General features: G+C 41.6%; 5 protein-coding genes and 1 long non-coding RNA gene across 13 annotated transcripts; 4 read left to right on the forward strand and 2 right to left on the reverse strand.

Moving 5' to 3' along the window:
* Positions 1 to 8,976: 8,976 nt before the first annotated feature.
* On the forward strand, positions 8,977 to 32,172 carry AP1S2 (adaptor related protein complex 1 subunit sigma 2). Of its 7 annotated transcripts, none has more exons than XM_028727624.2 (6): positions 9,342 to 9,490; positions 12,676 to 12,854; positions 14,670 to 14,778; positions 15,983 to 16,120; positions 16,561 to 16,590; positions 30,265 to 32,172. In XM_028727624.2, the coding sequence occupies exons 1-5, from the start codon at positions 9,479 to 9,481 to the stop codon at positions 16,579 to 16,581; spliced, it is 459 nt and encodes a 152-aa protein (XP_028583457.1). In that variant the 5' UTR covers positions 9,342 to 9,478; the 3' UTR covers positions 16,582 to 16,590; positions 30,265 to 32,172. The 7 variants fall into 7 exon arrangements, with proteins under 7 accessions (XP_077783616.1, XP_028583457.1, XP_028583452.2 ...); XM_028727619.2 differs by lacking the exon at positions 16,561 to 16,590 and adding an exon at positions 22,837 to 22,929; XM_028727623.2 differs by lacking the exon at positions 30,265 to 32,172 and adding an exon at positions 27,353 to 28,434.
* A 4,784-nt stretch (positions 32,173 to 36,956) lies between these two features.
* On the reverse strand, positions 36,957 to 49,826 carry ZRSR2 (zinc finger CCCH-type, RNA binding motif and serine/arginine rich 2). Its single transcript, XM_028727615.2, has 11 exons — positions 49,712 to 49,826; positions 47,830 to 47,909; positions 47,394 to 47,478; positions 46,498 to 46,606; positions 45,768 to 45,854; positions 43,139 to 43,177; positions 42,100 to 42,215; positions 40,387 to 40,600; positions 38,825 to 38,880; positions 38,525 to 38,634; positions 36,957 to 37,526 (listed from the first exon to the last, which is right to left on the reverse strand). The coding sequence occupies exons 1-11, from the start codon at positions 49,765 to 49,767 to the stop codon at positions 37,078 to 37,080; spliced, it is 1,401 nt and encodes a 466-aa protein (XP_028583448.2). The 5' UTR covers positions 49,768 to 49,826; the 3' UTR covers positions 36,957 to 37,077.
* Positions 49,790 to 53,558, forward strand: LOC114596261 (uncharacterized). Its single transcript, XR_003706486.2, has 3 exons — positions 49,790 to 50,516; positions 51,846 to 52,004; positions 52,539 to 53,558. It is a non-coding gene; the product is annotated as an uncharacterized LOC114596261 (long non-coding RNA).
* A 3,277-nt stretch (positions 53,559 to 56,835) lies between these two features.
* Positions 56,836 to 71,875, forward strand: CLTRN (collectrin, amino acid transport regulator). Its single transcript, XM_028727626.2, has 6 exons — positions 56,836 to 58,011; positions 58,890 to 58,948; positions 63,600 to 63,685; positions 66,183 to 66,302; positions 67,707 to 67,901; positions 70,456 to 71,875. Exons 1-6 carry the CDS (start codon positions 57,945 to 57,947, stop codon positions 70,613 to 70,615), a joined length of 687 nt encoding a protein of 228 aa, XP_028583459.2. The 5' UTR covers positions 56,836 to 57,944; the 3' UTR covers positions 70,616 to 71,875.
* A 4,268-nt stretch (positions 71,876 to 76,143) lies between these two features.
* On the forward strand, positions 76,144 to 98,852 carry LOC114596267 (angiotensin-converting enzyme 2). Its single transcript, XM_077927491.1, has 18 exons — positions 76,144 to 76,458; positions 79,652 to 79,810; positions 81,103 to 81,196; positions 82,571 to 82,714; positions 84,176 to 84,288; positions 84,637 to 84,745; positions 84,870 to 84,967; positions 85,914 to 86,083; positions 86,963 to 87,189; positions 88,023 to 88,167; positions 88,752 to 88,850; positions 90,451 to 90,573; positions 91,750 to 91,922; positions 92,783 to 92,841; positions 94,056 to 94,156; positions 95,669 to 95,794; positions 96,430 to 96,624; positions 97,283 to 98,852. Exons 1-18 carry the CDS (start codon positions 76,276 to 76,278, stop codon positions 97,380 to 97,382), a joined length of 2,418 nt encoding a protein of 805 aa, XP_077783617.1. The 5' UTR covers positions 76,144 to 76,275; the 3' UTR covers positions 97,383 to 98,852.
* A 72-nt stretch (positions 98,853 to 98,924) lies between these two features.
* BMX (BMX non-receptor tyrosine kinase) lies at positions 98,925 to 121,592 on the reverse strand. 2 transcript variants are annotated; one of them, XM_028727627.2, is made up of 19 exons: positions 120,541 to 121,591; positions 119,840 to 119,996; positions 119,593 to 119,697; positions 118,078 to 118,159; positions 115,109 to 115,228; positions 112,953 to 113,014; positions 111,075 to 111,256; positions 110,302 to 110,364; positions 109,994 to 110,056; positions 109,062 to 109,116; positions 108,068 to 108,147; positions 107,024 to 107,151; positions 105,256 to 105,330; positions 104,943 to 105,111; positions 103,289 to 103,505; positions 103,071 to 103,135; positions 101,959 to 102,077; positions 100,493 to 100,650; positions 98,925 to 99,056 (listed from the first exon to the last, which is right to left on the reverse strand). In XM_028727627.2, the coding sequence occupies exons 2-19, from the start codon at positions 119,984 to 119,986 to the stop codon at positions 98,982 to 98,984; spliced, it is 1,965 nt and encodes a 654-aa protein (XP_028583460.2). In that variant the 5' UTR covers positions 119,987 to 119,996; positions 120,541 to 121,591; the 3' UTR covers positions 98,925 to 98,981. The 2 variants fall into 2 exon arrangements, with proteins under 2 accessions (XP_028583460.2, XP_077783618.1); XM_077927492.1 differs by lacking the exon at positions 105,256 to 105,330 and having other exon boundaries at positions 120,541 to 121,592.
* Between the last annotated feature and the right edge of the window lie 304 nt (positions 121,593 to 121,896).

Consider the following 121,896-nt stretch of genomic DNA (forward strand, 5'->3'; position numbering starts at 1 on the left):
ACTCATTTAATTGCCATTATTGTAGATTTTGGTTTTCGCCTTATTTTATGTGTAGGCTTTGTTGTTGTTGTTGGCATGCATCTGTCTTGAGATGCAATGGAGTCTGCCCCCAGGGGTGAAGTCAAACCACTGCGTTTGCAGCTCCAGAATGACTTCCCTGGAGCATATGTCTGGGCTGTGTGTATGGAGGTCCTGGCTTTTTATTACACGAGACATTTATGTTTTTTATTACTTTTTAGCTTTTGTAAAAGTTACAGATATAAAGGTTTGAAAGCATAGACAAATGCTTCAGATATCTGATAAGGGAATGGAGGAGTAATTGCTTTATGATTCTTTGTAAGTGTTAAAGGAGGGAACCCCATTTTGTAAGCAACTGCAACCCAAGTTGCCTTAGCAGCCAACAAACAGAGTGCTTCGCCAATACACTTTCAAATGCAAAGCTCTGGCAACATCAGCTGAAAAGGCCTTGTCCTGGCTCCCAATCAACCAAGCCTCTCGTGGCAATGGGATGTAAAACAAGGCATCTGAGATGCTTCCACTGTGTTTGGGCACTGGCAGGAACGCGAGAGAGAAGGTAGGGCTTCAAATAGCCTAATCCCAAACCACTGAGTGAAATCCAATGGTGTCTGTCCAGTAACAGAATAGACACAATCGGAGGAATGAATTTCTTCTCCTGTATACCTTCAAAATGTGCTTCAGAGAGTTAGGGGCCCTCTGGAGAGGATTTGAAGGGCATAAAAGATGCAGGGGGAGGGAAGGGAGGGAAGGAGACGCCTGCTGATGTGACGATGGATGTTTCTCACAGAAATACTAATACAGTGGTAGCTCGGGTTAAGAACTTAATTCGTTCCGGAGGTCCATTCTTAACCTGAAACTGTTCTTAACCTGAGGTACCACTTTAGCTAATGGGGCCTCCTGCTCCTGCTGCACTGCCGCCACACAATTTCTGTTCTCAACCTGAAGCAAAGTTCTTAGCCCGAGGTACTATTTCTGGGTTAGCGGAGTCTGTCACCTGAAGCGTCTATAACCCGAGGTACCACTGTATGTTTGAGTAAATTTGAATTTACCACATGATATAGGTAACCATTTCAAGGAATGCTAAGCTAAGACCTGATCTGTTTACCCATAACAAAGACACAAAAAATGATCTTCTGGGCCTTGGTTGCTGTTTTTCTCTACTGCTTAATGCTGATCTGCTAAAAGGTGCATTCTAATGACATTCTTATTTTGCACAAATGGCTGGTTGTTCTTGCTTCCACGGGACTGCGATGCTTCCAGACGCTGCCAAAATAAATCAAAATCATTCATTCATGAATCTGTAATAAGGGTCTTAAGTTCAGCTGAGAAAGCTGCCGGAGAGGAAAGGAGGTCCTCACCAAAGGACAAACCCCTGTTAATAGCCTGCTCCACAGCTCTGACGCACTCGCCTCACATGTTTGAGAAAACACTCTGTCTCTCTCCCTGGCTCCATTCCACTAATAATGAGCTGGTCAAGGTCTAGTGACACAGGGAAGATTCATGCTGTTGAATAGGCAATATCGTTTCCTTAATGGGGCTTGCTAGACTACATCATAGATACAAATGAAATAAAAGCCCTGGACTTGGCAAGGGGCGTGTGGGAAAATGGGAGGAACTGCTTAGTACGCGTCAGTCCTTTAAAATTTCCTAATGGCAAGGAAGTCTATACGCATTATGTCTCATCGAGGTTAATTTTTTTACTCTCAGCAAAGATGCAGATCATTTTTAGTACGATGCTTGCCTATACAAAAGAGAATAGGACATTTGTCATACTATGAAAGGGGGTTGTATAATTAGATCATGGGTAGGCAAACTAAGGCCCGGGGGCCGGATCTGGCCCAATCACCTTCTAAATCCAGCCCACGGACGGAATCAGCTTGTTTTTACATGAGCAGAATGCGTGCTTTTATTTAAAATGCATCTCTGGGTTATTTGTGGGGCATAGGAATTCGTTCATGCCCCCCCCAATATAGTCTGGCTCCCCACAAGGTCTAAGGGACAGTGGACCAGCCCCCTGCTGAAAAAGTTTGCTGACCCCTGTATTAGATGAATCGGGGTCCATTCCAAATGTAAAATTATATGGTTCTATGATTTTATTATTCTTGTGCAATGTTATAATATCTCAGGCCCGGCACGACTTGGATCTGTTTCGCTTGGTAGTTTCTGTCTTCATAAAAATGACACGGGTCACATGTCAGAAGCAAACACAAAGTCATATCACATGACTTTGCCAAAGCCAGACCAGCAATCTGCTTCCAGAAGTGACCAACTGAAGCTGCGATCGTATGGTACCAGGGAGGATGGTTTAGATCTGCCTCTCAAAAGCGGAGAGAGGGGAAATTGGGAGGAGAAATTGTGGGTGGCTTTTAAAATGTACGTTCACTTCTCTGTCCCTAATCCACCAATCAGTTTCACTGGGTGACTACATCGTAACCATCCTCTGGCTTCCACACTTTGTGAATCGGCGTGGATCGTTTTGTTAATTAAAATGGCATCATCTACGCACAAGAGGCAGGTATCTCTGTGTCAGAGAAACCCCAAGATGGCAGTACAAAACATCCTACATGGGGGCAAAAAACATAAGGGAAAGAAACACCTCCCCCAAAAAACCCCATCCTAATAGGAACTGAGTGGCCACAAAATGCTGACCAACTATTGATGAGGGAAAAGAAAAACTCGGAAAGGGAAAATGAATTCAGCATTTTGGAAAACGACATGGCTGAAACTCTGACAAAGGATACGGCAATGTTTTGTTTCAGGATCTACTTGTTCCCAATGAAAAACAGAACAAAACACATTTTTTAAAAGCAACCAAACACCCCAGCAACCACATAATGCTATTAGAAATGTCAGAGCTGGCAGCAGAATAATAGTCAAGGTGCCAGGTGTTCTGTTATTAATTGCTACTCTTACATATTAGACAACAGCCACATTTTTCTGCCAGCCTAATGCATGTAATTTCATTTTTAAACTACTGTATTAACATAAGGCAACCCTTTCAGAACAAGCCATTTTGACCTTAATGTGTGTGTTCCCTTTCAGTGCCATTTCTGCTTGCGTCGCAGCAGGTTCAGTCTTGCACGGCAGAAATTCCACATCTCTTTTTCTACCCTCAAAAGTGAAGCACACGTTTAGTGCTGCACCTGTTACGTTATGACAAAAGGCGATGAGGAGAACTAGCTCTTAGTTTGCATTTTAATCTTTAGTGCGTCATTTGTAGACTGCTGGTCAATCTATCCACAAGGCAGAAGTCAAAGTTTGAGAAAGGAGATCATTTGACTGCATGTGGATGGCTTCTAGTTGTTGCAGTTTGTTAATGTAACGAGGCACATATTTGCATCTGCATTACTTACCCAAAATCAGTACGTATTATATGCCCCTTAATTCTGTTCTCCTGGTTCCTAAGGAAGCTTTCATAGAACTCTTTGTTTAACCAGGAGTGGCTTCCTTCAAAACCACAGATGGATTCCAATCAGCACTCCATCTTCTGAAAGCTACTAGGCAATACAATCAGGTCTGATCAGTTCATGACATTTTAACAGCACCAATTACAAAACAGAGCAGTTATTTAAGTTGTTAAAATGGGACTGAAGAGAGCAAAAAGATGATTCTTGATAAAGCCGTCCTTGCTATAATTTTAGATCATCACATCTCCATTGTCGTTACTCGAACACTTTTTGTGCATATAAGGGTGGTGGTGTGTCCACATAGGACAATGCTGAAATGCAGGAACAGAAAATGTAGACAGACCGATTTTCTGTCTACTGTGGAGGTGTAGAATAGATTGAATTTTAGATTATTTCCACCTAAATAGGACGTTCAATGGAATATTTCCATGTGTGCATGAGTAGCAGGAATGGGGGGTGGGGGTAGCACTCCTGCGACGTTTCATCTCAGTTTAATTTCTCAGTGTTTGCTTAATTAATCTTTATGTTCCAAACAAATGCACTTGCCCCACCCTGGAATTGCAGGTTCAGGGTCTTTGATTTTCTTAACAATCGATGAATTTGGGCAATTGCATCTGTGCATCAATACCCACCCACAATAAAGTTGATGTAGTGTGCTGAAGGGGTATGGGGTTGTGAGCCAGGGTTGTGAAGTAGCCAAGGCTCTGAGACAAAATTAGGTAAAGTGTCTGGCAGGAGGAAGCACAAATTTACTTTGGCAGTAAGACTTCTTGACAGGGGAAGAGGTGGGTGAGCAACAGCCAGAAAGAGCAATAATCTGAGACTTTGACACAGGTCAAAAGAAGTATGAGATTCTTCAAAGGAAATCTGGAAGTGGAGCATAAACAGAGGCAGGTTACAGATTATGCTAGGCACTCTGCCTTCTTTTCTCATAAACAGCATGTTAAAATTACTAGTCATACCCAAAGATTATGCCCTCCCCCTGCAAAATGCAAACAAAAAGCTATTAGAGCTACAATTTGAATGGCAAACAAAGGGCAAGGTGCCTCATTACTTGTAGAATAAACGATATTCAAATGCAAGTGTGAATGTACAGTGTCTCTGCAGAACCAAGAACATGGAGTAGTGGTATTCATAATTTGGATTGGCTGGCCCTTCGTTGTTTGCAAGAATAGGTGCTTAAAACTTTGGGCATTTCTTATTTGATCTGTTTTCTCCCTGTTATGTACTGAAGTTCTCACCCTGGGCCAGCAGGGGGATACTGTAGATAGTTATGCAAATGAAGGGTCGAAAAGTGATGTTCAGTGATTGGATAGTTTGTATGCAAATGAAGGATCGAAAAGTAACATTCAGTGATTGGATAGTTTTAGAAAATGGCAACAGTTACATTGTTCTGGAGCTCTATATAAACAGGCTGACTGAGCCCCTCAGTTTAGTTCTGTTCTGACATCTGAATAAAGAAGAGCTGTTTGAAGAATCGCTGTGTCGTCTGCTATGTTGACCCACAACTTAACACTCCCCTCCCCCTTTTAATTGAGCGCAATCAGTTCTGACCACTATCGACTTGGTATGTGTTCTAATCAATGTTCATTAAATCTGCTTGTTAACAGGAAGGTGTGCTGTGCACTTCAATCATAGTCCTCCAACTATCTCTGAGTCCTAAAGTAGCAGCGAATGGGTCAATAATCCCTGGCTGGTGGAGGTGGGGGGAGTGTCAAGAAATGCATATTCAACTGATCACTGTGCTTTGCAGGAGGGCGTCCTACAGATACCATCTTATCAGGATGTCTGTTCCGAACTGTGTCAGAATCAGGCCTTTGGTCTATCAGACAGGCACCATCTCTATTGTCTTTTTAGCACCTGCTAAAGACTATTCTCTTTCAACAAGCCTTCTAAGTGGAAATTTTTATCCCAATTGCTATCTTTATTAGATTTGAAATTGTTTTTATATATGCAATTGTTTTTATATTCAACTTTTTCCATAAATGCAGTTGGTTATATATATATAGTATTGTAAAGTCACTTTGAGATCAAGATGAATCCTGGGAAGCAGTTCATACATGAAACTAATAATAGTAGGTCAGAAACAACTATCAGCACAATCATATACACATTTGCTCAGAAGTAAGCTCAGTTATGCTTATTCCTACATAAGGATATACAGGACTGCAGCCTCAATGGCTGGGTTCTTCACTCTGATTATTTTTCTCTAAAACCTCACAGTGCACTCAAAACACTCCCTACTAACGGTCTACATAGATAGGTGACAGAAAGGGTATTTCTTTGTAATTACCGTAAATGTCTTAAGTCAAATTTCTATTTACCAGTGAACAATTAAAATGTAACTGTGGAAGCTTTATTGAAAATACTTCTAACACACTACTGCATGTTGATTAAGGACTGGGGGGAAACTGCATGCATTCATAAATGAGATTAAATAAGATCCTAAAAAGCACTAGAGATTTTGATTCTTATCTTCCGAAAATTATCTTGTAAAAGACTATAAATATCGGGAGATGAGTAATGTGATTAGAAAAACTGTACAAAATGAGGGTGTTAAGCTTTATGGAGTATAAATTAACTAATATGTGTCTAATGTTCAAGACACCCTTGAGGATCAGATAAATAATTTCAAAAGAAATCTTGATTTTAATGTTCAAATTACTACAGTGGAGCTAATTCCTTTAGCCCTGATGGGAATCAAACTGAGAATGACTTCCCCTCCCTTCTCAAATCGCTCTGGTAGTAGAAATTTGATTCTCCATCCAATCCAGTTCCCAGAGCTGGCCCAAGACAGGTTGGCACCTGAGGCAAACCACAAAATCTACATCAGGAACAAGGGGAGAATAAAGATCTACATCGGGAACAACAGGGGAATAAAGATCTACATGGAGAACAAGGAAGCCAGCAATGCCTCCTATTCGTCAGTAGGAAGTTGTAGAGGTGGCATTAGAGGTGCTGCTGGGGAGGCAGATCCAGCACCACTGTGGCAGTGGCAGTGACAGCAGGCAATGCATTCTTTGTAGGCTGGATCTGCTTTCCCTGTGGATTCTGCCTCCGGAGGCTGTTGCCTCACCTTGCCCTATGTGTGGGCTGGCTCTGCCAGTACTCTTTTCCAAATGCTTGCATTTTTTACAGTTTAGATCAGTAGCGACCAAATGTTCCCTGCCATGGACCACTTGAAAATTGCTGAGGGATTTGTTTAAACAACTTAATTATTTTTCTGCCTGTTGTAGCAATTGTAATGCGCTGTGCTAAATTCAATGTCATGAGCCTGAATAAAGCCTGTGGACCACTGGTGGTCTGCAGACCACACTTTGGGAACCCCTGATTGGATTTATATCCTACCACATCTCCAGAGCTCATTGCAGCTGACAATAAATATTTTAACACACAACACAAAGAGAAACGGTTCTGCAACACAATGCATCCCCCCCCCGAGGTTGTGCATAAGATGGCACCCTTCCTCTGTCCACACCATGTGCACAAGCCAAGTAGACTAGCACTTGAATCTTACTTCAGCAGTGTTGATGGGATGGTGTTCCATCTTCCACTGCATCTGAGGGCAACAGGATTGTGTACAATAGCCAGGACAGACAGTAAAACATATGCAGCTGGGGGATAGCCAAAGGGCTGCCCTTGCTGCTCCCACCATCAGTGTCTGCTGCCCGAAGTGGTCGCTTCCCTTTACCTAATATTAGAGACAACCCTGATTTTAACATTTCCTTTGGGCAATTTGAACCCCCTTTTTGGCAGCTATTTTAGAGTTGCAGTTCCTGCCATGTCAGGCTTCTTCTTTTTCTCTCATTTCCTAAACATGGAAAACCCTGTGGCATGTAGTTCCAGCAACACAGATGAAATGCTGGTTATGCACAGTGGCAGTGGAAGGTGATCATGCTTAGGGGAGAATCGCAATCAACTTAAATTCCATTGATTTCAGTGGGTCAACTCTAAACATGACTAAGTCTGGATTCAACTCACAGTGGTATATAAACTCTTAGGCACAATCCTGTTCAGTTCACAATCTTCCTGACAAGGATTGGATGCAATTTGGCTTAAAATTAGCACATTTTGGCTTGCCTGTGCTGTGGGTATGGCTGGGTAACATATTGCTTATATGTTCTTCAGTACCATTAATCTTAAAATGCCATAAATAGATAATCATGGCATCACATCTGCTTCAATTAAGCTCATTTCCAGAAAACTATATTGCTCTCAAAATTAAAGGCTGTCACAGATCCTAAAACACGATGCACTGCCATTCCTACACGTCCTTTATGGCACTTATGCTAAATTTGAGTATTTATCAATTACATTTATATCCAGCCCTTCCCTGAGCTTAAAGCATTACTTGATTCTACCTCCTGTAATTATCCCCCTGTGAAGCTGAGAATGAAGGCCCCTGGTTACCCAGGAGCTTCAAGACAAAGAATTTGAGCCTAGGTCTCTCCAGTTTTAGTAATCCAATAATCTAACGCAGTCTGTCCTCTGACACAATTGCATGAAGAGTCATTTCCCCTCATTCTGGGGTTCCTGGAGCTTAAGTAAGGTAGTGCACTTCCTTGCGTTTACTAGCGAGGCTCGAGAGTTGTGCAAAGTGACTGGTGGTGAAGAAAAGGCTACACTCAGTACTGCATTACTGTATTGTTACAAGCAACATTTGAATCCTGGGCAGAAGAACCTTTAGAACTTGAGAAAATTCTGATAGTTCACATATAACACAAAATAGAGAAAACCTGAAAGTGAAGCACTAATTGGCTAACTGGAATATCCTGGCATAGATAGTGCTAACACCAGCAGCAAATCCTTCTGAGTGGAGTGGGACTTTTCTCCAAGTGAATGAGTTCTGGACTGCAGCCGTTGCAGAAATGAAAATGCTTCCGTGTCCGCTTTTAGGCTTGCATATTACTCTGTTGCGGGACTAAGCCTGCCCGTTGATGCAGACGATGCTGTGGTCTGACTCAGTGCAAAGCAGCTTCCTATGTTCCTACAGTCTACTCACACGTTACCAGCTTTCTAAGAAGCTTAATAGCAACATACCCAACTAAGCAGCTAGAAGCAATGCAAAAGGGTGTGTTTGTGTGTGTGGAAGACTAGAGGGAGAGTTACAGAGAGAAGACGTAGCTTAACGATGACAAGCTGGAGCACAATTACCGGTGTGAAGTGGGGTGTGTGTGTGTGAACGACCCTGCGCATGTGCACTCGGTGCAATTCTGTCGAGGCTTCATATACCGCCTTGTGTGCCTGGGTGGGCAAGATGAGGGCGTCCGCGTCCCCGTCTGATTGGCTAATCTTCTTTCCCCTTGTGCTTTTGATTGGCGAGATGCGAGGAAAGGCGGGGGAAACACAACGTTGCGTCCACCCGGCTTTCTGATTGGTCCGCCTCGCTCCTGTCACAACCCGCCGTGTCCGGATGGCTGTTGCCTGCGCACCGGTTACTACCCGCTCCCCAACCTTCTGTCGTGCGTCTCGGCCTCAGGGATTGGCTGCCCGGGAAATCCTTCCTCCTCCTTTCACCAACCCCGCCCCGCCGCGCTCCCACGCACACCCCGCCCCTTGGGTACACCCTGGTGTCCGCTGCGAGGGGGCGAATGAAGTTTGGTGGCTGAAGAGAAGAAGTGGGGCCGCCCGCCCGCCCCCTGCGACGAGCTCCTGGCCCCGCCTCCTGGCCCCGCCACAGTTGGCACGGCCTGCTCGCCGTGAGGAGCCCCTCCCTTCCCTCGCTCTGGTGGGGAGCGTGGCGGCGGTTGCTCCCTGCGTAGTTTGAGAGAGCGCTGAGCAGACACCCTCCACACACACACGCACACACTCACGCAGAGACACCGGTGCGCGCGCTTCGAACGCTCCTGACTAACGGTAAGTGATGCGGCGAGCCTGGCCTCGCGCGCGCGCGCGCCCCTGTGCCTCCTTATAACGGTCAGAGGCGTCTCCTCACGGAGCCCCCCTTTTTTTTAATACGCCGACGGGTGGAAGGCGGGGAGGCTGTAAAGACCGGCTGTAAAGACTCTCCCGCTGCCTCTTGTTCTCCGCCGCCGTCGTGTGCATATATAAAAATGTGCGCCCAGGTACAGGAATACACAGCGCGTGCATTTGTATACAAGCCGCGCGGGCTCTACGTGCTCACAAAAAAATGAGTATTTTTCCTCGAGGATTTGGCGGGGTAGATGCGTCGGTCGAGCTGTTCGTGACCCGTCGGTGCAGAATAGGCCCTATTCTGAAGGAGATCATAGGAGTCGGAAGGGAACGCGAGGGTCATCTAGTCCGACCCCATGCAATGCACGACTCGTTTGCCCAACGCGGGGCTCGAACCCACGACCTCGCTGAGATCAAGAGTCTCCTGCCTGGCCCCTTGGCGCTGCCCTCGGTCCTTCTCGTGGCCCCTGATGCCACGCTGGCTTGGCAGGCTGCCTGCCTTCAACAAACACAAACACAACAACACCCCCTGGGAAAAAAGACCCTTCACTTCTTGTAGCATTTTATTGTGGATTTTGCTTCTGGTGGCCGTGGTTGTAGTTGGACCCGTGCGCGATTCCTCATAAATGGGATACTGGAAGGAAGTGGATGTATGAGTGGGGTAACCAGCTCCTAACATGCGCTTCAGCTATTTCTCTCTCTCTTTTTTGAGGAGGGGGATGTAATCCACACGCATTCTGGATGAACAAAGGTGGCTCCCCTCTCCCCTCCATCCCTTCCCAGCACATGCTTACATGCGAATTCCAAGCGCTTAAAGCCTAAAAGCAGAATGGTGTTGGTCCTTAGTGTGGTCTTGCATATGTATGCTGAGAGACCCTGGGAGAAGGAGGGAGAGAGATCATTCTTTGAGCATGAGTGCTTTAGCCTTCTGGACAAATATTGGGGATTGCAGGTGAGCTGCTCTCCACTAAGGAGATTAGCCACTAGAAATGTATTATAAATAAGGTAAGCTTTTTTCCCCTATGGTATTATTGCAGTTTGATTCTCCATACAAATAACCCGTTTAATGACACTTCATAGATCAGATTAGATTATGCCTAATGTTCTGGTATTTGTAAAATAGAACAAATCTATATTGCTCTGAAGTTCTCTGGGAGGACTTCCTTTTGTTTGTTCCTTGCTCCTCTTCCTGTATCTCATGTGATAAAGTGAGAGATACATCATTATATTCAGATTGAGAAATGTGTGGTTTGTGTGGTACTAAATTTCCGTATTTAACTGTCCAGACTGCTCTGGCTCCAGAATACAAATTGCTTTTTAACTTGTATTTTTAAAGAGATGAATGCCTTTAAAGTTCAAAGTAACTCTCTTGTAACTTTCACTGAGGCCTTCTACATAGTGAGGAGAGCTTACAGAAAAACAACTTCTGCAAGCAAGGCTTAGTCAAAATCTTTGGCTTATAGCTACACACCTCATGAACTTGGTATTTTCATGTTCTGACTCCATTTTGAAGATAATACCCTAAGTAGGAATGGACCTGTCATGGCTGCAGCTACTTGTAAGAGGGGCAACCTTTATATTTGTGTGTGGCCAAAAAGGTCTAGGTAGTTCCTTCAAAAAGATTTCAACTCTGAAGTTCACTTGATCTTAAGAAAGAACTGCATGCATATTTGGTGTGTGTGGATATTCTTTAGTACAAATTTACTTGACCACAATATGTATAGTTGGTGATAAGAGCTGTTCATCCCAGATGCACTTTGTTGAACTCAAAATATAGGGTGATGCTACATAATTTTCTTCAGTATTTTCCACCTTCTGAAAACAAAGACCTATCTTCAAGTATGGCTTGCAATATGTGAATCACATCTCATGTTTGAAGCATCAATGTTCCTGCTTTTTCTGGTCTGACTAGATTATATGGAAGACAGGATTTCTATACCTTTAGTAGCTAGATAGAAGGGATCATTTTGGCACATGTAAATTGTCAAATTGAGATCTACAAATGTAGGCAGGGCAGTGTACAAAATTTAATAACAACAACAATTGTAGTGTCAGGATGAGAAGTTGCACCTCTCTCTTCAATGCATCCATGAAAGATATAGGAAGAATACTTAATACCACTTTAAAGATATTTTAATACCATTTAGTGTGGATGCCATCACTTCCTCCTTGACCTGCCTCCCCACCACATATCGTTCAGGCACAGTTATCAAGGCATTTTAAAGTTTATAAGTTGGTTCTTTAGTATATTTTGCTTGTTTTTAGCTGTTTCTCCCGGGTTGTTTTGTTGCATTATAAGTTCTTTTCTTTGCTTTTTAAAAATAAATATTGGAAGCCTGGCCATAATGAACCACAAAACAATACACATTTATCTATTACCTAAATTTACTCACATAAGTAAACCTTCCACAATCTGTATGGTGGATTATGTGTAATGCTTGCATAAATGTTTGCAGGATGATGTCTTTCAAGTTAAGTGTAAAATTTGTTTACAATTTCTGTATAGCTTGCTTGCAGAAAGAAGTAGACATAGATATAGATATAGGAAAAAGGCTTAGGCTAGTCTGACCAACAGCATTATATTTTCAGCATGGTTATTTTATGTCATACCTTTTGGGTACAGTCGCAGTGTCAGTGTAGAAGAGTGGGCTGGGTTTTAATAAAGTATATTGTGCATCTGCAACAGCATAACTAGATCAGTGGTCTTTGGTCCCCAGAAGTTATAGGACTACAACTTCCATCATCCCTGACCATTGCCTAAGCCCTAAAATGGCTGGGGATGGTGGGAGTTGAAATCCAACAATGTCTGGGAACCCAGAGTTGAAGAATACTGACCCAGATAACAAGGATCTTGCTACTAGAGATCTGTTTAATATGAAATTTATAGCTTTTCAGAGTTGAGAATTTCTATTGCTGTGCAATGAGTTCTAGAAACGTTTATCAAAACAGCAACAATTTTAACCTAGGGCATTATGCTACATTTGTCTTCAATGGGAAGATGTTAGTATATTATGATTAACTACTGTGAATATGTTTTGCATTTAAACTTCACTTGTATACAGTTGTATACAATTTAGATGATTTCTAGATAAAACTCACTACTGTGTTTATCTTATCCAGATTTTTCAAAATAATTATTTAAAAATACGAGCCACTGTCTATCTTTTGAGATACCTTCAAGTCCTTGATGTCCTTTCCCACAGGCTGCTTTTAGAGCTTAATTGGAAAGAAAAATGCTGGTGATCTTAATGTTCAAAAGCTTTCTCAAATGTATAGCACACACTATGCAATGGGACTGAAGGATTGACATGAAACTGTGTTTTATTTAACTCAACAGATGCAGTTTATGTTGCTTTTTAGTCGCCAAGGGAAGCTGAGACTTCAGAAATGGTATGTCCCATTATCTGACAAAGAAAAGAAGAAAATCACAAGAGAACTTGTTCAAACAGTCTTGGCCCGTAAACCGAAAATGTGCAGTTTTCTGGAGTGGAGGGACCTGAAGATTGTCTACAAAAGGTGGTTTTCCATCCTTACACTTACAAGTTCTATCCAACAAAATATATATTGAATAGTAGAAATAAGGATTTCTTCTCTTATGTGTGAAAAACATATTCAACTTTCCTCCAATATAATTCAATAGCATTGTAGGAATTATTCATGTCTGCAGTACTTTTTCTGTGTTGTAAAAATGAGATAATTTTACACTTAATAAAATAGTTATGCACTCAGATTTTTCATTAAATGAGGCATACATATTTGAAAACTATGTTTTAAAGGCTATTTAATGTACTTGAATGTTAAAATGTTACATCATTTTATATAAGCTAGGACTTGATTTTGCTCAAATATAGAAAGGTTGCACAATTACACTGTCTTATTCTTCTCGCCTGTTCAACTGTAAATTTAAGAGCTATGGAATGTTGTACTGTCTGCTTAATGCTGTGAAGGAAAATTGTTCTTGCTACTACAGTAGTGAAATTATTTCAATCTTTGTTTGAATAGGTAAACAGATCAAGTACTACCTGTGCTTCAGTGCATTCATAAATCTCTCACAGTTGGGAATGTCATGCCCTGCAAAACTACTTACCAATCTATTTATTTATTTATTTTATTTGCCAATTTTCTACAGCTGAGAAAATGCAATAAAAAAATCTACAGCTGAGAAAATGCAATAAAAATAAAACACTGTTAAACTGATAATACAAATGAGGACTTACTGATCGCATCCCACTGAAACAAGCCACAATGCCACACTTCAAATTAAGGGACAAAGAGAAAAATCTTTGCCTGGCAGATAAAAACAGATAAAGGTTGTTCCAGGCATGCCTCCCTGGAGAGAGCATTCAACAAGTGGGAAGCCATCATTGAAAAGGCTTGATCTTGTGTTGTCACTCTCCAAACCTCCCATGAAAGAGGCCCACATAAAAGTACCTAGGTTGATGATTGTGTTCTAGAGTAGGGTGGGGAACCTTAGGGGCCCCTCTCTTAGCAAAGTCACTTAAATAATGGCAATGTAGGCAGAAATAAAAGAAATCCTGATAACACTGTGCTGAGGAAAATGAACAAAAGCAATGTATAAATAGGCACATGTTGCTTCAGGAAACACCATTTTACCTTTACTGGTTACTAAGCAACTCCTCTACCCTTACTGGCTGGTTGACTTATGGATAGCAAAGGTTACCCTTAAATTACAAACTGCTGTAGCACTTCCAACACCCTTCAGGCCTCTATCTCCATTCAGGCCACACCCTTCACTCTGCATCCGCCTAAAGTGATTTGCCTGGCTGTAATGTGTTCTTAAAATGTATTAATGCACCTTCCTTGCCTGGGTGGAGGATAAAAGGGGTGTGTGTGTGTGTGTGTGTATTTAGAAGCCTCTTGCTTTTATTTGGCAGAATATAGCTTACTGTACAAAGTTAAGTATCTCATTCTACACCCCACTCACTACTGGTATGTGGCCCTTCAGATGGAAAAGATTGCTGGGGGTAGCACTTCCACAGCCATCTTGAAAGTTTGTTTTCATAAAAACGATAACTGCTATTATAATTATTCTTTCCCATAGCTATTGATTGAATAACTGTTGATAACACACTCAAATATGAAACTTGTCCACAAACTGGCAACTACAATGAGGTACTTGGAAAAAGCCATAATAAAGCTATTTTCAAGCCAGTTTGTAAAGTTCGTGAATTCAGGTTAATTTTGAAAGTTAATGCATTACTCTGAGGAAGTTGGCACTGTTAATTTCTGTGAAATATGTAATGGATATGTATAATTCTTAAAACAATAATCTGGCAGTGTTTCATAATTAGAGTAACCTGTTTCTTTCAGATATGCAAGTCTCTACTTTTGCTGTGCCATTGAAGATCAGGATAATGAGCTAATAACCCTGGAAATAATTCACCGTTATGTGGAATTGCTTGATAAATACTTTGGAAGTGTAAGTTATTAATTGGTTTTTCTGGTCTCTGTAGGTGACATCCAAGGATGTCTGCCTGCTTGGGCAGTGGAAATCTACTTGTGTAATGGGATTTGGGTTTCTCTTCTCACCATTTTCTCTCTTCTGCCACACATTCCCAATATCTACTCCAGAATTTCTTCCCAACCTCCAGAACAGATTTGGGGGATACATAGGGGGAGAAGAGAAAGCAGAAGCCTCACTGACTAAGTAGATGCTCACTCAAGCTCCACTGGGTCTCATCCTATATTATAAATTTCTGTAATGAAGTTTTTTATTTATGTAATACACAAATTAAGATGACTTATTTTTCCTGAAGAAAATAAAAAAATGTTTTAATACACATAAGAAATAACACCCTGTGTTGTCTGTACATGAGTGGAACAGATTTCTGAAGAGGGCTTTCTCTTCCTCTCCTCTCCCTGCAGCCCTCAAAATTTACTCATGAGGTTTACCAGATCTAGATTAACAATAGATTTGCCCTGGGAGTGGGGTGGGCATGTTGCAGGGAGAAGGAAAAGAAGAGGAAGCTTCACTGTGGAAGTTTGCTTATGTGACATTAGTTTTCACCCTCACAGTACTTTTGGGGAATTTTAATAGTATTCTGCACTCTGAAAAGTGCTGTAAAAGAATAATAAATTTGGTATTTTGATTTTATATTACAGCATGTATGCATTATTACTGTGAATGAGAATAAAAAAGTTATCTATTGCATTACATTATATAGGTCTGTTTCCTTACTGGGAACTGTTAATGAAGTCTGAAAGTAAAGAATTTGTCAGATATTGCATGTCAAATACCAATACTGTATGTAACAACCAAGAAACTAGTATTTCTTCCATCAGCAACTTCACTGAATCTTCTTTGAAGATATTCAGTAGTGTGCTGCTGCTGTTACAAATGCTATTACATAATTCAGAGAACTATGTGGTATATATATGAGGCCTAGTTGATGAGCTCAAATGATACACTAATTTAAATGCCTGTTCCTTATATTTTAATGTTACTATTTAAATCAGTATTAATATTTTCTCAAAAGTTTGTTCCTTACCAAATCCATGACTTGGCCTTTAGTGATCACACAGAAGATCATGACAATGTGTGTTTCTTTAAAAACCACAGGATCTTAACTTGGCACCTTAAAGAAGGGAATAAATCTCAACATGTTTTTTCCTATGTTTTCTAGGTATGTGAACTTGATATCATCTTCAATTTTGAGAAGGCTTATTTTATTTTGGATGAATTTCTTTTGGGAGGGGAAGTACAGGAGACCTCAAAGAAAAATGTTCTTAAAGCCATTGAACAAGCAGATCTATTACAAGAGGTAAGAAATTTGTTTTTTTGCCAAAGCTCCACCAGCATGCTTTACTCTTTTCTAAGAAAAGCATCTTATTTCTCCAGAAGTTGTTGAAAAAGCTTTTCAGCATGTCTAGCATGTAGCTTCTCCTTAATAGTCTTCTGTACAATATTGCTTTACCCACTTCTTATTCTGTTAGCTAGCATCACTATATTCAGTATATAACCTATAAAGAACAGTAATACTGCTTTATTTTTTTAAGGTTTCCTTTCATAATGTGTTTGGTGTTGTATGTGTTGCTAGACATGCAGCTACTGTCTCCATGTGTTTGTCTTCTTGTCTAGGCATTTCTGTTGTTTTTATTCAATTAATTTATATCCGTTTCTTTTTATTCAATTAACTGAATGATTATAACTAATTTTTGTCATACCTGATGCATGTATGCCTCTTTCATTGCTGAAATCCAGAAGCTAGACTCTCTTCTTTGAGACGCTAAGGTATAGTTAACATTAACTGTTTTAAAAACAAGTAACAGTGCCATAGCTAACTTAAGTAGATGTACACTGTGCATTTAGAAAATAGTTATAACACTAGTCTTAGAACCGTAGCAAATAAAGTAGACTTTTGGGTTGAAACTTTGCACCTCAGCTGCTAACAAAATGCATTTCCTGTATTACATCCCATTTTTACTTCCTGAGAGAAGCCCGAAGAGACTAACAGAAAACAATTCAATTAACACAGCATCAGAATAATCAATATAACAAAGCATAGCATATATCAAAATATGAAATATGTCAAAGCCATAAATCTTTGAAAGACATAAGAATTAATTCAATAGTAAGGGTCCTGCTTCTGGCCTTGTTGTTCCCACCCCATTTCCCTTTACCTAGCTCATTGGTATACAGATAGCAGCTGCATAAATATTAGCGAACTCTGTTGCCTTTAGTGCACTGATTTAGAATTAGGGTTTCAACATAGTAGTTGGAACAACTCATTTTTTGTTAGGCTACATAAAATTCCTAAATCTTGAGGTGATAACATAGAACTGGCACTACAGATGTTTTGAATGATGGTTCAGAGCCATGTTATAAATACAGCAAGTCTGTTTCTACATAAAGGAACATGGATTGAGCCTGCGTGCTTGTACAGTTATGCAAATGTGAACTTTTGTGGCTTTGTATTGCAAACATGGGTGGTGTTTTGAGATGTGTATTTGCTTTGCTTTGATATGTGTTTTGTTGAAGTCCCATCTTTCAGTCCTCCTGTATCCACTCATTCGTGAGACTTTTAAAATAATAAACCATAAATTTATCCTGGTAATTAAGTGGCCATCCCATCCAAATATATATTAACTTCTTGGGTTTTGCCACTTTAGAATATATACACTGGGACTACTTGTTTAAAAGCATTCTTCATTAAAAATTCACTGCCTTTAAAATACTGGTATACTAAGGAGAAGGCTCAACTGAGTAGAAGTTTTCATACGGATGTTGACAGTGTAGTGATTCTGAATTCCCACAAATACTCTGGCTTGTTCATATTATATAAGAAGCTTTAGAAAAAGTTGCAGAAGGAGCAGGTGGCAAATAGAATACTGTGATTAATACAACAGCCATCAAGACTGTTGCGATTGCATACAGTGTCTTTCAGTATATATTTTTCCATTTTCTTAATATGTTTGATTCTTTATTCCTTACATGAGGTGTAACCTGCTCATGCTTGTTTAAAGTGCATGTGTGCAGTGCATGTCTGCAAAGTTGGCCATAGGGGCAACAGTCTGCATTGCTGAAGTGCCTATGAGCCAAGGTGTTGGATGCAGCAAGTCAAGCTTGTACAAATACGGATGATAGGAGATGGCAGAGGAAGGCAGAAAACGGCAATGAGTAGATGGGTGGGCTTTGGTCACTAAACCTCCAAACTTAATCCTTACCTGGGGGTAAACCCTGCTGAATTAAGTAGAATTTACTCCTGAATATACATGGTTAGGCTTGCAACCTCAAACACAGCTGAAATTATTTTTCTCTTTTAACCTATCCACAGGAAGAAAATGTGATATTGGAGATTAGGGAGGAAAGAATATGAATTAAAGGGGTGGAGGAAGAATTTTTTTTTTACAGCTGCAACACTATGCACACTTTTGAGAGCAAGTCTTGCATAGTGTTGTTTCTGAGTAAACACACAAAGGACAAGGCTGCAGAGAGATCTATTTGCTATAGTTGTATGATCTTACTTCATTGTTACTATTGGTTTAGTTTGCTTTGATCTTAATAGTGCACAGTGCTTTGTAGGCTGATAGGAAATTAACAGGTTTGTTTCATAAATATGATTTTACAGAGGTTGGAGTGGAAGGAAGTTGAAGGGAGGAGGATTTCCCTCCCCTAACAGATTTTTAAGTATTATAAAACAGAGGAAATGAGAACAGAAAGATTAGACAGGTGACAGCCGCTTGTACGCACATAGCTATACATACCTCATGGGGTTCTGGGGAGAGAGTTGAGGGCTGCTGCCAGGAAGAAAGGCAAGCAGAAAAGTGGACCCCATAAGAAGAAGAGTTTGGATTTGATATCCCGCTTTATCACTACCCGAAGGAGTCTCAAAGCAGCTAACTTTCTCCTTTCCCTTCCTCCCCCACAACAAACACACTGTGAGGTGAGTGGGGCTGAGAGACTTCAAAGAAGTGTAACTAGCCCAAGGTCACCCAGCAGCTGCATGTGGAGGAGTGGGGAATCGAACCCGGTTCACCAGATTACGAGTCCACCACTCTTAACCACTACACCACACTGGCTCACTGAAGGGTCTGGCAGGGCAGCTCTCCGAGTGCTATGGGGCTGCAAGTCAGACATAGCAATGCCTCTGTGGCCAGGGTAAAAGAGAAAGAAAAAGGGCGAGTCAGGGGTGTGTGTACCTCCTCCTCCTCCTCTTGGTAATGTATTTTTGTTGAGTCTATCCACTCTGTGAACTACTGCATGCCATGGTCTCCTCTAAGGATTCTTCAAAGTGCTGGCTATATGTTAAAGAAAAAGTAATGATACAAAGACAAACCATGTGGCAAATGTCATGTCTAGTTTGGCTCTATTATCTGGCTGGCATTACAGTCCAGAATTTATCTGGCCCCATAGTACTAGTACAAAATATTGGCATACTCTGTTCACGTAATTTTATGGCTGTCCTTGCTATGCAAGCCAAAAATAGTGGTTGCCACGACTTTTCTTAGCCATGTGCTCCAGTGACTCGCTATGCTTCCCTGCAGGACAGAATTGTGGGTAATTCACTGGTTTGACTACTCCAAATCAAGTTGCTATTGGGATTGAAGCAACCAAGGAGGTTTTCTCAGCAGGAAAGTATGGTGAGAAGCTTGGTGAACTATGGCCCCCAGGGCAAAACATTGTCATAGTGGCAAAACAACCCTCAGCTTTGAGAAGGGACGGGATCATTACACAGCTGTTAGAATAATTTGCAGCTAGCGCTATAGCTCCCAAGTTTGGGAGCAAGATTGGCCATTTGTTTTGCTTGACAGAGTGCAGTGGCACACTAGCTGTTGTGAACAAAATTTTGCACGTCTGTTTTACAGAGTAATTCTAACCTGCTTTTCGATTAAAAGTGCCTGAGGTGGCTAATGAACCATAGTAAAAACATATAAAATGCAGTTCCTTTTAGAATCTCTTCAAGAAAAAAAGTCCAATATTAAATTGCAGAACAAAATCCATAGATTTCTCTTCCATACAAATCCCCTTAAAAATCAGAGTTTTGCCAGAACAAATCTTGTTTAAGAAATTGCAAGGGAGGTATAGCTGCCCAACGGAAGTTGTTGAATGTGTGACATCTAAATGTCAAAAGGAAATAAAATAATATTTTCCCCTTATCAGTTTTACTCTTTCCCATCATAATTTAATTCACATAGACTTTCAGGGTTTGTATAATTGATAGTTTATCTTTTCAATAGTGTGTTAGTTATGTACTTTATCTTTTCAGAATTTGTTACTGCAGTGCCTATGTTGGACTTTGTGTTTACATAAAGTTACAAAAACAACATTTTAAAATTGTGTGGAATTTTGTGTTTCCTTTACATTGGTTAGTGTCTTTTTGGAAGTTAACCTATTTGTAATGGGTGATGTGTGTGTCATTCCATTCCGTTCCTTTGCTTTGGTTGGAATCAGTGCTGCCTTATATGTATGTAACAATCTGTTTGATAAAACAAATGTAAACATAATAAGTAGCTTTTCACTTGGGACTCCCTGTACAAAAGCTAGACAAGGAAGAGTCATTTTTCCTGCCTTTGTAGCTAATACCATAATACTTCCTTCATACCCTAACACTGAAGGATTTTAAAAAATCCATTTGACAAGCTAAAGCACAAGGACAAAAGAAGGACAATCAGTCCTTCCAGGACAGATTGCAAATGCTCTTATTCAATTGTGTATTTTAGAATTACTTTATTATCAAGCACTTTATTATCAAGCATGGTGAGGGTTACATTAGTAGTACACTTCCATTATTTTTGGAAATTAAGTACTCTGTTCACTAGAACTGTGATTTGTTAAATTAGTGCATCATTGCTTCAAAGTTCTTTATTTCATGTTCTGTGAGTGGACAATGAGCATGTTCACTTGCAGATAACAAAGAAGATCTCACAAGAATGCATCTACTACTTAAGCTTAAGTTCTGGTGAAAGAAATACTTAAGTGATTGCAGAACTGAGCTCCATGCAACCCATTTAAATCACCCTGGATGTGGCACAAGAAGAAAAGATTTTAAGACCAAGAGATGCCTAATCCAGAATAAAGTGGGAACTTGAGAACAAAGATAATCAGAGCTGAAAAGCCATGGGAGGCAGTGTGATATGGAGTGGGGAAAAATGGGAAGAAATGCTTCACTCTTCAATTGCAAGATGCTTGCCCTCAACCACACTTCATATGCTTATCTCCCCAAGATTTGCAGACACATTTATTATGGCGAAAAGCAGTGAGCAATAGATGTGTTAAGCCCCACATTCCCTGTTATGGCCCAGGTACTGGTAGTGACTCAGATCTGTGCCAGCTGCCAAACATTAGTTCAGCTCCTAAATACAAGGCAGTCAAGATTCTTGCAGTGATAACTTTTGTTTTGTTGTTCAGAGTATTTCCATATGATTTCAAACTTGCAGTCAGCTTGCTGAAGATATGGAGAGGACTTGGGACAGTGTTTACATCTAAAGTGTTCTCCATGTTACGTACTTGGCCCGACTTATAGGTATGGCAGCAGTCCTGTAGCTCTGTCTAGAGCTGCCAGAGGAATGCAAGGCTTTAAAGTTTACATGGGAGGACGAAGATCACATGGAGAAGTGAGGGGATGCCATGGTTAAAGAAGGAATTGTGTACTGTGTGCCTATATGCACATAATCATTCTGTCCCTTCTACATGATTTCTAACTTCTTGTAATATTGGAGTGACATAGGGAAATGACAAACACATTGCACACCTTAGTTATTGGTTTTTTGTAATACTTAGCACTGAAAGAATCAGTACCTATGCTTTGCCTCTGAGAGATGTGTGTTTCTGAACTGCTTGCATAAGTTATAAAGCAAGCACCTTTCTGTGTAATAAAGCTGTTTAATCACCCTTACAGAGCTTGTGCTTTGAATTAGATAACTGTCATCACCCTATTTAAATGTTTGGTACTTTGACCTCAGCACAGAAGTAGTCTTTAAAGTATTCGGTAGAGGCAGGAATATTGAATGAGAACTGTCCCTTGTTCTCTATTGTCTCTTCATCGATGTCTTACATCGTAGTCCTTTGCAGAATGAGGGAATTAATGTATCTTACATACTACTAAATAGTTTGGGAATGGCATAACTCCACTATTGAAAATTAAATGCTAACTTTAAGAAAGGCTTAACTTCAGCTTTTTAGGTTTTATGTTGTACTCTTCAGAAGAAAACTTCAAAGAGGCTAGCATTCTCTGAGATACTGTCTTTTAAAAACCCATTAAAAATAAATCCAATAGTCCAGTTACATCTTGCTAAGAGTTTTCAAAGCTGTTACTAAGGAGGAGATCTGAATTAATGTGATCTATTTGGGGACCAAATCAGACATGGTGGGAACTATAATTTATGTGTCTACCCCACTGTCATATAACGTTGAGGGTCCTTAACAATAAATGGCGTCCATGGGAGACTGACCGACTAACTGACTTTCTCATGTACCTCACCTCCCTGTATTCAGTTGCTTCAGACACTTCCCTATTTCTAGCTCCAGTACCAGAAGTGGATCAGGAATGGAAAAAAATGGTTGGCAAAATGAACTGAGAGGAAATAAGGCACAGGAGGAGGTTAAGGGTGCAGTGTTCTTGCTGCAAGACCTGAGTCCCACCTCCATTTTATATGGGAATGGAGCTGACAAGTAGGAAGTATCGTCTACCATCAAATATAGCTTGACTCTTAACAAATGCTCTCATTGTGTTCAGAATAACTTCCCCAACCTGGAGCTTGATTAGCTGTTGAAAAAGAAACATCTTGTTGTGTTGAGTTCTCATGTTTTTTATGTGGAGTTCATTGGAGTTGTTGTCTTTGTCACATTTTCATTAGCCTTGTCCTTGACAACACTGACTTTTTAAGCAATGCAAAGAAGCCGTTTACCTGAGAGCCTCATATGTACAAGTGTGTGTAATAGTGGATATTTTTTCAGATAGTTCTGCTACATTTTTTTTAAAAAATGTTTAAACTTCAGACTTGCCAAATTTTCAATTGTGCTTGATTTTGTTTGTAGAACCAGAATGAAGACTGGGGAGGTTTGTCTGAGGATATCTTATGATTAAGAGCAGTCTAAAGCCTTAGCGTTTTGATCCCATCCATACGATTGGTAACTACCAAATTTACCGTTTTGGTGGCATGGTTTACATGGGTGCTTTGCAGAGTTTTGCACGTGTAATGGAACTCTTGCCTGATAAGTAAAAGGAGGGACAGAAAAGTGGACAGTGATGAACTTAACCTTGTGCAACACTTGCATGACAGTATTGAAATATGCTTTGGGTGCTCTTGTCTTATTTTCCTTTCATACTAACAGCATCAGTTTGAAGTGTGTGGTGTGTGGTTTTGTTCTGGTGTTGTTAATCTTTAGGTGTTAATAGAAGTTGGAAGGTTCACAAAGTTTTTTGCTAGGTAGGGCCTAATTATGCATTGAAACATTACCTGGAAGGGCCATGAAATTACCATAGGCCTTGCTGCAGAACTATTTATTTATGCTTTACTAGTCAATTTCATAGGACAAGCCTAATTTACATCTATAGTGCATTGCAACATTTTTGTTGAGTATTTTAGAGGAATATGTTACACAAAAAGGTAAGTGTATTTTAAAGAAATCCCAGTGAACATTCAAATGGATAAACTGAAAACTTTCCAGAGCTTTCCAAATTATATACAGAGTAGCAGAAGTACTATCATACCTTGGGATGAATATGCTTCAGGTTGAGCGTTTTCGGGTTGTGCTCCGCGGCGACCCAGAAGTAACGGAACGCGTTACTTCTGGGTTTCGCCGCTTGCACATGTGCAGACGTTCAAAATGACATCACGCGCGGAAACGCTACCTGCAGACGCGTGTTACATTTGCTTCAAGATGTGAACAGGGCTCCGGAATGGATCCCGTTCACATCGAGAGGTACCACTGTAGTTTAAAAGCCTGGTATCATTTTTAAAGAAAAAAGTTAATTACATCTTCCAGGTTTTTTTAAAAAAGCTGAATTTCTTTCAATAGAGTAATGGAATTACATGTAAAACAAGTTAAAACTTAACATACTTATTAATCCTGCCTTTCCCCAGTAAGCTTAGGACAGTACAAATCAGGGTGAATAAATGATCTATATTTAAATAATAATCAAAGACCCATGAAAAAACTTCTGTTTTGTTTTATTTTATTTCTGTTGCATTTATATCTTGCCTTTTCCCCGAAGGAGCTCAGTGTGACATACATGGTTCTCCCCTTCTTTGTTTAATTCCAAGCAGCTGTTAAAAGCAGTTTACTCAATATACCTTTTAGCAAATTAAGTCAGTAAATGAGCATAGAAATATCAATGACTCAGAAGCCTTCTTTTAAAAGTTTTAAATAACTCTGCAGAAGGCCATTAAAGAGGAGGCAAGATGACCCTTCCTTGGGAGGGAATTCTAGAGCTTGAGCACGGGCACTGAGAAGATCTTGTCTCTGTTCCCAGGCATCCTTTCAAAGTTGTTGGGACACACAAGAGTGATCCATTGAAGACTCAGTCATGTGCAGGCATTTACAGAAGGGAGTCCTTCAGAAAACCCTGTCCTAAACTGAATGACTTTTAAAGGTTATCACTAGCTCTTTGAATTGAGCCTGGAAATGAATTGGAAACCTGAACAGTCGTGGTGAATGGACCATAGTTTTGTGATAGAGCATCTGCTTTGTATGCAGGAGATCCAGGTTCAATCCCTGGCATCTCCACGAAGTGTTTAGAATGACCCCTGTTTGAAACCCTGGGGAGCTGCTGCCAGTGAGTGTAGACAATACTAAGTTAGAAAGACCAATTGTCTGCATTTTCCTGTGTTTAATAGGAAAGTCATATGGCCCCCAGTAATCTGCCACATTCTTGACAACTGATAGTTTTGAGACAGTTTTCAAAGGTAGCCCCATTTACAGTACATTGCAGCAATCCAGGCATGGTGTAACTAAGGTATTACATCACCTGACCAGATCTGCAGACTCCAGGAATGGCTGTAGCTGGCACATAAGATTAAGCTGAACAGAAACGCACCTGGCCACAGCCAATAATGAATTGGATGCCCTAGAGTTGTTGCTGATCTGCTTGATAGCTGGTGTGGACCCCTAATGTAGATAGCAGCTGTTGCTAGATCCCACGCCACAGGTGAAGAAACAAGAACATAGGAAGTTGCCTTATTTTGAATCAGACAGTTAGGAAGCTGACTACACTGACTGGCAGTGGTACTCTGGATTTTTCAACAGGATTATCTATTGGGCCCTACACAGAGATGACAGGGATTGAACCTGATTTCTGAGCTATAGCCCTTCCTAAAGATATAAGATGCTCCATACTCTAGGATTCGGTTGTCTCGCCATTTATGTGTGCCACAGCGATTATATAGAATGATTGCTGCGGGCCACTCTCCCCTTGAATAGACTGAACAAAAGATGAAATTGTTCAAAGTTACAATACATTCATCTGTTCTGTGGATTCTTTCCCTGGTTTGAGTGTGATTGTGGAGTAATTTTCCATCTAGTCATGCTGGTACATATCTTCAGCTCTACTTATGGAGGGTACACCATGGCTCAAATAGTAAGTCTTCCCTTCTCTATTCCACTTGGTTGCAAAGTTCCAAACTTTATGAGAGAAGAGACACTTTCGTGTCAACATTACCTACAATGTGATAGAAATTTGCTTAGGACCTGAGCTGCAAAAAATATGTGGCTAGGCTGCAGTGCAGAATATTGTCATCGAGAAGCTAACAGCTTCTTAACTCAGTGTGCCTGCCCTGACCTAATGTTTTAATTACTTTTGTAATGTTTTGAACAAGTTCATTTTTCACTACCTGTCTGAGGTTGGAAAATGTAAAAAATAAAGTGTTTTGTTAAATAATAACAAATCAACTTACTGGTGTTTAGCTATCTTTGCCATTGTCCTACTCAAGAGTGGTTTGCTTAAGTGCTTCTGTGCAAGTTGAATTTAAAAGAAAAAATATACAAAAGCTCAACATTAGTAAATCAAACCAGACCTCCACACCCTTCTGGTAAAACTTCGTTCTTCCTTATATAATATTCTGAATGCAGCAAACTCCTTTAGAAATGCTACACAATGCATGCTCACATGGAGCAAAGTGAAACAGAAGGAGCAAAATCTGATGCGGATGAGAACACTGAGTCTAGGTTATTGACTAGTTATTTTTGTATTTTTAAGAACTTAGTTCAAAGACACTGTAGGAGGGAATGCTAGTCAAGGTTAAAGCTGATGTAGCTCTTGCTCTGTTGCCTGAGAAGTTAACTATTGTTTCTTTGCAATCATATGCAGCATCATGAGTTGTGTGCAAAAATGATCTAACGAGAACAGAACATGTTTAGTAAGCATAGAATACAGACAGTGTTGCAGGGGGACGGAGATTGAAAACTGGAGGGAAACTGGAATGGAGTGGCTGGAAATCTTATCTGAACAGGAGCACTGCACATTAGCTGAGAAAGTTCATTTTCTTCTCATTAAGATATTAAATGTTAACTAAATATAAGACTAACATGGATCCCAGTTGATATTAGAGCAGAATAATTTTTTTTGGGGGGGGGGAGACTTTCCAGTTTAACATTTTCTGGAAAGCCCATATTTTTCATACATAAACACAGTGCTATGGGAATGTCCACAGGCTATTCTTGTGCATGAGAATTTGGGCATTCCTATTTAAATGAGAATTCTCAGAAGGGTCTTTGGATTAGTTTTCTTAGAACTGGTCCTGAAACAGTTATATGAATAGTCTGATTGTACAGAAGCTCTTAGAAGTGTGAGAGAATTTAAGATCCTGTTAAATTAGCCTTGGTTGGCAGGAAATCCCAAAAGCCAAGTCTCCATCTGAGTAGTTGGATTAACGGTTAGCTGGCTTGGAATGTTAATACAAGTGGTTTTAAAAATGGATTAGACAGAATGTGGTCATTGTGCTTAGAGATAATTTGCAAGACTACATTTTATTTTTTTGCTGATGGGGGGATATTCTAACAATCCCTTGCTTGCAAATTGCCATGCTGAAAAACACATCGGGTGGAGCGGGGATAGAATTTGATGTAGTTAGATGCATTATCAGAAACTGAACAATTTGCGTACTTTAATTTCCACACCTCTTTCTGTGCCTCCAATAAAAAGGAAAAATGACAATTCTATTCAGCAGTACGCAGACAAAGTTCTGCCTTCTCTACTTAAATGTAATCATATTCAAACAAATAATGTTTGACTGTAGCCATGCATGGTACAGACGAGTCACCACAAGCTTGTTGTGAAATATGGAAGCACGCATGCACACACACACACAGAGCAACATTTTTTAAACAAATGATTCATTGATGTCTAACTGCATATAGTTTGTTAAACATACTACAGTGATGTGCTTTTCAAACCCTGAATAGCATGTTGTTTAATAATGCATGTGATTGAGAAGATTGGTGTAGAAATAGTGTAATAGCATTAAAAGTAGTGGTAAATAAAAAACCATTTGCATTATTGTATGCATGCAAACTTTTGTACTATTTATAAAGAATGTGCACATTTCTTTTGTAGCCACGTCATGAATACTTTAATGTCCCAGTATACTAAATGACTTCATTCACCATGCATACAGAGACGTGATAGAGCCGATTTACTCATGGCAGAATACTTATCCTCAGCTGGACGAATCCAGTCATCTTGAACAAATTAGTTTATCACATTTGTTTTGCTGTTGTATATTTTCTTTTCTTACCATTTGTGATGTCTGTGTTTTTTCTTTTCATGTGTCTTGTCAGCATGCCATAACTTCCATGTTAAATCTTACCAGTAGCGCTTGTCATAGCATGTAGTATTCAAGCTGGAATACGTTGAGCCCAACATTGCAGTTTAAATACGCAAACACTATGGTGACTGTATTTTTCAAACTAAGTATGAATTGGTATTTGTGCATATATTACAGAAATCCATTGACAGTGAATTATTGTTGGACCCGTTAAATGTCCGTTTAATAGATAATGAGAAAAACTTCATAGGCCATAGAAAAAAATGGTTTATATGACTATACTTCAGTGCACTAATGGAGCTGACCCAAACATTGCCGCAGCAGGCAGAATCTGTGCTTGCAGGTAATCGTACAGAAACATCCATAGATATTCTGAGCCACTCTGCAATTTCTATTCAGAAATGTGAACATTCCAAGTGTGAGCAGTGGTAGACTAATTCTGTTTACATTGCTCAGGAGGCTGCTATAAAATAGTGATTGCAAAAATAGGAAAGAGGCAGGATTAGCCAAATGAACTATAAGTAATAGAAAATTCCAGATATACATGTTTTACTTGAACAAAAATGTCAGTTATAGTTCACAAGTAAGGGGGTTTAACATTCTGAATCTACAACAGTCTGGGATGTATTAGTATCAAATCTTAGGATGTTTTCCCATTACAAAACTTTCCTGTTTTTGTTGTATTGCTTCTGTGAATGTATATGGTAAATGCTGCTTGCATTCTCCTCATGCCTGAATCTTTAAAGTGCTGTGCATGGAGTGCTAATGAGGTGCTGTGTTATGTTATAGCTTTATACGGCTGCATGCTTGTAAATTTCTGTGAATTAGTTTTCATGGCATGTCTATAATAAAGTATTGCATGCACTCTTGACGTGAATGGTTTCTTTTTTCCTCCATCTCTTTGCTATGATATATTTCATGTTTGTGCAGTTGGCCTTTGGTAATTCTAATCTACAGGCATAAAATATGTGAAAACACGTTTGATAAATGATTCAAACTTCAATGCATTAGCATTATTTAAATTGATTCTCAAGCATTACTCAGTTACACATTTTCAAACAGCTGTTAACATTTGTTTGATTGATATTCAGAGCTACTATGTAGTTTAAATGCTCCCAGATTGCATCTGGGATGTTAACTAGTTGAGGGTGTGCTTGCTTCATTTACTCATAAAACGTTGTTAATTAAAGTGCAAATTAACTTTTAATTTTTTACCCAGTATATGAAAATACACACAACAATAGTCTGATAGTATGTGCATATTGCCCAGAGTTTAGAGTCCATAAGCACTACTTCCTTTAGGTCCTGTCCCGATAGGAGAATGTGAACATTTCTGTGGATAGCTCCAACTAGCATGGAAGTCCAGCCTGTGCTTCACATGGCATACAGTGGCGCTAACCTACCTCACAAATCAGTGAAAGGAAGAAGAAAAATACTATCTACTTGATCTGCAGCTTCTGATGGAACGTGCCCATTCCCAAGTAGTTCTTGTGTGGCAAGGAGCTGTAGTCTGCCTCACAAATGGGATCCATTGCCATTCACTGCCAATGGATCTATTTGTCAGGAAGCACCTTCTTTACACAGAGCAGATTAGGCTAAAACTTAACTGCAGTGCTATCTCATATGCTGCCCTTCAGTTCCATACACTAGCATGTCTTTCTATCAATGCAGAATGGTGGCAAGTGATCATGCTGGTGATTGTATGTACCATCTGTGCTAATCTAGAGGTTCTAGGAACATCCCGCACCAGTTGTGATAGTCCAGCTCTTTTATCCTTATATCCATGAATATTTAGAAGCATTGTTCATTCTATGATGTGTAAATGAATAATAAAGGTAAGTTTCTTATGGTTTCAGTCCCCTGACAATAGCCTTTTCAAAATTTCCAGTTTTAAAATCATGAAGTAGAAATTCTTTTTAATGTGTTTGTCTTTAATCAGGTATGACTCATGGCCCATTTCAGTTCCTTTAGTTGAACATCCAGAAATTCAAAATGCATCTTTAACTATATTCTTTCACATTTTCAATGCTGCCTTTTCTGAAAATTGTTGCCTAACTCTGACTCTCTCTTTTTGGTGCTGTGCCTTGTTTAGGATGCTAAAGTAAGTGTAAACTCTCTGTGTTTATACAAAAATTACAAGTTATGCTTTTAACAGGAAAAACAAACATGGTATGCTTTTCTTAAGGTAGTCTTAGAAACATCTGATGTTCAGCTAATAGTACAGTTGCTGTCAAATCACTTCAAGAAGTCCCATACAAACTTCACATATAAAGTATAGAAATCTAACTTTTTAAACCTAGAAATGTTGATTCTAAAAAGTTTTAGTGGTCTCATAGCATTCTTTTATGTCAAATAGGATGGGGAATCTGTGGTCCTCCACTTGTTGTTGGATTACAGCTCCCATCATTCCTGACCACTGGCCATTCCAGCTGGGGTGGTTGGGAGTGGGAATTTTAATAGCAATATCCCCTATCTCTGCTCTGAAAACAGAAAATAATTTGCTTCCTCTGTTTGATGACAAAAGAAAAGGGATGGGTGTGTGTGATGAATACTATTATAAAATGCTTAAACATTGAGAGTGTTCTGCATAACTAGCGACTGCTTGGTGCATATCCTGAATTTCATCAATTCCCTATTAACATAGCACATATGGTTTGACAAGAGCACAAAATCTGTTCATTCTCTAATTTTCCCTCCACAGGAAGCGGAAACCCCTCGTAGTGTACTCGAAGAAATTGGACTGACATAAACTTCCTTCTTTGCTGATGTCTTGTGTGATGTTTCCGCATAACTAAATGTTCACTGCCTTCATTTATTGTTAGCTAATGGTGTTATGATGCTATTTGTCAATATTACTGTTCTGCTGAGCTACATCTTTTAGGCCTACAAGAAAAAATCCATTTACTGTAAAATTTAAAAACAAGGGAATGAAAGATTTAAAAACATTTTTCTGGAAGAAAAGGGATATTACAGTGATTTAAGCCACAGTAATTTACAAGCATTGATGAGTCATAAATGGCAATTTTAGTAAATATATTTTGTAAAATGCCATACATAATGTATCAAGTACTGTACATTATGTCATACACTGAAAAGAAACAATTCCATATGGCAACCAGTCGAAATGTGTTAATTTGGTTTTGTGTAACCAAAGACTTTTACTATAAAGTCAGCATTTGTTATACTCAGTTTAGGTTGTTAGATTGGGGAGAAACAACTGTTTTGCAGCTGTTCATAATACCAAAGAATTCTATTGAGATCTGCAAGTCCAAGATCTGTTGCGAGATGTTGTTTTCTTTCTAGCAACAGGGTTGTAAACAGAACTTGTATCAGAATGAAATTGTACAGTGTGAAATTCAGTCAGAAAACTGAGTTAATGTACAAAGGGAAACCAACTGAGGCTACATGGAATTTTCTGTTAAAAAAACTTATTTTTTACTAGCTCAAATGCTTTCTTGATTGCACATGTAATCCTTTCAAAAGTGTAAAGCAGTATTAAGCCAGAAGTCATTGAGATAGTTGACATAATATCAAAGGGAAAAATGTAAGAAGAGAACGTTACAACACATCTGTCTACCTTTCTCCAAGTATATCAACTATACTTAAACCAGAACTCAAGTAGCTATTTTGATAAGCTGACAATCTGTGGGTTAATCATTGTTTTTCATTTTTCATTCTACTTCGCAAGGATAGGTTTACTCCCTATCTTTGAACACTTCTAGTGTGTTCAAATCTGAACACACTAGAAGCAAACATTACACATTGGCATACCTTACCTCAGCTAGTTTTTCAAAAGGCTGCAAAGCTATGCACACTTTATTTGGCAGTAAGTAATAATAATAATAAAACAACAACAATAATAATTTATTATTTATACCCTGCCTGTCCGGCTGGGTTTCCCCAACCACTCTGGGCAGCTCCCAACAGATTAAAAACAGAATAAAACATTAAGTCCTATTGAACAAAGCAGGGTTTACTAGCATATAAACATGCATAGGACCAGGCAACATGAACTTCACAAAGTCAAACTCTGTTTTACTCTGTCTTGCATTTCCCTGCATGTCCTACACTTCACATAGTGCAGAACCCCAGTACAGAACACCTGCTGTTGAAAGCAGTGTGACTTCCTGCACATTGTGTTTGTGTGTGTTACTGCACGCCTTTCCAATAATATGACTATCAAGTTCCCCTCCTGTGGGTCTATTTGCTGTGATTACTGTGTTCCAAAGCATCCAAATACTTTATAAGCTGTGCCAGGCATTTGAAAGATCATGGCTTCATGCCATAATCACAAAGGAGAAGTTATGAAAATATCATGTTTGCATAAGATACCCAGGAACCCTGTTCTACATTTCACTCACAGAAAATCTGGAATGAGTTTCAAGAGACATTAGAGTGGCCCTCTGTGATGTTGAAGTGATCGAATTACTTGACATTTTAAAAAGTCGAAAGCAATTTTTTTAATGTGTATTCAAACCATGTTTAAGGTTTACAATGTTGCCTTGTATGTGCTTGGTTGGAAGCTTTGTTGTGACTGTGACATAAGCTGTGTGGACACTGTCTTAGTATCACACCAGTTGAGTTGTAATAAATGTTCATTTTTACTCCATTGCTACGTCTGTCTGTTCAGAAACTTGCGGAAATAATTCGTTTCCTTTTACGGTTAATAATTTTAATCTTTTTCTTGACAGTTAAATATAGCACTTGTAATGCAGTAGAGGATTTTTTTAACAGCAAGCATATCATGACAATATACAACATTTTTTTCTAAGAAAAAGTACTTTGTGTTTTTCGGGAGTTTTGTTTGTTTGTTTGTTTAACCAGTTGTCCATGTTTAAAAACATAGACATCCAGTCAGTGGAAGTATTAGAACACAATTTATAGAAACAAAACTTTATTCTGTAGCACATCTTAGTTTATAAGGCGTTTTTCTTTTTCTTTTGTGTTTTTTTCTTTACTTACTTGCAAATCAGTTATAAACAATAGTTCATATACAGCTGGGGTTTTTTGTTTTTCATTTTTACAATCTCATCCCTCACAGACGCACCAAATATCTACTTATTTACCTTTAACAAAAGTCATTTCAGTTTTTAAACAAAGGTATCATCTTTCAGGTCGTATCATCATTCCTCAGGCCACCATGTATTCTTGCAGGCCTATAACAATATTCTATAAAAGGTGTTTATCCGTTTTCCCATCATTTCAGAATTAGTATTGTGGTACTCTATTGCAGGGGTAGCCATTGTGGTGCCTTCCAGATATTGTAAGGACTCCCATTAGCCTCAGCCAACATGGCCAGTGGGCAGGGATGATGGGAGTTGTAGTCCAGCAACATCCGAAGGGCACTGTGTTGGCTACCCCAGCTCTGTTGTAATTCACAGGAGACATAAATTTTAGAGACTTGTTTAAAAGCATCAACAATTTATCTCCTCAGTTACATTTAGGTTTATCTCAATTGCTTAAGAAAATCAGTGTCTAGATGATAACCTTTCCATTCAAAACAAATTTATTGACAGATTATTATTCCTGGTTGTTTTCTGGCCTTTGGAAATGAACATTATCAACTGAAAGTTCATGGGTAGCAGTGTTAGGAACTGAGATATGAAAGATAGGAGCTAAATGGCACCTTATAGCTAGGTTATGGTTGCAACAACGGAATGTCTAGGCACGCTTTTTATAACAATACGAAACTGAAAACAAATGAACCGCAGCTAAGATACTATGTTCATTTCCCACATGCTCTAGTCCTTTCCCTGCCCACCCCCCTAATATTCTCTTCTCCAGTCTTCAGAGAGTAGCTGGAAGTGTGGAGGCAGAAAAAGGTCCTCCTTTCCTTCCACTCTGCAGTTTTAATCTGAAATCTTAGGCTCCCAGAGCTCAGAAACTGCTCACGCTAATGAATTTCCCTGTCACTAATGTGCCGAGAACAATGGGAGTTTCGAACACTGATGGGTAAGTAGCCTGCCAAAATAACTCTTTTTAGAAGTTTAGAGTTTTGTTTTGTTTTTTAAGAACTGCAGGGCTCGAAGTTGACTTTTAAATGTTTCCCAGTGGTATATATTTACCTCCAAAGTCAAAGGTGTGGGTGTTTTGTAAAAACAAAGTCTAGATTGTGAGACGAGAACAAATTATTCCACTGTGTAATTCACTTTTACTACTTTATGCAAATTGTTCATGGAGAGGGAGTTAAGAGCTGAGCAGCTTGTTGAAGCCATATCCCTTACCACAATAAATGTCTAGTTTCTCTGATTTGCAGTCTTCAGCAGGTATAATCCATCCATTAAAGCATAATTGTGTAGCCCTAAGACTACAGCCACACCAAGCTAGCACTCCCTCCGGCACTCCAAAGATGCTGAATGCAGTTGTTGTACCACACCTACAGCTCTGATTACAGCAGAAAATGTTTACCTTATTTGTGATTATTATTTGTTTATTCTCCAAAATAAACTTGCATATAGCTGTTGAGGTTGGGGAACATAGAAAAGCCATCCCCACCCCACCCCGACAATTACTGTAGCTGATTGTACTCTTAGCAGATCCTGTTTTTTGGGGGGAAGAGGGTTGCAAATAGTGTGATTGGATGAGGGAGAAGCTCTTTAAACTGTGTTAGCTCTCAAATGCCTTGACTGAATAATGGCCATTCTCTTCCTTCTCCAGCAACCAGCTCCAATACCCAATCTGCTCTGTATGATCTCTTGTTCGTATTTACTTGTAAAGAAATAGACGTGATTATTTGTACTTCTAGGCGATGTGCATAAAAATAGTTCACAGAAAATGAGTCAGGAAAACAAGAACAATTAACATCATAAAGCCAACACAGTCGTAAAACGACTGATGAAGCAAAAAAAGATTAGATCCGGAGTTCAGCAAGGATCTCGGTTGAATGCAGTTTGTAGTAGTGAGCTGTTCATCTAAGCCACCAAAAGAGACTCCCCCAAAGATCTCAGTGATCAGGCTAGAATATCGGGGTTAAGGATATTGCAAATTAACATAGGAACCTTGACCGTGTCCTAGTAACCGGGGGGCAGCCAGTGAAAACTTTTAAGTGCCAGGTATGTATTTTGTACGAGTTGGAACTTCTGGACTGGGCACATAAGAGCATATTGCAATAATAAAAGTCGAGGTTATCAATGTATAAATCATCGTAGCCAGGTTATCCCTGTCCAAGAAGGGCTGTGATTGGAACACTAACCATAGCAGGTAAAAGGCATTCCTAGCCACTAAGCCTCAGCAGCAAAGATGGATGCAGGAACACCCCCAACCTATGCACCTGTTCTGACAAAAGGAGAGTAACCCCATCCTGGACAGGCAGGATCCAATCCATCTCCTGGAATTGGAACTACACTGGGTTTAAGCTTCGCTTATTACCCATCCATTCCACAAATGCCTCTGGACAGCATTCCAGACTAGGCTCTGCCTTTCCTGACTCATGATATGAAGAAATCCAGAGCTGGGTATCATCAACATAAGACATTTCCCCCCAAGCTGTGAATGACTGCTCCTAACACAGCTATTAAACAGCATTGGCAACATAATTGTTTCCTGCAGCACACCAAAGTACAAGGACCATGGGGCCAAGACACAATCTCTCAATGCTCTTTTCTGGCCACGCTCTTCAGGTGGTGGGGAGACAGTTCTCTTTATGAGACTCTTCTCACACTGTAAAATGGATTTTTCTTACGGCTGTAAGAATTTTTTGGTACAAGTTTATTCTGTACCTATTGAATTTAAGTTTTTTGAGATCAACTCAGAGTAGTTTAATATACTATACCAAAATTGTACTTTTCATAGGTGTGGTGTGTCTACCCTAAATGAATAAAAAATACCAGTAATCCTCATTGGTGATGTAATATACAGAAATAATTATTCTCAGTATGTGCCTCTCCTAGACCCAGAAGCCTATTATACCTTTAAAAAGTGTGATGGCAGCATCACCTTAAAGTGCTCTTCAAATCTATTGTAAACTGTTTGTGGCAGTTCTTGGTTACCTGCTTTGTAGCATTATCCAGCTCACAGTTACACATGGAAATGGAGCAGGATTTCAGTTCCTGGCTCCATCTATACACCTTTCATGTAGTTTGGGTAACTGCTGTATGTGAACTCTGCATACATTTATGTCTGTAACTTGCACAAATAACTTACCTTACAGCAGCTCCCCACTGCCAAATATGATGAGATGGAAGGAGCAGAATCAGGAAGCACATCCCTGCTTTCTGCCCTTTTGGAATTGTAATCACATAAGACAGCTGAATAGGGCTTATGTAAACCCCTTTGGCAGTAAGTTCCAGGCACCAGAAAACCATGAATAATGCTTCTAGGCAAACAGCTTTCAATAACTTTCACATAAGCTCCCCTCAACCTAATCTTTTTTACCCCTGGCTAAACTTCTAGAAACCCGCATTCCAAAAAGAGATTGTATGCTCGCAGCTGATGTTTGCTAAACATCTTGCACTAAAACACCTGAGAGCTACGCTTTTGCACAGTGTTTTAATCTGAATGATATATGACTCGGGATCTGAAGTTTAGAAGAGAGTCCCAGGTGGATCCTGCAAACTACAAGAAATAATTACAGGAATCCATATGGCTAAGAATAGATGTCTGAAGTGGGGCTAAAACTGGGCAACCCACTTCCCAATTCTGATAAACACATATTTTCTTAATAAAGAATTGCAGTAACTTGACTTATATAAGAGGATGCACATTAGTGCTTTAGATCTGTATTCCAATATCAGAACAGCAAACACGTCTTCAGAGGCCAGTAATACTAAACTTTTCCTATACTTACAAGCAAGAAAAAAATACAGTAGAAAACACAGCTTCTTGACTCCACACACAGCAGCTCATTTGTTCCTAGCAATAGCCCCTGAAATAAGAGCTGTATTTTACACTTTGGGGTAGGTTGTGCTGATCCAGAAAGATGGGATTATGTATGCATGTGTTTTATCGTGTGCTCTGTTGCCTTCCAATTGTACTCGGACCAAAACACATTAGCCAAGTTGCTTGTTTTGAACTACTCCCTGAATTGGTATACCAAAACATTTCACATGCAAACAAAGGACGATAGCTACAGAGTAAGAACCATGCCGTGTTAGTTTTGTCCCCACCTTAGCCCTAACAGTTCTAAATAATTTTAAAAAGGGCTTTTTGTATCCTATCCACCAAAAAATTATTTTGGCATTTTAAGAAACAAAATCACGCACTGAATTTATTTACAAATTTCTAAACAAAAAGACAGGTAGAACCTTGGCACAATTGCTTAACTATGGTACATTAGAATGAGGGGGGGGGGGATTTATAAAGAACACCAGACTTTCATGACAGAATAACAAATAATTGGGTAAACAAGTTTTGAAGATTGTGAGATGTATTCCCTTAAATAATCATTGCCAAAAATAAAGATAGCCCACATCAGCTTTATTTCTAGGGCACAGGCAGGTCTCTAGTATGCAACAGCTCTGGTAAGCACCAAATTTTTATATCCACAAGTATCTTGAAAAGTAGTTCAGCAACAAATTCAACTATTTCTGCCTCTGCTGCTGGATCGTTTTCTACCTCGACTTCTCGACCGAGAGGAACTTATGCTACGGCTACGGGTTGGGCTCCTATTGCGACTCCGGCCTCGCCTCTTCTTACTGCGTGACCGTCGCCTTCCACGACTTCGTGACCTCTCAGGAAATTGTCTTTTCTTACGTTTGTGATAACTCTTTTCCCTTTCAGAGTCTCCGTTTCTTTTGCTGTAAGCGTGATCTGGACTTTGACTACTTCTTCTTCTTGACCTGCTGTAATAGTTTTCATGGTATCCCGCTCTATTTCTCCTTTCTGAATATTTACTTGCCTCTTTGGTCCATTCTGAGGTATTGTAAATATCTCTGTTGGCCTCCCAGAACTCATTGTTTGGATTTCTGAACACATGAAGAAAGTTGCAATGCTTCCCTCTTGGACACTTTTGCCTTTCAAACAAACCTGAAAACCAATTTTGAAACTGATTATCAAAGTCTGAAGACAACCGTAATTATAACCTTTGAAAGCTAAGCAGACTCAGTGGGACGCTTCTATGTTTATTTTTATCTGCACAATATTTCTTATCACAGATGTATGGGTGAAAGGGGTGGATCATGTCTCGTTTTAATAACTGTAGGAAATCAATGTTGCATTTGAAGACACAGTTGGATTCTGTGCCCGTTGCAGATTTTAAGGTGGTGCAGGAGAGGAAGAGCAAATCCCATTTGTGCAAGCAGAAGTCTGTTGCCTAAGCTGGAAGTCACAGCTAGATATTGCCCCTTATCTTGATACAACATGGACAAAAAGCAAGTGCTTTGGGTAATAGCAACTTGCCCAACAGAAAGGCAAGTTTGAATCAGAGTCATATATGATCTTGTTCACTTTTAGGTGTATATGTATTCTAGCAACTGCGATATCTGTTTCTGTGTAACCACATGGCAGTCAAGCGGAAGGCCCATCAACTTGTATCAGACAGCTCAGTGTGGCCCAGGCATCCCTACCAGAGGTATCACTGAACCATATTCAGGGCCTGGAAGCCAGCAGCTCTAGCAAATGCACTGACTCAGAAACAGCTGCTACTGCTGGGCCCTGGCATCATCTCTCATAGGTGCTATCTTGTGTCTTGTGTGGTGTAAATATATGCACAAATCCCTGTTTCACAATTGTATTTTTGAATATAGAAAATGCTTGATCCTGTGATGCCAAGGTGTAGCATGGTGGGTTCGAATACACATGATATCTCCTGATGTACTTTAAGCTCTCAAAGGTGTGGAAACGTATTTATTACTTAATGCAGAACGGGGTCTTTCAAATAAGATACTATCCAATGTGTCGATAGGGCCAACACCCCATCAGTTGCATTCACTTTAAAATTATAATTTATGTATAATTCAATTACATGAAAGATATTTAGGCTGAAAGATACCAGCTATTAGAGCTGGAGGTTTTCACTGACTTACCACAAATAGCTGTTTTCCACCTTGTTACTGGAGAAAATTCACATTGAAGCTGCCGACCTGCATACCATCGACCATTGAATAAAGCAAAAGCCTGCTGACATTCTTGTTCTCTTTAAAAATAAAAACGTATTATTAGAACCTCATAAAAGCAATACAATTCAATCAAGTGATATTGCATCAACATGGAGAATTAGCCATCTTTCCTGGGAAAGAGCTCTACCAATATGCCCACCCATACCACATAAACCTTCCTTATGATTTCTCATTCAGTTTACCAACTACTAAATTTTAAATACTTACGTTTGGTACTGAACGTAAACATTTCCTCGAAGATGAGGTTCAAAGTTGCAGCTCACCTATATCAAAAGCAGGTTAAAACTTAAGGAAGCACAGTTTCTTTGTATCCTTACACAGCTGCTTTAGTTGAGTGGTTTACAAGATACCTTATTTAATTATAGCACACAAAATGCACTTTCTTTCATGGTTTGGTGGCCTTTTTTCATGTATTAATAACAATCACAGGACAGACAGATTATCACCCATCCTATGACAGATATGGCTATCATAACATTGATATATGAACATCAAATCGCATCATGGCAACAAGCTGATGATCTTTATCTCCACTGGAGTGGGTAAACAAAACACCTGAACTCCTTCCAATTATTCCAAGTTGCACAACAAAACAAAACTGATAAGCATAATAATTCTTAACGGATTTGTAATCTAACTGTACCACTGAGGGCTAGGGAGGTGGGAGAGCAGAGAATATGGCATGTTTTGTTGTTGTTGTTATGTCTTACTTGTTTTAGTTTCATTTTAAAAAGCGCACACAAGTGCAATCTCTCTTATTGTACCACAAGCTGAGCAAGCGGACTGGGTAACAAATGCACTGGGGGTGGGGGCTATATTCAATTTGGAATGTAGGTAATATTTTCAAGTTCTAGGTATGTCAAATTCAAATGTCAAATTCAATAACTGATACCTAACCCTTCTGCCTAACCAACACACACTTCAGGATTCAGCTGGATTTTTGACATAAATAACTGGCACACAGTGTGGCTAACCCACACTGCATTAGGCCCATCTTCCTGAAGAACAATGTGCTGTGTAAGTGAAATCCATGAACTACGATTGCTATAAATATTTAACATTGTCTGTGATTCGTCAACTGCACATTCCAAAACAGCTCTCACATAACGCAAAGTAAGAAGTGTTACTTTCCCCTTGATTTAATGGGTTATACAGTCATGGGAAAATACAGTACATCCTCTTTGAATTCTGTGGTTTTACATATGGGGATATAATAACAACCATCTGTTCCTTAGCAGGTCTTAAGATTTGGAAAATGCAACCTCAGATGAATAACAACACATGACATATTACACCATGTCATGATTTATTTAACAACAATGAAGCCAAAATGGAAACGCAATGTGTGAAAAACTAAGGAATTAAGAGGGACTTGTTCTGACTCCACGCCCACTGAACACACAGAGTGTTTCATGGTAGAGATCCTGGTCTAACTGCTTCCTCCCCAATTTTTTACCCTCCACATCTGCATACGAAGGGAAATTAGGAATGCCTAGGATGATCTCCAAATGTGGCAGCCCATTCACACAACAGTTATTCCACTAGCATAAGCATTGTTCCGGTGTAGCACAAGAGTTACAGTGAGTGTCTTGTGCTTGCAAAAGCTGTTGTGAGACCCCAAGCACAACCACTATGATACTTGGTGATACCTCAAGCTTGTGGGCTACCACTTGCCCAACATCAGCTCTCAAATTTCTTGCACTAACATTACACTGGATCTCAGCCTGCAATTACTTAAGGGAATAGCAAAACAGTATTTTGCGTTTTACCTTGAACTGAATAACCTTTCCCACATTCCTGAATTCAGGAAGTACATCTTCATAGAAATCTAGGAACTGTTGGTGCATTTCTTCCTCACTGTACTCCAGGCTTGCATCTGTGTCATAGTCATCTCTTTTACACTGCTCCATCCCAAAAGTGAAAAACATACCCCTAATAAGGAGTGTCTGACTAGAGGTTGGATGGTTATGCCTCCGCGAACATCTTAAAGAAAGAAGGAAAGAAAGAAAGAAAGAAAGCACTTATTCCAGCTGCTGAAGCTGCAACCATATATTATGCACTTTAGTATAAATACTTAGTCCCTCATATGCATAGGCAATCCGATAAAAAGTTCTCAAGGTACCTTATAAGGTTTGAATTCAAAAACTTAGGTTAGTATAGACTGAGCATGGGGAGCATTCAGCCCATGCCCGAATTAAGATCCGTTATGTACCATACAAACAGCTCTATAAAAGAAGTGCATAAAAATTGAAATAATGCATTGTATTCTTGCCCAATTCTATTTCATAACGTGCAACTTGTAGGCTCTTGACCCAAGCAATCTGTCTGAAAAAGTTAGAGAAGCAAAGAATTCAGTACAAAGCTGGATGCGTTGTAGACACATTCACCAAAACTAGCTTGCAGTTTTGTTTGATGTCTCAGTTGTGACTTGTGAAAGTAACATTCACATTCCCCATGCTAGTTAGCTAGCTTGGGGACAAGCATTTGGGCTTTCTGGAGTCACCATTTCTGCTGGAGGCGTACTTTGGTGTGAATTACCTAGGTGGATAGATCTCTCTTTTGCCAAAAACTCTATTAATCTGGCCCTGAACGCAGATTCTCAATTTCAGAATCTAGGTTGCATTTGCAATGAAGCTAAAAACACAAGCACCAACATAGATTTTAGTTCTCCAGCAGCTATAATTAACTTCAGACTTTGAAGAGGTTCAATTCTGTACCATCCATCATTTATTCCTTTAGCTATGCCGGTCCTTCTTTCCTAATTTTCATGGGCTTAATATGCAGTGGGGGGAAATTAAAAACTAGAACTTTAATACAAGCAGCAGTAGCAGTTATCGTATTTTTCACCTTATAGGACACACTTTTCCCCCTCCAAAAATGAAGGGGAAATGTGTGTGCGTCCTATGGGGCAAATGCAGGCTTTCGCTGAAGCCTGGAGAGCGAGAGGGGTCGGCCCATCGCTGGGCTCCCGCTGCTTGCGGGGAGTTGCCTGCATGCTGAAGCCTGCACGCGCTGAGCTCAGCGCGTCCAGGCTTCGCGCACCTCTCCGCAAGCAGCGGGAGCCCGGCGCTGGGCTCCCGCTGCTTGCAGAGAGCTGCCTGTTTGTGGGCTGGGGAAGCCTGACAGCCCCACGCCTGGGGGAAAAATAATTTTTTCCCCTTTATTTCGCCCCCTAAAAACTAGGGGCGCCTTATGGGACAGTGCGTCCTATAGGGCGAAAAATACGGTATTTATATCTTCCATTTAAAATGGAACAGTTCAAGAAACAGCGACTTAGATCCTATATTTTCCCCTCCACGAATGGAAGGTGTTTCCATTCACAGGCTTTTGAACATGAAAAAGCAGAAATCTCTTTCCTATCTCTGTGTGAAAATAAGAGCTAAACTGAAGTATTGAAACAGTAATGCACCTATAGATTCCCTGCCCCCAGCAAAATAAAATGCAAGTCATCTTTTTCAAAGGCCCATATAGAACTGAATTACCTGTCTCCAAATTTGCAAGCTCCAGTTTTAATATAGAATGGGCAATTGGCACAATCTTTCTCACGTCCCATATTCTCTGGGGGCTCTGGATTATGCCAGGTGGTTCCATTTTCTACCTGGATTTTTTTTAGAGAAAACAAGAACATTATATATGTTAACAAACTGAATACTGGTCATGGATAAATTCAATTTATCTATGAAAATAGGAGTGATTATAATTGCAAGATGGTGGGGAGAAACAATCTTAGCACTGAAATGGAATGTCACTGAACGGTTTAGGGAAATACCAAAGTCTGCTTGAAATGTTGAAATCTAGACAAAAAAATGACTGGAGAGGTTTAACCCTAAAAACATACACTTTGACTTAGAAGTGTGAAACTTGTACACTGAATATACTGAACAATTTTTGTTATGCATCCCAGTAAGCTTCAACAGGCCTTGTGCATCCCACTAAATTCAACAGGACTTGCTCCCAGGAAAGCGAGCATAGAATTGTAGCCCAACTGCAAGTGCTGTTGAGTGTATGCAGAGTGCTAAAATACTTCTGGGCACTGCACTTATGCACTGCAGAAGGCAACTCTCTTTCCAAAGAGAATAACACCTTTTCTGTAGCATTAGAACCTGTACAATCAATCCCTCTCCTCTGACCTTCAGAGAGACTTTAAAGCACAGGAATCTAATTCAGTCACACCAGCAAATTTATGAGCATCTTCATGGTCCATCAGCTCTTAAAAATTATATATCAGGAGCGCATTGAATCTCTGAATGACTGATACTGAACAGCTCCATGTTGATTTTGAGCACATATTCTTAATAAAAGGCATCTTTTTGGACCAGGATGAGGTCCACACAGTCTAGTTCTTGGCAAAATTCATAGCAAGCTGCAGGGCAAGCCTGAGTCAGGAATGGCATAATCTGTTAAAGAGAGACGTATGGCGCGATCCAAGCTAATTACATAACCCACATGAAAGAACAAGCGGCCATTGTTCTCCAGAAAGAAGAGCAGCTCAGTATCCATTTTCAAGAGCTCTAAACATACCTGACTTTCAGCCTGGTCCAACATCTTCTGCACAGCTTCCTATAAATGGTGCAAACATAGGACTAGTGAAAACCCTGAATGGAGACATCATCTGGTTTCTTCAGTCAAGACCATAATATTCAGGTTTTATATTATGTTCTGTTAGTTTTGTCAAATAAAACTGGAAAAAGCTTCCATGTTATTAAGAATGCCCAAAGAAAAATGTAGAAAACATTCTAGTTACATTTAAACAATTCCTCCAATTATTTGACACAATTCCAAAATTTTGACACAAAGAGCTTAAAGAGCAAACAGAACTGAAGGTTAAAATATATTACCATATTGTTTCACTTTCCAAGTATCTGCAAGTCAAATAAAGACAGCAGCCCAGTCCTGCAAGTGATTTAGCATAGGCATACATCTTTTGAAGACCTTTCTCAACATCTATTTGAGTTGAGTGGCCCAGATTCACCATCCAGTTTCTTATCACATGGAATTTTCTCCTGAAGGATTTGATGCCAAAGACTCTGCTGTGAAGATTGTGCCTAGAACCTGGTTTTGAAACAGTTTACTCAGCGATGTCCAGAAGCTCAAACATACCCAGGTCCACCTGCTGCCACCAATGCAGTGGTGTCTTTGAGAGGGACAGAGTCCCTATCATATCTGTGTAACCAGAGTTCAGTGCCCCAGTATGTATTCAAGCTGGGTACCAGCGTACTGAAAGTTCAGCCTGCAAAAAGGAATCTTCCAATAGAGTAAGGAGAATTATTAAACAGCTTTGGGTTTTCTATTGGACTACCAGAAAGGAGTGCCTTAGGAACCCAATCACCCAAGTTTAGCAATAATATCTTTCCCCTGACATACACACACTTGTTTTGGATTAATTGTCAGCTTGCACTGATTTCCAGTGTACATCTTCCCCCCCCCCTGGCTTCTCAAATGTCTAGATGCCGTAATGGGCTGGATAAGGGCCAATGAACTGAAGCTGAATCCCCATATCAAAGAAAAAGTTTGGGGGCTGATGAATCAGTAAATGAATATCTTTAGAAAGAACATCCCAGCTACAGAACATGCTCCACCTAGAAATCTGGCTGGTGGCAACATTGTTTCGCTACAGGCACCAGCTGAAGACATGTCCTTTTTGTCAGGTTTTTCAATGTAGAGGAACACCTAGATTTTTAAGAAACTGATGGATGGTTTCTAGTTCATGGTAAATTTGTCATTTATGTAGTGACATAAATGACAGGGGTCTTAGGACAAAGAGTGGGATATATAAGTTTTGAAAATCAAATAAAATTATTACTTCCATCAAAGCTAAAAGTGGCAATTTCCCTCAACATCATACTTTTGCTGAAGTAGTAAGGAATGGACCGTTTCCAACAATTTCATCTACTTTCAAAAGATACTAGGAGGAGTACTCAGTCAAGGAGTGCGATCTATACATTACACAAACTGCTGGTCAACTAAAACAGTTTCACAATCTCATTTGATGATTGTTCTGGACCAGTTAAATCCCAACATAATAAGAGGCAAATCATGGGCCTGGATAGCTCCGTTGGTTAGAGCAAGGTACTGATAATGCCAAGGTTGCAGGTTGGATCCCTATGTGGGGCAGCTGTATATTCTTGCATTGCAGGGGGTTGCAGATGATCCTCAGGGTGCCTTCGAACTCTACAATTCCATGATTAAGATCACCATTTGCTCTCTATATGCTGAGCAAGGCATTCAACAAATTAACCTACAAGAAGCCGAAAGCATTATATTATGTTCCTTCCCACACCCAGCAAGCTATAGAAAAAGATACATCTTGATGAATGAGTCAGGTAAAGATGAGCTGTAACATCTTTTGAGTGGAAAAAATGGTTAAGGAATCGCAGCAGTAAAATTACTTGTGAAGTTAAGTTCTAAAAAGAAGTTAGTATACGTATACTTGCTACAGCTTCTTAGAGAGATTACACTACAGTTAAACATAAGAATTCATAGCTTGTGCCCAGAACCTCCCAACAATAATTCTGTGTGTGAGGACTGGCCCAACAGTCACAAGAAACCCTTCCCTCAGCCAGTTGCAGAACTGCAGGGAAGGATAGCCTGGCGGCAGCTACCAACAAATGTATGAATAGCTGCTGATAGTTTTGTGTCCCTTCTCCCTCATGAAGTGTAATCACAATTGCCAGCTGCAGTGAAGCAGGCTGCCAGAGGGCACAAAATATTTGGGAGCACTCATGGAACATTTCAGGGGAGATTCTATTTTGTCATTCTGTTTCCTGTGCCTTTTAAAAACAATGAAAAATAACAAGCATTTGCCCGGAGCCTTAGGAATAAGGCAAGATACTGCAGCAATAATATTAGCAACTTATATGCTGCCCTGAATAACGAAGGGTGCATCTACATTTACACTGCTTTCTTATACGTGTCTACTCGGAAGTAAATCCTTTTGAATTCAATGGGGTTTACTCCCAGTAAGCAGGTATAGCATTGCAGCCTCACTTATTCATAGCATGTTCCATTTACAACGTTATGCAGAAGCACAGAAAGAAAAACTTTTCAACCCTCGTGTTCCTACACTATGTCATTTTGTACTTTTTTTTTAGTCCTATTATTACTGTAAGAGGATATGCACTGTGTTTTATCCTCCTAGAGCAGGAATCACCTCTCTCTCTCTCTTCACTTGTTTTTTCCGGTCCTCCTCCTCTTGTTCTTTCCTTTGCTGTTCCTCCCATTCTTCTTTTATTCTTTGCTTTAAAAAAAAAAACCAGAGACTGGCATTATGCTAAATATCTCCATGAAGGCTGAACAAATAAAATAATTTTAGTTGCTATTTGCTTTAACCAATAAGTGATAAATGTAAGCTAATTTGCCACTTACTTTTTTTGAGATACTGAAGAAAGCAACATAGGTCATTAGGTGTGTGTAAACTTCTTCCCGCCCTCCTTCATTGCAGATTACAGTTAACACAGAACTGAACGAGCCTTAAAAGTCCAACTTTGCCCTCATCATTTAAAATCAGCCTCCCAACAATTGATGAAAACTTTCCCAGAAATAAGCCAGCCTTAAGCACTATACTTTAGTGCTGTGTTTTCCAAAATTAGTCAAAGGTAAAATGAAGGTGTGAAATCTAACACTGTCCATCTGCCAGTGGAAAAGTCACCTCTGACAGAATTGGTTCTCATTTCCCCCCTGCAGTTCCTCCAGCAACCCTGCTCCAGCAGGTTGCAGGGTTTTCCAGCAGAGACAGATGGAGGTGATGGGTGGCTGGAGAGAGAAGTCCTCTCACACAACCATTGCTTTTTGGTGTTGTTGTTTTTTTAATAAAGACCTCAGTAATTATTTTTATGTTTAGAATGTCTGCTCCAAAAAGGTAGTCAAAGCATATACTGCACCTCTTCCTCTTCTTGACGTTTTCTTGCTGCCTCTTCTTTTGCTTTCCTGATCTTAAAAGCTTCTTGTGCCCTTTCTTCTCGCAGCAACCACTCTTCATGAAGCCTCTGCCTGCAAATAGAATCCGATGAATTCTGGGTTATCACTGAATATCATCAAACTTATAATTCTGCCTCTCTATTTAAAATAGTAATATTCAAATTAAGTACTGTTTAAAATAGCAAAAGCACAGCAGTAAAGTAGCAGCCATATGGCTAAACCATATAAGCTAATTACTAATAAGAGTGGGCACGCAGGGGGAAATATGGCCTGGTGTCTAAAAGGTAATAATGATGCTGTCAGACTAAGCAACCTGGGGAGAGAATTCCAGGGATCTCTCTTGTGTAGTTGCTCACCTAATCTTCAAAGGTGGACGTCTAAAGAAAGGCCTCAGAAGAGCTAGGGGCCACAGGCTCCAATTCATACAGTGCTAACTTATACATGTTTACTTGGCATTTAAAGCACTATGTTCAATGGAGATTACCCCTAGATAGCTATGAATAAGGTTGCAGCCTCAAGACTATTTAGCAGAGTAATTCCTCAGAGTTTTGGACTATGGCCTAAAACAGGCAATTAAACACTGCAACTTTACACTTCACTTGCACAACAGCAGTGGGCTGGAAGGGGAGGACGGAATTGGCAAAAGTCACCCCACCTCTGCCAACAAGAAGGTGGAAGTAAAGTCTGGATCCAACCCACCACCTTTGCATTTGGTCTGTTGAGCTAGCTAAGCAATGTTAATATATCATAGGGGCATCCTCTTGTTCCATCACATTTCATTGAATATCAGCCACTGGAACTTTATTCAAAGTAAATATGCATAGAGTAGAGGTGCCAATTTTATATAATTTTAATTTACCTTTCCTCTTCGAGTTGTTTTTCTTCATCATCTAGGTTGTCATCTTCTAGCTTTTCAGAAACCTGTTCATCTTTCTCTCCTTTTTCTGAAGAGAAAAAAGTGTACCACTTTTAAGATATATAATATAGATAGCTTACCCTTGCCATGAGGCAAACCACTGAATTCTACACAATCTAAGATCCAAGACAGTCATCAGTGCATGCATAGAGCCTATGTTCTCAAGATTACCACAGTCATGAATTGCAATTCCCAACCTATGATCAGATGAAGAGGCTGCAGCCTTGTTGACAACTAATGAAATACAATTACCTATTATTTTCAATCTAAAACAACATTTTTAAACACTTCTGAATACCAATGACAACCATCTTCTGAGAGCTGAAATTTAGCTCATATTTCACAAGTAATCTGTGCGGTTCATCAACTTAGCTTTTACCTGAATCTCTCAGTCTTGCTAGTGCTTGTCTCTTTTTCTTCCGTTTCTCTTTCTTCAAAAGGGCTCTGTACTTTTTGTGGCTGAAAATGGAAAAAAATATTCTTCTTTGTTTTTGTAGTAATTGGCCAGCTAACAGTCAACTAGGATTTCTCAAGTGTTGAGCATACAAACATTTATAACAATGTTTTCTTATTGGATTAAAACAACAAACAAATGTTATGATAGTTTTGCCATGGAATTCTACTCAATATGATCCAGAGCAGAACTCCGATGTATAGTTAGCGGAGTAAAAACTTAAACACATTGCAGGATTCCCCAAAAATAGACCAGAGAAAATTATTTCATCTAGCAGAGCTTTACTGCTACTGAAGGCAAATGAGCATAATGGTCACAAATCCAATACATTCAGGATTGGATGTAATCTATAAGAAATCCAGCTGCAGAAGACTTAACTTAAATTTACAATAACTTATAAGTCTAAACCTTAACACCAAGCATACTATGTACAGAACACCCCACCAGAAGGAAAAGAGATAGAAAGAGAAAGTGAAACCCAGGCTCCTTCTGGCCTATTTTTGTAGTCAGAATGACCTTGACAGAAGAGATAAGAATTTAAGCCAGCTGTACTCAGCTTCTCTGAAGGAATAACCCAAACATCACGAACCACCTGCTTTTTTCTTTCATACAGAAAAGCCCCCAGAACCCTCTTGAATTAATTAGAATAGGAAAGATCTCTACACATCAGATCAATACTTTCTGCACTAAGAAATGCAAACTGATAAGTATATCACAAGAAACCCAGTGGGACTTCGGTGAAGACACGTGTGAGTTTGCCCTGTAAACTGGTTCTTTTATGGCAAAATCCTACGCATATTCATTCAAAGTTCAAAGGCTGCTGGGATTGCAGCCATTAATGTTAAAGTTGAATTGTAAACACTTAATTTACTTGTTTTAATATTTTGCTACAAAACATTTTTTGGAAAAAAGAAATGAATGCAAGCTTATTATTCCAACCAAGAAATAGAGGAAAATAAAAAACGAATAATAAACAAAAGATAGAAAAACTGGGCACAGATTGTCAGTTCTATACAATTTCTAGTTCAAAATGTATACATATTATCAAGTCTAAGAAATGTTTCAACAGCAGTTCCCCAACCAACTATAGAAGTACAATGTCTTTGTTTTAAAATGTACCAAACTTCCCAGTGCCAATCCTTAAGACATTACTGTACTCCTTTAACACTTCTTTACTATTGAGTTTGCAACAGTTGGCATAGCCTCAGGTGTCTTTTTAATTACATACCAAAGGCCTAACGGCATCCACATAAAAGGGGCACTTATTTTTCTCACTTTCTTGGATCGGATCGGTGACCCTTTCTCTTTAAAGGCTTAACGATTTTGCAATTTCACTAAGCATTAAGGGTTTTGCATTCGCTTCAAGCCACGGCGATACTTCAAAGCTCACCACCTACCTATACGTTCCCCGCGGCAGCGCCCCCCTTCCTTCGCATCACAACAAATGACATCTGCCTGCCTCATGGCTTTGTCCCAGGTACACTTTAAACCCACCCATTCGGAGCTAAGTAGCACCCGAGGCACGCAAAGCCTGTCAGGCTTCCCAGCGGCCCCTGGAGAAACCTTCCCGCCCTTATGAAGCCCAGCTCAACCTTCCACTACCAGAGGCAGGAGCAGCCCAGCTTATACTTGGGTCGGTGGGGGGAGGGGGTGGCGAGCTGCCTCATCACGAAAGCGCCACGTGTGGGAACCGGCAGCTGAGACGAGCGGATGAGCGAGCGAGCGAGCGCGCGCCACCTCCGGTTCCACCTCCGTGCGGGAAGGTCCCCATAAGGGGGACCAGACCCTTCCGCAGAGCCCTCCTTACCTCACTTTCGCCGGCCCTTCTTCCGCCACCAACGGCGGAGACACGGGCGCCGCCATGTTCCACAGTTTCTAAGGCAGTCACGTGACGGGGAACCGCCGGACGTGACGCCAGGTCACTTCCGGGTTTGCTGCCGGAGCTGAACGGTCTAAAGCTAAGAAACGTAGGAAGCGTCGGATTCTGCAGCGCCTCCTTTCCTGCTGCTCTGGGGTTGGAACGGGCTTCCTGTACTCACTTCCAGTGCACAATGCAAAAGCGGGTTTGAATTAAGAGAGAGGCAAGGCATAGGGAAGTGGACCATCTCTTAAGTTTCTCGCTTGCAAACGCCTTTTTCTTTTTTACACTCTTCTCCCCGGGGTGGAACTAGAATTGTCTATATAGAAATCAATGGGGGAATCCAAAACTTGAAGGCTGCAGACAGAAGCAAAGACAGGAGCCCATAGTCCTACTCAGAGTATCTCCTGTTGAGATAATGAACCTAAGGTCGTGTCCTTTAATTTAAGGTGTACTCTTGAGTAGTTGAATGCAGCCATGGGTGTAGCTGCCCCCCCCCCCATCAATAAAAATCAATAAACATACGAGGTCCTGTCCCCCTAACAAAAGCCTGCCCCCTAACAAAAATCCTGGCGACACCCATTAATGCAGCCCTTTCAAGTCGCCCGTCCATGTGCATGGAAGCCTTTTGCATGCAGTTAAATGCAGGAATTCAGATTCATAGCTGTCAACCTCCCCCCCCCCTTTTTTTTTTTTTTTGCGCGGGAAATTCCCTTATTCCAGCGCTGCTTCCCGCTGCTATCCCCGGGACAAGGTGAGGTTACTGATCCCTTATTTTCGAGGCTGCTGATCCCTTATTTGCAAATCTGAAAGTTGACAGCTATGTTCAGATTGGGGGTGAAGAAGTTGAATAAATGGCCCTTTGCTGCAACCTGTGGGCTGTTTTGTATGCAGGGATTTTGGCTGAAAATCCATACCAACCATACCTCTGACCAGCAATGTGGATTGCGCTGTGTTGTTGCCTCCTGTTCAAAGACACACCCTTGTCAGTGGTTATCTCCCCAGTTACAACAGGGCTATGGTAGCAGTAGACAACACTACAGGATTGTTGAATGCTATTTTCTCAGCCTGACCTCCCAACCTGCATCGTGGGGATATAAATGTGGGCAACATTACAAGGTTGTTGTATGCTACTCTTTCAGCCTTAAAATCCGCACAGTGCCATGAAACTCACTGCATGATCTTGGATGAATCACTATGTCTCAGCCAAACCTACTTCAGAGGGTGGGTGGGAGAACCAAGCATACTGCCTTGAGCTCATAGGAGGAAGGGTAGAATTAAAATGGGAGTAAATAAAGAATAAATAACTAACCCCCAACATGCAAAAGAGATGTAATCCCAAAGAACTATGTTACAGGGTTGTTCTGAACCACTTCCAACTGGCAATATTAATTTATTTATGGTATTTATGAATCCAAAGGAGCTCAGGGTCATATACAAGAAGCAGTAAGGCAAAATACTTTGAAAATGAATAAAAAACATACACAAGCTAAAAATGAAATAATAATTCTAATCCCATTTGTCTTCAATTCAATATGACTTCTGAGTAGACTTTGTTAGGATTGCTAATCATCAAAACACTAACTCCTACTACTAAGTATTAAACATCTCATTGTCAAAAGTAAATGTCTATATAAATAAAAAATCTAGGGTAAGATCATTCCAAAGTTGTGTTTCCACCACAGAGAAGGCCTTTATGCACCCACTCACCATGAATCCTGGCAGGGATCAGAAGCAGAGTCCTCTGCCTCTGCGTCGCCACTCTGGCTCTCTCATCACCCCCAATTTTAAGGAGGAGGCAATCCTGCAGATATTTGGACCTTGAGTCTTTTACGGCTCTACAAACAGTTGCCAACACCTTGAAACCCAGTAGTACAGAGGCAGCCAATGCAGAACTTTTAGGGTCAGAGATACTAGGTCATATATCACTGCCCTACTTAATAACTTGGCAGACACATTCTGCACTAGTTGTTGTAGTTTCCAGTTTGTTTTTGAGTGTAGCCCCACATAGGCGAACTGCAATAATCTGAATGAAATCATCAGAGCCCAGGTAACTGATAGCAGGTTGTCTTGTTCTTTGAAGGGCCATAGCTGGGAAGAGATGCTCTTTGCTACCACAATCACCTGAACCTCCAACAACAACACTGAACCAAAGAGAAACCCCACGCTATGTAGCTGCTCCTTCAGCAGGGGTGCTACACAATCCAAATTTGGCTGTCTTTCCGTTTCCTGGACATGAGAAGTATGTGTCCCTAGTACCTTCAGCTTATCAGGGTTCAGTCATAGTTTATTGGCCCTTGTTCAGTCTGTCACTGCCCACACTACATCTGTTGCCTCTCCTGATTCAGGTGGCAAGAAAACTGGCAGTGCTTCCCCTCATAACCCTGGATGTCTGCGCCTAGCAGTTTCATAGCATGGCAGACAAGACAGAATCACAATTAAGGATCATATATCTCTTTTCACATTTGAAATTGGCTGCAACTGTATTGTTTTTTCAGTTTACTAGGAAGGGTCAAGCAATTACCAGACAAGTCTTCCAAAATCTTCCAGTACAGTAATATATTTACATACTTGGCCAAGGGAAGTTAATTTTTAGTGCAAAACAGTAGTGATTAACTCCCCCAGAATTTGACACAGTTGGAGGTCTGTGCATAGCTATTAATTAACTTCTATGAACGTCTAGTAAAATTTTGACTGTCCTGGGCATTTAAAGGGAACTAGAGAAAGAAGAGTTTTTGCCGCATTGTCCTTATTTCTCCTTTTTGGTCCCTTACAGCTAAACAAAGATGAAGAGAATAAAGAGGCATGAGGTCATTTAAAGAGGAAAAAACTAACCAACTTGGCATAAGCCAGCAAGGGAGAACCTGTGGCCCTCCCAAATGTTGCTGGCTTCTAGCATCTCCAACCATTGCCCATGCTCACTGGGACTGATGGGGACTGAAGTGCGACAATATTTGGTGGACCACAGGTTCCCCATCTCTGGCATAAGTGGTACAGCAGCTGTTTCGGCTCAGTTTGGGTGTCCTGTCAGCAGCACCAGATTGACTCCTGCTGGTGTGCCTGAACTGCCCTGGCCTTCCTGCTGTCTTCCCCCCTCACCATCCCAGTATGTGTCAGAGATGCTTCTGCTAGGAGGTTGGGTCTGTGGCCCCTCAGATTTGCACAAAACCAGAAAAGTGCACTATTAGTTTGCTTGTGTAGGTTTCTGGTTTTGTGCACATCTGAGGTATCAATAGGAGGGAAATGCTCAGTTCAGAGGTGCTAGGAATAGTTAGCAGCACAGCTGGAGATGAAAAGCAATTGCGTTTTCTCAGTGCACACTTTTCAGATTAACTTGCTGTGCTGTGCTGTGCTGTGCAGTACTGTATAATGCAATATCTGGTGTAGGAATTCTTAATGTGGTTTGCTAGTGCAGTTTTCTGCCTTGTTCAGATCTGAGGGATCAGAGGGGGGAAATGTAGTCCAGGAGCCACAGGAAACAGTTATAAGCACAGCCAGGAAAGAAATGAAAGCATCAAGGAAGTAGGAGGCATGGAAACAGAATGTCTGACAACTGATCTACCCACCCAAAACTACTGAAACAAATTTTCTGTGATCGCAGTTTCCCCAATCAGATTATCTCCATATCTGGTAAACCTGATTTTGCTTGGGGAAAGCATCAAGATTGTTGTTGTTTGAGGGTAATGTCATGTGATCTACGCAAACAGCTGCAAACACAGTGTGGATGAGCCCCTGCTAGGTGTAAATAAACTGTGTTCATTTACTTTGCAGTAGCCTGTCCTGCACTGACATCCAAAGCAGGCCGCATGAGTAACCACAACACTTGTTGCTGTTTTGGTTTTTAAAGCATAAGAATATTAAACAGAATGTTTCCTCTCCTAGCAAATCTCATTATATCTATTAAGAGAGCAGCTGCAACTCAGATGCATTCAACAACATTTACTACCTGGTTAAGAAGCTGTAAGGAGTGAGTGAAAAGGAAATTGCACCGCCTATACAATTTATCATGGAAGCTGGTGGGTATAAAGATGGATTAAAAACAACTCAACTTTTGTAGAGTGGAGTTCCGGAACAAAGCTTTTCTTCAGTTATAAGCTGTGAAGCCCGGAAACCCAAAGTTCAGCTAATCCCGAGATTAGCTGCTAGCCGCAACATGTTTACTTTGGTGATGGGAGAGGGGGGGAGAAGTCAACAACTACAAATCTCAGAAAACTATTGACATTGTTTTTACCAGTGTTGGATGAGCACTCCACCCTTCTTAATACTGTGAAACTGATCAAGGTGTGTGTGTGTGTGTGTGTGTGTGTGTGTGTGTGTGTGTGTGTTAAGAACATTGTTAAATTGCCATTTTGTCTGGCATCATCTCAGAAGCCCCTAATTTTACATAACCAGTGTCTGGTGACCTTAGGGCAAATGGTTAGAAGGGACTCATTCAAATGCTTCTTCACACATCTAGCTGATTATTCGGCACAGAAGAAAGTGATGAGTAAATCTATTCACCTCCTGTGCTGAATCATGATCTGGGGCCAAGTACATCGCTCCCTGTTTGATTACTGGATGACTTACAAGTGAATGTGGCCACCATTGAAGAGTACAGTGATGTGAGTTGTCTGCAGTATTTGATCTGCAGAGGCTATTTCACACATGCAATTCATCCCTTGATGTTGGAGTCACTGAGTGATGAGCACATACGTGAAGCTTCAACTCCAAAACCAAAACATTAAACTACTGCCTCATTATACCGCACTGTGGAATGTACATTTACATACCCTCCAACATTTCTCCAATGAAAATAGGGATGTCCTCTTCCATGATGATGATGATTGTTTTATTTATATCCCACCCATCTGACTGGGTTGCCACCCTGCACTGAGCTCTCACCTGTAGCTCCTAGAAGCTGTCAGCATGGGGCAGCAGCCACACCCCAGGAACAGATTTGACTGGCTGCCTAAACCAGGTGAGGGTAGCTGGTGGGTCTCAAACCCTCAGTGAGTAAGGGTCTTCCCCTGCATGGGAAGACAGGTTCTAGCAGATTGAGCGGGTGTGGCCAATAGTGGCTCCAATGGTCAAGAAGGTGGTTTCTGCATTATAGAAGGAAGTGAGGGGCAGATGAGGCTCATCAGTGTGGGAAGGTAGCCCATCTAGAAGAAGGAAAACTCTGATCCTAAACCTTGTGGGATATCTTCAGAAAAAGAAAAAGCTAAAGAGTAAACCCTACACAAATCCACAATAGATCCCTAAGATGGTTGGAATGCACCTCCTTCCAGCAACTCCTGCAGGCAAGTTGGTGCCAAACGGATTGCTCTAATTTCCTTTACACCACATCACTGAGGTTGAGAGGGGGGTCTTGTTGTCTAGGCAGCCCAGGACCTCCACTCACACTGTCCAGGTTTGTGCCAAGGGGAGGTCACTGCAGTGCTGCAAACACAGCAGTTTGACTGTCAAGGCAGATGGATGCCAACAGTACATGAAGGAGGAAAGGGAGAGTGACAAGAACGGTTAAAAAAATTCCAGCAATATTGTTCCAGAGATAGTTTCACCATGCAAAACAAAAGCAAGTAAAATTGAGCCTCAGCTGAAGTTGCGTGTCAAGGTCCCCAAGCCACCCCCCAATAACTCATACATCACACATCAATTTTGGTTTGGGTTTTTGGCACGATTTTGGCCACAACTTTATTTAAATACATCCAAGTGAGTGGTTGCTTAGGCATTGGTTCTGACTATCTGTCCTTGCCCAGGGGACAGAACTGACTTCCGGATTCCAGTGAAAGCCAGTGCGGGAAACAAATTTTGGGGAGAAAATGAAGCTGGGCCTCAGTCCCTCACTTCTCACCCTCACGCTCCTGGTGGCTTGCACGGCCCAAGTCCGATGCCAGGGACAAGGACAAAAAGAATGGCAAGCCCCTGGATTCCTTTAATGGAATTCCCTTTCCGCACCACCATTGGAGGGGTAGGCACTTACCCCTCCACCAACCAATTTGAACCAATGCCTAACCGCCAACCTTATAAGTTGTGACGATTTGCTACGCAGTAGGCAAAACCAAATGGCACCAGCCAATCAGCCAAATGGACAAATTCCTACCAGGCCCCTGCCTCAAAGCAGACGACCCCATGACAGGCATAGCAAGGTCAAGCGAACAACCCCCCCAATACAGGGAGGGTGGGCGGGTGCAAGCAGCCAAGAGAACGCTCAAAGTTGGGCGACCAGTATTTAAAACCTCTGACCCCTCCTTCAAAATTGGCAACAAGCAGTTCTCCCCAGCGACCCGATTAACCAATACACTGCCTGGGTCCCTCCACAAATCCGCCCAGCAACAATGGGGTGGCTTGTATCCCCCACCGCAACACGTGCTCTCTGCTAGGGAGAACACGTTATATGCTACAAGCATTGGCATAAACAATAAATGCTCCAAGCTTTCAAAAAGTAGAATTCCAAGTATATGTTAATTAGTCTGTGGTTGCTACCCAAGATGATGCTAGACACACACAATTTTGCATTACAGAGAAGTCCCAGTGATTTCCTTGGAACTTGGTCCCCCCCCCCCCCAAACAACCACACATAAGGCCAGCTAGACAGAGCCAAAGAACTCGTACACACATGAGTTTCAAGCACTTTTCAGAATTAATACATACATTATTGTTTGTATTATTTATTTAATTTGTATACCACCCTTCCTCCAAGGATCACACGGCAGTTTACAGTTTATAAAAATACCAGTGTGCATAACATAAGAACAAACAAAGCAATAACACCTTGCACACACACAGTTTACACGGCCATAGATTGTTTAATTTGCCAAATGCCTAAGAGAAGAATAATGTTTTTGCCTGGCACCTAAAGATAGGTAACGAAGGCACCAGGCGAGTCTCCCTGGGGAGAGCATTCCACAAATGGGGAGCCACTACAGAAAAGGCCTGTTGTCATCTTGACACCCTCCGGACCTCTCGTGGAGGAGGCACACAAAGAAGGGCCTCAGATGAGGATCACAGGGTCTGAGTCTGTTTGCGTAGGGAGAGGTGGTCCTTGAGATACTGCGGTCACACGGTGTATTTGAAAGTCACGCCTCTGAAAGTCATTAAGTCTTAGGGCCCTCCAGCCAGCTGGTTGTGTGTGTTCTGTTGGTGATGGTGTGTATCTGACTGAGCACAGTAGCCACAGGTTCAAATGGAGCTGGCAGACAGCATCTTTTCCCTTGATATGTCCTCACATAAAAATGACTGTTCAGGTAGCCTTTACTGTAACGCACAGCTTGGGACTGAGATCATCAATATTCTAAAGCAGACATACTTTCTGCTTCTTCTGAAGCAGCAGATGACATCCAGCAGGCAAAAAGAACATGTTGCCCTCCAAAAGCTGATGGACTCCAGCTTCCATTAATCCCTCCCAGACAGCGTGACTAGTGACCAGGGATGGTAAGAATTTCAGTTCACAGCATCTTGAGGCCACAGGTTCACCACCTGTGCTCCTACAGACTGCTGAATTGTCAAGTTTTACAATGCAAAACGGATTGTTTTTCTCTCCCTCTCATATCCCGTGGTCTCCAGGAGGTCCTGTTATGTCACCGCAGTGGAATGCTGAAGAATGCCAACAACAATCCAAAACCCTTTGAAAAATATTTACAACTAACAAACATAAAATCAGGGCGAAAGTTTTGTATGGCCATTTAGCTGGGGACAAGATGAGAGGTCGAAGAGTACAGTTCTCTAGACAAGTGTGTTGCTTCCCGGTTGTTTCGTTTACTTCCATCCAAGGCTATTTGTCTACGTGACACATTCTTTTGGCAGGTAACTTCCTTCACAATTTATGATCGTGTGGGGCAGTATAGTACAAATTCACTAAAACAGTTTAAAAAACCCAGCATTTGAATAAGGTGGTGTGTGTGTGTGGTGTTTATGACTGAGAGGACAAAGTGTTCAGCTGTTGGATATTTATTATATGAAATGGTTATGAGAAAGAAAATAAAATACTTCTTACCTGCTTTGTTCAGGTGCACCTAAAGAGATAAAAGGATGAAAACGGATGCTTCCCCAACTGTTTTTGCTAAGATAAAGGGGGTTAATTATTAAACTTTCTACTTCATCATTTCCTAGTTCTGCTGATGCCTTAATCCTGGGTCATTGGAAGTTTAAGACTGCATTACAGTCTTTTTTGTTTTTCCTTGAAGTTTCCAAGTCTGGAAGGATGTTAGGGAGATTGCTGCTAGCATCTGCCTGGGTTGCTGTTGCATATCCTGAATTTTGCAAACCAGGTAAGATTCCATTTTATGTCTTAACCTTCAGTCGCTGTCGTTTTGATGACCTGGCACATTGAAAACCCAGGGCTGTAGTTCTATGTATACTTCGAAGTAAGCCTTAGAAGTGGGACTGATTTCTGAAGAACCATTTCTGAATATGAAATGATACTGGGTTGTCTTGCAATCGGGAGTGCCTTTATTAGGGTTAAAATAACTCTGAGAATCCTGATGGGGCAATTCACAGAACCTTTCCAATAATATCCTCTTTGTCACCAATCGTTCAACACTGGTTGGCAGGTCTCTGAAAAATAATGACAAATCTGTATAAGTAGTCCATGATTTCTACACAATGTGTTGGTGGGTGGGTGGCATTCAAATGTACAGATTTTCTTCTTTTACGTCTGAATCCTAAGCAAAGTTATCTGGAAATCCCCGCCCCCCGACATCAGTAGAACGTTCCAAGTACAGTCATTGTATTTGGGGGGGGGGTCTCTATTTCCTGAAATATATTCAGAACATATTTATTTGAAATATCTCTGACCTGCCCTTCATCACATTGCGATATAAGGGTGGGGTATTTTCATAGCTGTCAACTTTTCCGTTTTCTTGCGAAGACTCCTATTTGGAATAAGGGAATTTCCCTTAAAAAAGGGGGGAAAGTTGACAGCTATGGGTATTTTTGCTCAACATAACAGGGATAATAATATAAATTAAGACCAACCTATAGAACTACAACATAAAAATACAAGGAGGAGATAAAATCAGAATATGAGCAATAATGATAATAATAATGCTCTGATGCACTGAAGAACACAAATGAATAACAAAGCTCCATTTCCTAGTTTATACGTGCATGAATATACACTTTACTTTATCCCTTTCCTTTGTAACAGATGCAGAGAATGCTTTCAAAGTGCGGATTAGTATCAAAAGAGCTCTAGGAGATAATGCAGTAAGTGAAATATTTACATCCACTTTTTCTGGTGAAAGTTTTACAAGAGGCCGATTAGTGTTAACTGTGTTGTAAAAGAGATATATAAGCTTGCCTATGAAAGTTATTAAATTATCAATCCAGTAAATTTTCTGACAAATTGTTTTTTTCCTTCTTTGAGATCTGAGCAACGCTGCTTGAGGAGATACAATGCTTTTCATCCATTTTAAAAACAAACACATTTTCCACAGCAGACTTCCAGACTGTCATTCTTTTCTAAACTATTTCAAGTACTTACGCTTAAGTATGAAACACACAGTTTATGAGGCTGTCAAACCCTACTGGAATCATTATTTTGGTTGTCAGCTGCATAGATCGAGACTATTGAAGGATTAAATGAATGTTATCAAATACTGTGGTCATGTAACTCTCTCTGTTGGAGTAAGCGTATTTTGTGTCAGCTTCTGGCTGCTTCAGACATCTCTTCTAGAGAAGGAAACAACGGCTTTTGTTCAGTTGCATGTATACCATATGGTGCCACTTGAAAGGATAACCAGCTGTCCTCTACCCTGATAAGACAAACCTGTATATGAAGCCTCACCAGGGTCTGCCCCTCTACAAGCCCCAATGCTCCTGGATCTACCAAGGCAGCTCTGTCAGCTATACCAGTTGTTTTTATTAACATTAACAACATTAACATTTATATACCTCCCTTCATCCAAAGATCTCAGGGAGGTTCACAAGATAAAAATACATAATAAGAATAAGAATAATTTATTATTTATACCCCAACCATCTGGATGGGTTTCCGCAGCCACTCTGGGCCGCTCCCAACAGAACACCAATAACAATAATAAAAAAGCAGCAACATCAAACATTAAAAACTTCCCTAAACAGGGCTGCCTTCAGATGTCTTCTAAAAGTCAGATACAGTGGACGCTCGGGTTGTGAACGTGATCCGTGCGGGATGCACATTCGCAACCCACAGCGTTTGCAACCTGCGTGTGCGCATGTGCGGGTTGCGATTCGGTGCTTCTGCGCATGCGCAAAGCGCGATTTAGCACTTCTGCACAACCGCCAAAACCAGAAGTAACCCGTTCCGGTGCTTCCAGGTTTTGGCGGTCCGCAACCCGAAAAAACGCAACCTGAAGTGTCTGTAACCCGAGGTATGACTGTAGTTGTTTATGTCCTTGGCATCTTAAGGGGATGGCGTTCCACAGGGTGGGCACCACTACCAAGAAGGCCTTGTAGCTTCACTTCTTGCAGGGAGGGAAGCGCCAGAAGGCCCTTGGTGCTGGATCTCAGAATAAAAGCACAAATAAACAGAACAAGAAGAAAATTATAACCCACCCCCAAACACATGTAAAAGGTTGTAGAATATTAGTTTATATGAGGAGAGGCGCATCTTGAGGTATTGTGGTCCTTAGCCATTTAAGGCTTTATAAGTCAAAACCAGCACTTTGATTTGGGCCCGAAAACTACCGTATTTTTCGCTCTATAACACGCACCTGACCATAACACGCACATCGTTTTTAGAGGAGGAAAACAAGGGAAAAAACATTCTGAATGAAACAGTGGATGTATCATTTTTGTGCTTCATGCTGTGGCCACAGACATGTGATCTGATGGTGAATTTGGGGTGACCCAATGCAAAAATCCTGAGAATTCCTGTGGATCCATGCTTTGTAACCACGTTTTTGCACCATTGCAGCCCCAGGCAACAGTGGGTGCGTGATTTTTTGGGTGCAGGCTGTAGCCATGGACATGCTATGTGATCTGATGGTGAATTTGGGGTGACCCAATGCAAAGATCCTGAGAATCCCTGTGGATCCATGCTTTGTAACCACATTTTTGCACCATTGCAGCCCCAGGCAACAGTGGGTGCGTGCTTTTTTTGGGTGCAGGCTGTAGCCATGGACATGCTATGTGATCTGATGGTGAATTTGGGGTGACCCAATGCAAAGATCCTGAGAATCCCTGTGGATCCATGCTTTGTAACCACATTTTTGCACCATTGCAGCCCCAGGCAACAGTGTGTGCGTGCTTTTTTTGGGTGCAGGCTGTAGCCATGGACATGCTATGTGATCTGATGGTGAATTTGGGGTGACCCAATGCAAAGATCCTGAGGATCCATGTGGATCCATGCTTTTAAACCACGTTTTTGCACCATTGCAGCCCCAGGCAACAGTGGGTGCATGATTTTTTTGGTGCAGGCTGTAGCCATGGACATGCTATGTGATCTGATGGTGAATTTGGGGTGACCCAATGCAAAGATCCTGAGGATCCATGTTGATCTATGCTTTGTAACCACATTTTAAGTGGGGAGCGAAGGAAAAACAAAGAAGGGACATGAGAGGGGTGTGCAGAGAAGCAGCTGGCTAAGAATGCTGGAGAGGGATTTAACGGGTGGGAGGAAAGAAAGAAAGGCAAAAGTTCCCCCCCAAGCCAGCCATCTCTCTCTCTCTCTCTCTCTCTCTCTCTCTCTCTCTCTCTCTCTCCCTCCCTCCCTCCCTCTCTCTCCCTCCCCCCTCTCTCTTCCTCTCCCTCCCCCCCTCTCCCTCTCCCTCCCCCACTCTCTCTCCCTCTCCCCCAGCAGCACCGGAGCACAGAGAGGAATTAGAAAGAACGACACTCTGCTTGCCTGGAGGGGAGGGGCTTTCCCTGCTCTTTGTTCCGTTTCAGCAATCACAGCAACGAAACAGAGGAGGGTGGGCAGTAAGACCCTGAGGCAGAATGCAGGAAAGCTGCCACTTCCTCTTTTCATGTTTCCCTTCTCTGTGACTCGCGATTTGACTTTTGCTTGATTTTTTGGCTCCAGGGACCACACATTCGCTCTATAACACGCACAGACATTTCCCCTTCCTTTTTAGGAGAAAAAATCTGCGTGTTATAGAGGGGAAAATACGGTAATTGGCAGCCAGGATGAGTGTAACAGGTTCAAAGCATTTTCCCTCAGTGAGCAACCTGGCTGCTGAATTCTGCTCCAGATGAAGTTTCTGATCCGTCTTCAGAGGCAGCCCTATGTATAATGCACTGCAGTAATCCAGCCTAGAAGTTACCAGAGCATAGACAGCCGAAGTTAGGCATGGGCCACATGCCAAAGCTGATGGAAGGCACAGTAAAGGACCCAGGAATACCCCCAAGCGATGTACCTGCTCCTTCAAAGGGAGTGTAACCCCAGCAATGGCAGGCAATTTCCCATCCATCCAGTCTAGGGAACCACCCACTAACAGTGCCTTGGTCTTATTAGATTTAGTTTGTTGGCTGTCATCCAGTCCATTGCCGGGGCAAGGCAACGGTCCACCACATCCACTGCCTCACCTGCAGATGTAAAGGAGAAGTAGAGCTGTGTGCCATCAGCATAACCCCCAACTCTGGATGGCCCCATTCAGCAGTTTCATGTAGATGTTAAACAGCATGGGGGATAAAATTGAGCCCTGAGGTACTCCACACTGAAGACTCCATGGGGCTTCTCTCCAAGCATCACCCTTTGGAAATGACCATCCAAATAGGACCAGAACTACTGCAAAGCAGTGCCACCCATCCCTAACTTGGACAGCTGCTCCAGAAGAATACCATGGTTGATGGTATTGAAAGCCACTAAGACAGGGTGGTCCAAATTTTCATACCAAGTGGGTTGCAAGAGTGCTGCCTTGTCAGGAAGTGAGGTCAAAATTTGATGCCCCCCACGCAGATTTAAATACCTAGAACAGTGACATAATCATTGTGAAATCTTTTATTTGTATTATATTGTATTTAAGGATGAGAAATTCATTAAAATACTAATTCACTGATGGGCAAACCTTTTGTATGTCTAGTGAGTCAGCATTCATAGCTATGGGTACATCCGTCTACTGCATCTAACCTACTTTACTGGAACACAAAAGGAATATTTTGAAATTCTATGAAATTGCAAATCATTCTTCCTAACTAAAGAGACAAGGAAGAGAATTTTTAACCGGGATAAAAAATTACATTGGATATAAAGATACATTAAGTTCAAACTTCATTTAATTACAAATGAACTGATCTGAATTATTGCACAATTAAATGTGGATGCTTTGGTGATTTCTAGGTAACATGTTCAAACATAAATCATTTTTGCATTCACTGTTTTGCTCTTTGTTGTTCTTTTCATAGTAGAGATTGGCAACTGGTGATATCCTGGCCAAATCCAGACCCCTAACAGTTGTTGTCTGCTCCCTCTCCCCACAGCCGTGGCCCAGTTTCCATTCTAGAAGAATAGAATAGGATATGTAGCTGTGATCACGGGATTCAGGATCAAACTACATGTTCCACCTCTGCTGCATGTCTTCGAACCAAGCCTGACTGCTTATTCTTCTTTGCTAAGGACTTTGTAGGCCAAAAGGGCACTTGGAATTGTGCCTGGGACATAACCATCAGCTCTTTAAACAGTTCTCATGTACAAGTGACAGGCAGCTGCTGGCTAAAGTTTCCAGATTTTATCTTTGTAATAAGAGCACTTTTTGATAGGAAGGCCAGATACAAACTTAACTAATTTAACAAATACATTTAACTAATTTAACTAATAAATACACAGCACATTGTAGTTACCTAGTCTGTGTTTCTCATGAGAGTATTAGCGGATAAACAATAAAATCTTCTCCCTCTGCCTCGCTATCCATAACAGTGTATATGTGTGTTTTTACAGTATACTTGGGATGCTAATGAAGAATACCTGTTTAAAGCAATGGTGGCTTTTGCCATGAGAAGATATTTCAGCCAAGAAACCACCCAGTGAGTATGCCTAATTTTCCTGTCAGTCAGCCTTCCCCAACCTGGTGCCCTTGAGATGCTTTGGATTAAAACTCCCACCAGGCCCAGCCAGATGCAGTTCAGAGCACCCACACTCCAGAATGATGCAGAGCACAAGACTTGAAACACAGAGGACTTGCTAAAGTAATTTGGGATAAAGCCCAAGGCCCCGCTGTTCCAAAAAAGGAGCCAGCAATCCCAAGTGGTCCAGTCAACTAAACATTCAATTGAACATGCCTAAAGTAAAGTAAGAGCCCAGAAGGGGGAAACTTGTTTCCTGGAAACTGGAAGAAAAATAGCAGCAGCTCCTTTTGTTTTATCTGTTTATCATCACTATCTAGCTTGAAGGAGGCTCTTCTGCATCAGATATTCTGAACAGGTTTACATTTGTTTATAAGCATATTTGCTTTTTGCTGGAGCAAGCAGAAACAGTCCCAATGTAAATGCAAATTGTGCACATCCATATTAAGAAATAATAACATTTTGACAAACAGCTTTCCCCCCAGTGGTGATTTAACCATACTTTGTGTCTTACTTAACAGACCTGTCAAATTATTTGTGCAATTCCTAAAGGACAACACACTAGGCATTGATCATTCTATGTTAAAACTTACTCACTGTAGCCTTTGTGAGGGGTTTGTTACTTCAGTTTCCGTAATCTGTGAATTGTTTAAAATGCTGAACAGATTCTTAGTGTGTCGGGGAAGTTAGAACAGCCAATAAGTAAGAACACTTACTTTCATTCAGATGAGTTACGTTAAATCCTTGAGTGCAACTGGGTTGAATCCAGACCAGTGCCGGAACTACAGAATTTTCCATAGGGGACAAAAGTCTGCCCTGTTGCCCCCTCTCACTGCAGGTTTGTGTCCCCCTGCTAACATGAGAAGGAAGCCTTCATTCTCTTCCTCCATAGAGGTTGGAGTCGGCACCCACCAATGTCGGGTGGCTCAAGACATTTTGCTGCCTGAAGCGGACAAGATGGCACCTTCTCCCAAGAAACCAATTTGACTGGTAGTTGAATCTTACTCTAATACTGGTGAAAGGACAGTATCTTCCACTGTGCTTGAGGGTATCAGGCAGGCATAGGGAGGACAGGGCAGGTCACATGGCATTCGCAGTTCTATCCCCTCCCTGCACCTCAGCATCTGCCGCCTAAGGCAGCTGCTTCACTCTGCCTCATTGTCAGGCTGCTCCTGTTTCTTCTCTTTGTCAGCCTCCCACCGCTGCTACCACCAAGAAAGGTCTTTCTTCCCTACACTGTGTGTGTGAGAGAGAGAAACCTCCTCCAGTTGTGATTTTAATTCGTTTTAATGCTGTATTTTATAGTATACCAATAAGTAGTAGCGGTGGTGGTAAATATGCCTTAATTTTTGTATGTATCATGATGGATGACTCCACACTAATTCCACTGATAAAACTAGCAGCAGATGCAACCAAAATACCATAACATGTTATTAAATCTGTAATTTAACATGTAATATATATAATAAAACATCAGTAATAAGTAACAGAAATAGTGTTACAGTGCTGTTAAGCAGCCAGAAGATGTCACCGTTGAACAGAGGTAAAATCCTGTGCCGTTTTTTACCTCAGGATCCTTTTTTTTTTTTTAAGAGCCACGTTGCGGATGGATCAAGGTCAGAAGGGCCACCAACATTGGCTCTACACACTGATCATCTCCTGCGCTAGCCAAGAAGTGGGTTGGACATTTTAAAGCCCCTACTTTCTAGTGTGAGCAGCAGAGATGGTGGCAGAACCTCAGCTGCTGGCTTCCATTTTCCAGCTTTGACCACATGGATGGGTAAAAGCAACAAAAGTGCTTTTGTTGCTAGTGCGGAAAAGAAGTATGGAATCAGCTATCATGAGAGACAGATATTGAGCCTTCAGGCCACCAGCTGCCTATTCCATTTGCTTACAGACTTGGACTAATTTCTGTGAGGCAATGAAGTACATACCAGAAATGCAGGTTTGCTCAATTAAAGTGCTTTGACACTCTAACACAAGCATTTTTGTAATGGGCTTTTTGCAGTAAGGAAATTAATGGGGAAATGCTCTGAAAAGTGTGGGGTGAACAAATGATTAATAGGAAGATGTATAAATATCCCACAAGCAAATTGGGGTGAATGCTTGATAAACAGGCCTAAGTTGTAAGGAAGAACGATGAGACAGCAACCTAAAAGATTTGGCTCAATGGGCAATCATTGCCTTCCAGAGTCCACTGTGCGACCGGTCTTCTCTCAGTGCTCCATATCCTGTTTTCCATACCACATCTTGAATTGGGGACGTAATAATAAAGAAGAGCACCTCCTTAATGAAGGGGCTTGATTTCCAGATAATCTTGGACTATCTTTTGACTACTTAGGACTTGGTTGTCATTATTCCCTGTTTGTTGATAATCCCTTTCTTCTTCTTCTTCTTCTTCTTCTTCTTCTTCTTCTTCTTCTTCTTCTTCTTCTTCTTTATCCTAAACTATTCACAGAATTTCCAACGTATTGCTCTGCAACGTAACAGATCGGGTATCATTTTGGTTTGTGGTCACAGATTCATCCACAAATGCAACAACTACTATTCCTAGGAGTGATGTGGAAGCTGCCATAAGGTACTGCATCAGCCATTTATATCTTCTCACAATGTTGTTCTAACCAAACATTGTTAGTAAGCATTTGCTTTGCAATGCTGGTCAGAATTGCTTAGAGTTGCATTTATAGCTCTCCAGTAATTCAATCTTGTAGGCTAGATTCCAAGAGAGTGGCCTGTTCAAATCTACACAGTGGGCTTCATACTAGAACAGGGTTTTAAACCTGTGTTCTCTGACTCCATGCCCGAGACTTATTTTTTCACATAAATTTCCTGTTATCAATGCTTTTAATCACTTTGAGCTATATATACAGTATATCCCTTTCATTTGTATCATTGTAAGAATTGCTTTCTGCTTTTATAAAGCACAGTGGAAATGTACTTTTCTCTCACTTCCTCGTTTTTTTTTAAAATAATCACATTTAAACTGGGAAGTGAGGAGCTTATTTGAGGGGAGAAGAATAGCCCATTTTGGGACCTCCATTATATGTTAGGAATTTGTTAATGATAGTGCCTTTAAATGGGGAATCCAGGAAGGTTTCAGTGGAAAATAGTTGTCATGGGTGTTTTTAACTTGCTGTTGAACTTAGGTTGTTGTTTTTTAATCATGTTATCTTTTAGAAGTGTATTGCCTCTGGTTTGAATAAATGCGAATGTGGCAATGAATGAGACTGCATTCTTCGAGAAAGATTAACTTTTAAGCTTATGAGCAGATTAAACTGTTTTCTACAGAGAAACTCAAAACCAACTTCACTGCAATTGTGTGTGTCTGGGGCGGGGAGGAGATTACTGATTTGTTGGGCCAGGGTAAGAATAGTGGAATGCACTTTGTTTTGGCTGCTCTTCGAAGCATTTACACTCTGCATAAGCAGATTTACCGTAAGTCTCTTTCTTCATCCGCGGCATGCAGTTCTAGCACCTTGGACTTAAAAATGTTGGCCATCATGATAGGAGATGTTGTTGAAATGTTTGTTATGGTACCATCAGTCCCTATTGCTAAAGGACAGCTAAAAACTAATAAAAATGCTGCCCGGTGCTGAATTCAGGGGGGGGGGGGAGAGAATAGGGTTTCAATGAAATACACAAGCTCCACGCCCCAATTTTAACCAAGCCATGGTCTCCCAGAACACTGCAAAACCAGTGTGATTTGGTAAGAAGGACAAGGTCCTTATAATTCAAGCACCGCTCCTTTTATACGGCACCACAGCAGCCCAAAGCAGACTGAAGGGTTGAAGAGGAGAGGAAGGGGAAATCCCATCCCATCCGGTGGTATAACGTTGGATCTTGCCCAAAACGTTTACGTGTATAACAGTTGTGATAAAATGCATCACTATTTATGCAGTCGCCAACATTTATAATGTGAAAACAAAACAATTAATGAAAGGGGGAAATGAACAAGACGTTCTACTTCGTATCTCTTTTTAAGGAAGAACAAAAACCGAATCAACAGTGCCTTTTTACTGAATGATGATGCGCTGCAGTTTCTGGAAATCTCGTCCACTTTAGCACCACCAGTTGAAGGCTCTGTCCCGACATGGCTGATTGTGTTTGGTGTTGTCCTTTGCATCATTACGGTTGGAATTGCTTACCTTATAATATCTGGAATCCATCAACGCAAGAGGTGAACGCTGCATGTTTTTATGTTTTTGCATTGGCTTTTAAGGGAACTATTGGTTTTGGGAGGGAGCGGTTGCTTAAAATGTCTTTCCATCCCTTCACTGAGACTTCAAGGGACCTAACAGGAATAATTCAGAAACGAAATGGTCAATTTTAAAAAGTTTAAAAACAGAACTTCCAAATTTATGGATTTTCCCGAAAAGTCAAAGGAGAATAATACATTCACAAACTAGCCACATCATAAACACGCCAGGAGAAAACAGTTTCATTTAGCACTTATCACTTGAATACTGTGAGGCAGGGGGTCAGCCAGATCTACTGAGAAGAATTTGGATTTGATATCCCGCTTTATCACTCCCCTTCAGGAGTCTCAAAGCGGCTAACATTCTCCTTTCCCTTCCTCCCCCACAACCAACACTCTGTGAGGTGAGTGGGGCTGAGAGACTTCAGAGAAGTGTGACTAGCCCAAGGTCACCCAGCAGCTGCATGTGGAGGAGTGGAGATGCAAACCTGGTTCACCAGATTACGAGTCTACTGCTCTTAACCACACCGGCTCTCCACACGGAGGCAGTGGGTTCCATAGCCAAGGTACCATAATGGAGAAGAGTTCTCCCGTGTACAAACCAGCTATTCCTTTGAAGGTGGTGGGACAAAGAATTAGATCACCGACCTGAGCTGGAGAGCAAGATATACGGGAGGAGGCTGGTCAAACCTGTTGGTCAAATTCATAACAAAAAGGGAAAAATCTTATTTAACTACCAGTTTCTGTTTGCGGCCTTGCTCCTGCTTCTTGATCTCCCTGCAACTTCCAATACCTGGCCCCTGGCAGTAAAGTTATAGGGTGCCACAGGGTGTTATTTTCTCCCCAGTGCTATTTCATATCCATATAAATTTGCTGGGAGATTTGGAGCGAGGTGTGAGTGCCTGGATCAGTGCCTGGATGCGGCGGTGGGATGGATGAGAGAAAATAAGCCGAGCGTGAATCCTGGCAAGGAGGCGGCAGTGTAGGCGAGTGGTTCCAGTGTCTGATCAATTGGTCCATTGCCTGCCCTGAATGGGGTTGCACCTCCCCTGGAGGAGCAGGTATGCAGTCTGTTAGAGCTTCTGGATCCAGCTTTGTCACGGGAGGCCCAGGCAGCCTGAGTGGCTAGAAGCATCTTTTACCAGCAGCAAATGGTATGACAACTATGGATGTTCCTAGACAGGAAGAGCTTGACCTCAGTAGCTCAGGCATTGGTGACTTCAGGGTTGGATTTAAGTCTCTGCTCTCTTATGCGGGGCTTCCCTTGTGCCTGACCAAAGTCTACAGTTAGTGAAGGATGCCACAGCACAGCTGCTGACAGGTGTGCGACCCTGTCAACATGCAACATCTCTGCACTGGCTGACAATCTGTTACCGGGCCAAGTTCTAGGTGTTACTACTTGGAACCAGTTTCCTTGTGGGTCCACCTTACTCCATATATGCCCACCTGACATTGCACTAAACGTGGCCTCAATGGGTGAATGGCTTTGGGCCATTTGAGGGAGACATGAAAGTGAAGGCAGTCATGTGAACAAGGCCTCTGAAGATGAGGTTGTAGAAGATCCATGTTGCAATCAAGGAAAGCACTTTCCATTTATTTTTAGCAAAGCTCACCACCCAAGGATTTGCAGCAGAACTATATACTTTTATGGCAGTTAGTATTGCTGATATGCAAGTCCTGACTGAGCTTGTTCCCGCATGTATTATGGAGCTGAAGAAATGCTGTGGCTGACCTTTGAGTCTGTTATCTCCCCATAGCAGCTGATGCTTCATCATATATGGCAGGGGAGGGTCTTTCCCTGTGAATCAGTGGTCGGCAAGGTCAGAAATCAATCTGGAAATGACCCAAGAAGAGATTGCTAAGCTCTTCCTTCTAGTCAAGATGGAAAAAAACAGGGAAATTTTGGTAGGACAGTCATTGCGTTTATCTAAATTATACCAGAGGTGGGGGGGCATCTAGAAAATAAGTGGTGTGAAAGGCAGAATAAGCAGATGAAAAAAATGGTTGTGACAGAAGCTGTAGGGATATTTCTAACTGTAAATGAAGTTCATTTTTGTTGACGATGCGAGGTTGATGAATGTGCTAGAATCTCAGTTGTTAAAACAGTATTTGCCAACCTGGAGCCTTCCAGCATGCTGGATTGGGTTGGCAAAGGCTATCTTAAACATAGACAATGTCTTGCTGCTGGATTACACCACACATACTCAGAGAACTCCTAAGATTGCCTTTAACCAAGAGCTGCGTCAAGTTGCATTGGTAAAGAAAAAGCACAAGGAATATGCCTTTCTCCTGTGCAGCCCTCACAGGGCAGACTGAAGATCCGCATTTATCAGGGTGTGGGCTTTGCATCTTTTGAAGGTGTGGGAAGAGGGCTTACTTACACAGCCAGTAACACTCTAGCCTCGCCTGCTATCTGGCTGCACTGCAGCCCAGATGATACCAATCCACTGTACTAAAATGGGTTTAGGTACGTTGAAATTATGTTTCCTAAGTCATGCTTCTCGAGGACAATAACTTTCTCCTCTACTCTTTTCAGACGTAATAAGGCACCTGAAGAAATAGAAGGTTTAGAAGATAAATGTGAAGCAACCGTAACAATGGAAAATGGAATCCCCTGTGATAGCTTGGATTTAAAAGCTGGCCGTATTAATGGAGTCTATGCAGCAGCAGATGACGAGCGGTTCACACCCTTATGAACTGTCTCAGTTTCTCTCGTGCCCTTCCTTGGGACTCTGCCCTCGTTTTATCTAGCAATTAATGATGATTATCGGAGAACAAGAAGAGAGAAAACTTGTGTACTTTGCCTTGTTTTCATTTGGCGATTCCTTTTATAAGCGTGTTCATACATACACACCCAAATTCAGTTCTCATCGAAAAGTTCATGGAAAGAGCAAATCTGACTCCCAATGCTTAATGTTCTTTGGACCTATCAGAGATTTGAGGACAAAGGCCGTTTCACAGCAGGAACAGTATTAGTAGGGACAGATGGATCACTCTGTTCCTGCTCCCTATAACTTTTGCATATTTAATCCATAAGCTTGTTCCTTCCCGCATTCAATTAAAAGGAAAAAAAACCCCAAATGCCTGCACTTTTAAAAATTTAAATATTTTTGAACGTATTTCCACAAAATTATTCTTCCAAAAACACATTTCAAAATGTGTATTTCTGGGATCCAGGAACAACCATTTGGATTTCTCACAGGACCCCTGTGTAGCATTTAAAAATGCATTTTTGTATGTTCAGATCACCAAAATCAAATTCTTCAAGCATCCTGACTTGTTACTAGTATTTAAATGTTTAGTTTCCCTTTGCCTTTTACTTTCTGAGTGAGGGGAAAGAGTGAATTGCTTTGATCCAATATATTAACCAACATGTGCACTTCATTGAGGCCCATGAGAACAGAGGATGGGGGAAATGGATGAGAAAGGAACATTTGCTGCCCTTAGGGGTTTACGGATGATCACTTTTCAGAGACATGTTGTGCTCTTGTCGCTGTCATTATGCCTTTGAAGCAAGTTCACGATCTCTTCTGGAATGGCTTTTGAAGATTTCTGCAGGGCTTTAAGGAGTAAAGATGGGGGGGGGACTAGCTTCCTGCTCCATCACTGCTGCCAATAGATGTGCATAGTTTGGTGTAACTGTTATGACCACCTCTGGGCTAATACTCAGAGGTTGAACAGAGGGAAGACGATTAAGAGGAGCTCATAGGTTGAACCGCAGGGTGCAAGAGGAAGCAACAATAGTGCATGTACTGATGTTCAGAGGGAGGAAGCATGCTCCATAGCAGGCCTGTACATGCGTCCTTCTCAACTTGCATGTATCTCTGCCCCTTCATACAAACTGTGCTTGCTGTCTTTTCCAGCTGTAAACCCCATTGAGCAAGGGGATGTATGTCTTTTCCATACATGCTGCGGTGTACTTTTTTAGACAATAAAATACACTATTGCTGAAAGCATCTCAGTCTTTTGAGTTCAAGAACTGTAAAGCAGGAATGGATATCACTACACGAGAGTTTCATTGCAGGGGTTCTGTCATGAACCAGTGACCTTGCATGCTTCTTACTCTCAGAACTGTTATGGGATGTCTTTCTCAGATAGGCAAGATGAGACATTGCTCTGGCTGTCTAATTCTAGTAGCTGCCAACACTCTACTCAAGCAGAGAAGGGGTACTGGGTATCCACAAACAGGAGTTCGTCAATATTTGGGTGTCTCTTCACTTTCCTTTCTACATACATGGAGAAACAGCCACCATACCAAAGGTAACATGTTAAATTAGGCCTGGGCGTATTCAGGAGTTAAGGCAGTGGAGATGTTACTCTAAACTTGTAAGAGCTCATCCAAGCCTTTAAGTACGGTATTTCTGAAATCAAAAACACTTGGTTCACTCTTATTAGAAAGGCAGCATTAACTAGTGAAAGGCACAGAAGTAACCCAAATACAGTGCCGTTTTTCTTGGACTGTTATTCAGCATGTGGAAAAGGACCTGCCTTGGGCACATGCTGGGGTCAAAGAAAAGTTGCTTTCTTGTCCTGACTGGGCTCAGAATCTGACCCGTGCCTTTCTCATCTTCCACAGGAAGTGTGAATGATAGCCACCTGCCATTGCAGAACTCTCATGAACTCTAGGATGACTTCTGGTCCAAGTCTTGCAGGGCAGAAATATTTAGATTGTCACTGGATGAAGAGTTCTGGGTCTAACTCTGCAAATGCACATCCCCTTCCCTACCCCTGCCTCTCATTCTTTGTCATAGGATGTAGGTCTTCTTGAAGTCAAGCAAGACTTGGACGTGGGGGAAATCATATGAATCTTGGTCAAAGTGCCATACTTGTCCTCCAGATATAAACATGATATTAAATCCTATGGATTTCAGTGGGACCTCCAAGTAGATTTGCTTACAACAGTAGCCTTACAGCACAATTCTGTGTACGTCTACTCAGAGGACCATTGACTTCAATGGGGCTTCCATAGAATTACAGCATGGGTGGTTCCCTCCAGATAGTGGTAGACTACAGTTCCTTGTCTTTCCTGATGATTTGTGTTGGTTAATGGGAGTTGTAGTCCAACACCATCTGGAGGACACCACATTGATTGACTCTTAGATTACAGTTTTAGAACCATAGAGAATCCATTTGGTCTTCAGCCATTGGTCTCTAACATGTGAGTGGGCCCATTACTGAGCTGCGGCCTAAAATAAGAATCATAGACTCATAGAATGGTAGAGATGGAAGGGACCATGAGGGCCATCTAGTCTAACCCCCTGTAATGCAGGAATCCACATTTTGCCCAATGCGGGTCTAACTCTGCAAATGCACATCCCCTTCCCTACCCCTGCCTCTCATTCTTTGTCATAGGATGTAGGTCTTCTTGAAGTCAAGCAAGACTTGGACGTGGGGGAAATCATATGAATCTTGGTCAAAGTGCCATACTTGTCCTCCAGATATAAACATGATATTAAATCCTATGGATTTCAGTGGGACCTCCAAGTAGATTTGCTTACAACAGTAGCCTTACAGCACAATTCTGTGTACGTCTACTCAGAGGACCATTGACTTCAATGGGGCTTCCATAGAATTACAGCATGGGTGGTTCCCTCCAGATAGTGGTAGACTACAGTTCCTTGTCTTTCCTGATGATTTGTGTTGGTTAATGGGAGTTGTAGTCCAACACCATCTGGAGGACACCACATTGATTGACTCTTAGATTACAGTTTTAGAACCATAGAGAATCCATTTGGTCTTCAGCCATTGGTCTCTAACATGTGAGTGGGCCCATTACTGAGCTGCGGCCTAAAATAAGAATCATAGACTCATAGAATGGTAGAGATGGAAGGGACCATGAGGGCCATCTAGTCTAACCCCCTGTAATGCAGGAATCCACATTTTGCCCAATGCGGGGCTTGAACAGACAACCTTGAGATTGTCTCATGCTCTACTGATGGTATTATTGTAAGCAAAATAACTGTTCTGCCTTACTTGGCAAAAATCAGTACAAGCAAATGAGGCACCCACAAAGCCCTTGAGTCAGACATGACCCTTGTCTTATTAAGAGACAACTTCTTTTAAAGGTCACAGTGATGCTACAACCGCTCACCGAAAAATCTCAACATTTATATCCCATACATTTCCAGGAAACAGGTTGCAGCACTGGAATGAGCAAATAGAGCTTTCCTGATTTTCTGTCCAGGAGGCAGACAGACAATTGATGCATCACAGAGACACCAGGCTGAAAAGAGATAAGGTTGTTAGCACATATTCGGGAACAAAGAAGAGCTGAGATACTTGATACAAGCCTAATTCTTTGCAGATTTAAAGGAAAGAGGTTAACAGATTTTAACACAGAGAATACCCTTTCAGCTCCAAAAGTTAATTGGTAATTTACATTTTTAAATTGCCAGCTGAGTAGCTTTGTAGTAAGATTTTTGCAAATTAAGTTTAGCTTAACCATCCAAACCTTAGAAATATATGTTTATTGTTACTGAGCTATCTTCAGCGATGTTAATAGATATATACTGTAGTTCGGTACTATTATGTATTGAAATGTTATATGTGTATATTATGATTCTGGGTGGGTGGGTGGGTGTGCAATAAACAATATTCCCAGTTTAAAGATTTCTGTGAGTGCAAATTACTGGGTAAATCTGCCGAGATGCACTATTGCCACTTTATAATGATCCTAATTCACAAGACTCCTAGAACCTATGCGAAATGGGTCAACTGAGAATGCTTGCTAACTTGTTTGAGAAGTAAGGTATTACATTTTGGGGGAGAATAACCAATGTGGTTGATAGTTAAAAATCGGTCCATCAGATTCTACCAAATGTCTGATAGTAGAGGAATTACATTTTAAGCTGGCACCAGAAATATGGCAATGTCTGTGAACAGCAAGCTTTCCCGAGGAAAGCATTCCACAGAAGGGATGATGGAGGTTTAAATCTAGCAATATCTGGAGGGCCACAGGTGCAGAGACATGGTGCAGAGGGTGCCCTCCCAGGTGCGGGATAGCTGCTCAGGTGCCCGGAGCGGCACGCACGCCCTGCAGCCAGGGGTGGAGTGCCCGCGACTCCCAAACCTCCCCCAAGCTGTCAAAACGAAGGCCGAATGCCACCGGCAAAGCGGCACAGCTCCCCCACTTACCCCGACGTAGGCTTGGGAGTCGAGGGCAGGCGGCATGCCAAATGTCACCCCCCTCAGTGAGGGCACCCGGGTCAGTCTACCCCCACCGCCCATCCCTTCCTACGCCCCTGCCCTGCACCGGAAGTGATGGTAAAGCACAGGTAGTGTGCAGCTCTGGTACCACCAATCAGTAGTGCTGGCATAAAGGTCTGAAGGTGATCAGTGGTCTAGGAAAAGAGGAGTCAGGGGTCTCAGCAGGCCAAAGGAAGAAGCAAGGGAGTGGTCTACAGTAGGGGCTGGGAAGCTTTTCCAGTACAAGGGCTGCATTCCCTCACAGGAAGCCTTCTGGGGACTATGTACCAGTGATGGTGGGGGGTTGTGTGAAGAGGCAAAAAGGGGGCAACATCATTAGATGTGACTTCTATCTTTGAGCTGTAGGCCATATTCTAGTCATGGAAAAGTCAAAGATTTTACACACACACACACACACACAGAGAGAGAGAGAGAGAGAGAGAGAGAGAGAGAGAGAGGTTTTCACAGTTGAAGGATACATTCCTTCCAAGCGCAAGCATTTGAGGAAGAAGCAGAGAAGTTAGGAGTGTGAGGTGGGGAGGAGTTGTGGCCTGAGGGCTGAATAGAGAGGCTTACTCTCCCCCTTAGGCCAGATAACCCCCACCCTGGTGTAGAGGAAAGAGGAAATGGTGAGAAGGACGAGAGGGCAAGCTGGAGGAGGCCTCACAGCCAAGTCCACTGCGACGAGGTCTGTTGTGATGACACTGAAGTCTACATATTGGAGCAAGCCCAATCTTTGGCTGCAGATGACTTATTCTCGTTCTGAAACATGTTCTCAGATATCTGTAAAAATTCGCAAGTTTCCCAAGCTCCTAAAATCTGACAGGACAGATGATAACTAGCTGTTATCATTGACAGGATGTTGGGGAAATATTAACTATAAGTAAAAGCCTTTCAAAAGAAAGCCATAAAACACTACAGGTAATTATGCCTCTCCAAAGTTAATTATTCACTTTTGCATACTTAATTTTTTATTTTTTTAAAAAAACAAATACCTACACACCTATCCTAGGGTCTGCCTTTTTGCTAGTTTAAAGGTATAAAATGCCCAGTAGATAGGATTCTGCCTCTTTGCCCAACCTACATCTGAAGGCTGATGAGACAAGCGCTAATAAGGAAGTCTTCTTGAAGGAACCTCGTTCATTTGGTATTTCTTGGCCCAAGAAGAATTATGTTGGCCCAACTCTGCCTTATCTGGAGCTTGGCTCTTCAGACTGTAGCAGGGGATGTGGTTCAAGAGGCTACAGATTTTCTGATGCAATTTAATGCCCGTGCAGAAGACCTGTCTTATGAAAATTCACTTGCTTCATGGAATTATAACACCAACATCACGGACGAGAATGCCAGGAAGATGGTGGGTACCTTTGACTAGCGTTTGCTATTGTGTTTAGGAAATGAACGGAAGCATTGGAAAGATAAAACAATATACAGTACTATAAATAAGTTGGAATGGTGAATGAAATAAAGGACTAAGCCTGTTTAGGCAGGATGCCAGTGTGGTGTAGAGACTAGAGAGACAGACTAGGACATGGGGGGCTGGGGTTCGAATTCTGGAAGCTCACTGGGTGACCTTGGGACAGTCACTGTCTCTCAGCCTAACCTACCTCACAGGGCTGTTGTGGGGATTACCGGTAAATTAAGAGGGGGAGAATCTTGTACACCACCTTGAGCTCCATGAAGAAAAAGGTGGGGTAGAAATACAAATTATTATTATTATTATTATTATTATTATTATTATTATTATTATGTGGGTTTAAACATTATATACTGACTGAGTACTTTTCCAATATATCCGTTTTGTGGCTTGCATGAATTGAGACTGAAACCCATTTCCAAATGGGCAACAGAAACAAATTATTTATTTATTATTAATCATTAGGTAGAACTTTTTTTAAAAAAAGAATTGTGTCATTTCTAGAATTCCCCATAATGGAAGACAAACTAATTACTCAAACTTCGAGAAGGATCTCAGCTACAGTTTCCTGCCCCATGTGTGCCTCTCGCCTTCTAATGATAAAACTTAAGTTGCCACCTCAGCAGCAGTCAAGCACAATCCTGCAAATGTTAGCCTTGTAGGGGGGGGGGGGAGAGCAAATTCACTAAAATAAGATTAACGTTAGTTGTGAGCCATTGGCTGTTAAATGAGTCCCATTCCACTGCTTCCAATAGGAATGAGTTTTTAATAACTTGCTAAGTTGTGTGTCAAACATCTCTTACCCTTCGAAATGTGTTAAGAATAGTTTGAAGATTCCTTTCCGGTATCTGTTTTCAGCAAACAGTGGTGGCTGGCTATATCTCAGCCTGTTATCACTGTACAAATTCCATTATTTATCCTTCTAAAATCAGAAGCCATCTTAAGGTCATGTGGTAAAATGGTTTAAATGCCATCAGTGAATAAATAGGGACCACAATAGCCACCTTCTCTCTTAAATCAAACCGAGTCCCCGTCATTCTTTTATAAATTATTCTGGGAATAATGTTTTCTGGCATTCATTTCACTAGATGGGTGCCGCTATTTATGAACACAGTCCCTCTGCTTTCAGCTTTGTATCTCCCAATTTAATTTCCAGTTTGGAATTTCTGACTGCATTTGACATAGGGCAGTTTTAGTTTGGCACATTTCCCCCCTCTGTTTTGATTGCTAATGAAATGACCTACATGTTTAGCAACACAAATTTCCATTTCAATATAAAAACCTAACAGAAGCGTGCTGAGTCAGGCCAAAGGCCCATCTAGCCTAGACTCTGTGTTCTCACAATGGCCAACCAGATTCCTATGGGAACCTGAAGGTAGCATCAAGGCTCTTCCCACCTGTAATTCCCAGCCACTAGTATTCAGAGACCTATTGCCTCCAACAGCGGAGGTAAAACATAGTCATTGTGTCTTGTAACCACTGATTTTATGCTCAGTGAATCATATATATGCACACATACAAATCTTATAAATAAATAGAATAAAGTGTCTGTAGGAGAGGGGGTTATTGATTTGTTCTTGTTCTTGTTTTTATTATGCACTTTGTGTTCTCATTTTGTATTTTTGTGTTGTGAACCGCCCTGTGATCTTTGGATGAAGGGCGGTACACAAATTTAATAAATAAAAAAAATGAATATATTCATGCATCTCTCCCTTCCCATCTTTATTGGTTTTGGAAATTATATCCAACACACATCTGGAACACTTGATACGTACATATAGAGTTGCCATATGTCCTATTTTTCCAGGACATGTCCTCTTTTTCATGGGTAGGCAGTTGTCATAGCGATCCATAGTTCAAAGCAGAAGTTGGCAAATGTATCCTCTCTTTTTTGTTCTTCAAAATATGGCAACCCTACGACATAAGTAGCAATCCATGGCTACTGAGCATGCTCAGTCATCATTGGGCTATCTTTGTTAGTGGCAGCTAGCCCTTTAGGGGTTTTTTATGCTTTCTACAGCAAGATCGATGTACCCCTGTAGAACTATAAAGAGTCTCCTGAGCATGTACAGACCTCCTTGTTATTCAATTGCAATATTTTGGCTCCCTTTCTGTCAACACCAATAATTTTATAGTATAAAAATACTGGCATAATGAGCAGTTCTAGATGGGACTGAGAGGAAAGCAGATCTTCCAAATGTCCCTATTTTCCAGGGACACTTCCGGATTTAGAGAAGCCTGTCCCAGTTTCTGATTTTTATCCTGGAATGTCCTGTTTTTTCTTTAGGACATCCCTGATTTCATCAGATAAATGTTGGAGGGTGTTGAGTTATGTGACCCTTGAGGCAAGGAGATAAGTAACCTCTGAAGGCAGCTCTGTATAGGGAAGTTTTTTTAAAAAGTGTTCAATGTTTTATTGTGTTTTTCTATATGTTGGAAACATACCCAGAGTGGCTGGGGCAACCCAGTCAGATAGGCAGGGTATAATAATAATAATAATAATAATAATAATAATAATAATAATAATGGAATAGGATGTCCCGATTTTCATTGGAGAAATGTTGGAGGGTAGGGGAAGGTGCAGAGTGAGTTCCAAGAGAAAGGCAGAGAATAATTTTACACTTCGCCAGGAACAAAGGACAGCTTAGCCCAGAAAGGACACTCTTTTGACCCTGCTTAATGAATGCCAGAGACTGCAGTAGATTAACAGCAACTCTTTTATCGCTTAAAAGAAGTGACACATCAGCTTTAACAAACACAGAGATTCAGACCTTACTTGTGCTCCAGGGCCCCTCCTTTTTATTGCACATCCATGATGATTTGTGCTCACAATGCTATTGGGGCAGTCATACATAATCTCAGTTTCAATACTCTTTGCGCCTACAAAAGTTTTGAGGCACTCTATCCAGCTCAGTTCTGTCTGCGCTGACTGGCAGATCCTCCTCAGGGTTTCAGGGGAAGTGTTTTCCCACCAGTCCTACCTGAAGATCCCAGGGATTAAACCTCTGACCTCCTGCAGGCAAAGAGGTTTTCTAACCCCCCCCCCCCGATGCTCTTCGTCTGTTCCAACATTCTAGGCATGCCACACTTTCCTGCAAATGTATAATCCATAATTCAAATGGATCTTTTCCAGAATGCAGCGGGCTCCAGATGGTCAGAGTTCTATGAAGAGGTCTCCCAAAATGCCAGCCGTTTCAATGTGGATGATTTTTCTGATTACGCTCTCAGACTCCAACTTCAGTCTCTACAGAGCAAAGGGTCATCTGTATTGCCTCAAGAAAAACAAGGCCAAGTATGTTGCTAAACGTCCCTGTTGAAAGCAATTCATTACGTGGTGGTTACAAAATACTTGTTGTTGTTAATTCATTCTCTGGTAATATAAACTATGTGCTGTTATGGAAACTTACACACATTCATGACAAACCATGCTGGAAAACTGCAAACAAGTACTTTTCAGTTTGCAAAATGACTATTTCAGTCCATAATTTCCTTCATTTTATTTATTTGTTTTTTTAATGTGCAGTCCCTGCTTAAGAATGGGAAACTGAGGGAAACCAAAACTGATTCTTACGGCTCTTTTGCTATCATTTGTAAACCGCAATGCCGTACAACAATATATATAATTCTCCAGTCCTTATCAAAGTATTTAATGAGGCTTACTCTCAGGTAGATGGGCTTAGCATCACAGCCTTAGGCTGCGATCCGAAACACACTTACCTGAAAGCAAGCCCCATTGAACTCTGTGGGATTTCAGAGCAACGTGCAGGATTCTGTTGTCAATGAGGCATTTATTGCTTCCTCTCAGAAGGCTAGATTGTTATCCATTCATTTTAAAACAACATTACCACTGCTATTTTGTAACACACACACACACACACACACACACACTGGTAAAAGGACTGTGACTTTCAGCAGTTCCCCTGCTATTCTTCCCATTGGCTGGATCAAGCAATCCCGCTGGTCATGGTCTATCATAGAGCTAGGAGTAAGGAGCCAAGCTTCCCTGTCAGCTGTGATTCTAAAGCTAAGAATGGGGTGGGCAGACCACAAGCACAGGCTGCTGAGTGACACTGGCAAAATGGTTCTGCCAATCCAGTTGACGGAGACACGTGCAAGCACAAGGGGCTATAACTCTTCATGTCACCGCATGTTATGTTTCCATTAGTATTTTTAAAGACCTTTAGAAAGCCACTTGCCTGGTTATTTGTTTTAAGAACGAACCACCTCTATCCAGGCAGGAAAGTGGAAGAGAGTTCTTCTTTTGTTTCAAGCTACCCATCATGCTCATTAGCAAATTGCCTAGTAAAAAATAAATAAATTGTCAGCTTACAGCCCTGCTGAATTTATTTGCAGGGCTGGTGTTTCAACATCTGTTCATTCAAATCCTTGATCCCCCTACCAGGGTTTTTTCCAATGAATCCGGGGACACTTTTCAACTTTTGTATGGGGACTGATTTGTAAATCCGGGGACTGTCCCCGGGAAACAGGGACGTCTGGTAACCTTAACCTACATCACTGCCACCTTTTGGATAAATAAAGCAGTGCTGTGATCTCTTGTTAATAGTTTTCTTATTTAAATTGCAGCTCAGTGCTGTTTTAAACAAAATGAGTACCATCTATAGTACCGGGACTGTGTGCAAACCAGATGATCCTTTTAAATGCTTCCCCCTGGAACCAGGTACGATATAAACAACAAGCATCTCCTGCAGCAACCCCATAGTCGCCTTTGACTGGACTTATCCGTCCAGGGGTCCTTTACCTTTTACCTTTTTACTGCTGAAACAATAGTAAAACTGATGAGAAAGGGATTCTGTATTTCATGATAAGCATCACTTCTCCATAAGGCCATCTGGTGTAAGTGGAACCAAGTAGGAGAGCTGGGGCAGAACACAGGGTGAGAATCCTAGTGACCCAGAGGGAGGACATAGACTGAGGGGGCAGCTATGAGAGTTTGGATTTGGATTTGTAAAAAATATATATATATCCCGCGTTATCACTACCCGAAGGAGTCTCAAAGCAGCTAACATTCTCCTTTCCCTTCCTCCCCCACAACAAACACTCTGTGGGATGAGTGGGGCTGAGAGACTTCACAGAAGTGTGACTGGCCCAAAGTCACCCAGCAGCTGCATGTGGAGGAGGGGAGACGCGAACCCGGTTCCCCAGATTACGAATCTACCGCTCTTAACCACTACACCATGAGGAAGTGACTTGGCAAGCCCCACAGGGAAAGAGCTGGCGGGACGCAGAGTGGTACTCAGAGTAGACCTATTACAATGAATAGCTATAACTTGGTCATGTTCATTCATTTCAATGGGTCTACACCAGGCACAGGCAAACTCAGCTCTCCAGATGTTTTTGGCCTACAACTCCCATGATCCCTAGCTAGCAGGACCAGTGGTCAGGGATGATGGGAATTGTAGTCCCAAAACATCTGGAGGGCCGAGTTTGCCTATGACTAGCCTACACTGAGGAAAACTTAGTCAAATGCCAGCATCTAGGCGTGATTTTGTTCTGTGAACTGCCCTGAGACCTCCGGATATAGGGCGGTGTATTAACTCAATAAATATTAGTAATAATTAAATAATAATGAGGGGCTAAGTGAAATTGCCTGTCAACAGTATGTACCTGGATGGTAGAGTGGGCAGGTACACAGGACACTTGGTCGGTCCCATCCACTTTGCTGAGTTATATTTTATTTCTATTTCCATTTTCGTAATTATTTTGAGATTTGCACATATACATATAAATTGGAATATTCAAATGTTATGCAAATCTATGTTCTCCCTTTTTTTGCCTCTCACATCCACTGAACTCTTAAACCTGCAACCTTTTATTGGGATGAATATGTTTTTGGACCTACTTGTGCAGGTATCTCCATCACTGAGGGTTGGCTGGCTGCAGTTCCTTACGGAAAGGACACTTGGTGGCATGTCCACCTTTGCTGCCATATAATGTGTGATCCTTCCATATAGGAAGCTGCGTCATACCAGGGCAGACTGTTTGTCCATCTGCCACACTGTTTCCGCTTCAGTGTATGCTTTTATGGTGACAGGTTTGGATGAAACCATGGCTGTCAGCACCAATTACTTAGAAAGACTATGGGCTTGGCAAGGCTGGAGAGCTGATGTTGGCAAGAAGATGAGGCCTTTATATGAAAGTTATGTCCAACTGAAGAATGAGGTTGCAAGAGGGAATGGTAAGTTGCAATTCACGAAAATGTCTCCCCACGTACATGTGATAACCAGCAGGAAATTAAATTATTTCTCTTACTTGAAGCCATGTTTACAGTGGCATATGATGAGGCTGCACACTAGAATTTTTAAGTTTGTTGAATACCCCAATTATTCTTCCTTTTCATAGATTGCTAGGCTTGTATATACCGTAGTTACATATTCCCCAATTCTCCAAGTATCTTTTCTTTTTTGGCAATTTGTTTTATATTGTGTTGTGAAACTATATTGCTATATGTTAGAAGTAAGCCACCCTGAGTGGTATTTTTCCCCCCACTAGAAGTTCAGGATATAATTTTTAAAATAAAATATATTGGTAAATCATCTTCAAGGGTGCAAAGTTTACCAGCTTTCAGTTTTCTATAAGAAGGCTTATAGCGTTTTCTAATATTGTCATTCATCTGCAAATATACAGGCTGAGCATAGATGGAGGCGCATTGTTTAACACTTCAGCAGACAAATCACAAATCCAGTGATCCCACAACAGCTTTCTAGGGGAACAAGCAAAGGTTCAGTTCTGTGACTCTGCCCTTTCTCTGTCTCATTCCTCTTCCAAGCTCAAAACTCGAGGCTGACCTTTTTACACAGGCACTAAGTTGGGTTACCCCATTCCTTATTGGGGAGAGGGGAATCCCATTTGGATATTTGCTGGGCATTAAAAGCCATTAGCATAGTATTTATTTTTTCCCATGATAACGCATCACCTCTTATTTACCTAACAGAAAATATGCCAGCAGTGTTCAGGCCCATTAACCATCTGGAAGGTCATTTAGTCCAACCCTCATCTTAATTAATATGATGACATGCTTTCTAAACCAGTCATGGTCTGATCTCCTATTTTTCCATATTGTTCTTAAAAGTGTGGAAACTTAAACCTTGGTATCCTGTGTTCAGAACGACATAACACAGTGCAAACAACAATTAACAATTCATTATCTTTGCCCAGGGCCATGATATTTAAAATGGGGACTTATTTGATTATTGTGTATAATGTTGTTGTTTAGTCGTTTAGTCGTGTCCGACTCTTCATGACCCCATGGACCAGAGCACGCCAGGCACTCCTGTCTTCCACTGCCTCCCGCAGTTTGGTCAAATGCTGGTAGCTTCGAGAACACTGTCCAACCATCTCGTCCTCTGTCGTCCCCTTCTCCTTGTGCCCTCCATCTTTCCCAACATCAGGGTCTTTTCCAGGGAGTCTTCTCTTCTCATGAGGTGGCCAAAGTATTGGAGTCTCAGCTTCAGGATCTGTCCTTCCAGTGAGCACTCAGGGCTGATTGTGTATAATATATCATCCTTAACAGGCACAAAGAGATCTCCACATATTTTAACACAATCAGTATTAATTTGGAGTTGTATTGGATCAGAGCCTGCAGAATGTGCTTTATGTTAATCTGGTTATGATGACTGATTGTTTGGCTGCTTTTCAGGTTACGCTGACTATGGAGCTTACTGGAGAGGAGATTATGAAATACAATTTCCAGCAGAGTATCAGTACAGTAGTGACCAGCTGATTGTTGATGTGGAGCGTACATTTGAAGAAGTAAGATTACATTTCGGAGCGTGGGGTGGGTTTCGTTTTTGGTTTGTTATGTTTTTCTGTACAGAGGCCTGGTTCATTTAAAATATGACTTTAGTCAGTTTGCTATCAGAAAGCTTCTCTGGATCACGCAAATCATTAACACATGCAAGGAAAGGCAGCAGTTATGAAGCTCACTGGGTGAAAATGAGCCATGCTCCAGCCTAACCTACTTTTCCCCATGTTGTTGGGAGGAAGGGCAGGATACAAATGGGATTATTATTTCTTAAGCTTGCCAAAATGGAAACATGAATGAAATAACACCCAATGTGAAAAATTACATAGAGCTCCTCTCTGTGTTTTTTTTTCCAGATAAAACCTTTGTATGAGCAGCTGCATGCCTATGTAAGGCATAATCTCCAGAAGACCTATACCTCAAACCGCATTGACCCAAATGGATGTCTTCCTGCTCATTTACTTGGTATGGAAATGTTGATTTAGTAGCCATGGCTGTTGCACTGAAAGGCAGGCATGGGTCTCTCTAGGACCCAACTTGCAGCTTATAAATTTTGTATTTATTTGTAATTCTGCTTTTTCTGTTGAAGGTGACATGTGGGGTAGGTTTTGGACAAATTTATACCCCTTAATGGTTCCTTATCCAAATAAACCAAACATTGATGTATCTTCCGCCATGGTGGAGAAGGTAGGATATGCACAAATTGTCAACTGATTACCGTATGCTCAAACGAATGCATTGCAGTTTAGGAACATGAATTGGGGAACCCCACAATTTGCAAAAATACAAAACATCTGGGGAACACACCCTCAAAGCAGGGATGGAGAACCTATACCCCTTCAGATGTTGTTGGACTCCAACTCCCATCATCCCCAGCCAGAATATTACTATTACTATTATCATTATCTTCATTATTACATTGCTTGGCCAATGGTCTGGGATGATAGGATTTGTAGTCCAGCAACACCTGGAGGGCCATAGGTTTCTCATTCCTGCTAAGAGAATTCGCCCTCCCCTCAAACAACAACAACAACCTAGCCAGTGAAGCCTGATCACGCTCAGTGACCACAGAATGCTGGTTGACTGTTAGGAGAGGAAACAGAAAAACAGGTGGGAGAGGAAATGGAACAGAGTATCCAAAATTACAACCTTTTTGTTGCATGTACATCTTGTGTAACTGACACACTTTCCTTTAGAGCTGTGCATGGCATCTGCTGCCTTTATGGTTAAGCCAAACACATATGGCTGATGTCTTCTAATACATTCTTATGCCTCTGATGTCTTCCTTTTCCTTTTCCTAGGACTAATCACTCCTGCCCCTCAATTCTTTGACATGTTTTACTCAAGAGTAATGACTTCTAGGCAAGCCATGGCTATTTGCTGACCATGTTACTTAATGTAAATACCAGATGGGCGGGGTATAAATAGTTAAAAATTAATCATCATCATCATCATCATCATCATAAAAGGTTATAAACTCACCAGATTAGCTGAGCCAGAGAACTGCATAAGACAGGAGGTTGCTGAAGCCATTGTGGCTTTTAAACTAGAATAGTAACAAAATAGGAAAAGATACCACTTAGCATTTAAGATATTAATAATAGTTAATGCCTAAATTCTGACTTTTTTTCAGAACTGGAATGTAACAACCATATTTAAAGCTGCAGAAAGTTTCTTCGTCTCAGTTGGACTCTTTGAAATGACTGAAGGTTTCTGGAACAATTCTATGCTTGTGGAACCCGGTGATGGCAGGAAAGTTGTCTGTCACCCCACAGCTTGGGATATGGGGAAAGGAGACTACAGGTACTGAAAAGTCCTAAGATTTCCCCCCTAATTATTCCCATGGAGTATTTGCATACAGACCACAGGAAAATGAAAACACAGGTGCTTATAAGACTGGAAGCTCCCCTGCATACAGTGGTGCCTCGCAAGACGAAAAGAATCCGTTCCGCGAGTCTCTTCGTCTTGCGGTTTTTTCGTCTTGCGAAGCAAGCCCATTAGCGGCTTAGCGGATTAGCGCTATTAGCGGCTTAGCGGGCTTAGCGGATCAGCTGATAAGCGGCTTAGCGGCTTAGCGGATCAGATGTTAAGCGGCTTAGCGGCTTAGTGGATCAGCTGATAAGCGGCTTAGCGGCTCGGGAAAAGGGGGGGGGAGGGAAAAAACCCTGCAGGAACTCGCAAGACATTTTCATCTTGCGAAGCAAGCCCATAGGAAATTCGTTTTGCGAAGCACCTCCAAAACAGAAAACCCTTTCGTCTAGCGGGTTTTCCGTCTTGCGAGGCATTCATCTTGCGGGGCACCACTGTATTGTTAAGTTCTGTTATGACAGTTGTCCTTCAGTTTATATAAAAGATAAAGAAATGGTATGATAAGGAGATAAGGGGTTTGCATTTGGATGTGGGAAACCCAGATTCAAACCTTTCTATGCTTACTGAGCAGTAAAATCACTACATCTCAGCAAAGAAAGTATTTTTTAATCTGCCCTGAGTGCACTGTAGGAACTTTCTCACCCACCCACTAGGAACGGCAATTTCTAGGTCTAAAATCCATTAGGAGCCCAGTTTAGAGCTTGCCCATAAAAGAGTAAATTGATTGGGAGGGCACCTGATTCTTCTGGACAACCAATCAAAGCATTACCCAAAAAATTGATGCAGTTTTGTCTGAACTGCATTTGTCTTCAGGATCAAGATGTGCACCAAAGTGACAATGGATGACTTCCTGACAGCACACCACGAAATGGGGCACATTGAATACGATATGGCCTATGCCAACCTTTCTTATCTGCTAAGAGGCGGTGCGAACGAAGGCTTCCATGAAGCTGTAGGAGAGATCATGTCCCTTTCTGCAGCCACCCCCAAACATTTGAAATCTCTCGGCCTTCTGGAGCCCACCTTCCAAGAAGACAGTGGTGAGTTGGTTACGTCAGGACGATGTTGATGTCAGCCATTTTGGTACAAAACGTTCACGACAAAGCAGTGTGACTGTAGTAAAAATATTGGGAGCAATTTGCAATACTTCAATAAAGTGTAGATTTCAAAACATTTTCAGTATTATAGCAATATTGTTTAGTTTGTGTTTTCGAAATTAATTATTTGTTCTTTGGCAAATTATTAACCACTCACCCTTTTCTGTTGCTTTTTAAACATTTTCCTGTGTATCATCATCATATATTTCTTTATACGCCACCTTTTTCCTTCATGCCTTGCAGATTAAAAACAAGAACTGCTAAAAACATAGAAAAGGCAATCATTTAAATACAATTACGGTAAACATTGATAGAATTAAAACTATATACATATATATCTGTTTAAAACATACATTTTAAGCATGGTTTTAAGCTTTCGTGAATTGTTCCCCTACAGCCTTTTTGAATTAAATGATAAGCAATAACAGCCACAAGGGCCAGTATTCCTATTTATTTTTATTTAAAGTATTTTTACTGCACTCTTCAACCACAAATGTTTTTCTCAGAGTGCCTTACAATTAAGAAGCCAAATCCAGCCTTCAGGCTAAGAAGCTAAAAGACACTGTACTCAGAAAAGAAATTGGGAGGAATGGAGACGCAAAAAGCCAACCAAGGCACTGCTACTTCTTCATTCCAAGCATGGAAGCTTCGTTGAGGGGATTGGGGGTGATTTTTACCAGCTTTGCAGGATTAGAACTGCAATGAAAGTTGGAATTGGCAGTTCTCAGGAGTTAAATTCTCTCTTCATCCTGTCAGTTGGCTGTGCTCTTTTCCAGAGACGGATATAAATTTCCTGCTGAAGCAAGCGCTCACTATTGTTGGAACGTTGCCTTTCACTTACATGCTAGAGAAATGGAGGTGGATGGTATTTTCCGGTGAAATTCCAAAAGAACAATGGATGAAGAAATGGTGGCAGATGAAGCAAGTACAAGTTTATTAATAATCTGTTGATTAGTCAAATTCCCAAATCAAATAATGGATATCGTACATTGATTGGGGGGGGGGAGGGGGGGAGGGAAGGAACTCCAAATACAAGGAAATCCAGTAAGTTCTGTTTTCATCATTAAAAAAAATGGCAAGACAATTCAAGCCAATACCCCTTGTTCTTATGAATTTTTATAGTGCTTTGAAACTAGTAAGTAAAGGAAGTTTATCAGGCAGGCCTGATGGCTCCCTGATCTTTATTCTTGTTTGTTTGTTTCATACCTGACCTACAAGAGAAGGTTCCAGGGTGGGTTACAACAATACAAAGTAGAATAATTTATTAAAAAACAAATAAAACAATTCCAGTCAAAAGCAGCACAGTTAGGTCAAACGCAAACAGGAGAGGTGGAGTTCCCACAAAAACACCTTAACAGTCAATGTACCTCAGAGTACTGGCAAAAGTACTGCTGTAAAGGAGGGCTGCTTCAATACACTTCAATCTATCGGAGATGCTCATGCCTTTAAACCTCACTTCCTTCTCAAATACTGATGGAAACTCCTGACATTCTTCTTCTCGGCAGGCGAGAGATAGTAGGTGTAGTGGAACCGGTGCCCCACGATGAGGAATACTGTGACCCTGCAGCTCTCTTCCATGTAGCTAATGACTACTCTTTCATAAGGTATGTCAAATGAGCACCTTACTCCTGTTATTTGACCTTAAAAAGGTAAAGGGACCCCTGACCATTAGGTCCACTCGTGGCCGACTCTGGGGTTGCGGCGCTCATCTCGTTTTATTGGCTGAGGGAGCCAGCGTACAGCTTCCAGGTCATGTGGCCAGCATGACTAAGCCACTTCTGGTGAACCAGAGCAGCGCACGGAAACGCCGTTTACCTTCCCGCCGGAGCGGTACCTATTTATCTACTTGCACTTTGACGTGCTTTTGAACTGCTATGTTGGCAGGAGCAGGGACCGAGCAACGGGAGCTCACCCCGCCGTGGGGATTCGAACCACCAACCTTCTGATCGGCAAGCCCTAGGCTCTGTGGTTTACCAGTTACCAAATTTTTCGCCCTATAGGACACACTTTTCCCCCTCCAAAAATGAAGGGGAAATGTGTGTGCGTCCTATGGGGCGAATGCAGGCTTTCACTGAAGCCTGGAGAGCGAGAGGGATCGATGCGCACCGACCCCTCTCGCTCTCCAGGCTTTGCGCAGCTCTCTGCAAGGCGCGGGAGCCCGGCGCCGGGCTCCCATGGCTTGCGGAGAGTTGCCTGTTCTGGGGGCTGGGGCCGAGCCTCCCCCGCCCCAGCCCCGCGCCTGGGGGGGAAAATAATTTTTTCCCCTTTATTCCCCCCCCCCAAAAAAAACTAGGTGCGCCTTATGGGACGGTGCGTCCTATAGGGCGAAAAATACGGTATTAAACAAACCAAAAAACCCTCTGGTATTGTATAGATTGCTTTTTAGAATACAAAGAGTGGGTCTGGCAACAAAATGTGGCAGCGTATCTTCTTAATAGGCTCCTGTTCAGGGTTCCAGCAAACATTCTGCTGCCCTCTCCCTTTTAAGCACTTTTGTTTTCTAACTGACACTAAGCATTCTGTAGCTACTACACGTGCCCAGTCCTCATTGGACAATTTCTGGAGGTGGTTCCACCATAAGGCTTTTATTTATTTATTTTGTACTTCTGCAAGATTGAAGTCTCCCTGATCATGCTGATTCCCCCCCCCCCCCCCAATCCGGTTTCTTGGTCGGCCTGTTTTGCCTCCAGTTCAGTTGGCACTCAACCACCAGAGCTCTTTCTTAGCAATTTCTGTTCTCACTTCAGCACCTGCATACAGAAGGTCCCATGCTCAGGTTCTGGGGGCTCCACACAGAGCCAGGAAAAACACCTCCCTGAAGACCTGCCACCAGTCAGAGCAAATAGTACTGAGACAGATGGACAAATGAACTGGCTTGGTATACAGCTGCTTACTATGCTCCTAAATTAAGGATAATACAGCTGCCTTTAGACTTCTATTCATTCCATTTGCATCCCCATCTCTTCATTATTCTCCATTGCTCAGTTTAAAAAACCCAGGTGTTGACAGGGATGTGTAAATTCACCAATGTCCAGGTGCTGAGACCACTAGGCCTGAGCAGTGGTTTGTTTCCTTGAATAAAGATTAACTCGGGTGATTTATTGTTTTTTTTGTTGCTGACCTACGCCTGACTTAAGCCCTGACGAATGATTTGTCCCCTTTCCCCTTCTCTCTCTCTCTCTCTCTCTCTCTCTCTCTTGCTAGATATTACACAAGGACAATTTACCAGTTCCAGTTTCAAGAAGCACTTTGCAAAGCTGCAGGCCACACAGATGAACTTTACAAATGTGACATTACTAATTCCACAGCAGCTGGTGACAAGTTGGGGTAACAAAATACTGCATAAAACTTGGAAAGAAAACATGCCCTATATTTTAATTTCTCCTTAGGGGAAACTCTGGGATGGACGGAACCCCAGTCTGCCTCCACTTGAAAATCTGGGCTGCTTTGCAAAGCAGAGCTGGGAGGACTTAGCTTCCAGCAAAGAAATCAGCAGATGATAAGAGAGTAATTAAACTTTCTCTCATCTGCAATTTCCTCCTCTTGCCCAGATGCCTTATGGTAGAAATGGGCAGACTTGCAGGCTTGCGGTTTTTTGGGGTTTTTTTTTATACTAGATCTCTTGAGATCACTAACTGGAGCCACATGTTTGCCTACTGGCTCAGTGGGGCAGACGTATGCTTAGCTTTTAATTTTTTATTTTAAAGTAAAGCTACCACTGAGTACACATTTTGTCCAAGAGTTTGTTTTTGTCACCAGAATAACTGAGATCCACTCTTGGCTTCCCCACCCCACAAGCTTCCTTCATTTCAGCAGCCAGACATGCAGAGAGAGACTTTTTATTGTTCCTATTGTTAAATAGCTCGAAGTCAGAAGCATATATAGTTGATAGATGGTAACGTAAAGCCTGATTTCTGCAGGGGAACTCAGTCATGCAGCCCATCTGGTGGACTGCCTATCAGCTGATAGGTGGTCACTTCAAGTCTCACTTGGCTTGGATAATATTTTGCGACACTACCAAAAAAGAAATTGACCACCAGGTGTCACAGTAATACTAGTGGGTTGAAAGGTGGGCAGGGCCCGGCAGAGCTGGGGGAATCCAGGATATAGAGCAGGGGTCAGCAAACTTTTTCAGCTGGCAGCCGGTCCACTGTCCCTCAGACCTTGTGGGGGGCTGGACTATATTTTTTTGGGGGAAATGAACGAATTCCTATGCCCCACAAATAACCCAGAGATGCATTTTAAATAAAAGGGCACATTCGGTGTAAAAACACGCTGATTCCTGGACTGTCCGCGGGCCGGATTTAGAAGGCGATTGGGCCAGATCCGGCCCCTAGTTTGCCTACCCATGATATAGAGTTAAGAGAAAGCACGGGCTTCATTTTTAGTTGAGAATTTCATTTCAGTCCATCCTCTCTATATGGTGCCACCTTGTGGTCTTGGCAGTCACATAACAGCATGCATGTGGATGGTGTTTCATGCTGACTTCTTTATAAACCATAGGGCCATGCTTGCCTTAGGAAGATCACGGCCTTGGACCGAGGCATTAGAATCCGTGACAGGAGAGAAGACAATGAATGCAACACCGTTGCTCCACTACTTTCAGCCTCTGCGGTTGTGGCTAGAGAAAGAGAACGCCGGCAGACGGATTGGCTGGGATACAGCCTGGACTCCATGTAGGTTCATGTTGCATCGGTGGTGTGAGTTGTATATGCACAACTGATTCTTGCCTTCACCACCTTTCCCCACTGTTCGGTCATCCCATGGAGAGCACTGAGAAAAGCAACAACTCCACTAGCAATTTTCAAAGATAGAGAGATCGATCCCATTGCCTCAAAGGCTGGGAAATTGTGGTATACAAAGAAGAAGAAGAAGAAGGGGGGGTCCATTAAAAATACAGCAAGACGGAATGCAACACAATGTTACAGTAAGATCAATATTTTAAAAAATCAGTGAAAACACCATAAATTACTGGGTGGTAAAAACAAATTCATGTTTCAAAGGCTCATCTGAATGTCATTTTTTGAAAGGCTTCTAAAAGAAGGCAGGTAGGATTCCCGCTGCTGGACGTCTATTGGCAAGGAGTTCCACAGGGCACTCCTGGTACAGGCCAACCAAACTTCAGCATCATAGGGGTCCATTTCAGAGGAGATCAGTGATTGGAGATTGAAGTGAAGCATTAACAGAACCACTCTCAAAAATCAAGGCAGATATGTGCTCAGAAGTAATGAGAATTTCTAGGTCAGGTCACATGAAATGTCTAGCATTGATAAAACTCTACAATATATTTGTACCCCAGCATGTGGTCTCTGCTGATGGATGCAGCATAAACTAGTGGCAAGATGTACATCGGGCATCTATGACCAGAACCAAACACACAACCATCTCCGTATAATAATGATATATGTTGTGGTTGTACACAAGCTATCAAAACACCAACAGTGCTCTTTTTTGGGGCATTAGCTATGTATATGTTATGGAAATGAGTTTGGAATTCTGTGTCAAGACTTGTTTGTTTTACTTCATTTTAATTCAGATTCTGATTATGCAATCAAAGTGAGGATCAGCCTGAAAACAGCACTGGGAAGCAATGCAGTGAGTGAATTCACAGGAAGATGATCTTATGATGGTATCTTATGAAATAACATGAACACAGTGTTGGAGCTAGGGGAGGGCGGGAAGGGTAGATCATTCCCGGGTAGCAGTGGGCCTGCCGCATTCCTCCTGGGCACCCTTCAGCTGGAAGGGATGCAGTGACTTGGATGCCCTGCAGGCCCAGCATTGCCCGGAAAAGCATGCTGGCTGAGGCTCATGGGAGTCCAGCCACATCTGGAGGGCCGCAGACTCTGTGAAATTGCTCAATGGAGCCCCAAGTTGGGGTAAAAACCAATTTAAAATGGCCACAGAATCGATATCCTGGTAATGTAAAACGTTCAAAAGCCACTCCAAGTGCAAATATGATTTCAAGCTCTGTTATCGAAGTGTTAACATCCTGAAAGGCAGTTCAGGATGGGAATGGTGAGGACATTTTCAAAAATGAACAGTGATGAATGAACAGTACCAGCTATAGTGGGGAGAACAATCATTGCTCAGTCTCCTTTTCCTCTTTTGCCATTCCACATGCCCAGCGCGACCCTAATAATATCTCTTCTTCAAATGTATTTTGTCTATACATCTCTACCATCTTATTTCTGTATTTAATGTTTGTTTCCATCTCCAGAAACAGGTATGCACTTTATAACCACTGGGGTGAACTCTGAAGGTCAGGAGTGGAGATGAAGCAACTAGCAGGATACTAGTCTACTCCAAGTGTCATGCAGACTAGATTGGTTTAGGATAGCAGAGGCCATCTCCCTAGAGATGGATGGTTCCCTCTTAAGTTCTTTTTTTGTCCAGTCTTATTTTCAGTTCGCCTGACTCCTGTATTAGTTTGCTTTTTTGAAAAAAAGTTCTCATGAAAATTCAGACCCATTTCTATGTGCTTTTCTGCTTATATTCACCTTTCTGGATGCTATTTTGCCTAACAATGCGCATTTTTGCAAGTTCTCCCCTCTGTTATAATGGATATTTGTACACTATTCTCACAGTGAACAGAAATGTGATTTAAGCTTCTAGTTCTTAATTTTACCATTTATCCATTTCCCTATATAGCACAAGACGTTAATCATATGTTTGATTTATTAGCCAAAAGCATGCTATACACAAATCATACTAAGGCAGAGTGTTACCCCTTGCAGAGTCCATCTGTTTCAAAAGAGTTACTAGGTGACTGAGCCTAAGTCAATTGGACTATTGTTTTGAATTTGCAGTACCCGTGGAATGACAACGAAATGTATTTATTCAAGGCAACAATTGCCTATGCCATGAGGAAGTACTTTTTGGACTACCAAAATGAAAGCATAGCATTTCAGTAAGTTAATTTTTTTTCTCATTTAGCTTTGCTGTGGGCAATTGCTACGCAGCACCTGAGAGAGTTCCAGATTTCCCCCCCTACAACAATATCACAACCAGTTTTCAAAATAGGAAAATGCACATACTTCAGTGCCCTGGGAACATTCAGAATTTACCTAAAAGGAAGCCCAGCAAGACAGACACTTCTTCGTCACAGGTCTATTCTTGACGGCATAGCTGCCCCTCTGGTACTCCATTATACTTTTTACAGAAGCCAAGAGGAAGCAAATTCTGTGAACTTTTTAGTGTTCTTGTCAGGGCTGTCTTAAGCATATGTGGCGCCAGGGTGCAAAGATCCACCTGCTGCACCTCCCCCGGTTGCCCAGTCCCAGGTGCGCAGGAAGGCGGAGCCTGCCGGCTGCCTCAGTGTCTCGCTGGCTTGGTCGCCCCCGAACTCACGGCGCAGAGCTGCCCACAACAGAAGAGCCGACGGGCGGGCTCTTCCCCGGACTCAACTCTCGGTCCCCGGACTCTCAGCTTGGCGCCTCTGAGAGCCTGGTGCCCGGGTGCCCTGCACCCCTAGCGTGCATGGGTAAGACGGCCCTGGTTCTTGTGCTAGTGGAAAACAGAAGGCCCATAGCTTAGTGGTAGAACACATGCTTTGTATGTAAAAAGCCTCTGGCATTTCCAGGTAGAGCAGACATCAATTTCTGTCTGAGATATTGGAATGTCAAAGTCACTGTAGACCAGGTGGAGCTAACTACCCTCATGCAAGTTTTTATCTCCTGCCCCAAGACTCCACTGATTTTGATGTCAGAATAAAAGGGGGGGGGGGGGATAAAACAGATACAGCCCAAATGAGACTCTCTTTCCAGTCATTAGATCAATCATTTGATGAGGGGTGATAATAACCCCCTCTTCTATGCTGATTTGCAGGGAAGAGGGGGGAAGCTATGTGCCTCTGTGAGAATGTAGAGTATCAACAGGCACCACTGGGCTGTAGTCTCCAAAGGGCTGGGAAGAGATGAGTGTGGCCCTCAGGCTGGAAAAGGTTAGCCACCCTTGAGCCAGATGAAACAATGGTCTGACATGGTATAAGGCAGCTGTGAGCCTAGGAGACCACCATCACACTTAACTGTACATTGATTTTTGCTGGGGGAAGACCCTTAAAATGGTATATCAATACATTGTGCACATTAAAAAACCCCACACCAATTGAACTGCATAGATTTTGTAAAACGTTTTGCCACATGCAATGAGAGTTTTAAACCAGTGACTTTGGTCTTGCTAAGAACTCGTAGCCATATAAAATGTGACTTAAGCTGGACACTTCTCAGGTGGAAGATGTATGTTTGGGTTGATAGCTAATTGAATAATTTGCCTAAATTACCTATGTATATGAAACTATTAGGTAATCTATGTGTACAATCAATATATTCCAATGACAAATATGGAGATCTCTAGGACAGCATATTCAGAAATATCTGCATGGTTTTTTAAAGCTTGTAATTCTTGTTTTTCTCCCCATCAGATCAACAAATGTCCATGTAGGTGACGTGACGCCACGGATCTCCTTCGTTTTTACTGTCAGCATGCCCAATAATGGCACTAATGTCACAGACTTTGTTCCCAAATCTCAAGTGGAAGACGCAATCAGGTGAAATTTTTGCGTTGCAAGAATTAGCTTGCAAGTGAAATGGAAGAAGTGAGAGTGTAGAAGATGGAATATTGGGGATATTTGGGTGGGGGGAGGACTTGCAATATATGCCTGGCTTCAATCCTACACTAACTTATCTGGGACAAAGTTCCACTGAACTCAGTAAGGCTTACTTCTATATTGTTAAATAAACCCAGTAGAAATAAGTGTAAGCAAACATGGTTTGCCAATTTCCCATGAATTCAATGGAAATGACAAACCATAGGTAATACAAATTCAGCTTTTAAATCAGCTTCCACCTGCAATTTCAAATACCGGATTGGCAGGCACCCTTGGATTCAAACATAATGTCAGACCATGATTTAACTAAATAAACCAGTTGGAAGTGGGTAAATTGCAGTCAACTTTGCAGTCAATTGCAGAAAACCAAGAGACAATAGTGAAGAGGATAAGAACGACACTAGAAATATGTAAACATTTCAGCCATTTTTTTCACCTTTCCTTTTTTTTTTACATGTTGCATGCTTCCTCACATCAGACCAGCTTCACATTTTAGTAGAGAGACAGGAAATATTTTTAAGGTGAATCCTTGTTTACGCTGTAATTAGATTCCCACCCAACCCTTTCTTTGGCAGATATTCTCGAGGACGCATCAATGAAGCTTTCCAACTGGATGACCAAACTCTGGAATTTGTTGGTATTCCTCCAACATTGGCGCCACCTTACGAACCCCCAGTCACCATCTGGCTTATAATTTTTGGAGTTGTCATGGGTCTTGTAGTGGTTGGAGTTATCACCTTGATCATCACAGGGCAGAGGGACCGAAGAAAGTAAGTGATGTTTTATAGGCAGTGCATCTCTCTTACACCATACAAAATAACTCTGTTCTGCACCTCTCTGTTGTGTGCCCTCTGGATGTTGTTTACCACAACTACCATCATTCATGATAACTGGCTATACTGGCAAAGGCGAATGGGAGTTGAGTCCTAGTTACATACGCTTCAGGTTACATACGCTTCAGGTTACAGACTCCGCTAACCCAGAAATATTACCTCGGGTTAAGAACTTTGCTTCAGGATGAGAACAGAAATTGTGCTCCGGCGGCACGGCGGCAGCAGGAAGCCCCATTAGCTAAAGTGGTGCTTCAGATTAAGAACAGTTTCAGGTTAAGAACGGACCTCCGGAACGAATTAAGTACTTAACCCGAGGTACCACTGTACCACATTGGCCATCCCTGATGTAAGAGATGAGAAAATATAAGGGAACCAAGTTTTGACCTGAGTCTGCAAACTGAAAATTCTATTGTTTCCGGTCCCTATTAGTGAATTGAATCAGCCTATTGAAGGTAGGTGTTTGTCAGAATATATATACAGCTCATATTAAGTATAACATTGCTTTTTCTCTAGTAAAAGTTTCCCCTTTGTTGTGTGTGCACATGTTCATGGTTTTTATAGTTGAAACTCAAAAATAATTTTTCTTAATTCGCAGAAGAGCAGTGGAAAACCAGTTAGTCCAAACTGCAGCCGTCAATCCGTATGAGGAAGTTGGAAAAGACAATCACGCATTTGGATCTGAAACAGCATTCTAAGAAGGAAACCAGAAAAGCTAATATATGTCTTATTTATCACTGTGTGTCAATGCCAGCAATACAACACACGGAACTGTATTGCTTTGGATTGTGTTTTAAAAATATAAAGGCTCTGTGTACGCAGGAGCAGATGGACAGAGCACATCTGAGCACCTAGTGCAGAACTGATTGCTGGTGCTCACATTTAGGCAGAACCAATCACCTGTTTTCAGCAGAGAAGGCATGAACCAGAGACCTACCCTTCTAGGCCCAATGGACAAATGAGCTACTCAGCCCCTCCAACAAAGTAATAGGCACCCTTGATGCTTATAATACCAACCACCTCTTCAGCATTACACATGTGGCTCTTGCTCCAGGATAGCTGAGTGCGACATCCTGAAATCCAGTCTTAGAAACCCAGAAGGGCAGGAGTCTTGATCAAGGCAAAACAGCCACACACATAAGTTATCAGGGCCCAGCTATGGGAGACAATCAATCTGTAATTAGATGTCTTGTCTCTTCAAACGTTTGCAGAAATAACAGCGCATACCCTTTCCCCTGATGATAATCTCCCTGACCCTCATTGGGAGTGGCCATTTGCCCCAGGAAGAAACCCTTATGGGCATGGTTGCAAACGGGGAAATATTGCTGGCAACCTGCCATTCATTTAGGTGCATTTATGTCTCCATTCTAAACTCTTGTTTTCAACAGTCTTCCCCGGGTTTTTAACCAAACCAAATGCTGATGTAGTGGATGTCAGTATAAGACAGTCAACCGGGTAGCAAGCTTGAAACGCCTTTTGTTTTTATAAAAGCCATTTGAGCCAGTTATGTGTTAACCTTGAAGCACTTATTTTTATTTTAAATCCAATTGTAAGAACTGTTTTCCTTTTATTCTAATATCCACAGCTGCAGAGATTTGGTTTTAGCTTAACTAGAGACATGGGTATGAAAATGTCCAAAAGAACACCAGTAAAGATTTTTCTAAGATTATCTCACATCTTGGGTAACCATTGCAAAACTGTATAGATCAGGAGTAATAGATTCATGATATAATAATCTGATTGTTGTGCACAAGCGGATGTTTCTAACTAAATGTTACTGCTATTTAGAGATGGGAAGGCCTTGAAAAATACCCCAGGGGAAAACCAGGTTTCCCCACGTTTTTTTCCAAAGCCGTATCCCCCCTGGAAAAATTGAAGAAAAAAAAAGTGTGTAGAATATTCAAACTATATCAAACTATTATTTTCAATTTTTCTGGGGAAAAATAGCTTTGGAAAAAAACGGGGGGGGGGGGGGAGATGGACTGTTGTTGTTTTTCCAATTTTTCTGGTTTTTTTCCAGGCCTTCCCATCTCTACTGCTATATGCAGACTGCATTCTACTACTTGATACAGATCCTCAGCAGCCTTTGGAACTGATAACAAAGCTGTAATCTGAAGAAGAAAAACAACCCATGAATATTTAAATAAAAATTCAATATGTGTTTCTCATACCATTTCTTTTATTTATCTTTTAGCCGTTTCACTGGTTTAATAAATCATTGGGGTAAGAGTTTCCAAACCAGATTTTAGAGATGGCATTAGCGCAAGGGCTCACAAAAGAAAAGGCTGGACAATCCTTCAGTGCTTGTCATCTTCTCTGTGTGGTTCAATGAGAGAAAGCAGATGGCAAAATGTGGGACGTTTCTCAGGCAGCTGTATGAAAAGGAGAAACCAACCAACTCAGCACTTGCTATTGATTGGTGGCTATTATTATTATTATTATTATTATTATTATTATTATTATCATCATCATCATCATTATCACCACCACCACCACCATCATCATCATCTGCACTTCCTCCTGAATGAGCCCAACGTGATTAACAAATACAAAACACACAAAATCAACATGTAACAATAATTAAAACCAACATACAATAAAACACAGCAAGCAGAAGAAATTGGACTAAAAGATCTCCTCTAGCTGTGTAACAAAGCCATGGACATAACTGGGGCACCACCATCACCAAGAAGGCCTTGCCTTATATCACCACCCCATGAGTCACACCCACTCCTCCTCCACCACCCATCGCAAGGCCTTGGCTAGTAGGAACCTTAATATGTGGGGAACATTCCGTGCTATAGCATGAAGAACTTTGGAAGGTCATCTACATTTCATTTATTATTTCGTCTTTGGAAACTTTTGTCAAACAAGCTCCTCTTTGAGCACGTGATGTTCCTTGCTCATCCTCATAGCATTGGTCTGTCTAGCCCAGTATTGTGTACTCTGACTGAGAATGGGTCTCCAAGGTCTTAGCCAGAGGTCTTCCCAATCCAAAAGCTTGAGAGCCTTCATCTAAGAGGGTATCGGGGATGAAACCTGGGTTGTTTTACATGCCTTCTGAACCAGAACCATCTCCAATGCCCACCACAAATATGACCAGTCTGAATAGTACCTAAATACAGGTGCCATAGTAATAAAACATGGAGTGTATTTTTGGATCAGTACCTATAAATAATGGCAGTACCACACACTCAAACTTTTGGAGCGGTGTTAAAACTTTTTTTAAAAAATGGGGTCAGATGTGAAATGAAGGGTACACAGCTACTGATGCACTTGAGAATAAGGTTGACTAAATCAAAAGAGGTATACAAGCACATTTACTTTTTTGTAGGCATGCTATACTACAAAAACAGGACTACAGCTTAATTTTTCTACATCATAGCCTTCCTGTTTAAAAAATCAAAGAAGCTTGTGTGTGGGTGGGTGTACGCGTGCTTTCCAGGGAAGGTAATGCTTCTCTTATTGATTTAAGCAAATCCTTTGACAAAATAATGCTTTTATGAAAACCATAATCGTTCAAAATTCTGTTCAGTTCTGATGTATTATCATTTAAAGTCAGGCACCTTAGTCCAAACCACTGCACACACGTGGGACTCCTACACACTCAGTCTTCTCACTACAATGGAGTGACAAGTTCTGTGCTTGTGCGGAGTTTGTCCTCTCCCATTAAAATAATAAGTGAGCCTTTACTGACAAGAGAAGGTCCAGGCGCAACCAGAGGCCTACAGCTGCAAAAGACAGCAATAGCAGGGGGGGGGGTAAAATCACTTTTCTTTTTCAGCCTCAAGTGAACTAGGACACATACCTCATTCCAGCAGCTGTACATTATTTGATAGATTGCCTGGGAAGCCAACTGCGGGCGATAAAGCCGATAGCCAAGGCAAACCTTTTCAATCACTTGCATATTGTCATACTGCTCATAGGGTTGCTTCCCCAGAGTGAACACCTCCCACATTAAAATTCCTGTAGACATGTCCACAGAGTGGAGGGAAACAAGGTATTATAATGGTACATAAAACCCAGAAGGACATTAAAAAATAAAAAAGGTTGCTTCCGGGCCATCAGTTTATTGAGCATTCATGTGGATTTGTTGGTACTAAGTTTGCAGGAAGGTTAAGAAGACGTCTGCTGTTTGTTGAGGTTCCATTCTGATTTGTTTGCAGGGATGTTAGATGATGATGCATCAGGCAATCATCACCTCCCACTTTTCACTGCGCTTCCCCCCATCGCTTTCCTTATTGCGGAATGTCGTATTTTGGTAACGCAAGACCATTCCATCGACTTCAGTTGTGCAACCTGAATTTGCAAGGTGTGGGAATGAATCCCACCCCCAAATAGCAACAGCCTGGAAGCATCCTTATTTGTGTGACAGTTATTTCTGGATATAGGAGCATCATATTCTGTATAAGATGCCCATTATTTATTTCATTCCATTCATGAATCGTTTCTCATAAAAAATCCCAGCTATTTCGCAGTAAAAACATGATGAAAGACTAGCTGTATACTGAATTGCCTCTGCTGTTTAAAAACCCACAGCCTCTCTCGCTAATTTAAGTGTTTCTAACTTGTTCTCGTTCCGTCATGCATTTTTTGTGCCACCAAGCTACTTCTCTTTGACTTCACAGCTACCTTTTTTTTTTTAAAGTGCACTTGAAATATCCACAAGCCAAAAAAAAGGAGCATGTCAGTCTCTGTGTGAACTGCTGGCAGCTGGTCCAAATAGACAGGATGTGGAAAGGTGTGGCACAGTACAAATCGGCAACTGATAAACAGCATTCTTGCACTAGTTGCTGCCACTCCTGAGAGGTATCCTTTCCTCTGTTTTTTGTTTAGTGCTGCTATGGCTCGGCAGGAGTGGTATCTAGATTTGATCATCTATCTGACTGCATACTTTTTAAAAGACTGCTGAATTTCCAAAAGTGCGTTAACGTCCACGTTTTAATTGCTTTGGGACCCTGAGCTATTTAATTAGGAAATAACGCCAAGCTGGAGAGAAAAAGAAAGAGAACAAAGAGCTGTCCATGCATTTGGAAATATATTTCCTATATGGCAAAGAAAGTCCATGCAATTTAGACCTTCACAATCTGGGCATAATCCAACAGGGATGTGTCCTGCACAAGTCCTATTGGTTTCACTAGAAGAATTCCTTAGGGTGCATTATATCATCACTCTGTGCCTGATCAGTCACAGGTCCATTTATTTAGATAAACGACATCTAAGGGCTTTTCTTCACTTCATGTAGCATTTTCAATAGTTGCTTTACATACTCACCAAAGGCCCACACGTCCGATTTGCTGCTGAACTTGGTATAATGAAAAACCTCTGGTGCTGACCACTTCACAGGAAATTTAGTTCCTAAAGAACTCACATACTGGTCATCAAGCACATATCTATAAGGCAAGATTCACTGTTTAGGCTTCATGGAACAAAATGAAGGATGTATCCGAGTGACACCTCAGTTGAACCTACTCTGCTGAGATACCTGCCAAAAACAACCAGATGGTTGTACCCAATGGCAGGCCTATAACTAACCCATAACTAACTTAGATCCATTCATGTCAATAGGTTCACTCTGAGTAAAACTGAGCTGGCTACAACCCAGTAATACAAATATCAAAATATTGGTTATCAAATCACCCATCTAACCATTTTTTGTAGAAGCTGGTTTGGACATGGAATGTGCACTGAAAATTAACAACAACCTTCTGGCAAATGTAAAGTATGTTTCTTATAAACAATATCAATATGAAAACTTCCCTTGATCCTTAGATAACCACTAGCTTGAGGCTAGTTTAGGGATGGACAAATTTCTCCCCCCCCCGCCCGCCTTGCCCCCCCCCAATAATTTACAGCTCACTATGAAGCAGAGATGTTTCTATTTTTAAAAAATCCATCTCAAAATAGTATTTAAAAATGTATTAATATTTTAAGAAGATTCAATCCATATTTGATACATAAGCCAGGAGTGGGATGAGGATTGTCAAAACATTGTTCAGGCAATCTCTGTATGGAGACAGACAAAAAAAAAAAAAACCCTGAGGGGGTTGTGCACTAAATACTCCCTTACTTCAAGAAGCAGTGGAGAAAGCAGCTTCTTTTAAAACAATCAAACAAACAAACAAACAACCTCAAAACCTTTATTTAGCTGCTGTCTGTGATGCTGGTTGCAGTAACACAACTCTGATCTTAGCAGCCCGACCATGAGTTTCTTAACCCAGAATGACTCAACTGCAGTTTAGTTCCAGATTATTTGAGAAGGAAAATGTGGTGCCTCTTAGGTTCTCATGAGAGCTGCCATTTTTGAATGTCTCGTTAATGTGTGTGTGTGTTTTTAATCAGCATGATAAGATTTTCCCCCATTGACGCTAAAGATTGAGACTTACCTTGTCATTCCAAAGTCGGACACCTTCACTGTAAGATCAGTATCAACCAGGCAATTTCTAGCAGCCTTTGCAGAGAGCACAAGAAACAAAATCAGCTTAGAAACAGATGTGATGCTGATCAGTGCTGTGAATCTCCTAAATCACCCCCCACCCCGAAAACAACCACAGGTTGTTAAAAAATCCACACCCATTCCAAGTTCTGCTTTCCAAGAACTTACCAAATCTCGGTGTATGAACTGATGTTCCTCAAGGAAAGCCATTGCTTCACAAACATGGTAGCACATCTCCATCAGTTGAAAGGGATGCAGCTCTTTGCCATGGGCTTTTAAGTAACTAAGCAAGCAGCCATTAGCCATGTATTCAGCCACTATGTAGATGGGATAGGTCTTTGTGCAAACACCATACAATTTAACAAGTTTGGGGTGATTCAGTTTCCTAAAACGAAGTACTGGATTTTAACACTTATATAAACATACACAGGGCACTTGCATGCACCTCCAGAAACCCATGCAATTATTGTCTATTCTCAGTCCCCCCCCCCCAGAAGCTACATAAAGACATAATAATTAATAACACAGTGTAACGGCTGAGCAATACTAGTTGGATCAAAAATATAGTCAAGGAAGGCTTGAGATGGCTAGTGCTTCAATAGGGATTGCAGTGCAAATATAACCCATATTGGCCAGAACATCCATTCATATGCATCACAAATGTTTCTCATCTAAAGAAACCCTAATCAAACAATATTGTAAATAACTGACAAAAATGCTTCTTCATATTAAAGGCATTGATAAGGCAGACAAAACCTATGGTTATCTTAGTTATGTAAAGGTAAAGGTAAAGGGACCCCTGACTGTTAGGTCCAGTCGCGGACGACTCTGGGGTTGCAGCGCTCATCTCGCTTTATTGGCTGAGGGAGCCGGCGTACAGCTTCCGGGTCATGTGGCCAGCATGACTAAGCCGCTTCTGGAGAACCAGAGCAGCACACGGAAACGCCGTTTACCTTCCCACTGGAGTGGTACCTATTTATCTACTTGCACTTTGACGTGCTTTCAAACTGCTAGGATGGCAGGAGCAGGGACTGAGCAATGGGAGCTCACCCCATCACAGCGATTCGAACCGCCAACCTTCTGATCAGCAAGCCCTAGGCTCTGTGGTTTAGACCACAGTGAATCATTTAATTTTAGAGTGGGAAGGGCCAAGATGATCTAATCCAATGCCCTGCAATGCAGTAATGTTTTGCGTAACATGGAACTCAAACCCATAACCCAGAGATTAAGAGTCTCATGTTCTGTTGACTGAGCTGAAGCTGAAATTATTGCATGAATGATACGGATGCTATTTCTACAGTTGTCAAAAAGTTTAAACAATCCCCTTTGGAATATTTAACAGAGGCAATTTAAAATTAGGGAAAGAGTGCTTAAAAATTTTACTCTGCCCCCGAGAGATGCATATTGCCTGTCCCTTTCGTTTATGGATTTAATGCAAATATTTTTATATCACCATTCAACAAAGGTTCCCAGGGCAGTTTACATAAAAGGAAGTGGAGGAAAAATCTTAAAATACAGAAGACAAAAACTAAAAGGCTTCAAGATCTCAAAAGCCAGATCAATACAATAAGCAGAGCTCACATTATGGCTGAAAGGCTTGGAAGAACAGGGCGCTCTTTGCCTGGTGCCAAAATGACAACAAAATAGGTAGAATTCTATGGAGAGAACAGGAGCCACCACTGAGAAGGCCCTCACTGTGACTGCCACCTGCATTGCTTCAGACAGGGCTGATACTGACTGTCAGAAGGATCTCTACTGCAGTTCCTAATGTACGGGTAGGCACATATGGACTTAGCGTCACTTAGGGAAAACCCTTGCTTACATCATGGTTTCAGCTTCTTCCAAGAATTCATCTTCAGACATTGACCCTTCCTTGATCATTTTAACAGCAACGTATTTCTTTTTCCACTTTCCCACCTGCACCACTCCAAACTGACCACTCCCTATTTCCTTCAGCAAGACAATATCTTCACGCTTTAGCTCCCAGGGGCCTAAGTTTAATAGAAAGAGTTGTTATATTAGATCATATATATGCTGTTGTTTTTTGGTGTGGGGTTTTTTTTGCTGTTGGAGAAGGGTTTCCTGGAAAAACTATTACTAATTTCCTACCACAGTCAAAAAAGGCTTTCCCCTACCTTTTCCCAAAAGTGCTGTGGATGGAACTTTGTTTGCCTTCGTGGACACTGCATGTCGAAGTCTTGTAACTATACCTAGAAATTAAGTTCACCAAATAAGGTAAGTTTGCTGAGAAAGGGAACCTGTGGCTTAAGATCTACATGAGAGGCACTGCTGAACGTTCCATCTATAATCATGGCACACTCTATGGCGACTCATAACAGGCTCTTCTTAGTTATGAGTCCCTGGATATGGAAATACGTCTGTCCCCTTTGTTGATGTCTTCTCAACCTCTCTTAAAGAGGTATCCATTTTGTAGCTCAGTGGTAGAGAGCATCTGCTTTGAATGTAGAATGTCCCAGGTTCAACCCCTGACATTTCTATGTAGGGCTGGACTCCCAACTTTATCATCCCTGACCACTGGCGGTGCTGACTGAGACTAGTTGGAGCTGAGGTCCAGTAATCTCTGGTAGGCCACAGATTCCTGATCCCTGATTTATGGGAATAAGCATGACCTACTTCCAAGGGGGAGGGGAAATATTTACTGTGACTAAAATAGGCAGATAATTGGAGAAATCAAAAGCTGTTGTCAGATATAGTTAATGTTCTTTGTCTACTTTTGCCTGGATCTATAATAGTTATTATCATTTATAGATATACTGTGGTACCTCGGGTTAAGTACTTAATTCGTTCTGGAGGTCTGTTCTTAACCTGAAACTGTTCTTAACCTGAAGCACCACTTTAGCTAATAGGGCCTCCTTCTGCCGCTGCTGCATGATTTCTGTTCTCATCCTGAAGCAAAGTTCTTAACCCAAGGTAATATTTCTGGGTTAGCAGAGTCTGTAACCTGCAGCGTATGTCACCTGAGGTACCACTGTAAAGGTAAAGGATCCCTGGACGGTTAAGTCCAATCAAAGGCGACTATGAGGTTGTGGTGCTCATCTCGTTCTTCAGACCAAGGGAGCCAGCGTTTGTCCACAGACAGCTTTCCGGGTCATGTGGCCAGCATGACTAAACTGCTTCTGGTGCAACGGAACACCGTGACAGAAGCCAGGGCGCACGGAAACGCCATTTACCTTTGAGCCACAGCAGTACCTATTTATCTACTCACACTGGTATGCTTTCGAACTGCTAGATTGACAGAAGCTGGGACAGAGCAATGGGAGCTCACCCTGTCATGGGGATTCGAACTTCCGATCAGCAAGCCCAAGAGGCTCAGTGGTTTAGATCACAGTGCCACCCGCTCCCCTTATCATTTACACAGCACTTGAAGATGTTGGATCTTTCCATAATAAAAGAAAACCAATAAATAATTAACAATTTGCTGTCCTTTCTTGAAATTCAACATCAGCTACCAGGAAACAGCAACTGCACTGCCCAATGATAGGACCAGCAATGGTAAGTCTTAGTAGAATCTTCTCAGGCTGCAATTCTATGCCCAGTTTGCCTTGGAGTGAGCCTCACTGAACACAATGGGACTTACCCCTGAGTAAACATGTTTAGGCACTGCCAGTATTGCCATTAGGAAACTGAGGCTAAGAGAGAGCGGTTTGCGCATAAGTCTACCTAGCTGGTCAGAGAATGACGTAAGATGAAGATCAGGAATTCCCAGCTCACACTCTTAGACTACAATCACAAATACACCTAGTAGGGAGTAAGACCCATTGAACACAATGAAACTTACTACAGAGTAGACATGGGTAGGATTGTACTAAAAGCAAACACACACAATAGGGAAACTGACATTCATGAACACAATGCAAATCATGAAATGATAAAGCGATTTACCTGCTGAATTGTGCTGATGATAATGAATAAGCTCAGGAACTGAATCAAAACAGTAATTCTCAGCCAGGTAAAACTGTTTTTTGTTGTTTACATTGACATGGTAGTGTTTAACGATTCCTTTTTTATCTCTGGAAAAAATGAAGACAAACCATTCCAGCTAGCATAAGGAAAACGAGAGGAATCTCTTAGAGGAGGGGTTTTTCAAAGCCCACTTGAGAGGGCTAAACATTATTGAGGCCCACTAGTCACAAAGGGATGGTAGACAGAGATGGAGCTAGACATAATCACCTGGCTATTACAGACATCATTCACTATTGATAACTAATCCCTTTGATAACAGCTAAATTATTTGCTACAGCAATTCCCTTGTGGCAGAGTTCTGTAGCTTTCCTCAAGTTTAGACATTGGTTCTGGAGGTACCATGACCTGGGCTGAATCTAGACATATATAAAAAAACCCTGTGAGAATACTTTTTTTTTAAAAAAAAGTTTAAAAATATATATTGAATTTGCCATTAGCTCACCATCGCCATCTAGTGTCACATTTGTATAATACAGTTAAAACACACTTTAAATGTTCTATTTGCAGCTGTATAGCTGAGTCTTCAGCCTCTCTTTTCTTTTAGCAGAATTTGCTGATCCAAAGGCTCTAAGCAGAGAGTGCAATCTGTTTTATATTTCCCCATTCCTTCTGTGTCTCCAAGTGTTTCTGCTCATCTCCTGTAATTTTTTCTCCTTTCATGTGTGTAGCTTTTAACTTATTTGCCACAAGCTGTCAGTTCCTATCATACCTCCTAATTTCTCTCTCCACTTTCCATTCTCTCTCCCCGTTTCCCCATGAGCTTTAATATAGACAAGCACATAGCACTGAAACCAGCCTTCAGAATAGGGACACTTGAATTTGAATTATATATGAACACAGATGCAATCTGAATCCAGAAGAAGCAACTGTACAGCTTGGTTCACATTTGAGGGAAGACCAATACATTAAATCAGGTATACATTACTATTGGAGGGGTATATGATATATACCTTGCCTACTTACCTGCAAGTCATGCTGAGTACAGATACAGTATATTTCCCTGCATGGCTGGAATTACGAACCATGTAAGCCCCATCCTTCCCCTTTTAATAAAAACCAGAAGAGAACCTTTGTAGTAGTTGAGAGGATGGATGCTCTGTTAGTTTTTCATAAAATGTGAGGCCTGTTTCATTGATATACACTCGTACCTTGGTTCTCGAACGCCTTGGTACTCGTACATTTTGGCTCCTGAACGCAAAAACCCAAAAGTAAGTGTTCCAGTTTTTGAACGTTTTTCGGAAGCTGAACGTCTGACGGGGCTTCCGCTTGTGTGCAGGAAGCTCCTGCAGCCAACCAGAAGCTGCGCCTTGGTTTTTGAACGTTTCAGGAGTCTAACAGACTTCCGGAATGGATGAAGTTTGAGAACCAAGGTACGACTGTATTAGAGATGTTCTAAAAGTGCATCAAACTATGCTTTTGTATAGCTCCTTGCTATACAAGGGCCAGTGCAAGCAAACCATATGCAAGGACGGACATCACCAACACACTGAGAGGCAGCTGACATGCTTATGTACATTGTTCACCCTACACATATATAAAAATACTACAAATACTATATTATCCATCTCACTGCATGCTATTTAACATAATATAAATCATTCTTTTCATATGCAATGGATTTAATGTAAACAATGACATAATTGTTTCCATACCATTCACTTTGATGTAAAGGAAATGTTGAAACTCTGTATAAAGAAAGTCATTAATGGCGTATTGGTTGTAGGCTATATATATATATATTAATAACCATGTTGTGAGTGAATACCAAGCGTATTCACTGGATTGATTTTCATTCCAGATCTGGGATAAAAATGTGAAGAGCGTCAATTTCCACTTCCGTTTCTGATTGAATTCTCTGACACTCCCAGCCTGCACTATTACAAAGGAAGGAGATGAATGCTTGCAGCTAAAGGCAATGCATAAACCTAATAAATGTGTAGGAATTTTTAAACATTACCTTCTGCTGCAGCAGTTGTTCTGCCTGGGCCCTTGAGAGTTTACCAGCATACCAACTGCAACAAAAGAAATTGCTAACATATTACATTCACTGCATACAATTATTCTGTAATTGCATTATTATGGAGTAACACTTTCATTATTTGAACGAGGACTGAAGAATCTCTCCCGCGCAATGAGCATGCCATGATTTTGGAATAAGATTATCTGATAAATCACTTAAAGAATATGTTCATGTTGTTAAGCATCCCATGGGACAGGTTAAAAAGTTCTGAAACTCACTTTTAAAACCCTCACATATTTACTAAGCAGCGGCTGCCACATGCAGTTTCTAAGTACCGTAAATACTTCTGTGAAACCTTTAAAGGCTTAAACTCCCTTGAAAATGAATTTTCAATTACTACTGTAGCATGGATGATTGCTGCCACATTTATTTAATACTGGTACCACAACACTCACTCTCTCTCACACACACACAGACCACAGAGAACATATGTATACATCACTTCCCCCTACCCCAAATGCTTCACGAACATTATCTCATATATCCTTACAATAGACTTCTTGCTGGAAAGTGCCTCAGCAGTCCTTACAACAGAGTATTGCAATGTAATGACAGCTTTTCTAGCACCACCTAAAAAGATTGTGACTGGTCTGGGGTAGGGGTGGGTGTAATGGGAGATTTAGAACACCCTTTAGATGGAGGAGGAAAAGTGATATGCAAATACAACAAACAGTAATAATGTTTGCACAGACAGAAGCATGGGGAAGCTGGCAGTAGCAGTAGCGCTGTGTATATCAGTGCCAGCAGGACAGGGCATTTATATCTCTGCTTGCCTATCCTGTAGTAAAGGTCTTCCTGCACTGAATACTTAAACTAATGCATTGTGCACCGCCGTCCCAATGATCAACCACACCCAATATCTGCCTCACTCATTATTAGCAATGCTTTCCTCCTCTTCAGCTGATGACGCTTTAGCTGTATCGATGCTTCTTCTGCGAATGCAAAAAAGGCACAATGAGTTCTCCATTTATTCCCCCGGTCATCAGGAGAACTGCAACACTGATATTAATCTACACCTAGGCGATAGTGAGCCAGAAAGACCACAATCTGACTCAGAACAAGGCTGTTTCCTATGTTCCTCACTGAATCTGATCCTGATTTCGCAGAATAAATATATGGATTCTCTCTTTGGTATATTCAGCATAGAATATGGAAGTCAAAATGGATGGTGATTTACCCTGGTTTTTCAGTGGCCTGGGATACCTCCTTCAAATAGACGCGGGGTGCAAAGCCCTCATTTCTGCAAATGAAAAATACAAAAAAAGTTATTTTTTAAAACCTACATGAAGCACTTGGAAGGAAGACGATGTGCAATAAAATGAAACAAATAGGGACCAGGTTACATGAAGTTGCCATGGTGTTTCTGCTGGTACTGCATGATAATTGGTGCCTTCCATCCATGTGGGATCAGGGGCAGCAATGTGGTTGGTGGATAGTCATGGTGTCTTTGTGGAAGTGGGTATCATAATTGGTTTATTACCTCTTTATTATGATTGGGCTTTTCACACTGCTGCTGGGACAACATCAATGTAAACTCTGGCATAACAGGAGATTACTCCACTGGCTGATAGGACTGCACAAGTCAAAGCATGTACAGCCAGCTAACCTCTGCATACAGCATACATATGGTTTCTCTCCATTTTATCCTCACAGAAACCCTGTGAGGTGGATTAGCTGAGAAGGACTTTGAATGAACCAAGGTCTCATGGAGCTTCTAGGCTAAGATTTGAACCTAGTCCAAGACCATCAACCATCCATGGAAACATACTCAGTTCATGCATCATCCAAATTGATCATTAGACAAGCTTTAAACAAAATAACACAGTGGGGTTGTTTGTTAAAGTGGGGTAATTCTTCGTTAGAATTCTTCTGAGTACATCGGCTAACAGAATATGAAAACTATACCTCAGTAATAAGGAAATCTCTCTAAAGAACACAGAGGAAACTTACCCGTCCAAATCCTTCACGAGCCACCAATCAGGAGCCTCATCGTTCATAACATAATATTTACTGTTTCTCACAAGAGGAACATCAGAGTTTCCTTTTGGCTCATAATTATAAATAGCTACTGCTTCTTTCAGAAATGACTTGTCAAGTGTTTGACCTGGAGGCTGATGGTCGTACTCGTTGTTCTGAAAGCCGGTAACATAAGATATGCCACACAGAGAATTTAGAGAAAGAAATCATTGCCGTTTCAGCAACAACAACAAATTACACAGCGCTTTTCAAGTGTCCAGTGTACTTTACAAGCGTAATCTCATTAATCCTTAAACTGTGGCTAAGGAAGGTCCTTTATCAACATGAACAGAAAAATCAGTATCTGTAATTTGTACAATTATAAGATGCCAACGAACTATGAACCAATCGCTGACCTACAGCACCCTCCCCCACTCCTGTGTCTGCCCACAGCTGCATGTGCCATTGGGAGTAAAAATGTTGCCCATTTCTGAACAATTTGGGACAAAGTTATCATGAATGTTCCATGTATATGCAAAGAGTGCGCTAAGGGTCGAGAGTCACAAACAACTATTAAAATGGTATCCTGGGTCATCCTGTTTTCTGATTTGCCTGTACAGTCTAGAGCAGAAGTGAATCATCCTGTGCTTGCTTAACCAACCCTAAGCAAACAAGCTACCACTTGGGTTTGCAGAAGAGATCGCCTATGAATGACTACCATTGTCAGGGGCATCCAGTGAGAAAGGTAGTTAAAGGTAAAGGGACCCCTGACCATTAGGTCCAGTCATGGCCGACTCTGGGGTTGCAGCGCTCATCTCGCTTTATTGGCCAAGGGAGCCAGCATACAGCTTCCGGGTCATGTGGCCAGCATGACTAAGCCGCTTCTGGCAAACCAGAGCAGTGCATGGAAACACCATTTACCTTCCCGCCAGAGTGGTACCTATTTATCTACTTGCACTTTGACGTGCTGCTAGGTGGGCAGGAGCAGGGACCGAGCAACGGGAGCTCACTCCGTCGCAGGGATTTGAACCGCTGACCTTCTGATCAGCAAGTCCTAGGCTCTGTGGTTTAACCCACAGCGCCACCTGCGAAAGGTACACCCTTCTGATTAGGTTTAGGTTTAGGTCATTGCCAGTTCACTGACATGGTCAAACCCAGTGAAAATCCTGTCCATGTATAGAGTTGGCACAGATATAATCTAAGATTGTATGTTTTGGCCTGGACTTAGAGGCGGGTGAACTATTTTAGATGCCCAGAGTGGAAGTGGGGTCTCAGCAGACATTTGAGCTAGGATGCTGGCTCATGAAAACTGAGTAAGTTGACTCAGTTTCAAGATTATTAGCAGAGTCAGCGCATATGCCAGCTAAACTGACTTAATGGGGGTGGGTCTGGTGGTCTTATCTGTACTTGGCCAATGCTAAACAGCTTGATATCACAAATGACCCTTTGTGGCGCTTGGCAGAATAGCTGCGGGGATATAAAATCACACGTTCATGGCCATCTCTTAATAATCTGATTCTTGTGAGGAGTCCCATTTTGGGAAATGTCTTGTATGTGTAAGCATGTTAACTTTCTGCTATAACCTTCGATCTTCTTTACTGTAATAATTCTGAAATAAAATTCTCTAGTACCTATTCCTGGTGTGTTCTGAATAGCTTGGTCCAATCCCTTACAAGTTTTGAGAACACGACCCTACATGAATATCCTTCACCGTTTACGTGATTTATAAAGTCTACGCTTTCCATCTGTTCCAAGAGAAAGATGAGGCAAGGGCCCCTCTTCTTTCAAACAGTCCCACATTGTTCCTCCTAATGGAAGCCGCATATCTAGAGTATAAACAATCCATATTCACTGTGGCAAAGTTTTATTCACCTGTGCTCCTGGTACCGGTGGAAGCGGTTTCACTGCACTGCTTGCACTGTGAAGAATGTAATCTATATCAAGAATTAAGGGGGGAAAGGCTGGGTGAAATTAATGCCCTGAATCTCCACTGACAAGCAGACTTTGGAAAACCCTTATCTGGCAGCTTTGTTTATTACCATAGGAGTAATGGACTAACCCAGAGTGGGCTGCATCGTTCCCTCATTAATTACCTTTTGAGAGCAAAATCTGGTTGAAAACAGACTGTGGGGTTACAATGTGGACCTTGGTCTAATCCATTTATATTCCTACATTCTAAGCAAGCATGGTATAAACACGCTTCTTTAAAAGCATGAACTGTTTGAAAAAGGCTTAACTGCATTGTGCTGAAAACCTCGGAGTCTAAAGGGTAGTTGGGAAGAGTGTCTTCCTCCTCATCCAACTGTACAAATTAACTGGCAAACAAAACAGTGACGTTTTGTGCCAAGAACTCGGATGGAGAGCAATATTTGCATGTAGATAGTTTGTTTTGGAAATACTTCAGCTCACTGACATTTGCAGCTTTGTAAAAACAACAGGGCATTGGTTATTTCTCTTCCAGCAAATTTGCTGTGGTTCCCCCTCACTGTTGGGAAAGGCTCAGTCTGAGCAGTACTACTTTCATCTGCAAGCGGGTTGCTCTTCTTCAAATAATAATAATAATAATAATAAATTTTATTTATATCCCGCCCTCCCCAGCCGAAGCTGGGCTCAGGGCGGCTAACAACATATGGTAGGGCAGGCATCCCCAAACGTGGCCCTCCAGCTGTTTTGGGACTACAGTTCCCATCATCCCTGACCACTGGTCCTGTTAGCTAGGGATGATGGGAGTTGTAGTCCCAAAACAGCTGGAGGGCCAAGTTTGGGGGTGCCTGTGGTAGGGGAAAAGCTAGGCTGGACCGCTCTCCTCCAATATGCCAGTTTTCTATATGGACGGATTTGATTGATTGATTGATTGATTGATTGATGGATGGATGGATTGAATGTATGGAGCAGGAGCATCCAATCATGTAAACCCCTACCTGCAATCTGAAATTATACACCCCAGATACAGAGGGTGGCACAGTATTTAACAAAGTTATACTCAGAGCAGACCTACTGAAATTAATGGCGCTAACTTAGTCATACTAAAAGGCTCAGGACCGCAATACCTTAAGGACCATCTCTCCCCATACAAACTGACCTAGACCCTGCACTTGTCATCTAATAATAATAATAATAATAATAATAATAATAATAATAATAATTCATTTATACCCCGCCCATCTGGCTGGGTTTCCCCAGCCATTCTGGGTGGCTCCCAACAGAATTAAAAGCACAATAAAACATCAAACATTAAAAACCTCCCTAAACAGGGCTGCCTTTAGATGTCTTCTAAAAGTCAGGTAGTTGTTTATTTCCTTGACAACTGATGGGAGGGCGTTCCACAGGGCGGGTGCCACTACCAAGAAGGCCCTTCTCTGTGTCCCCTCTCCCTGAGAGGTTTGGAGAGTGGCAACACAAGAAAGGACATTTCCTGTGGTGGCTCCCTGGTACCACTGGGACTGTTATGATTTTTATTTTCTGTGACTGTTTTATTGTTTCTTATTATTGTGTTATGTCAATTATGTTTATAATGTTGTACACAGTCCTGGGATCTTTGAATAAAGGGTGGTATATAAATTGAATAAATAATAGATCATAATAATTTCAGTGGGCTAAACTGAGTTGAATGTCGCCCATAATAATTACTCACACCATGCATTTAAATCACCAGGACAATGCTTTAAACAGTTATGGTGGTTTCCCTCAAAGAATTATTGGAGCTGTGGTTCGCTAAGGATGCTGAGGGCTGTTAAGTAAACCTCTATTCCACTCCAAGAACTACAATTCCCAGAGTGCTTTAACAGTCAGTCACTCTTCACATGGGCTTACTGTTACTGACATCATTGTTGCTTTTATTGTAAAAGTGTGGTTTTGGTCTGTATACTGCCTTGTGATATTTTATATGAAAGGGCAGTTTGTAAAAAGAAAGAAAGAAATGCAAATGCCTAAGAAAATAAAAATAAAATAAATAATATTGGAAAGGGCACAAAAAGCCTCAAATTTCCATTGTATGAATGATAGAAAGAGATGAAACAACACATTACACTTTCCCCAGATTATGCATCCAGGAGCCGCTTTGCAGGTTTGATTGCAGCACAGGAACTTCCCGTTGGAATAGAATCTGCTGTGGTACTTGTTTAGTAAATCTGTATTGCCCAGAATCTCTGGAAAGCATAGAAAACAGAGGAGGTGGGGGTGGCAGGGGAGAGAGAGGAAGAGACTGAAAATGTTTTCTGCTATAAAACAATAACCTCATATAGACTAATAGTTCAGATGTAGGGCCAATTCACATGGACAAGGTGCGAATGCTGAGAATATGGACTGAGGTCAGGGCTGGCCCTGCCATTAGGCAGATGAGGCAACAGCCTCAGCAAGCAAATGTTCAGGGATGGAAACCACTGGCGAGGTCATAGTGGATAGGGCTGTGGTTGCCCCAGGGCCTAGCCTGCCCCTCCTAGGTTGCTACACTCAGAAACAGTGGAAAATATTGTCCTGCTGCAAGTCTTGAAGTAAGATGCAGCCAGGGGTCCGGTCAACTTTTGCTCATGGAACAGGAGGGACTCCATTTTGGTTTTCGGCTCAGGCTGCACAATATTGTGGACCAGCCTTAACTGGGTGTATCAGTGCAGTGTTAACTGTACTAACAGTTTAGAAATGGTTGACACTGCACTTCTATATACGTTCTGCTCAAAAGGAAGCTTCAATGGGACTTATTCCCAGGTCAGCAGATACGGCATTGTAGCTTTAGCCTCTGGTTCAGAGCTCCCGAGTCCTCTGTTGCTTTAAAGCATTTATATACCACTTTACATCACCTTAATTACAAGGTAATGTACATCATAAACATAAAATAAGACACAAAAGCAAAGGTAAAAGCAACAGATAAAATCCGACTTCTTGCTTTTTTTATTGCTCATACTGAACTTCAACCTGAGCTGGCTTTCCTCATTCTCTTTCATGAAGGGGGCAGTTTTGCACACATGGGAAATGCCTTATTTACACGTGTGTGTGTGTGTGTGTGTGTGTGTGTGTGTGTGTGCGCCTTCCAACAAGCCTTTTAAATTGAGATCTTTCCCAGCCTGCATCTGTATTTGAATTGTTTCAAAGGTGTTTGTAAAGACGTTTCGTCATTTGTTGTTTGGTGCGCTGGGCTCCTTTGGAAGGAAGAGCAGGGTATAAATTACATGAATAAATACCAAGTCAGAACATTGATCCATCGGGCTTAGTGCTACCTACACTCAAAGTAGCTCTGCAAGGGCTTAGGCAGGGGATACCCCCAGCCCTACCAGAAAATCCTGGGGCTGTCCGAATACAAAGCTCTGGCGGTTCCTTATGAAGCTTTCTGCTTCCACTGGAATGAACAGGGGAGCTGTGTCCATCAGCCCTCAAAATGTCAAAGAAGCACTGACGTTGAACTTGTGGTGCAGGCATATACACTATGTGTGCTAAAAACCAGAGCCGTAGCTAGGTGATCTTGTGCCCCTGGCAGAACCATCCAGGTTGTGCCCCTAAAGGTAAAGGGTGAAGGGACCCCTGACCATTAGGTCCAGTCGCGGACAACTCTGCGGTTGCAGCACTCATCTCGCTTTATTGGCCGAGGGAGCCGGCGTACAGCTTCCGGGTCATGTGGCCAGCATGACTAAGCCGCTTCTGGCGAACCAGAGCAGCGCACGGAAACGCCGTTTACCTTCCCGCTCAGGGTACCTATTTATCTGTTTGCACTTTGACGTGCTTTCAAACTGCTAGGTTGGCAGGAGCAGGGACCAAACAACGGGAGCTCACCCCATCATGGGGATTCGAACCGCCGACCTTCTGATCGGCAAGTCCTAGGCTCTGTGGTTTAACCCACAGCGCCACCCGCATCCCTTAGATTGTGCCCCTAGCCACAGACAAATTGGCTCTTCTTTCTGCCTCTCCTCCAACCGTGCCCCTTGCACCCATTCAATTCCTCACATACTTCACCTTGTAATGAATTCTTTTTTTGTAATGAATTCTGATTGAAGGATGCTGAAACAGATAGAGGTCACCAAGATGGGGAAGGCTGACCTAGATGATGGCATATAGGCATCTCCCCACTTATGTGCGGGTTACTTTCCGGGCCCCTGTGTGCATAAGTGAAGTTGCATAAAGTGAGGAACAACCCACTTTAATAGGGAGGAGGGCATGGGAGCCAGCTCCTTGGGGTTCCTATAATATTTGAGGAGGCCGCACCCCCCCATTAATGGGCATTGCCATTCAATTAGCAAGCATGCGCTCTATCTTGATTATACACGGTGGTACTTACCTGCCCCCCCATATATTTTATTCAACTTGACACCCTTGAAGGAGGGTGTGCGAGAGGAGAGAGAGAGACAAGTGACTCTAGAGTAGGCAGGCTGGACAGGGCGCCTGGTGGAGGGTCTTGGCAGCCGATTTTGCAGGGGCCCCCCTCACCTGCGCCCCTGGCAGGGTCCCACCTCACCATCCACTAGCTACGGCCCTACTAAAGACTAGCCAGCCACCATAAAACACATATGCCATTAAGATTGTTACAAAAATTAGTTTTCAATTTCAAAGCGGCTAATCTGCTAAAAAAAAAAGTTCAATTGGTTGACTGAACTCTGAAAGCCTCCCATCGTGTTTTCTTCTTCAAGCTGTTCTGTAAAGAGCTTTCTCACAAAGGCACTACTGTATCAATTTCCTTAAGTCAGCCAAGTTTCATTATGCTACAGTGGTACCTCGGGTTACAGATGCTTCAGGTTACAGACGCTTCAGGTTACAGACTCTGCTAACCCCGAAATAGTACCTTGGGTTAAGAACTTTGTTTCAGGATGAGAACAGAAATCACACGGCGGCAGCAGGAGGCCCCATTAGCTAAAGCGGTGCTTCAGATCAAGAAGAGTTTCAGGTTAAGAACGGACCTCCAGAACGAATTAAGTTCTTAACCTGAGGCACGACTGTATTTGGAATGGAAATCCTTTCAGGTTAGCTGTTAAACGTTAAAGAGTCCTCAGAGTCTGATGAAACAGCTTGTTACCTTTATGCAAAGCTTCCAGCCATCGGCTCCGGCTCTCTTCATTTGCAGAGAAAACATACAGGAGGCCACCTTTGTACACAATCTATGCATAGGAGGAAACAGTTTTGTAGTTACTGAGCACTAAAATAAATAATGCACTGCTGGCCTGCCAGATGCTGGTGTATTTCATGTGTGATATGGGTGAAACCAGTATAATTTCAGACACTGCCATGTGCAGAGAGTTATAAATTACAGTGCATGGCGGGGGAAGTAGATGAATTAATTCAAGCTGTGCATACAACAGATTTGAATGTGTATATTTGGGAAATCAGTCTGAGCTGGGTTTAGATCTGAATCCAGAATCAATATCAGCATAAAAATAAAAAATAAAAGGATAAGACGCAATAGCAAAAATATTATCAGCCCAAAAATTCAAATAAAACAAAAACATGTCATCAAAAAGCAGCGTTACACCCAGCATTTATCATAATAACAGCAGAAGTGAGCTTAAAACAGCTCCCTATGCCTCAAAAGCTCTTTCAAAGCATACTTTGCAGCAAAGTGTTATCTGGGTAGGAACAAGACAGGCCACTGCCCTAGAAAGGGTGTTCCAAATACAGAAGTTCTGTGGAAACCAAATAATTCATCCCCTAGATGATGTTAACTTTTTGGTCATTTCCTCCGAATCACAAGTCATTTGGTGGCATTCAAACCGTAAAACACACCAGGAAGCATCCACCAAGCAAATCCCCAAAAAGATGGCTTTATATTGTTGCATGCCATCCCAATTTCCAAGCAGTGCAAGCTTCCAGGTGCTTGCCTTCGGTTCTGTTTCCCCGGACTGAGGCAAAACGGAGACTGTGGTGTTTTCAGGATGTATGGTTTATTTATACATATATACAACCTGATGGAAGGGCTAACGGCATCAACACCCCAAGAAGGTCTTTCTTCTTCCTCGGATTCAAACAGGAATCAGGCATGACTCTGTCTCTCCCAACTGCCCAGCCTGCTGCCTGCCCCTTTCTCCTTTCTAGCTCTCTCTTTTCCAACTCCCAGCACTGGCCTTTGCCTACCAGTGAGTTGAAGGAGGATGGCCCACCTATTTGTTATCTGGCACAGAGCCATTTCTTTTGTTACCTCATTGGCCCATACTTAGAGGACCATTACCTCACTAGGAAGCTAGCCTGCCTATTCCAGGATTTGAACCCGTGCTGGACCCAGGAATTAAAGGGGGCTCAGGCATACAGTCTACCCACCCTAAACTCATAACAACACACTTGCCAAAACATCTGGTAAAGGCTTCCTTTCAGCGTTGCTGCATTTAAGTTATTGGAGGAGACTTTTTTCAAGATATCTGTACAAGTACATCAAGCCACTGAAGGAGGTCTTTTGGCTGAAACGTCTTGGGCCACCAGTATATATTCATCAACATGCTGAGGCAGGGCTTTCTCTTTTTGGAGGGGCATTCAAACTATAGGCACCATCCAGCAAAATATGAATTCGCTACCGAAAATATTTTATTGTATACAGTTTTACCTGGAAGGGATACTGCCTCTCTGGCGGGGCTGGTTCATCTAGATTCACTTCCTCCGCACATCGAATTTTCTTAATTTCTATTGACCCTTTTCTGGTTCCTTTTTTCTAAGAACATAAAAGGAAGTAGGGAAAAAGTTTCCAATGTCCGTAAAAAGGAATACATAACATGAAAAGGCGTTAGCCTGAGGTTGAATACCCAAGAATCTCTTACCCGCTTACACTGCGTTCTAAGAAATCTATTTCTCACCTCTTTGTCATATTCATAGTAGGAAAGGCTTGTTTTCGTAAGAACAAAGAGTCGTTCTTTGTAATTATTTGGAGATATTTTTTTCTTTTGCTGAGACTTCTTCATCAGCAACTCTTCTAGAATGATTCTGTTCTCCATGGTTTCCATTTTACGGTCACTAAAAGAGCAGGGAATGTTCCAAGTTAGAGAGCACCAATTAACCAAGTGCAAAACTGAATCGAATTTGCAATTAAAATAATTCAATGTCAAATTTGAGTCTAGAACATAGCCCTTGACACATATTATTTACCTACTCTCAAAATAAACAGCAACATAGAAACATTAGTTCCTTTGACTAAAATATAATGCTTGTAAATAGTTCCATTTATTCCACTGGATCTTGACTTTCAAATAAGCACATTTATAAATATAACCCAAGCAAAATTATGTTCAAGATGGCAATTCGGAAGCAAAAAACCCAACAAATTAAAATGAGCAACAAAAGGAAACATAGGTATATTTCCTAGATTTTACAGACCTAAAGAACGCTCCCCGGCTTAATCCGTGAATATCATTGGAAATGTCAAAAACGTAACTTTCACTTATTTTAAAAAGGTCATATGCATACAGGAATACTAAAAGGCAATAGAATTCATTGTGATGCTATAAGGCGTACAAAATAATAATACTAATAAAATAAAATAAGAAGAAATGAGGCTTACCTCAACAAGGCACTTCCTACAGAGACAATATTCCTCTTCTCATGATGGACTCAAGAGGAAGTATCCTTCTCATTGCTTCTTTTACATATTTACCAAATATAGGAATGTCTTTCAGGAGTTATTTGCATACAACTCATATTGTCCAACATCCCCTTTCCCAGTTATAACACACCTGTCTCTTGTTAGTTCGTCCATTTTTTATACTAAGAAAAATATTTTCCAATGAATTGTTTGGGGTACGTTTTCACAAAGCGACACAACTGGAGTTTTTACTGCTTGTCTTCCACTGTGGGAATGAATCTGTGCAAATGTGATAGTTCCCCCGCCCCCTGAAATCTAGATAATTGAAGTTAGGACTGATGCACCAGACAACACTTTCCCCATTTTGATTTTCACATGCGTAGTGCTTTTAAGGAAGGTTGAACTATTTCCTAGGTATAAATATTAATTATGAGAATTTTTTTTAAAATTACACTCAGTGATATTTCTTTTGTTTCTCCTTCCTACTTCTCTATCTTTCTTCTAGGGTACTTCCACACAGCTCTTTATTGTGGATGTGGTGCTGTTCAGGCATGCATGTTTTGTGTTGCATCCACACAACATCATCCTCATCAAAATGACACCCCATATTTCCTCATTTAATCCAGTTTGATCCAGGCTTCCCAGAAAACCTGATAAATTAATTGGGGGGGGGGACCCCACACTTAGCAGGAATGGTAAATTTGGTTCAGATTGGAAGGAGCGGGGAATACGAGGTGGCATTTTGATTAAGAATGTACCATGTGGACACTGAAAAAAAAAAATCCACTCATGAGAAGCACTAAATTCACAAATTAGCTCCTTCCAGCTTCTGTCTCATTTTGTAGTTCTTGGAGTTTCCATAGTTATAAAGACCTCATTTCCTCTTGTACCCTGTTGCACTTCCTTTCCTCCAAGCAACCAGGATGCAGTTTTCCTCTGTTGGGTTCTTTTGAAATCAGATACCGCTTCGGAACTGTTATGAGGAAAAACTCCTCTGGGGCGCTCAGGGAACAGTTTTTTCTTTTAAAAGTAATTTTGCACAAATACTACTACACAGTAAGTATGCGGTATGTTAAAAAAAAAAAAATCTCACCTCATGGCAAATGTAAAATGTGAAAACTTTGCAGAGGTGAAGTCACCGTATTGTTAACTTACAGTGTTATGGCATACCTATTCAGAAGCAAATATTGGTGTTTAATGGAGCTTACTCCTAAATGGGTGTTGTTATGTAGTGTAGTTTCACCCTGGGCCAACAGGGGGATACTGTATATAGTTTTCACTCAGGTCTGTAGATAGTTTTCACTCAGGTCCGCGGCAGTTATTTTAGGCGGGAAC

Source organism: Podarcis muralis, chromosome 4 (genome assembly GCF_964188315.1).
Source record: "Podarcis muralis chromosome 4, rPodMur119.hap1.1, whole genome shotgun sequence".
Classification (NCBI taxonomy): domain Eukaryota; kingdom Metazoa; phylum Chordata; class Lepidosauria; order Squamata; family Lacertidae; genus Podarcis; species Podarcis muralis.

Excerpts from the sequence above, each read along its gene's own strand:
- CLTRN (XM_028727626.2), top strand. The coding sequence starts at position 57,945 with ATGTTAGGGAGATTGCTGCTAGCATCTGCCTGGGTTGCTGTTGCATAT. Across the intron at positions 58,012-58,889 it reads TCCTGAATTTTGCAAACCAG|ATGCAGAGAATGCTTTCAAA; the intron begins GTAAGATTCCAT and ends CCTTTGTAACAG. Across the intron at positions 58,949-63,599 it reads GAGCTCTAGGAGATAATGCA|TATACTTGGGATGCTAATGA; the intron begins GTAAGTGAAATA and ends GTGTTTTTACAG.
- BMX (XM_028727627.2), bottom strand. The coding sequence starts at position 119,986 with ATGGAAACCATGGAGAACAGAATCATTCTAGAAGAGTTGCTGATGAAG. Across the intron at positions 119,698-119,839 it reads ACTATGAATATGACAAAGAG|AAAAAAGGAACCAGAAAAGG; the intron begins GTGAGAAATAGA and ends TTATGTTCTTAG. Across the intron at positions 103,136-103,288 it reads AGTTCATACACCGAGATTTG|GCTGCTAGAAATTGCCTGGT; the intron begins GTAAGTTCTTGG and ends CTCTCTGCAAAG.
- ZRSR2 (XM_028727615.2), bottom strand. The coding sequence starts at position 49,767 with ATGGCGGCGCCCGTGTCTCCGCCGTTGGTGGCGGAAGAAGGGCCGGCG. Across the intron at positions 46,607-47,393 it reads AAACAACTCGAAGAGGAAAG|GCAGAGGCTTCATGAAGAGT; the intron begins GTAAATTAAAAT and ends TTCTATTTGCAG. Across the intron at positions 37,527-38,524 it reads GTGGAAAACAGCTATTTGTG|GTTTGTTTGAAAGGCAAAAG; the intron begins GTAAGTCAGTGA and ends ATTGGTTTTCAG.
- LOC114596267 (XM_077927491.1), top strand. The coding sequence starts at position 76,276 with ATGTTGGCCCAACTCTGCCTTATCTGGAGCTTGGCTCTTCAGACTGTA. Across the intron at positions 90,574-91,749 it reads GCAGCTGGTGACAAGTTGGG|GGCCATGCTTGCCTTAGGAA; the intron begins GTAACAAAATAC and ends TATAAACCATAG. Across the intron at positions 92,842-94,055 it reads CAGCACTGGGAAGCAATGCA|TACCCGTGGAATGACAACGA; the intron begins GTGAGTGAATTC and ends TTGAATTTGCAG.
- AP1S2 (XM_028727617.2), top strand. Across the intron at positions 12,855-14,669 it reads CTGAAGATTGTCTACAAAAG|ATATGCAAGTCTCTACTTTT; the intron begins GTGGTTTTCCAT and ends TGTTTCTTTCAG. Across the intron at positions 14,779-15,982 it reads TTGATAAATACTTTGGAAGT|GTATGTGAACTTGATATCAT; the intron begins GTAAGTTATTAA and ends TATGTTTTCTAG.